The sequence below is a fragment of the Antechinus flavipes genome, chromosome 2, assembly GCF_016432865.1.
Source record: "Antechinus flavipes isolate AdamAnt ecotype Samford, QLD, Australia chromosome 2, AdamAnt_v2, whole genome shotgun sequence".
NCBI classification, from domain to species: Eukaryota; Metazoa; Chordata; class Mammalia; order Dasyuromorphia; family Dasyuridae; genus Antechinus; species Antechinus flavipes.
In genome coordinates, this window is record NC_067399.1 from 518,784,918 (window position 1) to 518,929,096 (window position 144,179).

Below are 144,179 nucleotides of genomic sequence, written 5' to 3' on the forward strand. Positions count from 1 at the left end.
GCTCACTGTGAGAGTAAATTTGGAACATGAGAGGAAGGGTGTATTAGGGGAAACAGAGAGGGGAGAGTGGTGAAGGGTGGAAGAGGAGGAGGGGAAATGGTTTATCACTGAAAGGTGAGAATCCTTACTTTATTTGTGTAGCTTGTCTGTCTTCATCTTTATTACCATAATAACTTTTAGAAAAATTTTCATTTTAAAACCAAACCCTTAGATCTGGTTTTCACAGTTTTAGTTTAAAAGAAGAAATATGGCTAATCCAGTGATCCTACTTCCAAACACTGAGCTCTTTATCTGTATGACTGGTCTTATCTAGCTTCAGCCTCAACATGCTCAAACCTTCTGGCTTTTGGTTCAATGGCTTTTTCTGAGCTTCCTGCCCACTTTCACACTCTTACCCTCTTGCCTGTGCTTCTCTTTCCTTCCTCCTCTTGGTCTCTTTTGCTTTAGTTTTCTCAATGGGCAACAGACCTGAAGGGCAAAAAGGTGTTTAAACTGGACTAGGGCATTTTTGCTCTGACTCACTTGCAAGAACATTAATAGATAATGCTAATATGTTATCAGAACATATTATTCTTGTTTTAAATATTATAGTATCTATTAAACTTCTTTACTTTAAAAAAGGCTAACAGTTTCTTCTTGAGTAGTATAATTTCCTTAGAAATTTTCCCTGATGCAGGTAATACCTTGTTCTCAAAGTACTATCAGACACTTATTTCTATGTGCCAGTAGAGGGCTCATAGTATCAGTATTTTCCAACTCTTCTCTTTTTCCTGTATATTCTATATAAAGAAAATGTCTGCCTTTCTAATAATTGTATGGTGGATCAAATGGACACAGAACTAAGCCAAGATTTACAAGTTCCTTATTTTGCCATGAAACACTTGCCTTTCAATTTTCTGTATCGTTCTCCATATCACTCTTTCCCCCTCTTGCCCACCCTTTTTACAATATAGGTCTCAATATAGTCATACAAAATCTGAGTCAGAGACAGAAAACTGCTTTCTCCTCCTTGAGTTCAAAAATCTATGATTCCGGACAGGAAGATGGAGAAAGACTGGGCTCTCAAAACAGCACAGCTTTCTCCTATAGTCTGCCTTCCTCTCTGAGCCTTAAAGTTTTTGGGAAAAGGTATCTGAAGAGCTGCAAAGGGGGGTAGGGAGAAAGATCATTGAATTTGCTTTGGTTTTCAGGGACTAAGGAGACTCCACAGCAACCCAGGCCACCAGCACCCAGATCTCCGGAAGTGTCCTTATCCTTAGCCTATTCCCATATGAGGCAGGTTTGAGAGGGATGCTGGCTTCTGTAGGAACTCCTCCTATGGGTCTCCTCTAATCAAAAAGTCAATTCATGAAGGACACACGAGTCATATATGAAAACTACACCAATATCAGGTTACTAATTGCTCAGCTGTGAAGTAGGAGACAATCTGGATACAGATCCATTTGGAAGAAGACAATGATCCATGAGGATCATAGAACTGTTAAGGAAGAGTAGCATGGAGTCTTTCATAAGGAATTTACATAAAGGAAAAATAAACATAGAAATGGGCACCCTTCCAGCTGATGGAAATCCATGTGAGGATCCCTATAAGAGAATTTTCTTTGCTTCCCCCAAACTCCAGGCCACCCTAGAAGGTGGAGGAGAAGCCCCAAATTAGGATTCTCCTAAGTCAGAACCATAAAAAGACAAAGCATGGCCAACATTGAAGACAATGAACACACTAGTTGATTTCTCTGTGTTTCTTTCTTTGGAGGTGCTTTTCAAGCATCCCTTTCCAGTGAAGCAAGGCTTTATCTGCTACATGGGTTTCAGACTAAAGATCACAAGTGACCAAGAGAAAATTACCAGAAGACAGGATCAGCGGCAGGCCCAGGTGTCAAGCTTTATGCCTTCCACATAAAAGCAGATAAGCCCCATATTTATAACAGATGAATTTCTAAAGGGGAGCTCCTTATCAAATTTATTTGCATAGACCCTCAGTGCGGCACTGCTTAAAGGTGCATTGGACTGAGTGCCGTAGTGATAAATAGGAGAGGGCTGGTACTTCTTAGGACAGCACCCACCTCCATTCACTGCCACCAAGGAATAGAGACTGAACAAAGGTCATGTGATCTAGCAACTGCTTCAATTGTGAGAGAGTCTGGAGTCAAATACAGTCTCAGAATCCACGGGCGAGGAGGTCCTGAGCAACATCAGCTCCCAGGAAAGAAGGAGCAAAGACACAAAGACTCTTGCCCCAGCATGGTTGAGAAAAAGAAATACAAATTACAAGGGAGGTGTGTTCATGTCTTTTGGCTACTAGATAGCTGCATGATCAGAGATAAATTCATTTAGCAATCTGAATTTCAGTATTTTTTATCTGTAAAATGATAAATTTAGGACAGATAAAAATATTCCATCTCTCAGAGCCTACACTTTCAGTAATTTGGAAACTATGTCCAAACAGAAGCAATGGCAAGAGTTCCCATCCCATGAAAAGGGGAGGGAGAGACCCAGGGAGCATCTTAATCAGTTTCTTTCTATATTTACACTCCCAACATTAAAGATTGATTCTCAAAATATGGCAACAGACAAGCAAGGTATCATTTTAGTTAGTTTTGGGAAGTATGTGTTTAAAACTCCACTCCCCACATGCCTCATTTGTTTCTAATATATCCCTCCTAATGCTTGATTAATTTTTTCTCTCTTGATATCTCCTTCCTTTTCCATTTTTTTCTATGCCTTTGCCTTAATTTGACCAGTGACATCTACAGTCATTCCACTTAGACCTAAAGAAATGTCAGGCTTCTTATCTAAGGAATGTTTAGGAACATAAAATCAGTCAACAAGCATCTATTGCATTCCTACCTTGGATTAGGTAAGAATGATAAAAAGACAAAAATGAGAATTCCCTGCTTTCAAAGTAGTTTACAAAGAGAAGACTACACAAGCATAAAAGGAATAAATACAAATTAAAAACACAAAGTAGCGAAAGGAAGAAAAACACTAGTCTGTTGAGAAAAGCAATAAAGGGTCCATTTAGGACAATGATTGTTGTGAATAGAAGTGAATGAGTTGAAGAGACTCAAGATGAAGAACATGAGTAGCATCCAATAAAGTCAGGAACTGTGCTGAATCTATGGGAAAAGTGATATTTCTCTGGTTTTATTCAGTAATAGTTTTCAGAGTCCACTGACTAACTTATTTTGCATATGAATGTTACTTATTCTGAAGTTCTGTCAGAGAGATCACCTGAGAGAGCACAGGACTATGGAGGTGAAGGGAGTGATGTTTTCATTAGCATCGTTTATGATTTTCATAGGGGTAGCAATGGAGGCAATGGTGCCAGTTACAAGGAAAAAACAAATCTAAGAAGAGAAAGCAAGTCTTTGTTAAAAGATGTGCTCTTCAAAGCCCTTAGAAGTATAGAAAAAAGTTGGACTTTTCTGGGAATAAGATGGATTCAGCGAACTACATAACTCAAAATGGCAATACCTCTTGGCAATACTCTTTTAAAAATAGAAGAGGGGAATTGAAAATCAATGTTATGAACAAAAACAGATTGAGGAAAGGGTAATTTTTCATTTTTTTAAGCTAAAAGGATGCCCAGAAAGCAAAAGGCAGATTTTCAAAGTGGCAACTTCGGATGGAGAGAAGTGTTTGTCGTAAAATTGCCTATAGCTTATAGTTTCCCCCATAGGGGCATATATTATACCAAGGAAAATTATATAGAGAGGCTTCCTACCATATATGGGGCACTAAATAAACAGATACTGAGTGAATGAATAGTCACAGATAGTGAATAATAGGATGGATGGTGATTAGCAAAGCTATAGACAAAGAAGTCAGCTCAGCACAAACGACTGCAACGTTCAATTGGTAACTAAAGCAAATGAACTCATGAGGTGGGAATGGGTCACTGAGAGCATAGGTACTGTACTGTTAAACTTCAGTGGGTTATTTTCTTGGTTCTTTCAAAAATATTCCTAACCATGAAAAAAATCATAACCATGATATCCTTTATGAAGTAGAATGGAAAGAGCTCTGGCCTTTTCAAACAGAAAGTTTCTAATTCCACCTCCACTATTTATCATCACTAAGACCTTATTCAAGTCCCTTACTCTCTATAAGCCTAGATTTCATTTTCTGTAAAATGTAGGCAATAATACCAATTTCCTCTACTTCTGGGAATTATGGGATTTAAATGAGAAATGAATGAATGGAAAATCGCTTTGAAAAGCACCAAGAACGCTACAAACTTAAGATGTGGAAGTAAAAGAGAGAGTCTAAAGATGGAAGTCAGCTAATTGTTCAGGCTGTGCATCTCATAATGACAAAATCCTAAGAGATCACTTTAGGTCGGAACCTCATTTTGAAAGATTCAGGACCACAAATATATCTGCCCATTTAGAGGTGATAGGTCTCTAGGAAAATTATTCATATTAAAATCATTTCACCAAAATACCATTTTATTAATGGACAGCTTGGCAAGAAAATTGAGATCATTCTTCTGAACAGGTCAACATGCTTCTAGTGGGTAAAAGCACTCAGGAGATTCCTTTACAAAGAGCCACAAGTTTGTTTGTTGAGCATAGAATTAGGGCAGAGGATATAGGCTTTTAACAATTGATTTTCATCAATCAACAATTAATCATTAAGCTTCTATAACCTTGCAGATGCCAGGCTCTATGTTAAGGACTGGGCTACAAAGAAAAATAAAAATGTGTACCTGCCTTTGAAAAGCTTATACTTTGATGGGGGAGATATCATATATAAATATGTATATTCAATATTAAGTAGAAAAAAACAGTAACAGGGATTTTAGTGTTACATATGCAAAACAGAAGGAAGACATTGTGGCTGCATAATTGTATACATAGAGTGCAGTAATGAATAATCAGTCTAGGGTCTTCTCTGGGCCCATCTAGAGAAGATGTAATTATAATATTAAGAATTGGAATTTGCTATCTGTGTAATATCAAAGCTGGTGAAACATGAAAAATTCTGACTCTACTACTTCTCTATCAAAATTCCATGCAAATTTTCACCTTCCTGAATGGACATCACCTTAAAAAAGGGGTAAGTAGATCATACTTAAAATAGTTGTGTCCTGGGAAAATTTCAGAAGTCACCCTAATCTTCCCAATAGTTAACACAGACATTTCACTTAATGATAACAAGCATTGATATGGTTTATAAGGTTTATAAAGAGCTGTGCAAATATGTCATTTTTATTGTTACAATCACCCTGGGAAGTTGGTAATATTTTAACTATCCCACTTTTACAGAGAAGAATGAAGTTGAAAGGTTAAGTGATTTGCCTAGAGTTACGCATCAAGGTAGTTTCTGAGGCTGGATATTAATTCAAGTTTCCTTGATTTCAGACCCAGCACTTTATACATTAACTACCTAGCTGTCTCTAAGGTGCCCAGAAAGCAAAGAGCAAATTTTCAAAGTAACTTTGGGCTGAGAAAAGAGAAACTATCCTAAAACTGCCCAAAGCATATAGTTCCTCCCATAGGTGCGCATAGTCTACTGTGCACAGTCTGGATTCTATGTTGGATTTCCTTCATATTATTGGTAATCATAAATATCTATTTAATGCTTTTCTTAATGTTCTTTTACTTGATGTTTAACATCAGAGGGTCAATGAACAGCATTATTTCTGATGCATCTTTTAAGGAATCTTGGTTGATACTAATATTTGAATGGAAGACATCTTATTATAAAAAGAGCCTTTTGTCAGCATTTTGTTTTGAGTCAAATCAGTAAACAACATGCACAATAGGATCTTACACAATTTAGTCAGATGTAAGAAGATAAAGATATTTGATCCATTATTGATTACAGTTTGTAAAAATCTACTTGTTCCCTAATAACACCTTCAACAAGGACTTTTCCAAAGATTTTGTGTAGATGGCAAAGTAAGCATACAGTAGGTATTGATGTTTTCTCTGATACCCTTTTTTTGGAATCAACAAGGTCTAAGATATTTTTCTAAACCGTTGGCATCATCTTCTCCTTTGGATGCCTTGCAAATCACTCCTTCAATGCCTTCGCAAATGTATTGGATTCAGAACAAATGTCCTCTGTATATACTTAATGAGATCCTTCTGCTTTCCCCATCTTTGTTCTCTTTGGTGGAATTTCTGCAATCATGTAAGGAACTATTATGTTAGGGTCTAACTATGTTGGTTTCATTATTATTATTATTATTATTATTATTATTATTATTATTATTATTATTATTGCTGAAGCAATTGGGGTTAAGTGACTTGCCCAAAGGTTACACAGCTAGGAAATGTTAAGTGTCTGAGACCAGATTTGAACTCAGATCCTCCTGACTTCAGGACAGGTGCCACCTAGCTGCTCCTCACTATTTTCAGTAGAGAAAGAACTTTAATTGTAATCATTTTTACAAATCTTTTGTTTTCTATGTGATATTTTTGCTGTTTTCCTTTTTGAATGTTCTTAGACTGATTTTGCTTAACTAAATATCTTCCCAAACTTTCTTTTTAGATTGGTTTATGCACTGATACCGCTCATAGTTGTCCATCCTTATTCTTTGTAAGATTTTATATAAACATATATGGTCTAAATTCATTCTTGTCTTTGACTCCCATCTCTATTTAGTTCTATGCATAGCAAACACATAGATTCTGCTGAATGCATGTTTGTTAACTGACTGGCAGTAAGCCAGAATGTTTGCTGATCAAGGAACCTTATGGATTCTTTTAGTCTTTTCCCAGCAATTAAATTGCACTGATTTATCCCCTGGATGAAACTATCATAGTTAGTATTGATAGAATGTTGATTTTTAAAATTTTCAAGAACTTATTTAATTAATTTGTGTTTAAATCTTCCTAATTATACATCATACTTTTTCCCATTATCATTCTAATACCTTATTTAGTATACCTATGTGATTTTAGCACTGAAAAGTCAATGGTTTGATTGTGCTCAGAAAGCTGATTTGTGGTAACTGCCACAACCATAAGAAGTATTTTCCTATCTGTTACAACATCAGTTTTACTCTTTGCGCTATTGTTTGAAAGTGTTCATGATATTGAGATATAAGATTTCTGAATAATCTATAAGTCTTGGGCCTCTTACATTTATTTTTCCTGACCTACAATTCCCTATATTTTTCTCCCTATCATCTTTTCCCACTTTTACTCTGAATTTATCTAAGGATCAGCATGTATGTCAATTTGATTTGGTAAATCTTATCAAGTTCTTCATAGAATTTCTCTTACCATTTCATCCTCAGGTACAGTTAGGTGACACAGTGGATAGAGTACTAGATTTAGCATCAGGGAGGCCTGAGTTTAAATCTACCCCCAGGCATTTACTAGTTGGATAACCCTGTGCAAATAACTTATTTGCCTAAGTTTCTTCATCTGTAAAATAAAGATAATAGCATCAGTCTCCCAGGGTTGTTGTGAGGATCAAATTAAAGAATTGCAAAAAGTGCTTAGCATAGTGCCTAGCACATGGTTAGATAAAATATATAAATGTTAGTTATAACTGCTATTACAAATTGTTTTTTGCTAACAGATATCACCAACACTTCAATATATGATGATCAAATGTTCCATGAATAATCTTTCCTAAACAAGAACACAGCCTCCCAACAATTTCTTCTTTGGCCCTTTACCAAGAGTACTGTGACCTGTCCTTCTATCAGCTCTAGTTCTTTTGGATTTGCCTACAGCAAGAATGTCAGGATCAATGTGATTTAGCTCTTCCACAAATATGTCCACTCTTGGCCCTGGAAAAGAATTTTACATTTACAGTATCAAGTGTCAAAGCTTAATGATGGTCTAAAAATTGTGTGATTGTTACAACCCTCTGGTCTCTTTCTTACTACTCTGCCCCTTGACTGAAAAGCAGAAAAGAGTTACTCAGGAGTGGGGGCCTTCTAAGAGAATAACTCATTTCATGTGTTGTCAAGAACAAAAGTTTTCATTATCAGGTAGGTAACCTTCCCATGATGTATTTCTCCATGATTAACTAGAGTAGCAGACAGAATTATGTCTTCCTGGGGTCACCCTTAAGGCCTTTCCATCATGGCACAGGTTGCTATGTCAGTGCCTTGAAGAACCCAGGATCACTTTCACGCTTACCTTGAGGCAATGGAGTAAGTAAGCTTTGTGTGGAGGTTCCCTGTACTAATGAGCTCACAGGTAGAACTATTACTAACATTTCTCAGTGTTCCTCAAGGATAGTGGTTGTCTTTTAATGTTGACTGCTTTATGGCCACTCTAGTTTACTTTTTTAGTTTATATTTAAGTATAGATTTGAATCAGTTTCTGAGATTTGTCATTAGTGTGAGTCTATCCTAAAGCCTAGACATCTCTTCTTACAGCTGATAGAGTAACTGGATTCACAGACTACTTATGATTATGAATGTGGATGGTATGAGAAAGAGAACAGGCCAAAATATAAATTAATTAAAAATCCACGTAGAATCTGTGGAGATGAAGATCTATGGTGCTCCAAGACATCTCCATTAGTATTTAAAGTATTTAAAGAACAAGGCAGAAGGTATTTCAATCAACCAACCATTAAGCATTTATTGAGCACTGACAATGTGTGTTATACACAATGCTAAGTGCTGAGGGTACCAGTTCCTTCTCTCAAAGAGCATATATTTTGATCGAGGTTATAAATACATGTATGAATATGTGTATATATATTTAATACATGTATAAATATATGTGAATAAACAAATACTGAATAGCTACAAGGTAATATTATATTCAGATAATCATGTATTTCCATGTGGGAACATTCTAGAAGATGAGAGGACCAGGAAAGGTATCCTAAAAAGGAAAGGTAATATCTGAGATGAATCTTGAAATAAATTAGGGACATTCCTGATCTCTGTATTTTCTTATCTATTTATCCCTGAAAAGTGTTACTTGGAAAGAATTTGAAGTAATCCTATAAGAAGAGTGAAAGATAAGATGGACATCTTGAGTATTAATTGATAACCATAAAATGGCAAACATTTCCTATGGAAAATCTGCAGTACAATTCAATTCTCATTGGAGGAGTTATGAGAAGGCTAAAACAAATAGGATAAATTGGGATAGAGTGAAAGTTGTACTTTTGGGAGGATCCATATCAGTGAAGTCCCACAACTCTTCAATGCACAAAGAAACTCAAGGTTGATATTTATGTGATACAGCCCAACTACCACAACAGAAGGTATTCATATGACTCATTAAGACAATATCTTATGAGCTGAATAACCATAAAAGGAAGAATCTGTCCCTGTACCAAATTTCTATTGACTTAAACTTTTTTTTTTAGAACCAAGAGAGATTTTGACCACACCATGGTCAATGACAGTTAATTTTTCTTATTAGTGAATCTTTCAAGTCCATGGTTGCCACTGACCATAGCATTTTCCCCAATATTTTGTAAAGGATAAAATAACAAATACTCTCTAGGGAAGTAATGTTAAGTAGGTAAATTGAGGGAATATGAGGGAATAGGAAATGAACCTTCCAGGTAATTTCAAACAATGCACCAACTCCCTCAATCCCCCTCTTCCACTCTGCAAAACTTTTAAAGAACTTCCATTCATTTCATCCTGCTATTGTAATAAGGTTCTATGTCATCACTGATGAATTGATGCACCCAGGTATGATCTTGTCCTGCCTTCTCTGCTGCAATACACAGGGCTCATTACCTGCCATCTGCTATGGTTGTATCTTACCTCACATATGGTAGTTGTCCTGCTGATCTTCAGGGACTCTCTCTGGCTTTTTTAAACAATGAGAATACTTAAGCTCCTTGGGCTAGCTTATACATCTTCAGCTCCGTGGTTAGGGATGTCAACATCATCCTATACTGAACTGATTCACAAAACAAAAATGCTCAGGTCTTTAGCATTTTAACGGGAAGAATTCCAGTCTTTATTTCAAATAATCAAACATTAAGTGCCTTTTCTGTCAAGTACTAGGCTAAGTGACAGGACCCAAGAATTTAAAAATGGAACAATTCTGATCTTGAGGAACATTTGTATCAGAAGTGACAAGTCTATATATAAATATAAGAATAAATGCAAAATACGTATTGAGGTAGTTGACTACAAAATAGGGAAGATAGTAGCAGTTGGAAGGATCCAAAAAGCCCTCAGGAAAAAGGTGGTACTTGAGCGGGAAAGATTCTATGAGATCGAGGTGATTCCAATATTTTTGCCAAATCATAATTCTGGTAGGGATGTGTTATAAAAAGCTGATTGTCCTCAGAGTCAGGATTGGGAAGGGATTTGGGGAATGCTTTGAATCGGAAGAATGACAACACAAAAGTAAATCTATTGTTGGAATCTCTGTGCTGATGGTTGCTCCAGACAGGCTGAGTGTGGTAAAATCCCATAGATTCTTTATCCAGGAACTCCTGGAAAACCAGTGAAAATTGGATCAATGGCAGATGCTTATCTTCTTTTACCTAGAACTGTTAGATGCATTATTGGGGAGAGGGAGGAGGATGACAAGAGGGGAGGAATACTATTCCTAGTCTAAAACTGACAGAACCTTTCCCCTACATCCTGTGGAATCAGCGAGAAACAAGAAATGCTTTCTCCAAATGGGAAAGGGAGGTGTTAACTTGTTTTCTAATTATTTTAGGCTGCATTTGTCACATCTAGGTTCTCGATGAAAAACTGAGATGGCAAATATGTAGGCATGTATGCAGAAAAGTCACTGTTACTTAATTGCAGAATAAAAATCCCTTTCCCTTTCCTGGGAGAGAAAGTGGAAATTTAAAAAAATTAGCTACTTTATATAGAAGATACATTATATATTTTATACAAGAATGAGTATATACTTTAAATAAATGTTTATATATAAAATTAGTTTTATGTAAACTATAAATGATAACCATTTCCTACAATCAAATTAATTGTAGTTGTTAGTCATTTTCTCAAACACAGTAAATATATTTTTATACAAAGTTTTCAAACTGAGATTTTTTTCTATTTTTCTGAAAATAGATTTGATTTTCTAAGAAAATTCTTAGTATAAATGAAGGGAACTATTAGATTATCAAAATGTAAAGGCTTAAAATAGTTGTATTTGCTTTCAAATGAAAATCATAAAAAATATAATTGTTCATTAATTCAAACAGATGTTCCTTCCCTGCTAAGTATGAATTAATGAAATGTAAGTCTAATTGAAATTTTTTAAGATAGACAGCTATGATGATGGCATGATGACTGTAAAAGATAGCTCCTCGATATTCCCAACATGAGCAGAGCAGAAGGCCTCTAAAATAAAAATAAAAACAGGGAGATGTGAAGAAACTCAGTTTTTCTAAACTGAGCATGATCTCTCTGATAAGAAAATCTAAAGGAAAAGTATGTGGAAAACAAAAAACAAAAATCCAGTGAAAATATTATAGACAAAACATTCTGAAGAAAATTCACCAAAAGGAAAAAAAAAGTTGGCATTAATAATGACCAGAACAACAAAGCTAAATTTTTTTTTGCTGAGGCAGTTGGAGGTAAGTGACTTATCCAAGATCACCCAGGTAGGAGATTTGAACTCAGGTGGTCCTGTCTTAAGGGCTGGTGCTCTATCCACTGTGCCATCTAAATGCCCCAACAAAGCTAAATTTAGCATAATATCAACTCTTTAAGGAAAATAAAATAGAACTTTATCATTAGATCTGACATACAATGGAAGAATGAAAATAGAACAGAGGACAGATTAATATGTGGGAAAATTAATATGGAATCAATAAGAAAATTCTTATCCTAAAGACAAATACATAGCTGAACATATAACAAAGATGAAAGAATAATTCATCTTGGGAAGAAATCTGAGAAAGTTTGTAAGCAAAAACTGATGGGACTAAAAAAAATAAGATAATTTAAGAATTATTGAAATGTCAAACAAAGCAAAACTACATTTAAAAAAATATAAAATGTCTTAGAAATAATGAAATCAAGGGACAAACTATAGGTCAGCTTTGACTCCTCCAGATACATTGTTGTCAAAATCCAGAGTTTCATTGATTTTTAAAAAAGATATTTTGGAAAGTAGATAAATGCATTACTTTTCATTGGTTTCTGATTCAAAATACTTAGGAATATGTATCCAATATGTTTTTAAAAATGACTTAGCAGAAGTCAAGGGCAAATCAGCTTTGAGTCTAGAATCTTCTATCCAGGCCTAGTTGAAATAATGTTTGAAGATAGAAGAAAATCTGTATGTACCATCTATAACATTCCCAGTCGGGTTTCTATATGAGTAGAACTGCTCTGATTTTTTTATATTAATATTTTTGATCAGCTCAGGAAACAAGTTGCAAAAAATTTGAGAAGCCAGGCTATGGAAAGACCTTTAGTAGTTAGCATTGATATGGTGCTCTTAAGTTTGCAAAGCATTTCACATTTTGTTAGTCCATTTGATCCTCACACTAACCTTGCAAAGCAGGTGCTACTGTTATTCCCATTTTACAGATGAGGAAAATGAGACTGAGAAGTGACTTACTTATGGTCACATAGAGTCTGTAGCAGGATTTGTACTCCATTTTATCTAATTTCTGGTCAAATATACTATCTCCCAGTATTATTAAACTAATAGAAAAATGTTACAGGCTTGAAGATGTTAGAGTGATTTGTTAAAGTTTTTCCAGTTCATTTTACACTTGAGGAAAGTGAGGCAAATAGGGTTAAGTGACTTGCTCAGAATCACACAGCTAATAAATGTCCAAGGCCAGAATTGAAGTCAGAAGATGTGTTTTCTGACTCTAGGCCCAGTTTACTGTTCAATGCACCAATGGCTGATTAATAGATATATAGACATGTGTATACCTGTGTGTATGTATACACATGAACACATAAGTTTATGAATTACATATGAATTCCAATAACACTGAACATTTAAGAAATTAATGATTAAGCACAAGAAAAAAAATGTAAATATCCAAATGACAAAAAATAGAAAATCCTCGTCTCACAAGGAAGAATTAAACAAGCTAGTAATGAGCTGTTATGTAATAAGGCATTAGGAATCAAATGGAATCACAAGTTAATTTTTTATCAATTTTTAAAAAAATAATTTAACAAGTGAAAACAAGGACAGCATGTGAAATTCTGAATATTATCTACAATTTTTTTTGTAAACTAGATATTAAGTTTAATAAGATAGTATTAATATTCTGCTTCCTTGTTTCTCCTTTTGAATTTCCACCTTGTAGTTTCTAAATTTCATTAACACCCATTTTTTTTCTTTTTTGGGGTAGTGGGTAGGAGGGGGGTTTTCAATTTGCTATATTTTTTTTCCCTCCACCTGTATCTTCCCAGTATGGATCTCTACGCACTACTGTTATTGGCCAGATTTCATACGAGCATAAGATATCACTGGATCAACCCCCTCATTTTATATGAGAAAACTAATGTTCAACAATATTAAGTAATTTTCAATCTTATAAACTAATATAAAATTTCTATATTATATAATATGTATATGAATCGTATTGTTAAGTGATAGAATCAGTAATGTCAGGTTTTGAATTTCAAGTCCTGTAACTGTGAATCCAACCTGGTCCTCTTAAAAAATAGAGGAAATAATTTAGTAGGATTTACTAGAGGCCATATTACATGACTTCTGAAGTCCTAATACTGAGATTTGTGATTATAAGATACAAAATATAAATTTTCACCAATCCTATATCACATGCTTTTCCAGCTTAGATAAATATGCTTAGGGTGGCCTTTTCCACTGATAAATTCTTCAAGAACTCAAGTTTCTTTCCAGGTCTGGATAAGAACAATAGAGTAGAATTTTAGTGGAGGCAACACACACATAAGCAATGAATTGAATTAAGGGATGAATGAAACAGTCGATTGTTTTTTATTATTTTCAGGTCTGGAGACAAGGAGATCATCTGCAAAGACAATAAAGTATCCATTTGTCCAGTAGCTTTAGTGGATTTAAAGCAAATAAAAGATATTAAACATTTTTTACCTTTTTAATTCTGCAGACTTGCAAAAGAAAACAGGATCAATGATGAAAAGTGTGGCCATCAAAAAGAGATACTAACCTTATCTCTATCATTGTTCCCCTAGTCCAGGATTTAAACTTTTTCCACTTGCGACCTCTTTTGCCTAAGAAATGTTTACATGATCCTAGGTATATTGGTATATAAAATAGACATACAAATCAAACATTTACTGATAATAAATCATAATTTTGTGACTGCCACATTCAATTATGCAATCCCATATGGAATTGTAAAACATAGTTTAAGAAGCCAGGCAGATTCTTGTAGTGGCTAGAAACTGGAAATTGAATGGGTGCCCATCAATTGGAGAATGGTTGGGTAAATTGTGGTATATGAATGTTATGGAATATTATTGTTCTGTAAGAAATGATCAGCAGGATGAATACAGAAAGGCTTGGAGAGACTTACATGAACTAATGCTGAGTGAAATAAGCAGAACAAGGAGATCATTATATACTTCAACAACAATATTGTGTGAGGATGTATTCTGATGGAAGTGGATATCTTCGACAAAGAGAAGATCAAATTCAGTTCCAATTGATCAATGATGGGCAGAATTAGCTACATCCAGAAAAGGAACACTGAGAAATGAATGTGGATTACTTGCATTTTTGTTTTTCTTCCCAGGTTATTTTTACCTTCTGAATCCAATTTTTCTTGTGCAACAAGAGAACTGTACGGATCTGCACACATATATAATATCTAAGATATACATAAACATGTTTAACATGTATGGGACTGCCTGCCATCTAGGGGAGGGAGTGGAGGGATGGAAGGGAAAAATTGGAACACAAGTGAGTGCAAGGGACAATGTTGCAAAAATTACCCATGCAGATGTTCTGTCAATAAAAAGCTATAATAATAATAATAATAATAAAAGCTCGGCAGAGAACTTTAAGCAAGTCACGTAAACTTTCTGAGGTTCAGATTCCTAGTTTATACAACAAAGATAATATTTCAAAGGGGAAGGGAGTAAAGAAGTACAATATGTGTATGAAAGTGTTTTGAAAATTACCAAGTTTGTACAGAATAGAATACATAGAATAGAGAGATGGTTTGGAATGAGAAATTTCTTGGGGAAGGTATACCTTGCACGTGGATCAGAACCTGAGCTATTCCTAGACAGACATACAGCAGGTATTCAATTTTATTTGAACTCCCCCAAGTTGTCAGGCTTGGGGTAGCAGATTTTTTAAATCTCACAAGACACTGATAAAACTAAATGCCAATATAATTCCATTAAAACACAGTTCCACAAATATTTATTTAGTACTTCTGGAAATAGGCTCCAGATATTAGCTGTTTAATGAAGTTTTCCTGGAGGAATGGGATGAGAAGGAAGAAGGTTGATGACAAGGGAAACATGGAAAACAGAGTAGGGAAACACTGACAAAAAATAAACTTTGCTTCCAATAGTTTTCTGTCAGAGACCAGGTCTATTCTCCACAAACTAGAAAAGCATTTAATTTTAGGCATTTTATCTTGGTTACTTAAGCTTAAAATTCTTTGCAGATTATAGGGATCTGCTCCATGGTCCCCTTTTTCCCACACCTAACCATCCAGTTCTTCAAATCTTTTTTAAAATTCTCTAATTTTAATTCTGCTAACAACTTTCTTACATGTTTATCTCTTGCAGGATCCTTAGGAATAATAAATCCCAAAGATGACAATGGCTGACATTTCTAATCCTCTACCACATCCACTGATTCAATATTCTTCCCTATATATTTGTATACAGCTTTTGTTTTGATTTTTGAGATGCCTTTTTTCTGTGCCTCAAAGTGACTGTGAATCTTTGAGGGTCGATTTTCCTTCTAAATATTTGGAGATCCTCAGTATGCATCACTTAGAAAGATTCATTTTCAAGTCCCCTTTTCTAGTACATTCCTGATTCCAATTTCTTTCCCACTTCCTTAATTATTAGGCCTTGCATCGGAGAAAAAACCTGGGATAGCTCCAGTATGTTACTGGTAATTAAACTTTGCCTCCCAACAACTTGGTGTTTGCAGTGGATAAGAGTTCTAGACTTGGAGGTAGCAGATGTCTGTTCAAATCCAGCCTCTGACACTAGCCAGATAACCTTCCTTTAGTGACTTTAATCTTTGCTTGCCTTTGTTTCCTAAGCGATAAAATGGGGATAATGATAACACCCACTTCAGGGTTGTTGTGAGGATAAAAAAGCTAATGTTTGTCAGATGTTTGGCACAATGTCAGGTACATAGTGGGTACTTAATAAATCCCTATTCTTTTCCTCCCTCCTTTCCACCTTCTTTTCCTTCCCCCTTTCCCTCCCTCTTTCCATCTCTTCCTTCCTCCTTCTTACTCTCCCTTCCCTTTTTCTTTCCCTCCCTCCTTCCCTTTCTTCCTGCCTCCTTCCCTCCCTCCCTCTCTCCTTCCTTCCTTCCTTCCTTCCTTCCTTCCTTCCTTCCTTCCTTCCTTCCTTCCTTCCTTCCTTCCTTCCATTCCTATTGTTCCCATTCCAGCTACTTGGGACAAAAGATCTAAGAGAAGACAGGGGCCTTAGAACTATTCAAAGCTTCTCTCCTCACAGTTCCCTGGTTCTTTCTTGGCCTCCAGATCTTCTCTGGTCAAACAAGTCGGATTATTTGCCAAGAACAGATATAAAACACACCTTTGGAGCTATGGAACATTTAATGTGAGCACTGGTGTTTAACAGAACATTTTAAGAATGTTATTCAGGAATTATATAAAGAGCTACAATACTTAGAGAATTTATGCTTTAAAGCCAAGCTCTATGTGAGTGTGTATGTGTATGTATGTAGTGGTATAAGCAATGGAATTGGTATCAGAAGACTTAGACTTGGGTTTTTGTCCCTGGCTCAGACCCCTTGTGTGACTGTGCATAAATTAACGAAATTTATATGTCTCTTGATAATTAATATTTATGTGCTTATTGACATTAAACTGAGAGGACTGAAAAAAAAATACTCAAAGTCCTATGTCTATAATTTGTCTTTATTTTTAATCATGGAGGAACAGAAAAAGAAGGGATATGGAACAGATGTGGGGGGGAGCAGATGTAGTGAGGAGGGAATATTTGTGAATAAAAGTCTGAGGTATTTGATATCTGAATGCCATGAAAGATTTGGATTAAGAAAATGCAACTCTGAAAGATGAGGAAAGATAGTCATGATTTGAAGAACTGGGGACAAAGGGAGAGGGGGAATGAGAAGAAACAATTTTAGGCTTTCCCAGGCCCTTTTTTGTCTCTATCTCCAGCAGCCACCATTGGAAAACCAGGTCTGATCTGGGGTCACAGAACCAGGGAATTTCCAACTACGTATGAAATCTGGGGACTTGGCCTGAAGGCCTGAGGAAGACCAAACCTAGAATGTGCCGGGAAACCGTTGGAAAGCAACGTTTAAAGCAGTTAGAATTCTGAGTTTTGCATCAACTGTCACCCAGCAGGGAGATTGTATCCCAGATTGATGGAACTTTTTAAGGCACCTGATGGGGGATCCCAGAGGAGAAGCTTTGAGCACAAAGGAAGAGATGATCAGAGACTCGGTGGGTCTATATGGAGTGTGAGGGGGTGGGGAGGTGGGTTTTTGGTTTGTGATCTTTAGAACTCACTGGACTAAAGCATTTTAGCGATCAGCACTAAGTAGAAGAGAGACTGAGGCTGACAGTCAACAAAAAGCTTCTGAAAGTTTGCAGGGAGGAAGGTGATAATCTTATCTTTGGGAAGTCATTCTTTCCCCTATTTCTGTGGCCCATCTGTCCTTGATCTTTTTCCTTCTACACTAACAGATTAAGGAAAATTTCATTTAAAATCTCACAGGTTTTTCTCCCCATAATTTCACCTTTAACCAAGTTATTATTGATTTAGTAATACTTTCCTTTCCCTTTTATCTTCTTCAAATTCTTGTCCTTTGCTTCTGGACCTCCAACCGCTCAGCTGGTTTTGCACATTTTTCTTATTCTCACCTTCCTTCTTTACCCTTTGCTTTCTTTCCTGCCTTTAATTTCTCTTCTATTTTTTGCTGTTGAGCAAAGGTTCAGAGAAGTGAGGGGACAGCCAAAAGATATCTTTTAAAAGAGGAAGATAAATCTCAATGTCTTAATGTCCCTTCCAGTTCTCAATCTCAATATATTTTATAATTTGGAATTAAGAAGAAGTCTTTTGATGCCAAAGTTATAGTTGTAAGGATTTTAATAATTAGATCACACCAATATGAATAGAAATTCAGTTCTGAATGGTTTCTCTCAACAAACAGGCGCATTTTGGGGAATTGTTGAATGAATTCAGAAATCCCAAGGTGCCTTGGGAGCTGTCAGTAGTCTAATTTCCCCCAACCTCTCATTATCCATGATCTGCCTGCCTTAAAAAGATCAGGTACAAGTAGGGTGCCATACATATTTCTATTTCTTTATTACTGGAGTCATCTGCTGAGTTTCTTCTAACAGAGCTGGCTTGGCCTAGCTTTTACGGGGAAGAAAAGAATGACTGGTTCACAAAGACTACCACTCCCTCCTTTTCTCCCCCTTCCTCATCTCCCTCCCTCCCCTTTCCCCCCTCATTGTCTCTCTCTCTCTATCACTCCCTCTCTCTCCCTTTTTTATTTCCTCCCTCTCTCCTTTCCTTTCTCTCTTCCTTGTCTCCCTCCTTCCTTTCTTTCTCCCCCTCCTTTTCTCCCTTCTCTCCCCTTCTTTTCTCCCTCCCTCCCTCTCTCCCCACTTATTGTTTCCCTCCTTCCCTCCCCCCTTATTGTTTCCCTCCTTCCCTTTTCCTCTCCTTTTCTCCCTTCCTCCTCCCTCTCTCCCTACCTCTCTCCCTTTTCCTTGGTTCCCTTCCTCTCTTCTCCTCCCTTCCCTCTCTTCCATCCTTGTCTCTTTCCCTCCCTCCCTCTCCCTTTCTCTTCTCTTCTTGTTTCCCTCTTTGACTCCTTTCCTCCCTTTTCCCCTTCCTTTTCTCTTTTCCCTCCCTCTCTCCCCCTTTCTTGTCTCCCTCTCTCCCTTTCTCCCCCTCCTTGTTTTCTTCCCTCCCTCTCTTCTTTCCTTTCTTCCCTTTGTCTCCTTCCCTCCCTCTCTCCCTCTTTCCTCCTTCTTTGTCTCCTTCCCTCTCTCCCTCCTTCCCTCCCTTTCTCACTCCTCCTTTTCTCCCTCCTTCCTTCCTTCTCTCCCCTTTCCTTATGTCCTTCTTTCTCTTATCCACATTAGTCCTTTCCTTCTGATTCTCACACCCTACAATCCTAAGACTCCTTGCTTCTGGGCATGTCACCAATAGGCTGTGCGGGGTCATCCCCTTACCCAGGCAAAATGAAATTATCTCTCTGTGCCAATAAAGTTATTGTGCTTTCCCATTAACTGTTCTCTTTGTCCTGTCCATTATACAGAAAGAAAAGACTTAATTTTGTAGTATTTGCATGGACTCTTGAAAGGACAGAAGAAAACTGAACCGAGATTTATAGATTCCTTATTCTGCCATTAAGTGGTAATTACCAGTCAACCTACCTTATCTTCCCAAATCAAGCATACTTAATACCTTAATACAAATCCCAACATGACCCCAAAATGAATGAACTAAGGATGATACAAGTGAAATGCAAGAGAACTAAAGCATGTCTTCCTCTCACCTTCCTCTCCAATGCTGCAGAGCGATTTGTAGGGCATTGGTCTTACAGAGTCCACGACTTAGAGAATGGCAACTTGGGTTTTGGCCACCTTGCCAGGGACCCCCATTGTAATATGGCTGTCACCTCTTCATTTACCTAGCCCTAACACTTGTAGGCAGAAGAGGGTTTGTCATCTAAAGAAAAACAACACAAACTTATTTGAATTTTCTTTTTTTTTTTTCTTTTTCTTTTTAGTGGCCTTTGCCTAGAGAAGAGCGCAGACTGTCTGGATGGATTGTCAGCACCTTGAGCCTTTAATACAAATCTGATCCTTTATGTATAAGGCAGAGCAGAGAAAGATGTAAGCTTTCTTTCTCAGTCTGTTTTAGGTACAGGAGGTTCTGGGCCTTCTGTCAGAAAGGTGACTCAGCAGAGAACAAATGCATCTGGGTCCCATATTATACCTGTGTCAGGACAGCAAAAGGCACAGCTGCAAAGTGGAAGGCGAAGTTTGGATTCAGAAGCACCGAGAAGACTGGGATCTATGAGGCAAAGCTGTTAGAGTTAGAGCAGTGCCGAGTTTCATTCCAGAAAGGAATTTTCACAGTCCTAGGCCATGGTTAATCCCGGTGACTAAGAAGGATGCTAAGGGAGAAGAGAAAAGACCCTTGGGCCTTTCACAGAGGTGGCACCTGGTGAGGAGCTCAGGGTAGGGAATATGAGGGCCCTCTGGGAAGGAGGGGGAGAGAAGGGCAGAGGCCAAAGCTACAAGTCCCAGAGGAAAGAATGAGCCTCCCGTGTCAGTCTCCTTACTGGGAATGCTTGGTGCAGCATGAAGCTGAAGTCAGTGTGGGGTGTTCTGTGGGTGCTTTAGCGTCTTGGAACCAAGGCCTGGTAGCGTTAGGCGTGGGGACCTCCAGCTGAGACTCATTTTTAACAGCTACTCTCCTGACTGTAGGGACAGGAATCCAACAGAACAGGCAGAGTGGTGCCGAGCCCCATCCCATGGCCCCATGGAGATCCCCTTCTAAAGAGCCCCAAGCTGTGGAAGCCACAGCTCCTGGGTTTGGCCCTCCCATAACAAGACCCCCTCAATCCACCACCATCAGCTGCCCAGCCCAGAAATTGCTGTGACAGGAAGAGGATGAGAAGAGGGACACAATCTCAGAGGTGTGGGGTGCCTTCAGCACCACAATCTGCCCACAGGGAATGAAGAGACATGGGCACCAGGAGACCCAGACATTTTTATAAGAAGGGAGGTAAGTTTGGACCCCCTGGACAATAGTGTATGATGTTCTTTAAGCCAATTCATCTCTATTTCCTCATCTTTAATTTCTACAATTCTCTCCAGCATTAAAATTTTATTGTTATATAGAACTTAAGAAATAGTCACAAAGAAACTACAGATTCCCTACCTCCCATAGAGGAAGGAGGAGCGCTGATAGGCTTCATTTCAGGTTCAGCTAACCCTTCTCTCAGCAAGGCTTCTATGTAACCTGTGGCACTAGACTGGCAAGGGGCACCTTGGGGAATCTGTTGCCATCTCTCTAACACTCGATGCCATCTGTGCCTCATGCTCATTCATGCCATTTTCCAGATTTTCTTTCCATGTGTTCTTTATCTTTGCAGCTGGACCTAATGTCCTCAGAAAGAACACCTTTGAAGAATCACTTGTTTCCAAAGGGAAGGTAGTGATTTTAGCACTTTTTAAGGAGATAGAATAGTTAGAATGTACAAATGTAAGAGTTGTGCTTAGTTATACTTTATTCCTTATGAATTTCAAAGCTAAAATGGTAGCCTGAGAGAGAAGACAAGGTTTAGAGAGGAGTCTATTTAGACTCTCAGGAGAATAGAAACTGTTAATATTAGAAATGGGACTTGTAGAGGAACCACACTGGAATGTCTAGGCACACAAGTGAGTGGAGGAAGGTCAGGTCTTGCCTTGACAAGAGAAAAGATTATGCTGGTTCCAATTACCTCCTTCTAGTTGAACTGATCCTGATTTTCTGCCTGGAAGACCACTCAAGATAAAAAGACTGTTGGGGCAAGGGGAGGAGTGAAGCTTTCAATCAACCTCAGCAATATTTATAATTTTCACAGGAATAGCAATGGAATCAGTGTTGGTGGCTACAGGGAAGAAGCAGATCCAAGAAAAGAAGGCAAGTGTCTTATCTGATAGAAGACATGTTCTTCAAAACCCTGAGAGGTAGAGAAAGCAGATGGACTTTTCCCTTCTGAGAATAAGATGGAAAGAGCTATACAAATCAGGAAAGTAGTTGTTTTTTTAAAGATTAGTGAGGAATTGAAAGTGAATGTTCTGGAGAAAAGTGGGATGAAGAACTGGTAGACTGTCATCTTTGTGTCTTAAAAGGTTGCCAAGGAAGTGGAAGGAAGGGTGTAGATTTTTGAACTAGAAGCCATTTGAGGTTGAGAAAAGAGATGCCTTAAGGTAAGGCTACCATAGAGCACATTGCTCTTTCCACAGGGACACATACTGAACCAAGGTAAAATTTATAAAGGGCCTGCCACACAATAGACACACAGGAAATCTATGTTGACTGCATGATCATGGGATTACTTAATGGTTACTAGCAGGTCTAAAGAATAAAAAAAGATCGATGTAAAGAAACCTGTAGTGACCACACTATCTCTCTAGCTATGGTAACAAACAAGAGTTCACAAGTTTGAACCTATTATTGCAGTGTTTTTAAATTTCAATAGTTATCTGCTTCTTTAAAAATTCTCTTCTGTAGAGAGAGATTGCACCCCCTTTAGCCACTAACTTTTTAGAGTAGAAGGAACACTGGGCTAGAAGTCAGAAGATTAGTCATTGTTCCCATTCTACTACATACCAATAGTGGAATCTTGATCATGTCCCTAGATCTCAAGTTTCCTTATCTGTAAAATGAGGTTGATTCTACCTCCTCTTCCTATTTCTGGGAGCTGGGGTGAGGTTCAAATGAGAATAATAAATGAGAATGTGCTTTAAATAGTATTGTAAATGTAATGTCAGATGTTAAGGAAAAATAGTCTGGAATGGGAAGTTGACTGACTTTTTTTTTAGGCAGTATGCCTCTCATAGTAGCTGAATACTTTTGGTATTCACGTCTAGTTCTCAGCTTCAAAGATCCTACTGTGAATATATCAGAGGAGATAAGGTTCTGGGAAATTTATGCAAACCAAATAAACTCCAAAGAAACCAACTGTTTCACCAATATGCACCTGTATTAACTGATAAAAAGACTTGCTTGGCAAAATAATTGATACCAGTCATTCAAACAGGGCCTTCTCTCCAGATGGGAAAATCCACCTAGTTTTGAAGTATAGGATTAGAACAAAGAGAATAGGATGTTTTGAAGAGGTGTTTGTAGGCTAGCAATATATCTTGGCACATTTCTCTCCAAACAGAATTAATTTTCTAGTACCAGTGCTGACTAAATACTGATAAATCCCTACTCTAGGGCTTTCCTATATCAAGATTCCATGTAGACAAATAGCTTTTGACAAGACTACCTTAAAATAATGTTTAGCAAATAACCTTCTTATATCTTAGAAAGGTTTCCCTGAAGAGATTTCAGAAGTCATCCTAATCTTAACAATTAATATAACCCAGGTAAATAGAATCTCTTAGGGGTGGGTTAGTCCTTCAAATGGCTAACCTCAAACATTTGATAATGGTTCTTAATTGCTACCATTTCCCAGTAGTAACATTTCTTATCATATTTGTAAATTTAAGGCATAGTTCTAGCTTGGGGCTTGTGGCCCCATAGACATTGACTATATAAATTATTAATATAAATATAAAAGCAATTACTATTACTATCACTGTCTCTCAGCACGCCTCCTACTGGATAGGATTTGCTTTTATGAATGATGATTTTGTGTCCACAGTCTACTTTGGTCTTTCAATCCTTAAAAATATGAATTTGAGTTAGAAAAGCATGAGATGGGTACAGGAGAAAAAGGCAGGGATAGTCTGTGACCTCTACTGTTGGAGGAAGTACCTGTATTGATGAGATCATGAGTTCATTGAAGCCACACACAGAGAAAGAAAAATTTTGATAAATTCATGGTCATCTACTCTTAATTTTATAATTGGTTGATTTTCCGCTTCTTCAGGGACATTTACTAGTCAGTATCTGCTCCTGTATTTTATAAATGATTGCAGCTAAAGAGTCTTGTCTAGTGTTGTAAAGTCTGGTAGGAAACGTGAGTCCTTTTAGATAGCTTGGAGTCTTTGGGATGGGGTGGACTGATTCAGAGTATTTCAAATGAAAGATCATCCCTCAATTTTACTCTCCATTTTTTAAAGCTTCAAAATGGTGCTGCCTTTTCTCTGCCATTCTGCTGTTCCTCAGGCTTCTCAGCGACCATCCGCTGAGGCTAGATGCTGCCCTAGAACCTGCCCAGCCGTGCTGCCTCAGGGAAGTGTTACTGCTCTTTTTAGAGCAAGACATCTGAACCCACATGCCTCAGGCCAGTCAACACATGCTCAGCTCTGAATATAAACAGCTCAAAATCCCGCTTCACATTGGTTCACAAAAGGGGCACTCAGACAACAGAGGAGCCTCCCGGTGCAGAGGCTGCAGCTCCAAGTTCTATTTCTGGCACATGGTTGCCTTCCTCTCTTCCCTACCTTCTCCCCACCCAAGGAACAACTCCCGCTGAATCTTTCTGAGGTTGTGGATACCTATTCAATCAATCCTTTTCTTCTTTCTCCCAAACCCCACCTATCCTGCCATTCTGAATATTCATTCAGCCCTGCAAACCACCCAGTGGGTTTAATAAATATTCCAAAAATACTAAAGCATGGGAAAGGAAAGGGAGAGTTGGTGTCTTTTGTCAGTGTTCCTAAATTCTCATTAACAAAGGTCTATGTTGTCTTTAAATAACATCTGTGTGGAATTTGGGTAGCATTTTTTAGGGAGGATTTTGATAAGCTAGAGCACATCCAGAGAAGGATGAACATAAGATGATGTAGGGACTGGAGACCATGTCATACGAGAATCAATTGAAGGAACTGGCAATATATTTAGCCTGAAATAAAGAGAATTAGGAGGTACATGATAGCTGTAGTTAAATATTTTTGAGAGCTGTCATGCAGAAGTTGGATTGAATTTGTCTGTTTGTCCCTAGAAGACAAAACAAAGAATAATAGTTGGAAGTGACAGAGAGGTCAATTTGGATTTGATGTAAGAAAATTCTTCCTAACAATTAGAGTAATCTCAAAATGGAATGGTCTGTGGCACAGGGTTTCCCCTTATCAGAGAATTTCACTTACTGGTGACGTAACCACTTAGGGATAGTAAAGTAGCAATTTTTATAAAAGTTTCCATGTGGCTATGAACCCAAAATTCTAAAAGTTTTGTTCTAAGTTTTTTTCCTAATTTCACTGAATAGCATGGCATTTAGTCTTATCATTGCTGAAAAATCCAATAATTATTTTTATACTCAGAGGCAATTTTCCCATGTCTAGATCATGTTTAAATAAGCCTCCAAGAGTCACTTGGAAATTTCAGTTAACATCACTATATTGACTTTCAAACTTTATATTGTACTTCATCTTGCTCTTATTCGTTTATGATGTATCTAGTACACTTATCATGCATCTAGTGCATTTATCATGTATCTAGTAGATATTATACATATACACACAATATGCATATATTACATTCATATACCTTTATATGCACATATACTCATATAGTATATACTCACAGAATCAGAATTGTAAGGTATTTTAGAGGCCACTGAATCCAAATTGTATCATATTCCTAAAAGGAATGTAAACAAAGGCTACATTTCATGTAAATGTTTTATATGTATTTTGTTAGCTTGGGGATTTATGTACCTCAACTGCTTCATCAACATTTTAAAAATTATTAAACATATTTTGTTTTTAACTCTTTGTTTCCATGTACATCCACTCTCTTCCCCCCAGAAAGCTATCCATCATAACAAAGAATTTTTTAAAAAGGGAAAAATGTAGTTCAGCAAAATTAAACAATATATCAACAGAATTTGGCAATATGTGCAATTTTACACATCCCTAGTCTCCTTCCTCTGCGAAGGAGAGAAAAAAGAGCATTTGTACCCAACTTAATATCATTAAAGTAGTCAGTGGAGTTTTAAACAATTGTTAGTTTCCCATTTACATTGTTGTCATTGTGCATTGCTTTCCTCATTCTATTTACTTCTCTTTGTATTAGCTGATATATCTTTCTATGCTTTTCTGTAGATTTCATATTGTTTCTTGCAACATAGTAATATTCCATTATCTCCAAGCACCACAGTTTGTGGAATTCCTCATTTGACATATATATCTACTTTGGGTCTGGAACTCTGTGACTCCAAAAAGTGCTATCAACATTTTGATTTATGAGACTTTCTTTTTCTCTTTTTGTCCACTTTGCAAGTATATATTTCACAATAAGATCTCTGGGTAAAAAGAGGTTAACTTTCAATTGACTTATCAACAAACATGTACTAAGCATGAATCAGTTCACTCCAACATGATGAATGAATTTTTCTCTTGTTTTAAATGGAATTTTTTTTATCCATTTTCTTTCTGATCTTCACTTATAATATATGGAAAAGCTCATTATTTTTCACAGCCTACTTTGCATCTTAACTCATTTCTTAAGCTATTATCTTAACTTTTTGTCAATGATCTAATGCACAAAGATTCACAATTTGGCCTTTTCTTTGTCGTTACTTATTTGTCCCCCCCCCCCTTTTTTTTTCTCATTTCTAGCTCTATGTCAAATAACAGTGGACATGACTAGCATCCTTGCTTCAGGCATAATTTTATTGGAAAAATGTAACTTACATATAGCACTCACTCTTGGTTATTAGGTAAATAAATTTTATCATAACAAAGTAAGTTCCTTTCATAGTGATGGTTTTTTTAAAAAAAACTTTAACTCACCATGAATATCACATTTAGTCAATGATGCTATATTAATTAAAATGCTTGGAGATTATTTCTAAAATTATAATGACAGTAATTTAAAATTTCATATGGATAAAATAAAAAGTGAAGAATCTTAATGGTAATACTACAGAGAAAAAGGCAGAAAGGAGGGAAACTTGATATTATCAGACTTCCAAATGATGTTTCTACAAAACAGCAATTATTAAATATGATACTGGACAAAAAATGTTTTTTAATCAATAGAACAGATTTCATAGGTTCAAAGAATTAGACACAAATATAGTGATCTAGAGTTTGATAAACCCAAGAACCAAAAATATAAGGTAAGGGATTTGATTCATTAAAGACTATGGGGGAAATTGGAAAGAAGTAGGGGAAAAAACGAAAGGAAAAAGACTAGTTTAGATCAATGTCTTACACCATGTCTCACAAAAAATTTCTTCTTGGAGAAGTGATATAAAAATCAAATCCTAAAAAAATAGAAATGATTTATCTTTCACAACTTTAAACAGAGGAAATATTCACAAGCTTCAAGAGAAAGAGAAAAAAATAGTCCTCTTTATTATTTCCAAATAAAGTGGTTCTGTAAATTCATTGTAAGAAGCAGAAAAGATGCAAACTGAAAAAGACAATTTGCATTCAGTTCCTCTGAAAGTATCTGTTGGTAATTAGTTGGGATATGTTTTACAGTTTCTCATCTGTCTACAAGTTGCTTCTCCTGATAGAATGTAAGTTTCTTGATAGCAGAGACTGTTTTGTTTTTGTCTTTGTAGCTCCAGTGCCAAGCATAGTGCCTAATTCATATAGTAAGAACATGACAACTGGCTGTTGATTAATTCTAAGCTATTCCTCAGTGTTCAAGTGCTCAAAGGCTATGTACAAATAGATTTTAAGAGAAACAAAATATAAAACTACCTGAAAACTGTTAGCAAAATTATTAATAATTAGAAAAATAAGAATTGAAATAAGCCTTAGGTTTCAAGTAACATTCATAAAGTTAGGAAAGATTGAAAAAGAAAAAGTAAAATTAAATGTTAAAAGGATTCAAGATAAAAAGCAAAATTCACCATTAAATATTTTTCGGGGGGAAACATGAGAAAAGAGACTAAAATTTGATTATATAATTTAAACAATAGATTATATAGGATTATGACCTAAACTAGTTCATCAGTAGTCACAATGGATTTTTTGTACAATATTTGTAGCAGCATTCTTAGTGATAATAAAAAGTTAAATCTTCACATAGTTTCTGTTTGAAATGCCTATCTTTTGGATGCAAGTTTTTTCTTGCATTGAAGACCCTTTCTTGTCCTTAGTTCTTCTACTTCTCTTTGTCCTAGAGGCCTCTTGCCATGAACTAGAGTAAACTAGGATGAAAATTTTTTTTAAAAGGAAGGCAACTGTGCTTAATGATGCATTGCCTTTTCCTCTTTTTCCTAGTAGTGTCTCATGTTCACTATATTCTCATAAAGGACTCAGGTATTGAAAGTTTCTTTCACCTCATACTTGCAAGGACTCAATGAGAACTTTTGAGCAGGGAGGGGTCTCATGCACATAAATTCCCTTTTCTTTGAATTCACAAAGCTGGTTTGTCATGGGCAGGCTCTTTGTCAATGTCTTGACACAGTGGTAACAGTGCTGTTGGGGGTGATCCAAGAGTATATTTTTCCTCACAGTTTTTCCTAAAGGATCCCAGATTATTTCCAAATATACCAGAATCCAGGATGAGACTCCAAAGGAATTTTTCTAAATTCATGGGCCCGACATGGGTGGTATGCACAGCTAACTTATTTGTCTACTTGCTCAAACTTGGGCCTGAAGGAGGCAAAAGAGCTTCTTTGCCTTGTAGTTTTGGTAGGGCAGAAGTAAATCTGTTATTGGGGTCTCTGTGCATTGGTGGTTCCTCTGCTCAGGCCGGGGTGAAGTCTTCTCTTTAACCACCAGCTTCTGCCAAACCAATGAAAATCCCATAACCTTATTTTTTCCTTGCTATCTGCTCGCTTTCCTTCCTTCTAAAATGTTAGGTCCCAAGCAGAGAAAGCAGCATAGTTATGTTGCTGTAGATACCCACTGAGGAGAGGGAGAGAAGTATATTCCCTATCTCTAGGACTGAACCCATGTTCACTGCATTGAAATACTGAGACACAAAAAAAGGTTTTTCATCTAAGATTGGGGAGGAAAAAGACGATGGTATTTACCCTTCCTCACCTTCTTCCTGGTTCATTTCTGCTTTGCTATAGTAAGTAGTTTGTAGTAGTGAGATGGTTGATGTGGAAACATGTAAACAGAAATGAAAGGTAACTGCTACTTAATGGCAGAATAAAAATACTGAAATCTTTGCTCAGTTTCCTTCTCTCCTTTTCCTCTCTTTTGTGCTCTTTCCCTCCTTTTCCTATGACGCAAAAAAAATCACAATGTCAGTCATTCTCTTTAATGTATAATGTAATGGGACAAAAGAAACCAATAGCTGTTTGTTGTTTGTTGTAATATCAATAAAGCATTGTTATGGAGCCATTCACTGAGATGTGTTTTGCTATATACAAAAGTCTTAAAATTGGATTTTTCCCCCTGTATTTGTGAAAATGAGATAATTTAAGAAAAATATTAGTGAGAAAGCGTAGACTGTTGAAATGAGGTCATTAACACCTACATTTGTAATATAATAATTATAATTTTCATTAATACAGATCTCTCTGACTGCAATAAATTTGAATAGGGAAGTTGATTCATCTGAAAACTTTGATAGATTCCAGCAAGATGTTGAAAATAAGAGGTGGTGAAAGAGTCTTATCTCCTCCAAAAACCCCTATAAGTGCAGAGAAAGGAACACCCTAAATGAAAAATAAAAAGATGGGGAGAAATGAAAGTAAACAACCAAATGGGCTCAAAAAAGAATAGACTCAAAGCCAAAATGGGAGAGTTTAAAAAAAGAGAGAGAGAGAGAGAGAGAAAGAGACTTGCTGGAGTTCCAAATAACTATAAATGACTCAAACAAATTCCAGAGTGGCAGAACTCACACATAACAAAAGAGTGAAACAGCTTTCCAGCCCAAGAAAACTTAGAAGGCTGGCAGAAAAGTTGTACTGCACCAGGGTAATAGAGGAACATGGTCCAGTGCAGGCCATTTCAGGCTCAACTGGGCTCCAGCAAACAAGAAGTTAAGTCCCACTGAATCACTGGGTAAAATAGCAATTTCAACACCTCTCAGTCCATAGATGGTAAGGGGATCGGGCAATGATCAGGAGATTTACAAGGGTTCATTTACTGGTACTAGGGGCAGGACTCTTACACTGCCTACACTTGGATATGGATCACAGTCTCAGTGTAAGAGGAGGAGCACTAGCATAGCAGAGGTTGTGGCCCTAGGGGAACAGGGACCCTGGTCACAGTTTCAAGGTTGAAAAGACCTTAAAGTCATTAACAGACCAGGGCCCAGTGCAGGAGAGTGGTAAACACATTTCTCCTTAGATCATACCATCTTGGAAGAGGTAAAAAAAATTTAAGTTCCAATAATTAGCTTAAACATCAAATGCACAAGAAAGCTGAAGCTTGTGACAGTGCCCACACTTAGAAAGCAGAGCCCCACTCATAAAAATTAAAATCAAGGAATAAACTGAAAAATAGCAAACAGGAAAAAAATTGACCATAGAAAGTTACTATGATGACATCAAAGCACATATGCATCAAACATGATTTTAAAAATCAAGAGAGAAAAAATTGATGATAAAATCATGAAAAAAAAAAAGTTTGGTAAAGGAGATATAACTACTGAAGGAAATAATTTAAAAAACAGAATAGGCCAAATAGAGGCACAAAAATCCAATTAAGAGAATGCCTTGAAAAGCAGAATTGACCAAATGAAAAAAGATACATAAAAATTCACTGAAATGAACTGTTTAAAAAATACAATTGGCCAAATGGCAAAGGAGATAAAAGCTCATTGAAGAAAAAAAAATCTCTTAAAAGGTAGAGTTGGGGAAATGGAAGCTAATGACTTTATGAGAAATCAAGAAACAAAATTTAAAAAAAAAAAAGAAAAAATGTGAAATATGTCACTGGGAACAACTGACCAGGAAAATAAATCCAGGAAAGATCATTTAAGAATTACTGGGCTACTGAAAGTCCTGAACAACAACAACAAAAAAAGATTAGACATTGTCTTTCAAGGAATTATCACAAAAACTGCCCTAATATCCTAGAATCATAGAGTAAAATAGGAATGGAAAGAATCCACCGATCACCATCTGAAAGAGACCTTAAAATGAAAACTACTAGGAATATCATAGCCAAATTCCAGACCTCTAAGAACAAGGAGAAAATACTGCAACAAGTCAAACAATTCAAGTATCATGGAGCCATAGTCAGGATAACACAAGATGTAGCAGCTTTTACAATTAAAGAATGGAGGGATTGGAATATGATATCCCAGACAGCAAAGGATCTAAGATTACACCCAAGAATTGCCTACCCAGAAAAACATATTCTTCAGGGGGGAAATATTCAGTGAAATAGAGGACCTTAAAACATCCCTGATGAAAAGATCAGAGCTGAGTAGAAAAATTGACTTTCAAATACAAAATGCAAAAGAAGCACACAAAGGCAAATAAAGAAAATAGGGAAATTGATAAGGTTAAACTGTTTATACATGGAAAAATGACATAACTCCTAAAATTTTTCCATTAGGAGCAGTTAGAGTATACATAGAGCAAAGATATGAGTTGAATGTGAAGGTATGATCATCTTTAAAAAAATATGAGAAGTGGGAACATATGTATCAAACTCTCATCAGAATTGGCTTAAAGAGGAAATGATATACATACTTGCTGTGGTACAAAAGTCTATCACCCTACAAGAAAGTCCAGGAAAGGAGGGGAGCTGATAGAAGAAACAGCAATTTGGGGAGGAATGTAAAAGTCAGAAGCAAACTCTTGAGAATCAACACGGTAAAAGGAGAGAGTAAGATAAATGGGAAAAATAGGATGAAGAGAAACACATAATTTGTAAAAACTATGAAAAAAATTTTAGTGTGTTTCTCTGAAAAAGATTTCATTTCTCAAAGACAGAAAATGAGTCAAATTTGTAAAAATAAGAGCTATTCCTCAACTGATAAATGATCAATGAATATGAACAGGCAGCTTTCAGATAAAGTAATCAAGGTACTCAATAAAAAGCTTCTTAAACTGTGGGTCATGACCGCATATGAGGTCATATAACTGAATGTGGGAGTCATAAAAATAAGATTTATTGTTAGAAAATGTTTGGTTTGTATTTTATATATGCAGGATTATGTAAAAAAAATTTAGATTAAAAAAAAAACACCAAATCAAGAAACAAAATTAAAAAAAAAAGGTCATCAGAAAAGGTCTGTGGAACTATAATGGGAGCCTAGCACACAATCCCAGCACAGGTGGGAGTTGAATATGAAGGGATAATATCTATAAAATGATGAAATTAAGGGGTAAGAGAGGAATGTTGTAGTGGCTGTACTTGACTCTAGACAGTGGGGTGCTTGTAGTTAAGTATCTCCTGGGTGGGAGATGGCAGTTCTCTAAGCATATACTTGATGTAATGTAATGATGTGGTCAGTCTAGTTGGTATAGGGTAATGTGGTGATGTGATGTTCTACAGCTGCACATGCCCAGCGTGCTGTGGTGATGTAGTTGTGCTGGGGTATTTAAAGGGAGTCCCAGAGACAGAGGCCTCTCTCGGCGGGGTGCTCTTGGCTATAGAGAAGACTTCAGGCTCCAGACTCCATCTTTAACCAACGACATCATGTGCTGCTCTCCTGCTTCCTTCACTTCATTCCCCCACTAAGCCCAAGGCCTCAGGCTGATCCCGAGGCCCACCAGAGAGCTAGTCCAGACATTACAGAATATACTGGGAGAAATGGAAAGGGAGAAGTGGAATGGTGCAAATTATCTGTCATTTAAAAAAAGAGATAAGAAAAAGGTGAGTGAGTGAAAGGAAATAACATAAACACTCAATATTGATATAGAAATCTATCTTACGTTGCAGGAAAACAGGAGAGGAGTAAAATATGGAAAGGGGAGAGGGTTACAAAAGAAAGGGCATATTGGAGGAGGGAGTTTTCAGTAGCAAAATACTTTTGAGGATGAATAGGGGGAAATAGAATAGATTAAATGGGGGGGGGGGAAATGCAGTTAGCAATAACTGTAAAATTCTGAAGCAAATTCCTCTGATAAAGTGTTATCTCTCAAACATTGAACTGAGTCAAACTTATTTAAAAAAAAATAAGAGCCATGTCCCAGTTGATAAATGATCAAAAGATATGATCTACAGGAGCAGCTAGGTGGCACAGTGGATAGAGCATCAGCCCTGAAGTCAAGAGGACCTCTGTTCAAATCTGGTCTTAGACACTTAACACTTCCTAGCTTTGGGACTCTGGGCAAGTCACTTAATCCCAATTGCCTCAGAAGAAAAAAATTCTTTTACAGATATTTTGAGGAAAATAAGTTCTGAACCATTAACAGGTAACAAAAGATTATTTGAAAAGATTTTTCAACCCATCAATTGGGGAATGGCTGAATAATTGGTGGTAGATAATTATCATGGAATTTTATTGTTCTGTGAGAAATGATGAGCAGGATGCTCTCAGAAAAAAAAAGTTGGAAAGTCCTCTGTGAAATCAATCAAAGTGAAATGTTCTGAACCATTAGAAGCAACAAAAGATTATTTGAAGAGGTTTTTAACTAGTAAAAGTAAAGATAAAAATGATGAATAAGATGGATATTGATAATATCCAATAAGATATTGAATAATTGTAACCTTGAATGTAGTTTTCCCCTATACAAATACATAAACTATTAAATATATATGTGTGTGTGTGTGTGTGTGTGTGTATGCATGTATGTTTAAACATGAACCAAATAATAAAATGCCAGGAAACATTTGGAGTCAAAAATATACATAATATACTTAAAATCTGGCTTAAATGTGATGATATAACTCAATTTAAATGAGAAAGTACCAAGAGATAAGTACTCTGTTTAAAAGGTAATATTAATAATATGAATATCAAACATCAAAATATGTAATGGCATTGAAACATTAGAAATTTTGGCAATAGAGAATGACACATCAATAAATCAAACAATGTAGACTTTAATAATATGCTAAATGAAATGAATTGGATAGCTAAATGAAGAAGGATGAAGAAATTCGAACTGTGCATTTAAAAAAATTCTAGGAAATGTATAAATTAATTCAGAAGCAAATTTTGAAGCATATATGAACAATGTATAAATATATCTGGATACTGAATTATTTCAATGAAAAGAATATAGGATAAGTGATGATAGTGGGAAATATTTAAAAAAATAAGAGTAAAAAAAGAGGCTAAAAGACTTGTACTTGTCAGCATTTGCTAAACAAAGATTATATGCCAGGTATTGTGCTAATATGGGAATACAAAGAAAGGCAAAAAAAAAAAAAAACAGTTCCTGCTCTTAAGGACCTCAAAGCATAAAGAGAAACCTAGAAAAGGCCTCTTGCAAAAGGTAAGACTTTAGCAGAAACTTGGAAGGAGACCAGGGAAGCCTGTCCATGGAAAAAAGATGGGAAAGAAATCCAGACATGGGGGTCAGAACATTGGATCTGGGAAATGGAATATTGTGTAAAAGGAATAGCAAGGAGGCTGCTACGTGATAACAGGATCACAGAGTACATACTTCATGTCTACTCATACTCAGGTCTATATGCAAGAGCCAAGCGACATCACAGAAAATGAGATATTCGAACAAAAAACTATTATAGAATGTAAAAGTTCTTCCTGAATCAGTTATCTCTGATAACTGATAATATAAAGCTAGAATAAAAATGAGAAGATATAGTATGCTCTTAAAACAACTCCTCACATTTAAACAAGTTATTATGTAAATGAGATATAAAAGGCAAAAGGACATAAAGAATATGAACATTTCATACAGTGCCTAAAAAGTGCCTTAGCTAGCACACACTTTGTTGCTAAATGGCAAGATAAGCTAATGATAACACTAGTTTAGAATATAAAAGTGTTTGTAAAATCTTACAGAAAAAGATGATGGAAGATTATAAGAAGTATTATCTCATAAAATAGAAGTAGTTAAGGAAAGTTTGGCAAGAGTGTTTTTAAAAAGTCATCCTGATAGCATTTATGTATGAAAATGGGAGATCAATACACAAAATGAAAATGGAAAAGCTACAGAAAGATTTTTTTATAATTTTTTCAAAGAAAGTACAGCCATCACACACAGATTCTAACATCAGTCTTAGACAAACTCAGAGAGGTAGAAATGGAACTTAAAGAGAACAAAGAAAGGATAACTAATTGAGTTAGATGAAGTACATGCAAAAGAAATCCATGGTAGAGGTAATTCAATTGCAAAACAGTTAAAAGAATCAATTCACAGGTATTTGAAGAAAAGGAAGGTATATGAAGGCATGGAAAAAATGTTAGATTTAACTCAAAAAGACTAATAAAGAAAATACCAACAATTATCAGTCTAATATATACATACTGATGTACAAAATATTTTCTTGAGTATTTACTATGTATATATCAAAAATGCCCTCTATGAAAGAAGTAATATAAAGAATAAGTAGGCTTTTGCAAGCAACGTATAACACAGCAAACCGTATCTCTTTCATTAAATAATAAAATTGACAAAATAGTCAATAACTATAGCAATCTAGTGTTTGATAAATCCAAAGATCCCAACTTTTGGGATAGATAAGAATTCATTATTTGACAAAAACTACTGGGAAAACTGGAAATTAGTATGGCAGAAATTAGGTATGGACCCACACTTAACACCATACACCAAGATAAGATCAAAATGGGTCCATGATTTAGGCATAATGAATGAAATTATAAATAAATTAGAGGAACATAGGATAGTTTACCTCTCAAACTTGTAGAGGAGGAAGGAATTTTTGATCAAAGAAGAACTAGAGATCATTATTGATCACAAAATAGAAAATTTTGATTATATCAAATTAAAAGGCTTTTGTACAAACAAAACTAATGCAAACAAGATTAGAAGGGAAGCAATAAACTGGGAAAACATTTTTACAGTCAAAGGTTCTGATAAAGGCCTCATTTCCAAAATATATAGAGAACTGACTCTAATTTATAAGAAATTAAGCCATATAAATACACACTTGTCAGATTGGTTAAGATGACAGGAAAAGATAGTGATGAATGTTGGAGAGTTTGCAGGAAAACTGGGACACTAATGCATTGTTGGTAGAGTTGTGAATGGATCCAGCCATTCTGGAGAGCAGTTTGGAACTATGCTCAAAAAGTTATCAAACTGTGCATACCCTTTGATCCAGCAGTGTTACTACTGGGCTTATATCCCAAAGAGATACTAAAGAAGGGAAAGGGAACTGTTTGTGCCAAAATGTTTATGGCAGCCCTGTTTGTAGTGGCTAGAAGCTGGAAAAGGAAAAGATGCCCATCAATTAAAGAATGGTTGGGTAAATTGTGGTATATGAATGTTATGGAATATTATTGTTCTGTAAGAAATGACCAGCAGGATGAATACAGAGAGGCTTGGAGAGACTTACAAGAACTGATGCTGAGTGAAATAAGCATAACTAGATCATTATACACTTCAACAACAATACTATATGAGGATGTATTCTGATGGAAGTGGATATCTTCGACAAAGAGAAGATCTAATTTAGTTCCAATTGATCAATGATGGACAGAATCAGCTATACTCAGAAAAGGAACACTGGGAAATGAATATGGACTACTTGCACTTTGTTTTTCTTCCCAGGTTATTTTTACCTTCTGAATCTGATTTTTCTTGTGCAACAAGAGAACTATAATATGCTCTTGGCTAATCAACACATTTTTTATTCTTTCAATAAAAATAAGCTCCAATGTATCTTAACCATATTAATTAAAAAATAACTGCTCAGGCAGCTATCTTAACCCTTTTAAGAGTTGATTCCCAGTCCATAGTTGCATGTGAGTTAGGCTGAGTATTTAACTTCCCTTCACTTCTGTATCTCTGAGTCTCTTTAATACTGGGGAGAAACACCCACCAAGTCTTCCATTTTATCTTCTATTTCCATAATGTCCCACTATGACTGCACACAGCTATACAAAGCTCGTCCATCTCCTGAGAAGCACTAGAGATGCTGGAAGTTAGGTAAGCTGGCTCCAGCACTGATATTTGTGGGCCTCCTTAAGAATCCCTGCCTCCTATATATGAAAAAGGGCATTTAGTTCAGGTGCGTTAGTTTAAAAAGGATTTAAATATGAGCTTGAACACATCCAGATCAAGATAAATTGTGCGGCATATGTACTGGAGGTGATGTCATGTAAGAACCAATGAAAGCCACTAAAGATATTTAGTTTTGAAGATACATAACTGCTATATTTGAATATCTAATATCTAAAGATAGAAGTTCTTATTATAATTGGCCTTATAAGGAAGAAAAAAAGGATTAAACATCACTGAATAAAAAACTGTAATCCAAAAACTATAGGAAATTGATAGAAATAAATGCAAGTAAAATCTAATAGACATTTTTTCAAAGGATATAACAGCTTTTAAATAAAAAAGGATCATAAATCACAATGATAACTGAAAATTGTCAGCCTTTGAAGGGCAGGGCTGATAAAGAGATGCAATCTTGGGCAAACAAAACTCTCTGGGAAAATTATTTATCTGTTCAAAAGGTAAAGAAATTTTAGTTTAGATGAACTGATAGATTCCAGCCCACTGTGTTTTAGTCATACAAGTATTGAGTAACAGTGGATTCCCCTTTTGTCTATATTACCCTAGACAGAGTGATATGAATATAATTACTTAAAAGACTCACATCTGAGTGATCAGTCATGTCCTCTAGCTTCTCATTAGAAGAAGCCCATGTCTCATTATAATATTCATTGTCTCAGTGTCAACTAATAAGTTGATTTCCACTCTTAGGAACATTATTCCAAGGATATATACATTCAGAGGTTGTTGGTCTTTGGCATTCAGGAGTGACACTGACCTTTTTTTATTAATCATCATTAGTATGATTTAATAAAATGGTTAATTACCCAGAAACTATGTCTCTTGAACTTTTTATATGTCAAAACTGAAAACACTGAGTCAAAAAATTGAGTTATTATTCATACCTATCAAATTAATGAAAAAAATATTTTTAAAGGGGATAAAATTAATTGTTCAAAAAAGAGTTTGTAAAGATGCACAAGCAAATTTGCTTCAAAGAGAATTGCTTTTATTTAGAAAAATTCTTTACTGGTCATGAATATCTAAGCCAGAGCAAGCTTCCACTTACTTCATCTTTGGCATAGACTATGAATTCAAAAGATTATGAAAAGTCTTCTATCTCATTCTGGCACCAAATGTAGAGGAAAAATAAAATCTTTTCACATCCATGTACCCAAAGACTGATATAATATTATTTTGTTTGAACTCTGATATCAAGAGCCCCATGTACTATATGTCTTTAAAATGGACAAAAGTGTAAACATCATAGCTTATATGAGAAAGCAAGGCTATTTTTCCAAAATCTCACTTTGAGGTGTTGTGGGTTTAAGAGCACACACAAAATGAATACCCTTCAGGAAGAAGACATTATTAGTGTAACCTTATCAAACATTTCTTCTTCATAAGCATGAGATGTCTTCTGGATTGACTCCAATTTGGCCTCAGACTGCTTCTTCTCTCTTCTGTTCTCTGTTGGTACTGTCCTGGGCCCACTGTGCTTGGTTTTCTGGTCTATTGTGAGAAATCCAGATGCTATGAATGGAGGATTGGGGGTCCTATTAGTGTTAGTCCAGCACTGAGTTCTTGGTTTGTAAGTGTAAGAAGTGACTGAAAGAGAGAGACTTTGATGAGTGAATTTGCAAGGCATTCCCAGCCCACTTTTTAATCTTGAGACTTTGAAGAACTAAGATAGGATTTCCTGTATAACAGCAGGATGTTTCTTCATCTTGGACTTGTCCTTATTAATGCTCAGCTTCCTATCCTTGACCTCATACACAGGATGATATTTTTGATGTCTGCTTTTACTTCATTTGACCCCCAATTTCATTAGTTATTCTAAAAAATACAGCCAAAGCCCTCTCAATTATTGAGCATATTGTCAGAGGGGACATGAACAGGTCAAAGCAATGACAGTCACTACTGTGATCATCCTATAGGGGAGTTTTAGGTTTATTTTTTTTTTGTCTCCTTTGGGAATCTCAATTTCTTTTTTCCATTTCTTTTTCCATTTTCCATTTTCCATTTTCTAAGCATGTTCAGTGTTGTCTTAATAAGCAGACCAATGGTAGATACACTTTGGGAAAGAGAATCTACTGTATATATATATAGTGTTATCCACCTCTGACACAAATTATCTATCAGAAATGATTTCTCTTCTGGACTGGCTCTATTCAGGCTTCAATAGTCCATGGAATCACCACTACTCTTAAGAGTTTTCACTTAAGTATGAGGGATGCTTCTGACTGGATAGTTTTCTATGTTGGATAATAAGGAGCATAAGAATAGTAAGAAAAGGAGATTGAAGAGAAGTAGCTCCATTTTCTTACTGGCTCTCATTAATGGTCTCCCAACTGGATTCAGGCTGGACTGGATGGTTCCTGGGAAAGAGAATGAATAACATCTCAGCTTTGTTTTTCACAATAGATATGTATATAGATGTATGTTTACCTTGCATACCTTAAAAAGTTATCAAGTTCAAACCAAATTTGCAGAAGGGGAAAATCAAACACAGAGAGGCCATATTCTTTGCCTAGAATTATATTGCTGGTAAGAATCTGAGGCAGGACTTTAATGTGAACGCCAACAAATCTAGTGCCTTGTTCTTTCTGTAATCCTTCCTGAATGTAGGAATTGCTGGGAAGAAAGGACAGCTTTGATTTTACCTTCTATTTTTTCCTCAGCTTCCTATTCTGAGAGCTTATTCTCACAGAGACTAGAAAGCAGCCCTGTTTCAAACTCTTCACCCTCTGTCTCATCCCCAAGAAAGCATTTACACAAATTAATGGGGTTTTTTGTTTTTGTTTTGGGAACAAGAGATTTCATCTGGTTTTCTAGGTTTCTTTCAGTTTCCAACTACCTTATTATCTCATCTCAAAAAATTCTCACCCATTCCCTTTGAATCGCCCTTACAATATAAAATTTCCTCCAACTTTACGCCAGGTATTCATTTAAACTCTCACATTTATCTGAATTAAAACTACCTTCTTAAAGAAGTGCAAAAACTCATAATACAATGTATCTAGAATCCTTTATAGATTATTAATCAGTACCATGTTTCTTCTAGTTTTATTTTTCAGGAAATATTTTTTGTTGTCATATCATTTGTAATAATAGTAAAAGTAGATTCACTCACTAGCACTAAAAAAGGAAATCCTACCAACATATACACAGACAAGCAAATATGAGTTAATTTAAGAAGAAAGAACTACAAACAGAAGATTCTCAGCATTCAACATTTTGTGGGATGAGAGAAGCATCTTATTGCCAATCTCCCTTTAATGTTTCCTTCTCCAGACATAGTGGGAATAGGATAGGAAGGGAGATGAGACAACTAAGAAGAGCATTTACTCTGGATCCCATGGTCATATAATCTTCTCCTCAATGACTTCTTTTTCTGGCAGAGGGTGTCAGTCCTTTGCCACTCTCCACCTTGGTCATAACTTCACTCAACCTCAGGAGGAAGAGTTAAGTGTGGATGCCTGAATTATACCTTAAAAAGACAGGTTGGTGGGGTAAAAGAGAAGTGTTATGAAGAATGGAGAAGTTATTGAACTATACCAAAATTGTAAATTATGACAACTTTTTTTCAGTGGTTATTCTTGATCTCTCTTGCATCCTTTAACTGTAAACCATGCCCTCCTTAAAAATAATCTTTCCTTACTCAACTTTCTTACCACTGTTATCTTTTGGATCTTCTCTTATCTGTTTGAGCAATATTATTTGGTCTTTGAGGTTGGATCAGTATCTAAATTTTTTTCAATTCCATCCTAAATCTTGACCCTCTGCCTTGTTCATTTTTTTTCAGTTGCCATGTTATTAATTATCTCTTTGAAAATGATAATTAGAGAGACAGCTAGATGGCATAGCAGACAAAGTAACAGCCCTGAAGTCAGGAGGACTTGAGTTAAAATCCAGCCTCAGACACTTAATACTTCCTAGCTGTGTGACTCTGGGCAAGTTACTTAACCCTAATTGCCTCAGAAAAAAAAAAAAAGAAAGAAAGAAAAGAAAGAAAGGGAAAAAAAAGAAAATGATAATTAGAACTTTAGTCTTAATCCCTCTTCTAAGTCTCAGTCCCACATAACCAAAAACCAAAGACCTCTGACTCTAAACACAAGTAAAATGGAACTCCTCTGTTCTCTTGTGTTCATTCATTGCTTTACCATATTTTCATTTTTTTGAATAAACTACTTATCTTTGCAGACACTCAAGTTCATGACCTTAGTTTCTATCTCCCTCTGACTAGATGAGTAAAGAGTAAACATCAGAGAGTTCCTACCAGATCATTTACCATTTAAGCAAAGAGCTCAGGGTATTCACTTCATAATTTTCCACCCAACTGCTTTATTGGACTTCTCATCTCCAAAAACTCATCATTTTATGAGAGGAAGTCAACTAAAAAATTTACACCTTCTCAGGACTCTCTACCCTTGGGGCTCCTTCTTCTCTTTTACTGGAGAGAATCTGGGTAGACAAATGGGAATGCTAGAAGGGAACCCATGATATCTATCTCATCATTTGCTACCTACCTGCACTCCTAGACTTCACAATCTTCAGAAATTCATCTTCTTGTAAGATGAAATCAACTCTTTTAACTCAGACCTCATTAGATCATTCTTCACATAGCTACAGGACTTCTTTATGTTTTCTTCCTCTCCATGAAAGCAAAACAAGATGCTGACTCCTGACTTTTCAATCTCTTTTTATATATTATTTTCCCAGACAAAATTATGGGTTCCTTAAGGGCAAGCACTATCATATGCCTTCCTAGCCCCAATGCTTAATAGAATCTGGCATATAGTAAATGTTTATTAAATGCTTATTGACTAAGTCTTGACTATTGTCTTTCACCTGTCATATATAACCAGCTTTTAAATCCTGTAGAAGACATATCTACAATACCTTTCCCTTTTCTCCACTGTGCTCTATCCATACTGAGCTACCATTGTAGTTCAAGAACTTATCACCTGTTGCTCACATTATTTCTAGTGTCCTAATTAGAGTCCTAGCTTCCAGTTTTTTTTCAATTAATCCTCCAAAGTTATGGCACAATAAGCTTCCCAAAACACAAGTTTGATTATGTAAACGAGAACCAGTCTTAAATCTCTATTACCATTAAGATTTTCAAAAAAGTAAATGAAATCTCATTCTAGCATTTAAAGTCCTTTAAAACTCAAGCCCAGTTTAATTTTTAAAAATTATTTCACATTATTCCCCTTCATGAACAAATGTTCCACCCAAACTGTCCTATTTGTTAATCCAGGAATTGGTCATTCTACCTCACTTCTACTGAACTCCTACCTCTCCTTACAATTGCTGTTCTATATCATGCCTCATTTCAGTTGCCATCTTCTGTAAAAAGCCTTTCCTGATTGCCCTACTGCCTTACTCTTATCCTTAAATAATGTGATACATCTGTTCCTATGCTGTACCCTGACAATAGGATACAAATTCCTTGAGAATAGAAATGAAATTTGTGTTGTATATCCCTGCATCCTAGCTCAACTGGATCATGTCAGGCACTTAAATAGCTCCCAGATTAACTGCTCTCCATTTCCAGGTCAATTTCTGGGCTCTAGATTGTAGGGCTATTCCCCCAGGAACTCTCAGGGACCTTCTATCTTTCTAGCATGAGAAGAAGCCAGAGGAAAGGAGCCTCAAAGACCTCTGGAACTTCCCATCCCATCCTCTACTCCAGAGGCTAAAGTCAGCTTCCCCTTAGCTCCTCTAGAAATTTCTCCATCAATGAGATCTCATAGAAATTACCAAGAGCCCTTAGATCAAAAGGATTCATAGAAATCACTGGGAAGTACCAGTTAAGGAGATTCCATAGAAATCGTATGTAGTTTCATTGATTTTTATCTTAAATGCATTGCATAGGGCTTTGAACATGGTATATACTATTAGACAGGCTATTGATTGAAATTCTGGAAGACTGGTGGGGTGAGAATTCAGAGAAAGAGAGAGAGAGAGAGAGAGAGAGAGAGAGAGAGAGCAAATAACAGCAAAAAAGGTGAAAATGCTGTGTTGTGATCCCCATTCAGTCCCAATAGTCCTCTCTCTGGATGCAGATGGCTCTCTCCCTCACCAATCCATTGGAACTTGTTTGAATCATTTATTGTTGAAGAGAGCCAGATCCATCAGAATTGATAATCATATAGTCTTGTTGCCATGTACAATGATCTCCTGGTTCTGTTCATTTCATTTAGCATCAGTTCATGTAAGTCTCTCCAGGGCTCTCTGAAATCATTCTGCTGGTCATCTCTTACAGAAAAATAATATTTCATTACATTCATATACCATAATTTATTCAAGCCATTCTCCAACTGATGGACATCCATTAGGCTATCTTTTGTTCTTCTAATTTGTTTATATTATCGCTCTTTATATCTAAATCATGAACCCATTTCAACCTTATCTTGCTATAGGGTGTTAGGTGTTGTTCAATGCCTAGTTTCTGACACACTATTTTCCAATTTTCCCAGCAATTTTTGTCAAATAGTTTATTCTTATACTAGAATCTGGGATCTTTGGGTTTATCAAACACTAGATTGTTATCATTATTGACTATTGTGTCTTGTGAACCTAACCTCATCCACTGACCAACTACTCTGTTTCTTAGCCAGTAACAAATGGTTTTGATGACCACTGCTTTATAATATAGTTTTAGGTCTGATACAGTTAGATCAACTTCATTTGAATTTTTTTTCATTAATTTCTCTGAAATTCCTGACCTTTTGTTCTTGCAGTTTAGTAAAATAATTTCTTGGCAGTTTGATTGGTGTGACACTGAATAAGTACATTAATTTAGGTAGAATTGTCATTTTTATTATTTTTAACTCTGCCTACCCATAAACACTTGCTATTCTTCCAATTGATTAGATCTAACTTTATTTATGTGGAAAAAGTTTTGTAATTGTGATCATATAATTCCCTGACTTAGTGTTGGCAAGCAGACTCCCAAATATTTTATATCATCTACAATTATTTTAAATGGAATTTCTTTTTGTATCTCTTGCTGCTGAACTTTGTTGGTAATATATAAAAATGTTGATGATTTCTGTGGATTTATTTTGTATCCTGCAACTCTGCTAACACTGTGAATTGTTTTAAGTATGTCATCATATCATCTACAAAGAGTGATAACCTGGTTTCCTCATTACCTACTTCTTCCAATTGATTAGATTTAACTTTATTTATGTAGAAAATGTTTTGTAATTGTGATCATATAATTCCTGACTTAGTGTTGGCAAGTAGACTCCCAAATATTTTATATTATCTACAATCATTTTAAATGAAATTTCTTTTGAAAAGAAATTTCCATTTCTTTAAATGGAATTCCTCTTGCTGCTGGACTTTATTGGTAATATATAAAAATGCTGGTGATTTCCGTGGTTTTATTTTGTATCCTTCAACTATGCTAACACTATGAATTGTTTCTAGTAGTTTTTTCATTGATTCTCTAGAATTTTCTAAGTAAGTCATCATATCATCTACAAAGAGTAATAATCTTATTTCCTCATTACCTACTATGAAAATTTATTTTCTTTTTCTTATTGCTAAAGCTAACATTTCTAATACAATATCGAATAATAGTGGTGATAGTGGGCAACCCCTGATAGTGTTTCACCCCTTATCATATTGGGAATGGTTCTAGTTTATCCCCATTATATATGATGCTTGCTGATGGTTTTAAATAGATGTTACTGATCATTTTAAGGAACACTCCATTTACTCCAATGGTTTCTAGTGTTTTAATAGGAATGGGTATTGGATTTTGTCAAATAATTTTTCTGCATCTATTGAGAAGTGATTTCTGTTAGTTTGGTTATTGACATAATCAATTATGCTAATAGTTTTTCTAATATTGAACCAGCCCTGCATTCTTGGTATAACTCCTTCTTGGTCATAGTGTATTATCTTGGTGATAACTTGCTGTAATTTCTTTGCTAATATTTTTCTTGCATCAATATTTATTAGGGAAATTGATCGATAATTTTCTTTTTCTGTTTCAACTCTGCCTTATCATTACTTCTTTCAGATGTTCCCTCCATCATCATTGCTCTCTTCCCTTTGCAATTCACTGAATCCATATCGGCCCTTTAATCAATATACATTTTTTAAATAACCAAAAAAAAAAAAAAACTCCAACTGTCAACATAATTGACCATATCCATAAGAAAATCAACAAAAATCAATTTAAAAACCATCAATAGATCCTAAAAACACATTTGACAAAATATAGCTCTAGAGAGAAGGATAAAAGGAGTGTTCCTTAAAATGATAAACAATATCAAAAGACCACCAGCAAGCATTATCTGTAATGAGAATAAACTAGAAGCCTTCTTAATTGGATAAGAAGTGAGTCAAGGATGCCCATTAACAACTCTATTATTTAATATTGTACTATAGATGGCAGAGAGTGGGCAAGACATTGCCTGAGCTCTCCCCAGATTTCCTCAGAATCAATGCTAGATCAAGCCTCTAAATGGATTTTGGAGTGACAGAAACCAGAAACATTCTGAGTATAATAATTTTCCAGCTGGAAGGACTTCAGAAAATTTCTGTCTTAATTGGGAAGAGAAGAACAAGGCCTGGCAGAGGCATGGCACCAGAGGCCCTGTGCAGTGGGAAACTGCTAGACAAAATCCAACAGCACTGGCTGGCCTATTCTGGCTCAGAAGAAGAGAAGACAAGCAGACCATTTGTGAGATCTCCAACGCAACTACAGAAAGCATACTGAACAGAACAAAAATAACTTGGCCAGGCTCACCCAGTGCAGGGAAAGCCTGCAGCATAACCAACCCCAGGACAGGCAGTGAGAAGCCCCTATTATTCTGCAGCAGGAGCTGGGATCAATTTCCCCTGTGCCCTAGGAGCAGACCTCAATCTTTAAAAAGGAAAAAAGCAAAAAGAGCTCTGACTATAGAGAGCCGCTATGGAGACAGGGAAGATCAGAGCACAAACCCACAAGAAGACTGCAAAGGCAAAATGCCTTTAGGTGATCCTCAAAAGGACATATAAACTGTTCTCCAGTTCAAAAGACTATCTTGAAAGAGTTCAAAAAGGATATAAAACAAAGAGACAAAAGAAAAATGGGGAAAAGAAATGAGAATTATGCAGGAGAGTTATGAAAGTTTTTGGGAGAAAGTCAACATCTTGGAAAACAGAAATTGACTGAAGAAAACAATTCCTTAAAAAATAAAACTGGCAAAATGAAAAAAGAAAACAATGCCTTAAAAAATAAATTTGGAAAAATAGAAAAAAATTTCAACTAGACAAAACAACTCCTTTAAAAGTACATTTGATCAAATGCAAAATGAGGTAAAACTAACCAAATAATTCATTAAAAACTGGAATCTGTAATCTACTTATTCAGTGCCAATCAAACTGACTAGAAATTATTTTACAGAGCTAGGAAAAAATAATAACAAAGTTCATCTGGAAGAATAAAAAGTCAAGAATTTCAAGGGAATTAATAAAAAATGCAAATGAAATTGATCTAGCTATATCAGATCTAAAACTATGTTATAAAGCAGTGTCATCAAAACCATTTGTTACTGGCTAAGAAATAAAGTAGCTGATTAGTGGAATAGGTTAGGTTCACAAGATACAATAGTAAATAATGATAACAATCTAGTGTTTGATAAACTCAAACATCCCAGATTCTGGGATAAGAATTCACTATTTGACAAAAATTGCTGGGAAAATTGGAAAGTAGTGTGGCATAAACTAGGCATTGACCAACACCTAACATCCTATACAAAGAAAGGTTAATGATTTATATATAAAGAGTGATGCTATAAGTAAATTAGAAAAACAAAGGATAGTCTACCTTTCAGATCTATAGAGAAAGAAGGAATTTGTTACCAAAGAAGAACTAGAGTCCATTATGAAATAGATATTTTTAGATAATTTTAATTAAAATTACTATATTAAGTTTAAAAATTAAAAATTTAAATTTAAATTATTATATTAAGCTTTAAAAGTTTTTATATAAGCAAAACCAATGCAGATAAGATTAGAAGGGAAGTAGAAAACTGGGTAAAATAATTTAGATCCAAGGGTTCTGATAAAGGCCTCATTTCTAAGATATATAGAGATAAATTTATAATTTATAAAATTCATAAAAATACAAGCTGTTCTCCAACTGATAAATGATTGAAGGATATGAACAGACAATTTTCGGATGAAAAAATTAAAACTATTTATTGTCATATGAAAAAATGCTTTAAATCACAATTGCTCAGAGAAATGCAAATTAAGACATCTCTGAGGTACCACTACACACCTCTCAGATTATGTAAGATGACAGGAAAAAAAAATGATGAATACTGGAGATGATGTGGGAAAGCTGGGACACTGATACATTGTTGGTGGAATTGTGAACCAATTCAACCATTTTGGAGAGCAATTTAGAACTATACACAAAGGGCTATCAAACTGAGCATACTCTTTGATCCAGCAGTGTTTGTCCTGGGCTTGTATCCTAGAAATCATAAAAGAGGGAAAAGGACCCCCTTGTTTCGGCAGCCCTTTTTGTAGTGACAAGAAACTGGAAACTGAGTATATGCCCACCAATTGGAGAATGGCTGAATAAGTTATAGTATATGAATGTTATAGAATATTATTGTTCTGTAAGAAATGATCAGCAGTATGATTTCAGAGAGACTTATATGAACTGTTGCTAAGTGAAATGAGCAGAAGCAAGAGATCACTGTACACAGCAACAAGATTTATGTTATGATCAACAGTGATGGACATGGCTCTTTTAAACAATGAGATGATTCCAGGTAATTCCAATAGATCTGTGATGTAGCAAGCCATTTTCATACAGAAAGAGAATTTTCAGGACTGAATGTGGATCACCATATGGTATTTTCACTTTTTTGTTGTTGTTTTCTTGCTTTTTTTTTTTTTCTCATTTTTCCCCTTTTTTTAAAATCTGATTTTTCTTGTACAGAATGATAAATGTGGAAAAACATATGGAAGAATTGTACATATTTAACATATATTGGATTGCTTGCTGTCTCGGAGGGAATAAGAGGAAAAGAGGGAGAAAAATATGGAACATAAGGTTTTGCAAGGATGAATGTTGAAAACTATCTGCATATATGTTGAAAACAAAAATCTATGATCAAAAATATTATTTGTAATACTCAATGATGTTTCTGAGGAAGGAGAATAAAGCTAGAGGACTATATGGTAATTTTTTAAAAAGCATCAATAAAAACTTATTTTTAAAATTACAATTGGACAAATGGAAGTGAATAATTTAATGAGACATCAAGAATCAGTCAAACAAAATTTTAAAAAATGAAAAAAATAGAAGAAAATATAAAACACCTCATTGGAAAAAAACAATTGATCTGGAAAATAGATCCCAGAAAGATAATCTAAAAACGACTAGACTACCTGAAAATCAAATCAAAAAAAGCCTGGGCAACAAATTTCAAGAAATCATTAAAAAGCAGGGGGTAAAATCATCACTGAAAGAATCCAATCACCTCCTAAAAGGACCCCAAAATGAAAACTCCAAAAAAAAAAAAAAAAATTATAGCTGAATTATCATTTCAAAGAGAAAATACTTCATGCAGTCAGAAAAACAATTCAAATATTGAGGAGTCACAATCAGGATTACCTAAGACTTTAAATGATTGTAGGGCCTGACAAAGAAGCATGAACTACAAACAAAAATCATCTAGCCAGCTTTTAACTTTCAGAGGAAAAGGTGAATATTTAATGAAAATGGGGACTTTCAATCATTTCTGATGAAAAAGACCAGAGCTGAACAGAAAATCTGATATCAAAATACAAGGCTCAAGAGAAGCATAAATAAATGACAGAAAAAAAAAGAACTATATTTTTAATGGTTAAAATGTTCATATCCCTACATAGGAAGATGATATGTGTAACCCTTGAAAACCATATTTTTGTCAGAGCAGTTAAAAGGGGTATATTTAGAGAATATAGACAAAAGTTGACTTTAATGTGATGATATAAAAAAGAAATTAAGAGTGGAAAGGAGATTGTACTGGGAGAAGAAGAAGGGGGAGGTAAAATGGTTTTAAAAAATCACAAGAGGCATAAATAGGTCTTTTATTGTTGAGGGAAAGGGGAGACAGATGAGCATTGTTTGAAGCTCAATCTCATTGGTTTAAAGAGGGAATAATATACATACTAAGTTTGGAATAGAAATTTGTCTCTTCCTATAGGCTACTAGGAGGTGAGAGGGGAAAGGAAAGAGGGAAGCTAATAGATGGGAAGGCAGAAGTAGAAGAGGAAATAAAAAAAGGGGGCCTGAAAAAAGGGAGGAAAGATTGAAGGATGTGGTAATCAGAAACAAAATACTGGTGAAGAGGGTAAAGGTTAAAGATGAGAGAAAAATATAATTTGGAAAAAAATGGGATGGTAGGAAATACAGAGTTAGTAATCTTAACTGTGAATGTGAATGGGATGAATTTTCCCATAAAATAGAAGTGGATAGTACATGGATTATAAGTCAGAATCCTACAATATGTTGTTTAGAAGCATGTGAAGCAGTGAGATACATAGAATAAAAGTAAAAGGGTGGAGTAGAATCCATTATGTTTCAGCTAAAGTTAAAAATAAAAAGGCAGGAGAAACAATCCTGAGTTCAGTTAAAAAAAAAAAAAAAGCAAAAATAGATCTAACTAAAAGAGATAAGGAAGGAAACTACATCTTGCTAAAACATATCACAAAAATAAAATAATATTAATAATAAACATATATGCACTAAGTGGTATAGCATCCAAATTCCTAGAGAAGTCAAATGAGTACTAGTGGAGGATCTCAATTGTTCTCTATCAGAACTAGATAAATCTAACCACAAAAATAAGCAAGAAGTTAAGGCAGTGTATAAAATTTTAGAAAAGTTAGATAGCATAGACTTCTAGAGTAATCTGAATAGGGAAAGAAAGAAATATACCTTTTTCTCAGCAGTATATGGTACCTACACAAAAACTGACCATATATGAGGGCATAGAAATCTCACAATCAAATGTTTAAAAGGCAGAAATAGTAAATGCATACTTTTCTGATCCTAATGCAATAACTGCCAAGAAATTACATTATAGAGTTAGAAAAATAGTAACAATTCATCTGGAAGAACAAATGGTTAAGAATCTCAAGGCAGTTAATGAAAAAGTGCATAGGAAGGTAGCCTAGTCATACCAAATTGCCATTATAAAGTGGCAGTCATCAAAACTATTTAGTACTAGCTAAGAAATAGAGTAATGGATCAGTGGAATAGATTGGGTTCACAAGACACAATAATTATTGACTACTGCAATTTAGTGTTTGATAAATCCAAAGACACCAACTTCTGGAATAAGAACTCACTATTTGGGGGAAGATTCTGGGAAAATGGGAGAGGAGGCTGGTAAATTTCAAGCTCTCCTGATTTTCCCCAAAAATAGAACAAATTTGTGCCTCAGGGTGAACATAACCTGATGAAAAATCAAGAAGACTTGGGACAGAACAGAGGTCCTTTAGATACAACCTGAGAAGATCTGAAGAAAGACTCCAGGCTGGAGATTAACCAGCCTGAAGTGCAAATTCCTCCTAGCTAGCTCCTTTGAAACACGCAGTAGGGACTCTCAGGCTAGCTGTGTGTGGCTGGAGCCTCAGAAGAAACTACTGAGACTTTCACCTGCCAAACTGTTGGTTAGTCTGGGTTTGAGTGGGGAAAGATTAAAGGAACTTCGGCTAATGGGAACACTAGGCCCAGCTGTGCTGCTGAGAGATGGTCCTTGGTGAACCAGCACTGGATAAGTACAGGGGCATCCAGGCAGGGTCACTGCTGACTGTGGGCACTTGCAGGAGGCTGAAGCTCTTGATTTGGGGTTCCTGCTCAGAGGAGAGAGCTGAAGCACCATCCCACACCCAATTAGAGGTGCTTACATGAATACTGCTTATAAAAAAAAAATGAACCAGCAAAGCAGAAAGAACTCCACTATTGAAATATATTATGGGAATAGGGAAAACTGGGGCTTATTTTCAGAGGACATTTAGTTAAAAAAATAAAATAAAATAACACTTTTACTCCAAAGAGTAACATAAAATGGCTTCCTGCTCAGAGGGAATTTATAGAACTCAAAAAAATATATTTAAAAATCAAATGAGGGGCAGTTAGGTGGAACAGTGGATAGAGCACCAGCCTTGAAGTCAGGAGGATCTAAGTTCAAATCTGACCTCATATACTTAACACTTCCTAGCTATATGACCCTGGGTAAGTCCCTTAACTCCAATTGCCTCAGGGGAAAAAAATCAAATGAGACATTGAAGAAAAACTAAAAACAAACAAACAAACAAAAACCTACCACCCAAGAAAAAGAAGATAATGAAAAAAAAGTTAGCCAACTAGAAAAGGAGTCTAAAGATGAGAATAATTCTTTGAAAATTAGAATTGGGCAAGGGGAAACCAGTGAAGTTCTGAGAGATCAAGAAATAACAAAACAGTTTATAAAAAATGAGAAAATAGAACAGAATGTGAAACATCTTAAAAGAAAAACAACAGATCTGGAGAACAGATGAAGAAGAGAAAATATGAGAATAATTGGACAGCTAAAAAGCTATGACCAAAAAGAGAACCTTGACATGATAATGCAGGAAATAATCCAAGAAGTTGTCCTGGAGTAATAGAACATAGTGGGAAAGTAGAAGTAGAAAAAAAAAAAAAATCACAAGATCCTTTATAGAAAACACATGGGAATATCATTGCCAAATTTCAAAACTCCCAATCAAAGAGAAAATTTTGCCACAAATAAGAAAAAAATATTTCAAATATGATGGAGTTACAGTTAGAGTTGTACAAGACTTATCAGCACCTATAATAAAAGACTGCAGGTCCTAGAATCATATATACTGGCGATCAAAAAAACTAGACCTGCAGTCAAAAATAACATATCCAGGAAAATTATCTATTATATTGAATGAGAAAAAATGGACCTTCAATGAACTTGCAGATTTTCAGACCATTCTATCAACCAAACCCAAACTTAACAGAAAATTTAATATATAACTGTGATATCCAGGTTAGTACCTTGGATGCTTTAGAATCACCCAGAGTCAGGATAAGCAAAAGTTCTTGGTCTTTAGGGGGAGAAGTAAAGGAGATGGACGAAAACTCCACAAGCTCTCCACAACCTCCTCTCTCCTCTTTGTCCACAGCCAAAATGACCCTGGTTTTTCTTACTCCACCTTCTAATCACTCCTACAATTATCTGTATACATGAAAAGATCGAGCCAGCACAGAATAGTGAGAAGGGCCTTTTTCCAAGCATATGCTAATAGAGTATTGTCCAATCAGTAATTAGCCTTAAGTGCTCGGTTGTCTGATTCCAGTGCACCCATTTGGAGTTTCAGCCCTTTACATATAACAATCAATATCAAAGATCAGTTTCAAGGAACCCAACATGGACAAATTGTTTAAATATGGATAAAGTATTTTGTTTTTGTTTTTTTTTTACATGGGAAATGTATACTATATGTTTAAGATTTACATCAACAATAGGATAGCTCAAAAGAAACATTGGCAAAGTTAAAGTAAAAATAGTAATTATGTTATACAAATGAGATGTAGAGGAAGAATAAACACAGAGACATCAGAGGAGGAGTAATGAGTTAAATAGGTAATACTAAATATATAGCATGGAAGGTATAACACCCTCCCAAATCTATATAGAAATTAGGGGGGAGGTATAAGTGGGTGGAGAAGCAAAGGGTGAGGGAAGAACATAAAGGAGAGATCCTTGGATGAGAGGAGGTTAAATAACAGCAAGACAAGATAAGGAGTAGAATTAAAGCAGAATCGCAGGAATAGAAAAAATGTGTGTGTGTGTGTGTGTGTGTGTGTGTGTGTGTGTGTATGTATCTATAATTCTGAATGAGAAAAATGGACCTTCAACAAAATGTTTAAACATGGACAAATAATATGTTTAAGATTCACATCAATAATAGGGTGGTTCAAAAGAAGAACTAGTAGAGTTAAGGTAAAAATATTAATCAAGTTATACAAATGAGGTACAGAGGAAGAATAGACACAGAGGCATGAGAGGGCAGAGGAGGGCTCATGATTCTGAAAAACAATCACATCAGGAAAAGGTTCAATGGGTAACTGTTGGAATCTTTACAAATGTTTTGGGCCAGAACCTTAAACAAGGTACTAAGTAGAACTAATAATACAATGCTTGTGTTTACACCTTTACTCATTGGAATTCACAAGTCTGGGAGATTCACAAAGTAAACTTTGTAACTGTGAATTCACACCTCCCTTGAAGCTCTTAGGGCCAGAGAACACTATGGGAGAAAACCCATAATCCCACTCTCTGGTATATAAGAAGAAAGCAGAGGCCCAGTGGGAGAATTCAGCCAAATTACATGGAGAGGGGAGTGACAAATCAGAAGAAGCCACAAGTCGGAGTTGAGCTAGAGCTAGGAGAGAATTACTTTGGAAGGCAAGAGAGACAGATTCAACTTGGTGTTGGCTCTGGAGGCTGAAGGGAGCAGAGGCAAAGGACAAAGCTGCAGGAGCTCTCAGAACTGAGCAGAAAGATAGGCCTCTAAGAATCTAGCTATCCAGGCCCAAGGAAAGAGACAAGACTGGGAAGGAAAAATAAACTTTGTATTTTTATCAACTGGCTGGATTTGGGGTAATTATTGATCTGAACTGATACTAAGGCTGCCTCCAGAAAACTCCCCCGAGAAACCTGCATTCTCACCCAGAGATAACCATCTTATATTATTATATATTAAAGAAGAAAACACCACAGGTAACATTACATATATACTGTGAAAGGTATAGCACCTTCCAAAATCTATAAAGAAGCAAGGGGAGAGGCATGGGCAGATGCGGAAGCAAAGGTTAAGGAAAGAAGACAAGGGAGGGATCCATGGGTGAAGGAGGTTAAGTAAGGCAAATTATGGAGCAGAATTTAATTAAAAAGGCAGCAGGGGGAGGAATGTCACATGTGTATGTGGGATGTGTGGGTATGAATGTGTCAGTGTATGTATGTATCTACATATATCTACATATGTATACATATTATATATTTTCTTATTTCTTAGCTGACTTGCATGGTGGGGATAAAAAGGGGAAAACAGAAAAAAAAGTAAATAAGGTACACAGCAGAGAACAAAAGAATAATTAAAAAGAAAATAAAGAAAATATGGACACTTATGAATATAATTTCATAGATATATATATACATATATATACACATACATATATATGTATGTGTGTGTGTGTGTGTGTGTGTGTGTGTGTGTGTGTGTATACTCTTGATCTAGCAATTTGTTATATATTTTGAATTCTCCCTGATGTTCTACTGGGGACATGACAATGTTCTCTTTTGCTTGGCTTTATTTTGTTTTATATTCCTTTTCTGTTTTTCTTTTTTTTCTTACTGTTTTTTTTTTCAAATAAAATAAAAAAAAAAAAAAAAAAAAGAACTCACTATTTGACAAAAACTGGGAAAACAGTATTGCAGAAACTAAGCACTGAACCAGCATCTAACATCCTATAACAAGACAAGGTCGAAATTGATTCATAATTTAGATATAAAAGGTGATACCATAAGCAAATTGGGGGAACAAGGAAGAGTCTGCCCTTCAGATCTGTATAGAAAGGAGTTATTTATGGCCAAAGAAGAACTAGAAAATATTATGATATGCAAAATGGATAATTTTGATTACAATAAATTAAAAAGGGTTTGCACAAACAAAACCAATGCAGCCAAGGTTAGAAGGGAAGCAGAAAGGTTGGTGAACTTTTCATAGCCAGTATATCTGAAAAAAGGCCTCATTTCTAGAATATTGAGAGAACTGACTTAAATTTATAAGAATACAAGCCATTGCCCAATTGATAAATAGCCAAAAGGTATGAAGAGACAATTTTCAGACAATGAAATTAAAGCCATTTCTAGTTACATGAAAAAATGCTCTAAATCACTGTTTATTAGAGAAATGAAAATCAAGACAACTGATCCTCAGCTACCACTTCACACCTCTTAGAAAACGATGGACTTTACAGATTGAAACATGTTGTTTTCAGCGTAAAACATTAATTTTTTTCTTTTTTGTTCATTCTTTCATAATTGACAAATATGCAAATATGTGTTACCTAATTGCACATATATAAGCCATATCCACCTGCTTACCATATTAGGAAGAGGGAAGGCTAGGGAGAGGAAAATAATTTGAAACTAAAACTTTTTAAAAAATGAATGGTAAAAATTTTCTTTACATACAACTGGAAAAATAATGCTATTTAAGAATGGTAAATAAAAATTTTTAATGAAAACAAGAAAATATTGTTACTTCATATGAAAATATTAGATATTCCTTAATGAACAAATCATTGCAAAAATAGAACAGGGCAAAATACAAAAATCAATACATTAAGAAAAAAAAAGAAATATTTGAACAAAAAAACAGCCCCAATGAAAAAACTCAAATTGACTAAATAAGATTGACTTAGTCCTACTGCATTTCAGAACTCAAAAGCTCATGAAATCCATCAGCCTTAGTCTCAGGATTACAGGTATGTACATGTACCATCAATCCTGACTGAGAAATGCCTGTCTCAACTCACTTACATGCAATGTTATTTGATAGTACATCATCTTCTATCCAGTGATGTACCCCAAACACTTTTCTTGGCCACAACCATACAAATGTTGCCTCTCTTTCTCTAAAGATATCAATTCTGTGAAGGTGAGGCCTTTCATTTTTGTTTTTGTATCTCTAGCTCCTGGCATATTTGGTGGTAGTGTTCAGTAATTTTTCAGTTGTGTCTTACTTTTTGTGACCCTTTTTGGAGTTTCCTTGGCAAAGATATTGGAATGGTATCTCATTTCCTTTTCCAGCTCATTTTACAGATAAGAAAACTGAGGCAAACAGAATTAAGTGATTTTCCCACAGTCATAAATCTATTAAGTGTTGGGGCCAGATTTGAACTCAGGAAGATAAGTCTCCCTGACTTTGCCTAGTATTCTATCTACCATGCCACCTAGTTGTCCCCAACATATAGGAAGTGCTTAAAATTTCTATTTTAATCATTCATTTTCAAACACCAGAACATTACTGATGAAGACAAGATTTTGCAAGTACCTAAGAAAGATGCATCATTGATCAAAAAATTCTGATTCAAATAACATAGAACTTATTGTTCAACTAGCATGAGAAAAAAATGCATATATATACACAAAATAAATATATAACAAGTAATAAATTACATGGAAAGAAATGCCATAGAATAATTATTTCATGGCATTTCTTTCCATGTAATTTATTACTATGCTGTAGTGTTCTGAATTAAAATTCATGCACTGAATTACACTGCCAAAGAGGAATGGTGAAAATATACTGTATCATCTTGTTACTAAAACTATTGAAAGAAAACAAACAAAAAACAAAAAATTAAAGCACTAGGAGGGAAGGATTGTTTTGGAGGAATAAATGGGGAGTATTTCCTGAAGAAAAAAAAAAGTGTAATTGTACTATTTCAAGTGGATACTTTAGTATTTTAGTATTACTAACAGTATTTTAAATTATTGTAGCGTTAAGACCTATATACCATGAATTAAAAAAAAAAAAAAGAATAATAAGAAATTCTAATGAGTTTTTCCCAGTGAGAGATGCCACAGTGGAATAAAATTTAAAGGACACCACGCTGGTCAGGCATAGAATTATAGATTTCAATGAAGGATCATGATCCGGATGAAGTAAGGCAGACAATATTCTGGGGTTCTCTGTAAATGCTGTTTATTCACCATCACCTCCCAATTTAATTTCAGTCATAAATTTCCTTTGGCAGCAAGGTTACACAGTAGGTGGAGTGTGGGGTATTGGAGTTATGGAAACTTGAGGTTAAGAAGTTATTAGATTGGCTCTGAAATTTCCTAATTCATATGGAGAAATAAATTACTACTAATAACTAACATTTATCCATGACTTAAAAATTTGAAAGTTCTTTACAACTCAGTTTATTTTAACATTGAAAGTGGGTGCTCTTATTACTTATACAGATCAGGAAACTGAGACACAAAAAATTAAATAATTTGCTCAGGATCACAAAGCTAGTAAGAGCCTGAGGACACATTCAAACTCAAGAAATGTTAACTTCAAGGCCAATGCTCTACTGATTATGAAACCTAACTTCCTAATTTAATTAGCTTTAAAACTCTTATCCTACCATGTCTTCTCCATTTCACAAATTCAGAAAAGACAATCTAACTTCCTTTCTCTCATTTATTTGCTACAAATCTGGCACCATCTCAGGAATATAGTTATTCTTCAACATTCCCAGATTTCATATTCATTGTTTTGGTTACTGAAAGGTTGTCCATTGATAATTAAATGGAAATTTTGATAGATTTGCAGTACAATGCAGAAAATAGCAGACAACATACATATGTGAAGAAAACAAAAAAACAATTAAGTCACAAACACATACACTATTTTATTAATCTATTTTATAATTTAATCTTATAAACATAAATACTGCTATTATAAAGAATTAAATTTTATTAAAAGAACTATGGGTTACAAACTATCTTTAAGAATGCTTCCTCTATCTACCATTCAGAATCTGTTACTTTTCATACAAGAAGGATATCCTAAAGCTGTTGCTGCAGCTACACTGGCAATTGCAAAGACTATACTTTCTCTTGTATAGAAACTGCAGCTTTTTATAAATGCACTCTTTTGCCTTACTTGTTTGAATAAATATGATCAGGATGTCTGGGACAATAGTGACTACAAAAACAATCTGATTCTTGAGGTCAGAAAAAACAAAAACAGATTTATTACAGTCTCTGGAGAAAGGGCAACTCTTAACAGACAAGATACTGTCAGTAAATGAGTGCAAAGCACAAACTGAAAAATACATGATTTATAGACCAGAAATCCCCACCCCAACCTGGTCTTTCTTCCCATTGTCTCAGCATACTCCAGAAACAAAAGAATATTAGTAAATAACAAACTCTTTAATTTAAATTTTCCTTGTAAACTACTATACAATCAGATGAGAGAACTCTGTTACCTGAATTCCCAAAGCCCTTTAAAAGTAGTACTTAAATGTTAATTAAGAATTGGTAGAAAGGGGGAGGGGGAGAAATGTTTATCCAAGACAATCAAATACCTGCAGCTTTTTAGCTACACCCCCCAAAAAACTTGTTATTGTAAAGTCACAAGTCACAGGGAATAGGTAGAGAGTTCTTCACTCCATTTATCTCATAAAAGAATTGTTAAAAATGAAGGTTTGGGGTTGGGACCTTGAGTTATTTGCAGTTTTTCACATTTGTAGAGGTGCCGGAAAGCCTTACAAGTGTCAAGGAATGATGATTTCACATTTCTAGTCTTCATGAATTCCCATTTCAAACAAACTGGCATACTGGTTACTGCCTGAACTGGGCAATACCATTTCCTATCCTCCTCCACTTCCAGTTCTTTATACTTTATACTTGTGGGCATCTATCCAAGGCCCTCATTATATGCCCTCTACAGTGGGTTGTCTTTCCATATACTAGTCATTAACTAGGAGCCAAAGGAAATGCCTTCCATAGGTGGGCCTGGGGGTACCACCTGTTATTGTGGCTGTCCCTTGAAAGTACACACATGTATTTGAACACATGTATGCATGCACATACACATGTGTTGACATATTATACCAGACATAATTGACACTTTACATCATATCTTATCAGGACAATGTGTATTTCTTAAGAACATGGAACTCTGTTTTGGATTTGGGGTCATTTTAACCTTAGCATCTATCAGGCTGATATGAATTACAGTGGGTTAGTGTCTGTGATAAATGCACTGAACTTCACTCCCTCTCCCATCTGGCGGCCTCTAACCCCCTCCTCAGTGCCCAGGTCAGGCTGGCTCTCCCCCATTCTGTCTTTTACCCCCAGTTTCAGGTGCTGGCACTGATACCAAAGAAGCCTCAGTTTCTGGGCAAGTGCCTAGAGTAGGTCCTGCAGGAAGCTCCCAAGGCACACTCCTGATGTGGCGCCCTCTAGGAGTCCCCTAGGAAACTGCAACTGCAGGGGGTCCGACTCACAGCGGGTCTTACATAAGTGTATATGCATTTCCTTGAACATCCCAATTTTGGGGGGGAAGAATGGGAATGGCTATGTATATGGTTCACTGAATATACTCTCAAATTAATTGATGTTAGTTATTTTCCTATATTTTCTCTTTTTATTCTTTGTTAGAAAAGATGACTGCAGAGAGGAAGATTGAAAGATTAGAAATTGAAGATAATGAGAGGCAGAATAAGCAGCAGAGTGAACAGACCTAGTCTCAAAGATGGGGAGATGGGTTAAAATTGTTCCTCTAGCATGCATTACTAGTAAGGCTCTAACTAGGTTGCAAAGAAAGTGCTGACCTGTACTAACAAATAAGAATTTTTTTCAAGGAGAGTTTCCTTTTTGGAATCAAAGGTTAGTTCCCAGAGCTTATCTATGTCTCAAAAACTAGTTTTATAGAAAAGGAAAGTGAGGTCTTAAAAGAGATTAAGTGACTTGATCATGGATCAACAGAAGTTCAAGTCATCTGACTCAAGAAGATGTCCACATATATTCATATTAAATATACATATATGTATACAGATAGATACAACCAGAGACACATATATATGCATATTAACATTCATGTTTATTTATATACAATATCTGTGTATGCATATGTATGTATATATACTATATATTCACACATTTATGAAAGTTAAAGTTAAAATATACACTCATGTGCCTCCTATATGTTGAGATATAGGCAAATGCATTTTAAACTTTCTAGTTCTTTCTCTGTTTCTATGCAATCTCCCTCATTGTATGCATTTTTTCTTTTGAATTTTTACCCACCTTTTCCTTAGGCAGTGTGCCACTGATGAGGATCATAAGTATTCTGGATATTTAACCAGCTGCAAAAGCAGAACACCTGTTTTAATCTACCTCACAGAAATGAAAACCCTGCTTAAAATAAGGTCCACAAGTTTGAGTCCTTTCTATACCACTTACTGGCTATGTGACTTGGCCATAATTTCATTCTTATGGTGTCATTTTCCCTATGTATTCAATATGATACTAGTACTACTTATCTTATAAGGGTTTTGTGAGGAACAAATGAGATGATAAATATACTGGCAATTGTTGGCAAGGTAGAAATTCACTATAGAAATGTAGGCTGGATTCAGGTCATGTGATCAACAGAAATAAGACTAGACATTTTCAATTCTCACAGTCTGTCAAATTTCTCTAAAATTGGAATTACACACAAAATATAAAATAATATTAGTGGTCTCCACCTTTTAGGACACTAAGAATAATTCAATGAACCAATAACACAGATGGCTCATCCCAAAACCTTAACTTGCTAACTCAGCAAGCAGCCCTTCCCAAATTGCCTACCCTGTACATCTGCTTGGTCCAGTAGAACCAGCAGCTTAGCTTAGACTTTGTACTGCTCACTTCTCCAAATGAACAGAAAAAACAATGTTTGGACTGACACAACAGCGTGACAGCATCCTGTGCAGCAATTAAGTACTCTCAGAAAACTGAAAAAGAAAGAAAATTGAAGTGTACTAGTGCAAGCATGCACACACACTTGTGTGTGACTGAGCAGTACTCCACTCAGCCTGAGAAAAAGAACCCAAAATCTTATTTTGAAGCAGTTCTGTTCACCCACAGGTCATTCAGGGGCAGAGACTTAGCTTGATGAAACCTAGGGAAGTCAGAAAGTAAAGAATAGTTGAGGGAAAGACTAAAATTAAGATCTCAACTGAATTAAAAACTTTTATCACAAACTGAAATTTAAAAAGGAAAGCTATTAATAACAGAAGGGCATATGGTCTCCAAATCATCTGAAAGAGTTTAAGCATCTAGAATAAATTTTGCAAAACAAAAGAAATAACTGATAAAGAAAAGAAATCAGTAGACTTCCAAGAAGCATGGAACCACAGCAGGATATTCTCAAATGATTTAAAAGAAAAAAAAAGAAATTGCAAAAGCAAAATAAATAAAAATTAAAAAAAAAAAAAAAACCTTGAACCTATGGTGTCAAGGCTCATTAACAGAACAAAAGAGAAGATAACTGGGAATGCAAATATTCAGAACTAAAGGCCATTATAAAAGACAAACAAAAACAAATAACATTAAAATAAAACAAGATATCCATATAAGTAAGACATATTGATCTCTAAGATGGGATATACAGAGACAATTTAAGAGCAAGGTCTCCTAGAAGAATACAAATCAAAAAACTTGTATACTATAGCTCACTAAATAATATAATGAAAACTGTCCAGAATCTATGAGCCCAGAAAACTCAATGCCAAACAAAAGAATCCACAGATCACTTCCAGAGAAAATAAAACAAAACCCTTAGATTGCAAACTCTAAGACACCCAAAGGTTAAATTTAATCATTCTAATGACAAACAAAAAAATTCTGCAATTCAGAAGAGCTTCAAATATAACAGAAAGAAAATTAAAATAACATAAAACTATTCTATGTACACTAGAAATGTAGGAAGGAATACAATAATGTGTTCCAAAGGAACAAAGAAGTTTTAAGATACAACCTAAGATGGCATACTTTCCAAATCTGAGCCTAATAAATGAAAATAGATGGATATTCAATTAAAAGTGAGCATCAAAATTAAATGTAGTTCATTTCTGGATGGTAAGATCGCAGAATAAGCATTGAATGACTATAACTCTCCCATGTTAAGCTCCAAGCAAATATAAAATAGCACTTCAAGGAAGGTCCTGGAGCAGCGGACCCAGCAAGAAGACGGGATGAAATAATTTTTTAGCCCAGAAAATATCAAAGATTAGCAGAAGGGATCCCTCTCATTCAGGTAAAGATGGGGGGAAGCAGGAGGCACAGGAATATAGACTCCCCAGTGAGTCCCCAGAAAACCCCACTTCAGGAAATTTGCAGGAGATCCTAAGCTGAAGAGGGGTGGAGCAAGAGAACACCAACACCACGTCCTCCCCTACCTCCCTCATCCCCCACTCCCACCAGGAGAGCCTGGGCTCCAACTCCAGGGTCACCAAGTGTTCCAGTGTAACCCCACAAACAGGTATTCTCCAATGGCCAGACCTTCATGTGGCTGAGCACTGCTTAGGGCATGGGCATTCTCCAGAGCCCAGCTGCTTCTGTATAGTCCTGGGGAAACAAGTACCCCAGCTAGCCTCAAGCACACACCAGACAACACAACTATAACTCCAGCTCAATAGCAGGAAAATCACCAGACTTCTTCAATCATCCCTCCCCGCAGCTTTCAGCCAGCTCCATTATGAGAATCCTGTCTATAGCCCTCAGGGCAACTTCAGTGCAGTCCCAGATAAATAGCCACTGGCACAAGAAGGCTGGGACAGTACTCCCACTCTGAGAGTAGAACCCAAATTTAAAAGAAAGAGAAAAGGCAGAGAGAGAAGTGAGGAAGGGAGAGAGACACAGAGAGAGAGAGAGACAGAGGCAGACAGAGATAGAGAGACAGAAACGAAGAGAGAGAGACAGAGACAGAAAGACAGAGAGACAGGGACACAGAAAGACAGAGACAGACACAGCCAAACACACAGAGACAGAGACAGAGACACAGAAAGACAAAGAGACACAGAGAGACAGAAACAGAGACACAGAAAGACAGAGAGAAAGACAGAAAAACAGAGAACAGAAAACAGAGACAGAAAGACAAAGAAAGAGAAAAATAGAGACAGAGACAGAGAGAAACACAAAAAGAAAAAATCCCCAACAACAACAAAAGAGTCTGATTATAGAAAGTTATTTTGGTGATAGGGAAGACAAAGACATTGACTAAGAATGTCAAAACAACAACAGGCTAAACCTCAAAGATAAAAAGGAAGTGATCTGAAACCCAGAAAGAACTCCTAGAATAGTTCAAAAAGGAGCTTAAAAATCATATAAAAGAAATAGAAGAAAGATTATAAAACGAAATGAGAGGGATGCAAGAGAATTATATAAAAAGAATCAACAACTTAGAAAATTGCTTAGAAAGTACAATTGGCCAAATGGAAAAGGAGATACAAAAACCCATTAAACAATTCCTTAAATAGTACATTTGACCAATGGAAAAATAAAGTATAAAAGTTAATTGAGGAAAAAAGCACCTTAAAAGTTAGAATTGAGCAAGTGGAAACTAATTTAATATGGGGGGAAAAAGTACAGCTAGTAATCATTGATCTTAGACAGAATGAAATTTAAAGATTCAATTAAGAGCGAAATCTACATTACATGAATCATACTGTTTTAGATGCATGTTTACATATGGGTAAATGCATGTATGTAGTGAGCATATGTAGATATGCATGCATGTTCTTCTATGTATTGTGCATACAGATATATATATATGTGTGGGGGTTTGTGGATGTGAATGTATGTGTATATGAATATGTAAATATGGGAGGGAGTGGGGGAGTGTTTATGTATACAGGTGTGTGTGTATGTATATAGATATTAAATATATCTGGGGCTTAACTATAGTCTGCTTGGGAGAAGTGGGAGAGATGAAAGGGGGGAAAATAAAGTTTAAAAAAAAAGGACACAACAGAGAACAAAGGAAGCAAAGACAAGACAGACACTCATGAATATAATTTCTTTTACTATTATATATCCTTTCTTGAAATAGAAATTTATTGTATATTTTTGACTCTTCCCTGATGTTCTGCTGGATACATGACAATGTTCTATTTTGTTTTGTTTTCCTTTTCTGTTTTTCTTTTTTCTATTATGATTTCTTAAATAAACAGAAAATTAAAAACAAAAACATTTCCATATATGACCAACAAAGCCCAGCAGCAAGAAACAGAAAACAAAATAATTGTAAACAATAGAAAATATATAGGAGTCTACCTACCAAGACAAATCCAAGAACTATATAAACAAAATTACAAAACACTTCCCACACATAAAGTCAGATCTAAACAACTTGTAAAAATGTCAACTGCTCATGGGTAGGCTGAGCCAATATAACAAAACAGACAGTTGTACCTAAATTAATTTACTTATTTGGTGTCATACCAATCAAACTATCAAAAAGCTTTCTGATATGGCTAGAAAAAGTAAGAACAAAATTAATCTGGAAGAACAAATGATCAAGAATATCAAGGGAATTAATGGGAAAAAATACAAAGAAAGGTGGTCTTGTAATACCAAATCTCAAACCATTGCTGTAATTATTAAAACTATCTGGTACTGGCTAAGAAATAGTGTGGTGGATCAATGCAATAGACTTGCTGTACAAGACAAAAACAACTGTTTGATAAACCCAAAGACCCCAATTTTGAGGATAAGAGCTCACTATACAGTAAAAACTGATGGAAAAACTAGAAAACAAGAGGCCAACAAACCACAGAAACACACAGATCTTACATTGTATACCAAAATAAATTCAAAATGGCTACATGATTCCAACAAATAGAGTTAACAAATCATAAGCAAATTAGAGGAGCAAGGGATAATCTACCTGTCAGACTTATGGAAGGGGAAAAATTCATGAATATACAAGACAGAAAATGCATTATGAATTGCAAAATAGATCATTCTGATTAAATTAAATTAAAAAGTTTTTATACATATAAAACCAACCCAACCAGTATGAGAACAAAAGCAGAAAGCTGAGAAACAACCTTTACAGCGAGTGTCTCTGATAAGGGCCTTGTTTCTCAAATATATAGAAAACGAAGTAAAATTTGTAAAAATACAAGCCATTTCCCAATTAATAAATAGTCAAAGAGTATGAACAGACAATTTTTAGATGAAGAAATCAAAGCTATCTATAAGAATATAAAGAAGTGCTCTAAATCACTTTTAGAGGCCTGCAGATTAAAACGATTCTGATACCACCTCACACTCATCAGATTGGCTAACATGACAAAAAAAAAAAAAAAGTGATAAATGTTGTAGAGGATGTGGGAAAATTGGGGCATTGATGCATGGCTGCTGGTAGTGTGAATTGATCCAACTTCTAAAGAGGGATTTGAAATGATACTCCAAAAGCTATTAAATTGTGCACTCTTTGATCCAACAATATCACTACTAAGTCTGTATCCCAAAGAAATCATTTAAAAAAAAGGAAAAGGACCTACATATGCAAAAAACATTGATTGTAGCTCTTTTCATAGTGGCAAAATATTGGAAAGTAAAGTGATGTCCATTAATGAGGAAATAGCTAAACTTAGCTGTGTTATATGAATTTAGTGAAATGCCATTGTACAGTAAGAAATGATGAACAGGCAGATTTCAGAAAACCTGAAAAATTTGCATGAGATGATACAAAGTGAAAGGAAAAAAAATAACAGGTCACAGAATCAATGTGTGATGATAAACCATGACTCAGCTCTTCTCTGCAACACAATAATGCAAGGCAACCACAAAGAACTCAAAAAGGAAAAAAACTATCCATAATAACATTAAAAAAAAAAAACTAAAGGAGTCAGAATGCATATAGAAGCATATTTTTTCATTTATTGTCATTTTTTTCTTTTGTTTTTTCTTTTAAACATAACTAATATGGGAATGTTTTACATGATAGCACATATGTAAACTATATCAAACTGGCTACACTCTTCAGAAGAGGAGGAAGGGAGAAAAATTTGGAACCTAAAATCTTGTAAAAATGAATACTAAAAATCTTCATGAAATGTATCTGGGGGAAAAATTAAAATACTACGAGGAAAGAAAGAAATAGTTTAATCAATGGTTTTGTAAGACTAAATTATAGAAGAGAAAGGCACATGAAAAAACAGAGGGAAGGAAGAAGTCATATGACTGTGAAACACCCCAATTGAACCAAGGCTTGACAATGGGAGAGAAATGTAAAAAGGGGTAAAAGGAACTGTCAACTTTCAGAAAGAAGAAAGCCTTCAGGATAATGAATAAAGAGGCAAAAGAAGAGACTAAAATAAGAGCAATTTTATTTCAGTGGTGGGAGGGGCTAAAAGATATTCTATAAAGGAAAATGGGTACCTCACAAGGGATATAATCTGCAAGATTTAGTACTTAGAGACCACTCATTTTATGCCTCAGGAATAGAGAAAATTAGACCTGCTGGAGACAAATGCCATCCAGAAGAATTAAGAGGTCATGAGCAGACAGAACAGGAACCACAGAGAACAAACAAAAGAGCAAATAATTAATATCCATGGAAAGGGTAAAGATTAATAATGCTCTTTACAATTAGGGCCATAAAAAAATTCCTGCAAGAGGGAAATATCCTTCCTTTCACATGTAGGAACTAGCGTTTCTAAGTGAGGGATGGAAGAAAAAAGGAGCTAGATTTATAAGACAGTAACAGAGAAACTACAACCAAATGCTCAACATTTGAAAATTTAACTTTCCTGACTTTCAAGCATTCAGCAAATTTTATTAGTAACCTCATTTTCACTTTATTATTGGCACCCACACACATTTGAGGCTATGTGCAATAGAGAAAAAAAAAATGAGAGGTAAGATATGCTCAAGTTTGTGTGGAGTGGCTGGTATCCTGCTAGGTGCTTCACTAGTCTTGCTCACCTTACTACTACAAAGAACATCCAATGTATTCATTACATATTTTCATCATTTGCTTTTAAAATTCAAGTTTTGTGTTGCAGTTATTCCCCTAAAGCATAATGCAAGACTGCTTCACACTCTTATCTAAAGTGTGTAAAATCAGTGATGCACCTTACTGAGAAAATAAAGGTGCTGGGTAAACTTCATGCCAGAATGTTTGTAACTGCTATTATCCTCCAGTTTGTATTAACAAATCAACTATTCTTTATATCCACAAAGAGGAGAAAAATATTCATAGAAGTATTTTTGAATCTGTTCTAGGAAGTGTTTAATCTCTTAAGAGCTTGATGAGGAAACTGAAAAAATAGAAAAGTGTCAAGTTTGCCCTCTCATCTGTATGGATGGCTGAGTGACCATCCATCCTCCTCTACTATCTGTAGCCTCCTAGTTGGTACCCAGCAGCACACCCATTCTCCTCCAGCCCACCACAGGCCAGGGCAAGCCACCAAAGGAGGGAGTTCAGAACTTAGATAATCCATAGAATCAAAAGAGAAGTTATAGATGAAAGACTGTCCCTTTCCCTTCACTATCTTGTGGTTCTGACATCCCTACCCTTGATCTATCTGTCTCATCCCCTATATTTTATAGATTAATTATAGTTACTGTTTTAGGAAAAGTCATAGTATCAGAATTAATGTTTCATTATAAAGATATGTTTGCAGAAAATTGTATTTTCAGCAGTCTCTAGCAAAAGATTGTAATTTTTGGTGGACAGGGGAACCTAATGTATTATTTCCCAAGGTTCAGTCGATCAAAAATTGTTCTTTATTTTCATGCCATTTTCAGAAACATTAACCTTACAAAAGTTGAAAATTGACTATATTTAGAATGAAGAATCTAAAATAAGTTCAGACAGATATAGAGACCAAAGGTGGAAAGAATCTGTAAGGAATATCAAACAAAGAATAAAAGCCTAGAATAAAGGGAAGATAACTAATGGAAAAAATAAAAGAAGTCATTTTTTTAAGGAAAAAATGTGCAGAAAAGAAATTTAAAAAAAAAATTAAAAATATGTAGTTGAGGAAGAAAGGGAAATTTTACTTTACTACTTAACTGAGAGGCAAAAAAAATTGAAAAATTATAGGACTATATAAAAAGAGAAAAGAAAAAAGAACTAAAAAGTTAAGCATTATTCCAAAATTAAGGAAAGACAACAAATTGAAAGAAAGGAGGGTTTAAGGGTGAGGGGAAAACAGCTGGTGGGAATAAGATGGTTGTGTGTGTGTGTGTGTGTGTGTGTGTGTGTGTGTGTGTGTGTATGTGTGTGTTTTTAATTAAAGCTTTTTATTTTCAAAACATATGCATGAATAATTTTTCAACATTGACCTTTGCAAAACCTTGTGTCCCAAATTCCTCCCTTATTTCCCCATCTCTTCCCCTATATGGCTAGGAATCCAATATATGTCAGACATGTTAAAATATATGTTAAATCCAATATATGTATACATATCTATACAATTATCTTGCTGCACAAGAAAAATTAGATCAGAAAGGAAACAAAAATGACAAAACAAAATGCAAGCAAATAACAACAGAAAGAGTGAAAATGCTAGATTATGATCATCACTCAGTCCCCACAGTCCTCTCTCTGGGAGGAGATGGCTCTATTCATCACAAGATCACTGGAACTGGCATCAGTCATTTCATTGTTGGAAAGAGTCATATCCATTAGAATTAATCATCACATAATCTTGTTGTTGCCTGGTTCTACTCATCTCAATTAGTATCAGTTCATGTAATTCTCTCCAGGCCTCTTTGAAATCATCCCGCAGATTGTTTCTTACGGAACAATAATATTCCATAACATTCATATACCATAACTTATTCAGCCATTCTCCAACTGATGAGCATATACTCAAGTTTCCAGTTTCTTGCTACTATAAAAAGGGCTGCCACAAACATTTTTGCATATGTGGGTTCCTTTCCCTTCTTTAAGATCTGTTTGGGATACAGGCCCAGTAGAAACCTGCTGGATCAAAGGGTATGCATAGTTTGATAACTTTTTGAGCATAATTCCAAATTGTTCTCCAGAATGGTTGGATCTGATCACAGTTCCACCAACAATGTATCAGTGTCCCAGTTTTCCCACATCCCCTCCAACAGGAAATAAGATGTTCTTAAAATCAATATCAAATAAATCAACAAGCATTATGTATCAGGCACTGTTAAATTCTGTGAATACAAATATAAGCAGAAAGATAGTCCCTGTCCTGGAGGAGCATATATGCTAACGAAGGAAAACAATGCACAAAAGGAAACTAAATTGTGTCTGGGAGGCATCAGAAAGTCCAGTGAAATTAAAAGTCTAGATAGTCAAGAGTTTAGATTACAGAGGACAGAGGGCAAGGAATTAAAAATATTTTCAATGTGAAAAATCCAAGGCTGGAGGGATTCTAATCACATGAGCAATAAAATGAAGGACTAGATATTTTCTTTTGTCACCATGCCCTCGCCAGCCTTTCCAAAATAGAAATTATGTATCAAAGATAAAGCAATTCCAGCTGTCTTTATGGTCTAAGACATTCAAAATCCAAAGGAAGACTTTAAAAAAGTGAATTGATGCTCATTCGCCTGGAGCTTACTCAGCACATCTCCCTTATTTCCCACATTACCTGTAGCCCCAACAGCTTTAGTCTACAGTTTCCTCTCCCTCTTTCCAGGGCCAAGGAGACCATGGCTCCAAGTTGTAGAATACTGCAGTCATCTCCACAGTCACTGCAACTGTAGCCCTTCAAAAATAAAAGCTTGTTCATAGCTTCAGTGGTTAAAATTCTAAAATGAAGCAGAGAGGGAGAACACATGGTCAGGAAACCTTGTGTGGAGGAGTTGGGGGGAGGGAAGGGAGTAGGTATGAGTGGAGGAGGCCTGTGCAGCAACCACCAAGTCTGAAGAGGACCAAATTCTGACTACTCAGAGTCATGTGAAGCAGAATCACAGACTGGGGAACAGTATTGCCCAGAATGAAATGAGGATGAATTGACCAACAAAAGAAAATCAGCAAGGGGGGAAGGAGAGACTGAAATTATCAAAGATCTCAGATAGAAAAAACTCAAAAACTTTGAACACAAACAAATCAAAAGAAAAAAAAATCTGTAAGAACTCACTATCTGACAAAAACTACTGGGAAAACTGGAAAGTAAACAACCCTGAGATACCACCTCACATCCATCACATTGGCTAATATGATCATGAAAAAGAAAAATATTGAATGTTGGAGGGGATGGAGGAAAACTGGGACATTAATGTACTTTGGTGGAATTGAGAATATATTCAACCATTTTGGAGACCTATTTGGAATTATGCCCAAAAAGCAATAAAACTGTGCATACCCTTTGATCCAGTAATACCACTGTGAGGTTTATATCTCAGACATACCAAAAAAAGGGAAAAGGACCTACATGTAGAAAAAAATATTTATAGAAACTCTTTTTGTTGTGGATAAAAACTACAAATCAAAGGATGTCCATTAATTGGGGAATGGCTAAACAAACTGCAACATATGATTGTAATGAAATATTATTGTGTTGTAAAGTAATGACAAGCAAGATAATTTCAGAAAAATCTGGAAAGATTTGTGTAAACTGATGAAGTGAACAAAACCAGGAAAATGTTGCACACTATAATAATATTGTTAGAACACTGCAGTAGTTTACCATTTCCTTTTCCAGCACATTTTACTGTTGAAGAACTGAGACAAACCTGGTTAAGTGACTTACCAGGTCACAAAACCAGTTAAGTGTCTGAGGCCACTTAAGAAGATGATTCTTCCTGACCCCAGGCCCAGCACTCCATCCACTGCACCACCCAGCTGCCCCCATTAAATGGTTAAGAAATATATAAATACCACAATACTAATAGCATTCTATCTTGACAAGGTCTTGAATAAGTTAGATAGGCCAAAACTCTGAGGCTTGGGGCCAGAGGCTATGATGGAGTGGGAAATGAAGGATATAGATAGACAGGCCAACAGCTCCTATATCACAAGATGGCATATGATTAATAAGTCACTTGACTTTGACAACGACCTGGAATTTCTTTGTGGAAATGAGTAAGGGAAGAGTTGTATCTTGAGTTAGTAGGAAGTGGTACTGTTTTCCACAGAAGAAATTGTGCAGGAGCAAAAACAAAGTTTGCATCATGCTCAAAATATCAATCCCACTGGAACAAATTTGTATCTTTCTGATCTATTTACCTAGCCATCTAGCAATGATGAACTTTTGCTTTAAGGATATTTCTACCCAACCACTGAGAATTTGTCATCCATTTTGATTCTAACTAAATAATTTTTTAAAAAAATTCTTGTTCTCTGTCTCTTCCTTATTAAATCTTATATAGGCAAAAAACCTTCTGTTTTATCAACATTAACTTACAACTGATTAGTGTGAATTACACTTTTGGCTTTTTTTACATTTAATGTTTTTATATTTGATGTTTCTCCTTAGTGAATATCAGAAGTCACCCTAAAGTTTACAGTAACATGTATTCAAAATAACATATCTCTTAGAGGCCATTCATTATTTACATGTCAACATTTTATTGCAGTTTTATGGGCTTATTGACTGCAAATTACTAAAACTCAGATGTGTTTCTGTTCTTTCCCTGCAGGTGGTGCCTTAAGGAAAGTTTATTGCCAATTTAAGAGTGAGACCTCTAAGGCTACATGCTGTTAGTCAATGCATCTTCAGCTCTTTCATCAAAAAATCACATATCAACTACAATGATGCACAAAACAGCTGCTCAGTCAGCTGACTTGACCTTTGTAATAGATGTTCTTCTATCCTTATTTCTACTTCAGTTAGAGTGCTTGAATGACTTTAATCTCTTTTCCAAGTTAGGGTGAAGGCAGGCTGTGTTACCTCCTTATGACAATTAGCACATGACTGGTACACAATAGGTCCTTAATAAATGTTGGTTGACTTGATTTCCTCAACAGCATCAATCCCGCCTGTTAAGTCTCTTTGAAGTTGGAGAGAAACACTGACAAAGCTCTTTTGATATTCCAAGCTCCTGACATAACCTTTATAACCAAGACTCAGTCATGCAAATGTTGTCCAGTAGCTAAGAAGCCTTCAGAAAGCACTAGAAACACAGACAAAGGAGCAAGATGGCTCCAGGTATCAATATTCTTGTGGCCTTCACAAGCATATCCACCCTTATATCCATCTGTGAGCAGTTTAGGTGCCATTGTTTAAAAAGTATTTATAAACTAGATGGAGCACATCCAGAAGAAGAATAAAACGCTGGAAAGACTGGAGACATCACAAAATGAGTATCAACTGAAGACGCTAGTGAAACTTTGCCTGAAAAAGAAAAGACTTATAAAGAACGTAACAACTGTATTTGAATGTACAAAGAATTACTAGGTTGATGAGTGATTAGTTATGCTATGCTTAATTTTACAGAATAGAAAAGATTAAAGTGATGAAATACTAATTATCAAAATCTATAGAAACTTGACAAATCAGATGGATTAAAAGCTAATACACAAATTTTTAAAACATGTGAACAATTTTCAAAAGATATACAACCACATGAAAATTTGTTCATAATTACTATGCAAAATGAAAATGAAAATAACTTCGAACTACTACAACACCCAGAAAATTCACAAAAAAAATTCTTCTTTGTTTTTAAATATAAGCAGAAACATGAAGTAGGCTCAGCACTAAAAGACGGGTTCAAGTCCTGACTTTGATAGTTTTTGGTTGTTTAACTCTGGCCAATCATTTCACTTCTCCATTTTCAAGGTTATTCTTTAAGAATAGAAGCTGAAGAAAAGATAAATTAATACATGTAGGGAGGATTTTCTCAACTAGGAATTCCTCATACTAGAAATCATATGATACCTAAAAATTGGTTCTATCCCTTATTTTTAGAAAATTAGAAAATTCTCTATTAAATAGGCTATGGATAGACAAACCACTATCATACCTATGAAGTGGCCTGATTCCTCATCAGTATCTTGACACAGTCATGACAGTGAAGCTGGAGCTAGAATCAAAATCTTGCTGCAGTGATGGATCAATCTATATCACGTGACAGAAATTAGTATCAAACATAATCTTTACAGATGAAAGACTTCCTCTAGACAGTGCCTTTTCAAAGCTCTGCCTCAGGGATCCAAGATTATTTTCAAATACTTGCAAGTATCAGAATCTTAATGGAGATTCCAAATAACCTTTATAACTTTGCAGTTCTGGTATGCGTATAGTATGTACACTTGACCCATTTGTTCTTTAGTCAGTTCTGAAATTGGCAGAGACTCAGGGATATTTTTGTAGTTTTATAGTTTCAAGAAGTTGAGAAGATTGAAAAGTAGGGCAAGAACAAATATGTTATTGGCATCTCTGGGTCCTGATGGCTCCTCTGGGCAAATTGGGATGAAGTCTCCACTTTATATGATGGTTTCTACAAAATCAATAAAAATATCATTAGCTATTTTCCTTAATCCTACTGTCTAATAATATCAAGGTCAAAGCTGGATAAGTATAATTCCTATACTGCTGCAGAAGTGAAACACTGTGAGCTAATATCTATTTTTCCTTACCTGAACAGGAGCAAGAAGTCTTTCAAGAGGGAAGGGAAAAAGGAAGGTGCTAATAACTATCCCCTATGCCTTCTTATTTCACGTTTTGCCACATTTCTTATAGAAGGAGTATTTACAAAATAATTTATTGCTTCCATATTGAAATGATAGTTAATTTTGAAACAAAAGAAGAAAATGATATAAAACAGAAATGACCTGAAAAACAGAACAAACAATAGATAATTTAAGAGTTACTGGGCCACCTGAAAATCATGACCCAAAAAAAGAAACCAAATAGTACATTTCAAGAAATCAGGAAAGAAAACTGCCTAGATATGTTAGAACAAGAGGACAAATTAATATAGAAAGAATTCAATGGTCAAGTTTAAAACTCAAAATTAAAACCTCCAGGACCAGCAAAAATCTAATGTTTCTGAATTAAAGAAAAACTACTGCAAGCAGCTGGAAATGAAGGATTCAAATACTGAGAAACCTCATTCAAGATTACACAAAATTTTGTTGCTTCTAATGTAAAGGAAAATATTAAGATAAAGTGTTGGTGATATAAAGAAAGGCAAAGGACAGGCCCCCGTTTGGGGAAGTTTACAATACAGTAGAAGAAACATCATGCAAAAAAAAAAAAAAAAAAAGTACTAACAAGGTAAATACACCAAGTGAGGCAGTCTTTTTATATCTTCCCAATATCAATTAACCTCGAATCAGCTTTTCCAAACTTTTCCATTCCTCCTGAAACTTCTCATGACTCTCCTACCTCCCATCCTCTCAGTTGAGAGCTTTGACTTAAATTTTATTGGGGGGAAAAAAAAAGTTTCTTCTCTTCTTTTGTCTTCCTCATATCACGACATTCAGGTACATCCTGCTCCTATTTCTTACTCCACCTTTGTTTCACATGAAGAAGTGGCCCTTCTTACCAAGGTAAACCCTCTACGTGCAACAATTGACCTCGATCAAAACTGTCTTCAACTCTACCATCCCTACTCTCTCACTTATCTTCAATCCCTCCCTACCTATTGGCTGTTTCTCTACTGCCTACAAATATGCTCTCTCTAACATTTTATATCTCTTCTGCCTTTTGTGGTTAAACTCTACAAGAAGGCCATTCATAATGGCTATGTCCACTTCTCTTTCTTAATTCTCTACAATCATATTCCCAATCTCATCATTCAACCAAAATAGTTTTCTCCAAAGTTATTAATGATCTCTTAATTACCAATTTTGGTAATGGCTTTTTCTCAGTACGCCTTATTCTTCAACTCCACAGCATCTGACACTGTTAATCATTCTCTTTATGACTCTGTCATCTCTCTAAATTTTCAAACACAACTCTCTCCTACTTATAAGACCACTCCTCAGTCTCTTTCATTGAATCTTTATCCAGATAATACCCAATAATCACGGTTGTCCCAGGGGATTTTATCAAATAGTTTAAAGTTATCTTCTATCTTTATCCCGGGCCCTCTTCTTTTTTTCCTTCACGTTATTTCAATTGTGATCTCATCATCTATGTTAGATTCAAGTATTATCTTTATGTTGCTGATTCTCAAGTAGCAATCCAGCTCCAACTTCTGCTGACCTCCAGTCTTCAAAACCTGATTGCCAATTAGACATCTGGAATTAGATATCTTACAGAAGTGTTGAAATAATATATAAAATGAAACACACTTTTCTGGAAATGGTCAACACCAGAATTTATTTTTTTTGACTATGCTTAACCATTATAAGAATTTGTTTTATGATGAGAGGGAGAAAAAAAAATAAATTTTTAAAATTTTAAAGGAAAAAAAGTGTGATGAATGAGAGGTTCTATCTTGAGTCATTGTGAATTGAGGGGAGAAAGGCCAAAATAGGTAAAATTTAGAAAACACCAATTTAGTGTCTGAGACACCTGATGTGGACAGGCTAAAGAATGTAATCTTCTGGGCCCCTCCATAAATGTCACCTTCCTCTCAACCAGCTTCTGAGGAATTACAAATTATGAATCATACATTTCCTCTTTCACTAAATCACTGTAACTCAAAGATAAACTGATTAATATAACAAAAGAAATAACACAAGAAAATCACCCAAATTTCTGAATGCAGAAAATTAATAGCAATTGAAATAATCCAGAGATCATCTCCAGAAAACAAATAACAAATCAAGACTTTAAACTTCAAAACACAAGTAGTTAAAATTAAGAATTCTATTCAGAAACAAATTGTGTAGTGATCAAGAGGAAAATTCTGGGCATTTTTGTTACCAGAAGAGATCTTTAAACTGGTATCGTTTTTTATTGTTTACACATTATTCCAGCCCTCACTTTAGGATTTTGGACTATATATTAGGATAAAAGTAGGGATTAGAGTCACACAGAATAAAAAAGAGAGTTTTATTCTCTATTCAGTCTCCCTCAGTACATAGACCCTGCTTTCCCTAGACTACAATCCCTAAATACAAGTCCCATACCTCTTGCATCTATAATCCAGCACTGGAGAGTAAGCAACTAAGTTGCCAGATGACACTTGTTCCTGTTACTTGTCCCTCTATGCCAGATGTGTAAGGGACCTCCTCTTAACTCTGGTACACAGCTCTGGGCAGACCATCATTTAGCCTCTGCTTATTTAGTCTCTCTCATATGGTGTTTCCAAACTAGAACTCCTTTCCCCAATCTATTTTTTTTCTTTGATTTCACAATCAGAACTGAGTCTGAAATGTTTTCTAAATCTGCATACAAGAGTGATAAGGAAAATTCTGCTGTATTTTTACCTATTAATCTTCCATGAGCTAAGAGCTCATATCCCTAAAAATTATTTTCTGAAAATAAAAGAGAGTATGTAGTTAGAAAATTGGCTTCCACAATAAGAAGATAGTATGTTTCAAGTTCTAATGTATACTAATTGATCATTTAACCCTAAGCAAGTCATTTCATTTCTTAGTTCTCTAGGCAGCTCTTTAAGAAAGTTGGAAAGAAGATGGATATCTGCATTGCTAGAGGGAATTTCTTTACCTGGAAATTCCCATACCAATAAAATGATAGGCTTAATTACTATTCCAATGCTCTATCTTTAAAAGATTGGAAAATTCTGTTAAATGAGCTATGGGCAGGGAAGCTACAATCTTACCTGTGATTCAGCCTGACTCCTTGTCAGTATCTTGACACAGTCATGACAGTGATGATAGAGCTAGATTCAACATCTTGCTGCAGCAATGGACCAGTCTTGATCACATAACAGAAATCTGCACCAAACATAGTCTTTACAGTCATGTGATTTCCTTTAGCTAGTCAGTGCCTTCTCCTCAAAAAACTGTCTGAAGGTTCCAAGATTACTTTCAAATACTTGCAAGTATCAAGAATCTAGGGTGAGACTCCAAATTAACCTTTATAAATTCACAGTTCTGGCATGGGTGTAGTATGCATACCTGACCCATTTGTTCTCTGTGGTCAGTTCTGGAATTGGCAGTTGCAGGGATTTTTTTCTCAAGTTCAAAAGATAAGAAGACCAAAAAGAAGGGCAAGGACAAATCTGTTATTGGCATCTCTGAGTGCTGAGAATTTCCCTGAGCCAGATGGGATGAAGTTTCCTTTTTAAGTTATGACTTCTGCAAAATGAATTTAAAATGTTATTAGCTTATTAGTTTTTTCTTCTTCCTAAAGTCTACTAACATCAAAGGGTCAAAGCTTGGTAGGCAGACACCTACATTGCTGTGGAAAGCCTCCCATGTGATTCTGAAACCCTGATAGTGATCATAAATAAAAGTACCATTTCCATCTCCCTCCGCCCAACCTTGATTCCCATTCTCCTCCACTCCCATCCACCACCTTCTACCACAATGTGCCACTTTAAAGCCACTCCCTCCTTCCATTGTGCTCTGTGAAATAGCCTTTCCATAATCAAAAAAGATTATTTCATTTTAAATCTTATCCTTTCCCATTCTTTCCTTTTCCCACTTCCTATTTCCAGCCTGAAAGACCTAAGAAAACTCATCTCATCGCACCCTTCTCAAATTAAACAGAAAGCATCCCAAAACTGATGGGAAAGAAATGTATTTATCATCTCTCAATCTTTTCTTAGTACATGTTCTGCTACATTTCTTTTTGGGGACCTATTTATTAATGCAATTGAAGTGATTGATGATACTTATAAATAAAAATTAAAGGTAACTAATATGAAAAAAACATGGGTGAAGTGAAGCATGGCTGAGGTCCCTCCAGAAATAGTTATTCTAGTTCATCTCTCAAGAAAAGAGAACCTCAAGGGCCAGGTTCCAAAAGGGTTGAAAGGTACTTACTGAGCAGGAGGCAGGAAAAGTAGCGAGAACACAGCCTGACCAATTAGCCTCTAATATAGAATGCAGAAGAAAAACAATTAGAAGTTTCCAGAAGAACATGAAAAATTTTAAAATATGGATACTATTTTACATTATTACATTATTATTATATTTTAAAACTTCTGTAATTATCATCATAGTATAAAAAATCCACCAAAAAATTGCCCAGAATTTCTAAATACAGAAAACCAAATCAAAGAATCCACTGATCACATCTAGCAAAAATAAACAAAATTAAACTTCATATATTTCAAATTCCATAAAGATTAAAATGAGCAATTTTAGTAGCAAACAACAAATTCTGTAACTGGAAAATATAAAGGTATGCTCATGTGATTATCTGCAACCACTAGAAACCACAGAATGCTTTGAAAAAATGAAATATGAAAAAGAAAGAAGTTCAAAAATGAATATCTTTTTTAAAATACAGTCCTAAAGGATGCTATAAAGTTAAATTTTAGTTTTAATCCTTTGACTCATGAGCTCTATATAATAAATGACTTGGAAGGAAAAGCTAACAAGAACTTTAGCTAGATGACTACAATGAATAAAGTGCCAGATGGAGAGTCCAGAAAACTCAGGTTCAAATCTTGTCTTGGACACTGATTAGCTGTGTGACCTTGAACAAGTCATTTAATCTCTTTTTGTCTCAATTTCCTCATGTATAAAATGGAAATAACAAAACTTTACCACAAAGGGGAAGAAAAATGCATAACCAATAAAAAACAAATTCCAATACTATTTCTGAAAAATGTTTCTTATTCTATACCTTTAGTTTATCTTTTTTTATTGCTGTTGTTCCTCTTGACTCCTGATCAGAGTGCTGACGTCTTTAAAAGCTGTTTTCTTTTAAAATGTTATTCTTTTATAAATTGTTTTCCTTGTTGAAATAGGTAGTACTCCACTATCAGCTGTTAGTACAGGTTTTTACTTCATTCTGACCACATTATTAACATGTTCAATGAGAGCAATTATAGCAAAGAATACCCTAAAGCAGGCTACATTATAAGGGAGTTTTATATGTTTATGAGGCGCTGGTTTTTACTGAGTTTTCTTTGAAAGTCTCAGTGATAGTACTTCTTCCATTTTCTCAGTATTTTTTCATAGTGGTCTCAGCATACCAATGAGTTGCTTCATGGAAGAGAATTTATTTTAAGAAGAAAATCTATGGTATCCTCGTTAGTCATGAACTTTATATTATAAACATTAGTCTTCTGTCTCCACTTTGCTTCTAATTTCCCATACAGAGATCACTGTTTTAGTTTTCATTTGCATGTCATAGATTTCTCTGACTAGTAGTTTGTTCAGTGTTAGTGAGGAGATTTGAAAATAAAAGAGAAGAATCTAGAATAGTAAACTGAATTTAACAGTCTCACTTTTTATTGGCTCTCAACAATGGTCTCTTAATTGGGGCCAAAATGGACTGGACAAACTCAGATAATGACCAAGACTATTTTTAGCCTGATCCAATACGGTTAGAACTTCAACTTTCAAGAATTTCTGTGTTTCTTTCTTCTTCCCCATAATTCCACTTCCTCTGGGAGGATTTGAGGTAAGTCCAGCCACACTCGTCAGAAGAAAAGAAAGTCTTAGAATCCAGTTCTGCTACCACTCTCCACCCTCTCCAATTACCCTAAAACCCCCAAAAAAATAGTTAACCAGAATCAATCCTGATCAGTCTGGGGAAAAATTATAGTGACTCATTTTCTAGACTCTAATCAGCATAGGAGACAAAGTTGTTAGGACACAAAGCACAGGTTCTTTTAAGAACACAGGGATTTAGATCCTGCCAGTGTGGAGAGACTAAAATGAGGCCTGTTGTTAATTAGTGAATAAGAGGATCTCAGGATACAGAATGTCAGTATACAGGGATCAAGAACAGGTAGCTCTCTCACTTGTATAGCTGCATCATAGATCCAGTGTAGAATGAGGAAGGGATCTGCACTTATGAATGGGAGTCCAGGAGAGAGACAGAGTGATAAATAGGAGCTGAGGTTGTTTTCTGGGCAAAGAACAGGAAGAGAAGTAGGCAGAACAATGTAGCTCTATAGTTATTTCTAGATTGATCAATAGGCTAGAATCAGGTGCAATACAGGAGTTTCAAACTAGGGGAACAACCCACAGTGGTGTAGAGACCCCAAATCAGATATGGGGCTTATAAAGCTCAGACCAGGAAGGCAGATAATATATTTTGACCTAGATAAAAGAAATATTAGATCCCTAAACTGAACTGTCCCTGAATTCATTGAAGCCCGCATCATTCAATACTCGAAGTAATAAAAAGACACAAGAGAAAAAAAGAACAAGACCAAGAAAAGCCTGAATCTTCCCCAAAGTCTGATCCTATTACCACAATCCAATTTAGAAAGGCTAAATTTATATGTAAACAAAACAAAAAAGAACAATAAGGTTATCAATGAGCCAAAGACACAAAGAAGAAGAAAAATATTTCATAACATCTCTGAATTACAAGAAGAAATAGATAGTAATACAATAATGGTAAGAGAGTTCAACGTAACTAATTATCTTACAATATTGCTGTTACTTTATACATAATTCATTTTACTCTGCGTGAGCTCATGAAAATCTTTAAGGTTTAAGGTTTTTTCTGAGAGCATGCTAATTATCATTTCTTATAGCACAATAGTATTCCATCATAACGACATACCACGATTTATTCAGCCATTTTCCAATTGATAGTCTTCTCCTTGTTTGGGACAAAAAGACCTACCCAAATTGACTACTACAGAGATCACTCATAAAAAGCAGAATTATTAAAATCTTGAGAAGCGGACCCCATTCTGGTATGTGAGCCAAATTCACAGCAAGAGAGGGCCAGAGCCTTGAAAATGCTTACAGCTTTTATACATTTCAGACAAAGAACCTCCAAAATTCCACCCTCTATATGTTGTGATTGGTCACATAAGTCTGTGTTGTCCTATTTGGTCAGTGGAATGTAGTAGATAAGGTGATGTACAGCTTCTTCAGCCACGTATATATTTTTAATCCCTTCTTTGGACAATGGAATGTAGTCCAGGCCTTATCTAAAATCACATGACTCCGGAGAAGCCCAAACTGAGGTCTATGAGCTTGATCCATTTTAGCTAACAGTCTCTGATCATTATGTGCTTAATCTGTAAGTTCTTCACCTTTCCATACATCATCAATTTCCAATTATTTATCCTGAGAAAAGAGCTGCTATAAATATTTTTGTAATATAGGTCCTTTTCCTTTAAAAAAAAAATATCTTTTGAAATATATGCCTAGGTTAAAAGGTACACGTGATTTTTTTTAGCCCTCGGGTATGGTTCCAAATTGCTCTATAGAATGTTTGAATCTATTCAAAATTCTACCAACAATGCATGAATGTCTCATTTTTCTCACATTCCCTCCAACATTTGTCATTTCTTTTTCTGGCCTATTAGCCAATATTATAGTTATGAGATAGTACCTCAGATTTGTTTTAATTTGCATTTCTCCAATCAATAGTGAGATATATCTTTTTCATGTGGCTATAAAAGCTTACTTCCTCTGAAAACTTCTTATTTTTTGATCATTTATCAATTGGGAAATGGCTCTTTTTTTTTTTATAAATTTAACTCCATTTTTATATGTTTGAAAAATGAGTACTTTATCAGAGAAACTTGCTTCAAAATTCTTTTCACAATTACTATTGCTAACTGCATTTCCTTCCATTTATTTGATTCTCTCTCTCCTTATACCCTGTCCCTCTTCAAAGTGTTTTTCTTGTACTATCCCATCCCCCACTATGCCCTTTGATCTATCACCCTCCTTTCTTCTTGTATCACTATCCCTCCTACTTTTCTGCAGGGTAAGATAAGATTTCTCACCTAATTGATTGTATATATTATTCACTCTGAGCCAATTCTGAGGACAGTTAAGGTTCTCTCATTCTCTCTACCTTCCCCTCATGCCATCCACTTCAAAAGCTTTTTCTTTTATGGCAGATAATTTACATCATTCCACCACTCTCTTTCCCTTTCTCCCAGTATATTTATCTCTTACTCATTAATTTTACTTTTTTAGATATTAGTCCTTTATATTCAATATCCACATATGCCCATTGTCTACATATACTACTCCTAACTACCCTAATAATGAGAAAGTTCTCATGAGTTACAAATATCATCCTCCCAAGTAAGAATGTAAACAGATTTACATTATAAGTCCCTTATGATTTCCCTTTCCTGTTTACCTTTTTATACTTCTCTTGAGTCTTGTATTTGAAAGCCAAATATTCTTTTCAGCCCGGGTTTTTTCATTATGAATGCTTTAAATCAATTTCTTCCCCTGAAGTTTTATATTCAGTTTGCTGAGTATGTGATTAAGAGAGCTCCTTTGCTCTCTGAAATTATATTCCAAGCCCTTCAACCTTTCAGAACAGAAATTGCCAAATCTTTTGTTATACTGACTGTGGCCCCACTATACTCGATTTTTTTTTTCTTTCTGGATGTATGCAATATTTTCTCCTTGATCTGAGAGTTCCAGAATTCAACTATAATATTATTTTCCAATCAGGAAGTGATTGGTGAATTCTTTCAATTTCTATATTATCCTCTAATTCTAGAATATCAAAATAGTTTTCCTAAATAACTTTTTGAAAGATGATGTCTAGGATCTTTTTTGTTAGTTTGTTTATGGCTTTTAGGTAGATCAATCTTTTAAAATTTTCTCTCCTGGATCTAGTATTAAGGTCAATTGTTTTTCCAATAAAATATTTCATATTGTTTATATTTTTTCATTCTTTTAGTTTTATTTTATTGTTTCTTGATTTCTCATAAAGTCATTACCTTCCATTTGCTCAATTCTAGTTTTTAAGGAATCACTTTTCTCAGTGATCTTTTGTACCTCCTTTTCTATTTTTTTTTTTTTTTTTTTGCTTTTTTAAGGAATTCTTCTCCTCATTAGCTTTCTGTACCTCCTTTTATATCACTGTCATTTCTCTTTCCATTTTTCCCTCCGTTTCTCTTTCGTGATTTTCAAAATCCAGTTTGAGGTTTTCCATGGCCTGAGACAAATTCTCATTTTTCTTGGAGGCTTTGCATGTGGGAGCTTTGTATCTGCTTCTGTATATATTTTTATCTTCCTTGTCGGAATCTTTTTCTGTTGTTTGTTCATTTTCCCGGCCTATTACTTGATTTTAACTCTATTAAAATAGGGTTCTATTTCCAGGATGAAGAGTAAACTGTCTCAAGCTTTAGGGATTTCATGCAGCTATTTTCAGAGATTCCTCTAGGGACCTGTAAATTTTCAGTTCTTCCAAGATGGTAATCCTCCATTTTGAGATTAAGCTCTGAGTTAAAGCTACCTATGCTACTATCCTTTTTCCTGTTCTCTCTCTCACTCCTGTATCCCTTGCAATCTGGCACTAGGCCAAACAACTATAATATAAATGATTTCTCCATGATGAAGAATACCTTAATTGCAAAGTCTGAAGGACTTTTTTTTTCCCAATACTAATACTTCTTTACTTCTTTGAATCTTTTAATTATCTACTACATTCTCCTCAAAAATTCTCACTCCTTCCTCACCTTTTTCATCACTGCATTCTTTCTTGTTTCCTTGCCTGGATCAACTTCTAAGTGTTGACCATTAACCACAGATTTTACCAAAGATTTAAAATCCTCTTCATCCTCTCTCTTATTCATCTCTTCAGCTCCCATGAGATTAGTTATCTCTTTGAAGATTACTCTGAGATCTATAAATCCAGCCCTAATCCTTTTCCTGAATTTTAGTCTCAAATCACCTATAAGACTTTTCTAAATGGATAGCCTGAAGGCATCAGAAACAGTGCAAAATGGAACTTCTTATTCCCTTTAAGTCCATTCATTCTTCCACCAAATTGTCAATTCTGGAACTGTTGTCCAGTAGTTTTAGTTGTATCCAACTCTTTGTTACCCCGTACCACCTAGATACCCCATTCTGGAGTGCTTTCTGATAAATAACAGTGTTAACATTTGCAGTGATAATGCAAAAATAATGCTGGAGCCTTATCTCAAATCAAGAGAATGTCACTAAACTGTAATAATTATCCTTGTATTCTTCAATGCCGTGCACAGTTTTTTTTTTTTTAAATGCTATTTTGCAATAGAAACATCTTTAATGAAGAAAAAATGACTAACCTCATTAAATTTCAATTCTTTATTTCTTATCTTTTTAATATTCTATAGTGTGAAATGGGAAGTTGCATGAAGCACTTGCACTACATAATGAAATATAATGATCATTATTGATTACAAGACTGATTGTATTGTGAGTAAATTTGGGTTTTTTCCATAAAATATCATTTTTACTTGAAAGAACAAGTATTTTTATTTGGACTTGGATATTTGGCAGATTTTTTTTTTTTCTGAAAATGAAGTAAGCCTGTCATTTCAAGGGAAACAATTAGTTAGCAATGATAAAATTCAAACTTTCAAACAAAAATTAGAATTCCAAAAAAATCTGCATCCCTTACCATGAGCTTAAAAGCTTCTGAATACCTAAAACCCTTTTTGGTGACATTAATAAATGTGATTTTTTTTTATATTGTATAATGAAATGTGTCAATATCTGGAAAATTGTCTTAATTCTGTGAATCCTTATTTCTACATGACCAATGGGTAAAGTTACAAAATCACTCAAGTATAAAAGACCCATTTACAGACAAGATAAAACCTGCCAAGACACATGAACCACATGAACACAATTACAAACCACTCTTCATACAAATAAAGACAGATCTAAATAATTAAATAAATATTAATTCCTTAAAGTTAAGCTAAATCAATATATTAAAAATGATACTACCTACTTATTCAGTCCTATACTAATCAAACTAACAGAATAATTTTTATAAAATTGGATAAAATTGTAACAAAATTCATCTGGAGGAACACAAGGTCAAGCATATTAAGGGAATCAATGAAAAAAAAATACAAAGGGGGCCTAACAGTACCAGAACTCAAACTAAACTGCAAAGAGATAATTATTACAACAACTGGTACTGGATAACAGAGTGGGTAATGGATGGAAGGGTTGAAGTCAAATGGGTATGTATGTGAGTTGTAAACTGGTTCAATCACTCTCAGCTATAAATTTGAGCTATAAAACTTTGATTCAGCAATTTGACTAATAGGTAGGTCTATACCCTAAAGAGAAGAAAGAAAAAGCCAAAGAACCCATATGTACAAAAATATTTATAGCAGCTTTTTATGGTTACAAAAAGAATTAGAAATTGAGACGATACTTCTCAACAGGAAGATGGCTGAACAAGTCAAGGCATATCAATTTTAAAGTATATAGAATATTTTTGTGCTATAAAATATAATGAAGGGGATAGTATCAGAAAACCTAGGAATTCCTATATCTGCTGCAAAATTAAATGAACAGAATCTGGAGAACAATGTACAAAGTAACAGCACTACTGTCAAAGACTTAGCAACTCCAAACAATTAAATGATCCATGACAATTTCAAAGGACTCATGAAAAAGCCGAAAAGAGAACTGAAGGACTAAATACAGATTTAAGCATATTTTTTCTGTTTATTTTTTTTGCTCCCCTCTCTACACACATGATTAATGTGGAAATGTTTTACATGACTTCATCTTTACAATAATGGGTATCATATTACTTGCCTTTTCAATAAGTGAGGGAAGGATGATGGGAGAGAATTTAGAACTGAAAATAAAAGTATTATTTTTTAAAAATGCAAGATAAACCAATGGATTTTAGAGTTCTTTGATATGGTTCCAGATTCTTTAGACCCTGGGCAAGTCACTTAAGCCCAATTGCCTCAGGAAAATAAAAGAAACTAACTTTTATGAAACTATGACTTGTCAAGTTTCAAATAGTATCAAAGAATATCCACAATCATATGAAAATGCTATTCAAATATATGTCTCTTGCATATATTATATAAGGTAGGGTTTCCTTCAGATACTTTAAACAAAACAACATGTAACAAAAAACTGAATGCAAAATAGAATATGACAATCCAGTTGTCTTCAATTACAATAAAACAGATGCAAAAATGTAAAAAATAAATGCCACTTTTTTCATCAATTCTTTTTCTTTGGAAAATAACTTCTATAAAAATGTTACTTGTTAACATGTAATAGATTATCATTGTTTTGAGTAACATTTTTAAAATTTATCAGTTTTCATTTATAATAAATACATATGAATATAAAGTCTTTTGAGATTCTTGATAGTTATTATTTTGAGGAGACTAAAAGGACCCTGAGTGTCTGTTCCAGCCCTTTGCAACAGTTTTCTGATTAGACTCTTGACTTTCAATCTGTTACCTCTAACTAATCTTTCAAAAAGCTGGAAAAACTAAGCTTTCAAAAACAAATTATGACCCCATCATTTTTCTGTCCAAGATCCATGAGGACTTCCTTATTGTCCCCAAGATAAAATACTAACTCCTTGCCCTGGTATCGAAATTGCTAGTCTACATCTTCCAGAATTATTTCATGCATTCTATATTCCAGCCAAACTGGAATCCTATTTGCTTTCCCCTAACTGGATATTTCATCTCCAACCTCTGCATGCATAGACTATACCTATACTTCCTCTCCTCATATTTTCTAGTTTCTTTCCAAATTGCTCAGTTGTCTTCTACAGAAAGCCTTTTCCTGATGACCCTATTATTTAGTTCTTAGGACTTTCTCTCCTTTCTCAATCAGGTACCCTTTGATTGGTCTTATGTGGTATCCAGCTAGAGATGGGTCTGGCTTTAGCTTTTAATCTTGAGCCCTACACAGCCCAGAAAACTGACCCAGCAACAAGGGAAACTGCACAGTATCAGAGGCTGTTTTTTAGGACATATGTGATTAACTTCGTTTATAAACCTAGTTCTTTGAAACATATACTATAACTCAAGCCCTCTGCACCTGGCTGAGTGGTCCACTATATCTTGTTTTTCTGTTTCTTGCTGTTAACTGCCTACATAAGAACTAACTCGGCCCATGACACCAGAAATTTGTATAAATGAGCCCCTTTGTTTAACTTGCTGCTGGTCCCTTAAGAACTAAACCTGCCTTGCTGTTGGCCATAAAATCTGCCTTGACTGAAAAATGATGAAAAACGTGACTGATCCTGACCATCCTCATCACTAGGAGAATGCAAATTTCTTAAGCATAAGAACCTTTTACAAAACTTCACATTTGTGAATCTACAGGCCTGGCACAAGAGACACAGAAATACTAATGAGACTGGAATGAATACTATTAAATGTTATACAGAGAGAAGGTCCCTCCCTTTTCCTCAAAAACTGTTCCCAGATTTCTTATTACACCTAATAATCACCCCACCTACCCACCCTTCCCCAATTCGGACTAGTTTTGGATTAGCCTGGTCTGGCATTCAACGTTTCCCCCGCTCCCTTGCCCCACCCTCACTAGCCAGGTCAGCCTGACTCTCCCCTCCCTTCCCCCATCCCCCACTGCCCAGATCAGCCTGTCTCTCCTGCCCCACCTCCGGCTTCTCACCTGCAGCTTTGGTCCACTGCTTCACTGGATCTTCCGTCCTATTGACCCGAGGACGAGCCCAGGAAAAGGGACTTAAAGGCCCGGGGGCTAACATCAGCTCCCCCAAATCCATCTGTTGGGCCGAGGAGCCCCAGCTCAAGAGAGTGCTTCCCTCAGAAGAGGACAAAAGACATAGAATCCTGAGGAAGTCCAGGCAAGGAGTGGCCAGAGAGGCCCAGAAAGAAGCTCCCGGGGCGGCGCCCCCTAGGGCTCCCAGGAAGAGCTGCAGCCGTGACAGTGCCTGCATGAGAGGAAGTGGGTGTGTGGCTTTGCAAATGCTCATATTCATCCACTATGGGTGCTGGGAGGTGTGAATTTCCAGCACTGCCCCCTTTTAGCTCTCATCTTCCTTTCACCTGGTCATTGTAGAAAGGACTGGGCCGATGCATGTGTCTTCTACTTTCTAAAGGGAGTTAGCAGGAGCCTAGGGCTCTGGTAGTGGGTCAGTGGGCGGGAGATGGCAGGGCAGGAAGCTTCCAGGGCGCCATGATGCGTTTCCCTTTTGATTTTTGTGCCCTTCTCTCCTCCCCATCACACACTTATCCCTTATCCCTTGGGACAACTTAACTGAAGTCTCTGAGAAGCACCCCCTCTGGGGGGACAGGGTTCCAGGCAATCTCCACCCCATTACATAATTACCTTTGGGAAATAGACCGGATGCTTCTCTTCAACAGTCATTTTAATAAAGTGTGGATTCAGGTTAGGGAGCAGAGACCATTATTTAACATCATGGTGGTTCTCTGTGCTCTGCTGACCACCACAATCCTGGATAAAGAAAAGAGCCCCAAAAACGTAGGTATCTGAAAGCTGTGGAGCAGAAGGAAGGAAAATATGAAGAAAGATGTCAGGATCCTGGTGCCGTACAAACCAACTATGTATTATGTATTAAATAAAATAAATGCCCTCAAAAAGACAGAACTTAATGAAAGTTAAAAGAATCATCTTGTAGTTTCTGCTTTGTACCAAGCAAAACTTAATTTACCTGCTCATAGTTCCAGTTTGGGGATAGCCAGGTGACAGGGTCAGCCCTAAAGTGAGCAATATTCATCTTCCTGAGTTCAAATGCAGTCTCAGACAATAAGCTGTGTGACCCTGAGCAAATCATTGTTTGCCTCAGTTTTCTCATCTGTCAAATAAGCTGGAGAAAGAAGTGGCAATTTTCTGCACAAGATAACATTTATTAATGTAGCCGTGCTCCTATGTTAATCTTTAAAGTGGACAGTATCTTGCCTCCATTTATCCAAAGGCTCAGATAGGTTTTGGAGATTGCAGAACAAGGTAAAGTTCCAGAGGGATGAAGCCCTAAAAAAGGAAGAGATGACTGGGCCCTCTCCTTACAAGGACATTCTGTAAAGAGCTCTCCAGCTTTTAGTCAGTGGGAGATACCCAAGGAGGAGAAGGTACTGTGAGGTGTGAATTCTGGGATTGAAAGGATTTTGCAGGGCATATCTGAAAGGACAAGTAACATTTGATACATGAGAGAATGAAAAATCCAAGAGACAGAGTTTCTGGGTAATTAATTATCAATTTATTAATTAAGCTAGCAAATAATTGAGGGTAACGATTCTTTGGAAACCAAAGACCTGTCATGGATGTAGAGGAATGTTTAAATACCTTTGGAAAAGGGGGTGTTTTTGAAGGTGGAAATAAAGTCTGATTAACAATTATAATGATAATGAGAGATAAGCTTTTTTTAATGAGGAGGTATGGGATGTGACTTTGATCATGCAAGCACTCTCCCTGATTCCTTTAACACATAGGAAATGCACCTATTTGAAACTTATCTTTGTCTAAGTTATTAAGTGTTCAACTAAATCTAATGTTTCCTACATTAATATAAAAATTATCTTTATGGTTTTTGTCAATTAGTGAGTCTTTATCCCAAAAGTTTTGTTTATCAAGTACTAGGATATAGGATATATTTTTATGTTGTATATTAATACTATTCCATTATTTGATCTCCACTTTTAAACCAGTACTAAATTGTTTTAGTTATTTCTACTTTGTAGTTTAGTCTAAGATCTGACACACCTTTATTCATTTCTTTTCATTATTTCCTTTTTAAGAGTCTTCTTTTTTATTTTTAAAAATCTTCATAATTTATTTAAATTCCAAATTCTCTTTCTCTAGTCTTTTCCCCACCCATTAGGAAGGCAAGTATTATATTATGAATTATAAATGTGAAGCTATGAGAAACATATTTAATATTAGCCATGTCCCCTCCCCTGCCCTCAAAAAAAGGCAAGAAAATTAAAGAAAGCAAAAAAAAATATATATATATATATACTTAATCTTGCAATTAGAGTTCTTTAGTTTTCTCTCTGGAAGTAGACAGCTTTTTTCATCATGAGTTCTTAGGAATTGTCTTGTATCAGAGTAAGTAAATCTTTCACAATCTGATCATCATGATGTTGCTATTACTTTGAACAGTGATTTTCAGGTTCAGCTCACTTCACTCTGAATCAATTCATATAGGTTGTCCAAGTGTTTCTGAAACCATCCCTCTTCATTATTACTTACCACACAATAATTCCCATCACAATCATATACTACAATTCTCCTTGACATATGAGCTCTAGAATTTGGTTGTAACATTTCTGGGACTTTTTATTTGGGGATCATTTTCAAGAGGTGATGGGTAGATTTTTTTTTTTTTAATTTTTTTCTCAACAGTACTTTATTTTCCCAATTACATATAAAAATAGTTTACAACATTTATTTTTATAAGATTTTGAGTTTCAATCCCTTTCTTCCTTTCTTCCTTACCCCCTCTCCAACATAGGAAGCAATTTGATATAGGTTACAACTGTATGATTTATTGTTGTGAAAGAAAAACTGGAACAAAAGGGGGAAAAAACAAAAGAAAGAAATAGCAAACAACAAAAAAGTGAAAATAATATGCTTCAATCCACATTCAGTCTCCACAATTTTTCTTCTGAATGGGAATGACATTTTCCATGGGAGAATTCTTTCAATCTCTATTTTACTTTTTGGATCTAAGATGTCAGAGCAGATTTCTTTTATAATTTCTTAAAATATGATGTCTAGAAAATATGTCTAGAAAAAAATGATGTCTAGAAATTTTTTTGGTGTAATCCAATAATTCTTAAATTATCTCTCCTCAATCTGTTTTCCAGGTCAGCTATTTTTCTAGTGAGATATTTCATATTTTTTTCTATTTTTTTTTTTTTTATTTTTTTAAATTTTGTTTCTTGTCTCATGGAACCTTTAAATTCATTTTTCAATTCCAATTTTTAAGAAATTATTTTCTTCAATGACTTTTTGTACCTCTTTTTTTCTATTTGATCAATTCTATTTTTTTAAGATCTTTTCTTTGGTGAATTTTTGTACCTCTTTTACCATTTGACCAATTCTATTTTTAATATGTTTTCTTCAATACTTTTTATACGTCTTTTATCAAGCTGTTAATTCTTTTTTTCATAATTCTTTTACATTCTCTTTTTTTCCAGTTTTTTTTCCTCCATCATTTTTATCTGTTTCTTAAGCTTTTCTACTAATTCTTGTTGAATTTGTGTATAATTTGCATTTTTTTTGAGGCATTATAAGATAAACTTATCTTGCCAATCTCCTAAATTGTCTTAGGTTTGAAATAGATTTAACTCTGATTCTTTGTTGGCATGTTGTTTCAGAATTTGATTTAATTATTTTAAAATTAAAGAGGAATGATGGGTAAGTTTAACTGGGTTGCTTCTTCTGCCAGTGTATCTTCATGTCCTTCTTTTTAGATTCTTAATCTATTTTAACTTTATATAATTTTCTTATTATTTTTGCTTAGTTCTATGAAGTAATCTTTTGGTACTTTGATTGATATAGTATTGAATAAGTAAATTAATGTATGTGATATTGTCATTTTTATTGCATAGCCTCTTCTAACTCATGATAACTAATTTTTTTATTATTTAAATTTATCTTCATTTCTATAAATAATTGCTCATGTGTATTATATGTATATGTAAATATTTATTATTTATACATATATACATGCATACATGTTATGGTTATCTTACTATCATTAAGTTAAACTTACCCATCATTCCTCTTTAATTTTAAAATAATTAAATCAAATTCTGAAACAACATGCCAACAAAGAATCAGAGTTAAATCTATTTCAAACCTAAGACAATTTAGGAGATTGGCAAGATAAGTTTATCTTATAATGCCTCAAAAAAAAAAAATGCAAATTATACACAAATTCAACAAGAATTAGTAGAAAAGCATAACATGTTATGGTTATCCCCTCAATTTCTCTTTTTTCTCTTATTGCTATAGCTAGAATTGCTAGTACTATACCAGATAGAAGTGGTGACAATGAACATTCTTACAGCACCATTGAATTTATTGGAAAAGATTCTACTTTAGATCCATTATAAATAATGGTAGCCCTTGGTTTTATCTTTTTAAGGAAACAGCTACTTATTCCTATGTTTCCTAACATTTTAAACCAAAATGGGTATTGTATTTTGTCAAAAGCTTCTTCTGCACCTTTTGGCCTAATTACATGTTTTTTGTTGATTTTTATTAAAATGCTGACTTATAGTTTTGTAATATTAAAATTTCTCTCTTATTTCTTCTTGCTGGGTATTGTTAGTAATATGTAGGAATATTTATAACATATATGAATTTATTTTATATTCTCCAACTAGGCCAAATTTATTGTTTCAATTAATTTTTTGATTGACCTTATATATTTCAAAGAAAATCACATCTTCACAAAGCATTTTTTCCTTTATGCTTAGTCTCTCCATTTCTCCTCCTTATTTTATTGGTATAGATAGCATTTCTTGGACTTAAATAACATTTATTGTTTACATATCTTGGATACCAAATCCTTACCTGAAAAATTTGATGCAGATTTTTCCCCCATTCAACTATTTCTTTTCTTAACCTAGGTGCCTTAATTTTGTCTTTGAATAAGCTTTTCTGTTTCATGCAATCAAAGTTATCTATATTATCTTTTGTAATTACCTCTCTTATTTGGGTGAGAATACATCTTCTACTCAGAGGTGTGAGTAAACAAATGATCTGCTTCTTTTTAAATTTTTTAATGGTATGATCTTTAATGGTAAGATCATGTATCTATTTAGGACATATTGGGAATATGATATAAAGATAATGATTTAAGCCTAATCTGTGCACACTGATTTCTAGTTTTCCTAGCATTTTTTATCAAATGAGGAATTTTTTCATTGGTAACTTTTCTATTTTGTCAAATACGGAATTATTTAGTGCTATTATTTCTGATTTCCCCTTTGATTAGTCTATTCCATTGATCTATCTCTATATTTTTAAACTAATATTAAATGATTTTGATGACTACTGCTTTATAATACAGTTTCAAGTCTGGAGTAAGTACTATTTTCCCTTTGTTCTTACCTATTTTCATCATTTCCTTTGATATTCTAGATCTTTCATTTTCTCATTTAGTTCTATAAAGCATCATCTTGGCAATTTTATTTATATAACTTTGAAAATATAAATTAACTAATAGTGTTGTCATTTTTATTATATTGATGTGGCTTGGCCATGATCCCTGAATATTACTCTAGCTATTTAAATTGTTTTGGTTTTGTTTTTGTTTTTCTTTTAAGGAATTCTTTATATTTGAGTCTCAATCAACTATGATAAGAATTAGTTCTTCTCCCCGCTAGTAATAATCTAAGACAATCCAAGAGACTCATAATGGAAAATGCCAACCACATCCAGAGAAAGAACAAAGATGTTTGAATGCAGGTCGAAGCATACTATTTTCATTTTTTTGTTTGTTATTTTTCTTTCTCATAGTTTTCCCCTTTTGTTCTGATTCTTCTTTTACAACATGACTAATGTAAAAATATGTTTAACATGATTATATATGCTTGCTGAATTGGGGCTTCTAGAATGAAAGGAAGGTAGGAGAAAAATTTGGAATTCAAAATCTTACAAAAATGATTATTGAAAACTATATTTACATGTAATTGGGGCAGGAATAAAATAGTGTTAAGTATAATTGGATTCTATATATGTCGTTATTATGCTTTGAACTACAGTTCCTTGAGATAGAATTTCCCTTCCTATTATTGCTTCTTGAATTTTGTTATTATTACATAGAAATACTGTTGATTTCTGAGAGCATTTTTTAATAGATGAAAAATTTGCTAAAACTATTCATTGTCTCAATTATCTTTATTAATTCCCTAGGATTTTTCACTTATATCATCATACCATCAACAAATAAACATGGTTTTATCTCCTTTTTGCCTATTTTTACATCTATAATTTCTTTCTCTTATTTTATTGCTATTTCTAGCAATTCCAGAATTATATTGAATAGTAATGAGGATTGTGGGCATTTTTGCTTTGCTCCTGTATATATTGGAAAATAGGATAAAATGCTTGCTTTTAGTTTTGGATAAATAGCTTTTATAATAAAGATCCCTGTAGGCCTATACTTTGTAGAGGCTTTAGTATAAATGTGTTTTATTTTGTCAAAGTTTTTTCTACATCTATTGGTATAATTATGTGGTTTTAGATATTTTGGTTTTTAAAATGATCAATTATGTTGACATTTCTTTTTTTAATTAAAGTTTCTTATTTTCAAAATATACACGTCGATAATTTTTCTATATTTAACCTTGCAAAACCTTGTGTTCCAAATTTTTCTTCCCATTCCTCCCACCCCTTTCCCTAGATGGCAAGTAATGTGATATTGTGTTAAACATATTTTTTTAATGTTAAGTCCAATATACGTATACATATTTCCACAATTATCATGCTGCACAAGAAAAATCAGATCAAAAAGGAAAAAAAATGAGAAAGAAAACAAAATGCAAACAACTAAAAGATGAAAATGCTATGTTGTGATCCACATTCAGTCCCCAGAGTGCTCTCTCTGTGTATAGATGGCTCTCTAGCCTGAATCATCTCAATGTTGAAAAGAGTCATTTGACTGATTTCTTAATGTTGAATGGTTTTCACATGAATGATATGAAGGCAAATTGCTAAAGTCTAAAGAATTTTGTTTTAAAATTTTGAGTCATTCATTAGTGATATTGGCCTATTGATCATTTTCTATCTTTTATCCTTCCTCATCTTAGATATTAGGACAATATTTGTCTCATAAAAAAAGATTCTGATAGGATGCTTATCTTTTTGATTTTTGAAAAAAAATTCTGAAATACGCTTACTAATTGTTTAAAAGTATGGTAGGAAAAAAATAACCCCCAAAAAAGTACAGTAGAATTTTCTAATTAATCCATCAGGACTAGGATTTTTTTCCCCCATTGGTCTTCTTTTAAGCTAATTCAATCTCCTTTTCTGAGGTGAAATTATTAAAGATCTCTACTGATCTTTGTTCTTCTCTATAGTCTAAGTATTATTTATTTTTAAAGATTTTCTTCTATTTCTTTTGTGTTCATAGCTTGTTAGCAAATAATGCTTTTTAATATGTTTACTATGTTCTGATTAATTCTTTTTATTTATTTTGGGTCACCAGTGAGCAGCTGCTTGGGGGCCCCAAAGTGGCTGGGGGAAAGTATTTGTGAAGTTGAAACCAAGTTGAGCAGCTGACAGAAAATTCTGAGTCCTTTATTGGGAGGAGTTTATTGCTCCACTCTCTTGCTCTCTGGTCCTAAGAGAGAGGCAACTCATAATGCTTAAGGTTTGAGTATCAAAACTGAATCTGCATGATGAGATTTCCGGTGATGAGTTTATCCTAGGGAAAGCATGATGTTCCTGTCATTGTTAATTTGTTTCAGTCCTTTCTGATTCTGTGACCCCATTTTAAGTTTTACTTGGCAAAGATATTGAAGTGGTTTTTCCACTTCCTTCTCCAGATCATTTTACAGATGAGGAAACTGAAGCAGATAAAATTAAGTGACTTGCTCAGGGTCATACAATTGGTGCCTGCAGCCAAATTTGAATTCAGGTCTTCCAGACTCCAAGCTTGTAATAAGTAGTTGCCCAAGCTGCTCATTTTAGGTTTATTTGTTGTCTTTCTGATTTTTAAATTGTTGTAATCAGTTCATTAATCTTCTCTCTTTTATTTAATAGATGTATTTCTGCAAGATGGGGATTTTCTTCCCAGCACTAATCAGCTGCATCCTAAAAATTTCGGTATGTTATTTTGTCATTGTTATTTTTCCACATAATTGTTTCTATGATTTGTCTTTTGACCCATTTAGTAGGTAGAATTTCATTTTTAAACTTTATTTGTGTCTATCTTTTTTGGTGATTCCAACCAATACTTTTTTTTTCATTATGTCCTTTAAAGAATGTATTTAGTATTTTTATATTTTTTACATTTGTTTGCTATATCCCCATGCCCACACAGTCAGATTTTGTGATAAGAAATATATGTATTATTTCTCATTAAAAGATGCCAAAGAATATGTAATTTAAAAGATGTCATAATTTTTTTTATTTGTTGGTTTAGTTTCTTTAGCAATTTAATCAATTACATATTTCCCTTTTTCTTTCTTTCTGTTAAGACTCTTCCAAAACTGAGAAAGATATTGAGATTTCTTGACACTATTGGGTTACTCTCTTTGTTTTTTTAATAGTTCATTAAATATTTCCTTTGTGAATTTGGATGTTAAGGACTTAGAATGTAATCATATATTATTGACATATTTGTTGTCTATAATTTCTTTAAGCATAATATATTATCTTTGTTTATTCCTGTTTAATTTTTATGTTTTCCCTTTGCCAGATTGCATAATTACAACTATTACTTTTTCTTATCTTCTTGATACATAGTCATTTTTTTCATTCTTTTAGTTTTATTTTGTGTATGTCTTTTAAATATGTTTCTTATAAGCAACATATTGTAGAATTCTATTTTCTTAGCAAATCAATTACTCACTTTTTTTCATTTTTATTGAATGGTTTAATCTATTCACATTTAAAGTTAGGAGTTAGGTTTATCTTTTCCTCCATTTCCTCTAATATTTTTTAAGTTATGATTTTTCCCTTTTTCTGCTGTCTCTCAAATTGTTTTAGCTTAATTTTTTATGATCTTCCACCAAAACAAGAAGTTTATTGCTCTACCCTCTAACCCTTCAATCATAAGGGAGAGGCAACTCATGATGTTGAAGGTTTAAGTATCAAAATTGAATTAATCTGCATGATGAGATTTCAGGTGATGAACTTATCCTAGGGAAGGCATGATGTTCCTGGAAATAAAATAAAACATAGTAGTTGTTGTGCTTGTTTTTTGTTGTCATTGTTAATTTGTATCAATTCTTTCTGATTCTGTGACCCTGTTTTAGGCTTTATTTGACAAAGATATTGTGTAATACCAGAGAAACTGAGCAAGGTAAAAATTAGAGAACAATTTAATAATTTATTAAATGGAGAGATTCCTGGGACCAAATGGATCCATGTTTGGTCCAAGGACTGAATGAGACTATCCTCTCAAAGAACCCATACCTGAATATAAGATACAAGACTCTTTTATAGGATAACAAGAACAATGACATAATGGAGGAGGCACTGGTGAGGCTCCTGATATTCTGATGATATCTAAAATGGATAAAGATCTTTACCCATTAAACATTAAGAAGGAATAAGTATAGCCTAAGGTCTAAGATATAAGACCTTTATCCTATCAAACATTAAGAAGGAATGGTTATATCCTGAGGCAGAGTAACTAAATAGGACAATTAGGGAAACTAGGTCAGGACATTAAAAGAGAACTGTGGCACAACATTCCACATTCTCTCTCTTCTAACTATTCAAATCTTTGAATTACCTTCTTCTAGAAGGTCTTAGCACCATAATTTTGAACAACCCTATGTGAAGTAAATAGATCAAATAAAAATCAAAATAAAGTTAGAACAATGCAAGGACTGATGGCAAGGGCAAGTCTCTCCCTGATAATCCCAGAGTTAATCAGCAATACACAAAGTTCCTTATTACAATCATGTTAGGTCCTCTGCAGTTGGGGAGTATATGGACAATTCACTGTGAGTTAGGTCTGTGACTCGGCCTCTGCTTACAGAGCAACAGGGCTAAAGACAGTCGTGCTGCCCATTCAGAGGGGCAACCCGCTCCAGGGGAGAAGGGTGAGGCTTGGAGTAACTCCACCTGTCCCTGCCCAGAGGAACAGACAGAGCTGCAGAAAGGATCAGATTTCTGAGCAGATTATGCACAGTTAGACCAAGGCAGGCAAACCCCAAACTTTTAGAGCCTGATATCAACTACAAGGTCCTTTTAAGTACGCTGAAATACTAATTAAGGACCTGGGGTAACAGGAGTGGAGAAACAGATCAGAGAGACTGCCAGGTCCCAAGACAGGTGTCTGATTTCTGGTTATTTCAAAAAATAATCCCCAAAACTGAGTCTGCCAGGGCAATTCCAACAGAAGAAGGGGTTCCAAGTGTTAAAACATAACCAACAAATCATAGTCCAATAAATTTAAGCAAGGAGTAAAAAAATGCTTAAAGGACCTCCAATTAAATCTGAACTAGTAAGATAGGGGGTAGGGCAGAAGTACCTAAGAAAATACACCAATTTCCCCATTTTCCTATTTCTTCCTCCCTTTTTTTTTCCTCGCGGAAAGGAATTATGAAATAACCATCCCACATATAAATCATATACGTATACATATACATAACAGACTAAAAATCCCTCAAATATAACAGCAATAGTTACACAAGTTTAACAATTTCCATCCCAAGCCTCAAACACAGTAACACAGTTAAAATCCTAACAATTCAGCCACATTCTCACTCCCCTCATCAGTCCAAATTACATCAGGAGCAGGGCCAATGGTTTTCTCAAAAACTGCTTCCTGCTAAAGATGGGCAGAAACGCTCAGTCAGAGAGGGAGATGGGTGGGGTGTGGTATGCTGATCATCATAGCTTGATCTAAGTCCCTGAAGCCAAGTCAATATATATGTAATTTGACTAAATCTAGAAACAAAAACAAATCTAATAAAGAAAAGTTAGAACAGTTTGAGATAGAAAGACTGGTCCACAAGGAGTGCTACAAGATGTGGTCTCTCATTCGTTATAAACCTTAAAAATACTTGAATATCCAGACACAATATCTAGTAACCGATAGATGATCAGACTAAATACTTATTTGCTCAAGTATTTAGGGTATAATGATTACAGATAATCAGGTATAACATATAACCAGATTGGAAATAGAAAGGTATGACATAATTGAATTGCATTAACAGTTTCTTATTGACCATTGCTCTCATTATAGAAATCAGTTACAGGAGGGAAAAAATGCAGTGACATATTAACTACAAACCCAAGAAATTTTACCTCCAATAACAAATCCCAGTAACCAAAGTTTCAGACAAATCCTAAACAGATATTTTACCATAACCTTGTATTTATACAAATCAGTTTGCTCTTTTTTGCCAAAAGCAAGGGCTACAACTTGATTTAAAAAAAACCAAAACCTTCTGGAACAGTTTACAGGGAGGGGGAGGAAGGAAAGAATTCCACATGGCCGCCCTTCCCCCCCCACTCCACTTCCAAAGAGGCGGAGGGGAGGAGAAGTGAACTAACCTGACTCCAGACTAACTAGATGCTCCATAGAAGTAGCAGTGGGGGATGAATTTGATCTTCACCTTTGAAGACAAAAGATCTCTACCCCATCCAACATTTAAAGTAGCAGAAATCAATGGTGGGGTGGAGGGAGGGAAGATTCCATAAAACCCACATGTCCAGCAGAGCTGGATTTAAAGCAAACTTACAATGTTATAATATAGGTAACAAACTCTGAATCAAAATACAGCTTTAAATTCCCAATAATATAAAACTGCTTTTCCTCCCATATTTCAAATAATGAAACAGCATTGTTTTTCTCTCCCTCTGGCCCCATGTGGCCATTATTCCCAGTGGACTTCTCCTAAGCTCCAACTTGGCCAGAGTTGAAGCCTTCAGAAAAGTTAGATCCTTTTTGCTACATAATTTACCTAATTAGAGACACATGACCCCTTTCAGGCAAGTTAACAGAACTTCTTTAACAAGTTATTGTTCTTTTAAGATCTTATACTTAAAGATAACTAATTCTAGCCTGCATAGGCAACAGTAAAATTTATTTCCCAAATTAAGAATCATCTTAAAATTCCTAATCAAATGTTTTCTCCAGCTGGAGTTCATTGAAATAACCAATTCCCAAACTTGATCATTGTTCTTAAATTTAACAGAGCTCTTAAAAGTAACAAAATAGACAAACAAATCACACAGAACACACATAGACTTCACAGTCAAAACATTTAATACAGACCAGGGTCTAGCTGGAAAGCATAGTTCTGAGGGAAGTTGTTGGCTCCAATTTTTCCTACTATAATCCAAACGGAGCCTTTTTTTTTTTTTTTTTTTTTTTTAGCCAGATGGTGTCTCGTAGATTTATACTCTGGAATGCCCACAGTTGTGCTAACTGGCACACAGATGTGTCTTAGACACCCAGATAGGAAGCCCTGCATCTAGAAGACTCTACTCCCAGAATTTATGCCTGTATTTCATAATTCTGGGAATACAGATGCTAGCATAGATACAGAACAGAACAGGTTTTATATAGACAGACCAGAACAGGTCTTAAGACATAACCAGATGGTACCCCAAAAGGTCCTCAGACAAACTTACTCTCTTGTGGCCAAAATGGGGGTGTCTACCATGAGGCTATTGTGGCTGGAAATTGCTCTCTTTCCCAGACACTCTGGAAAAAAAATCCAGTGGGGCCCAGCCTCTCCAGGCAAGAATTCAGATCCGCAGCCACCCTGAGGCCCAAGGCAGAGACCAGAAAGTCTCTTATCTCTAATCCTGCTCATTTTCTAACATCTTGCTGGGGAGCTTCAAAATGTAATGCCAGAGAAACTGAGCAAGATAGAGATTAGAGAACAATTTAATAATGTATTAAATGGGGAGATTTACTGGTACCAAATGGATCCATGTTTGGTCCTAGGGCTGAATGAGATTATCATTCTTTTATAGGGTACAAGACTGATGACATAATGGGTGAGGTACCTGGATAGGGATGACCTAATGGGGGGAGAAACCTAGGATGACATTATGGAGGGAGATACTGGAGAGGCTTCTTATATGCGAATAATGTCTAAAATGGATAAAGAACTTTATCCCATCAAACATTAAGAGGGAATAAGTATAGCCTAAAGTTTAAAATATAAGACCTTTATCCAATCAAACATTAAGAGGGAATGGTTATAACCTGAGGCAACGTAACTAAATAGGATAATTAGGGAAACTGGGTCAGGACATTAAAAGAGAACTGTGGCACAACAACTGAAGTGCTTTGCCACTAACTTCTCCAGCTCATTTTACAGAAGAGGAAACTAAGGCAAATAGAATTAAGTGAATTGTCCAAAATCATACAGTTCGTGTCTGAGGCCAAATTTGAAAGAAACAATCAAGGATTCCTCCACTAAAACAAGGCCTCTCTCTTTCTCAATCACCTTTAAAATCCTTCCTTCTTCCTTCTTACCTATTCTCTTGCAGGCTCTTAGGGATCACTTTACCATCATTACCAACTTTTGCTTTGACCTGAGTACAACATATATTCTCTTCTGTTCTCTTCCTCCTATCCTCTCTTCCATAAAATCTCCCATGTTGTAGTGTAATTCTTCAAAATAAACATTGATTTACCTGTAGGCTGCATGCTTTGAAATTCAGTCCATAATGTCCCCAGCTGAGTTCTCCATTATTACATCTCCTGACTTCTGTCTTCATACCTGTTTCCTTGTACATATTTTTTGGTCTCTCTAATCACTGTTACTATTGCAATCCTCAACTGTTTCTTTTATTCACCTCTATTGCATCTCTATCTTCTGGGCCATTTAAAAATCAAAAGGTCTTTTGATTTCTAATTTCCTTCCTAAAAATGTTTCAAATACCTCTTTATTATTGAACATCTATTTTTTTCCATTTATGGTTAACCTCAGATTTACATAGTAGGTCACCTTGAGCTTTTGGAACATATTCTATTCCCTCTTCTGTTTTCTATAGGGGGCAGAATAATATCATGCCATTTAAATTTCCTTTCCTCTACATTTTTGAAGGTCTTTCTCCTGGTCAGTTACAGAATTTCTCACTTCTAGATGGAATTGCTAAATTTAATCACTGTGTCTTGGAGTTTACAAGATTTTCTTTTTTTCTTTTTCTTTTTCTTTCTTTCTTTTTTTAATCATCTAGAGATGATCAATATACACTTTCAATTGCTATTTCTTTTACTGTATTTTGAAGTTCTGTACAGTTTTCTTTTGTTGCTTGGATAAGGTTTCTTTTTTTATATTATATATTTTATTTTATTTAATAATAACTTTATATTGACAGAATCCATGCCAGGGTAATTTTTTTTACAACATTATCCCTTGCACTCATTTCTGTTCCGATTTTTCCCCTCCCTCCCTCCACCTCCTCCCCTAGATGGCAAGCAGTCCTATATATGTTAGATATGTTGCAGTATATCCTAGATACAATATATGTTTGGAGAACTGAACAGTTCTCTTGTTGCATAGGGAGAATTGGATTCAGAAGGTAAAACTAACCCGGGAAAAAAAAACAAAAATGCAAATAGTTCACATTCGTTTCCCAGTGTTCTTTCTTTGGGTGTAGCTGCTTCTGTCCATCATTTATCAATTGAAACTCAGTTAGGTCTCTTTGTCAAAGAAATCCACTTCCATCAGAATACATCCTCATACAATATCATTGTCGAAGTGTATAATGATCTCCTGGTTCTGCTCATTTCACTTAGCATCAGTTCATGTAAGTCTCACCAAGCCTCTCTGTATTCATCCTGCTGGTCATTTCTTACAGAACAATAATATTCCATAACATTCATATACCACAATTTACCCAGCCATTCTCCAATTGATGGGCATCCATTCGTTTTCCAGTTTCTAGCCACTACAAACAGGGTTGCCATAAACATTTTGGCACATACAGGTCCCTTTCCCTTCTTTAGTATCTCTTTAGGATATAAGCCCAATAGAAACACTGCTAGATCAAAGAGTATGCACAATTTGATAACTTTTGGGGCATAATTCCAAATTGCTCTCCAGAATGGTTGGATTCGTTCACAACTCCACCAACAATGCATCAGTGTCCCAGTTTTCCCGCATCCCCTCCAACATTCATCATTATTTTTTCCTGTCATCTTAGCCAGTCTAACAGGTGTGTAGTGGTATCTCAGAGTTGTCTTAATTTGCATTTCTCTGATCAATAATGATTTGGAACACTCTTTCATATGAGTGGTAATAGTTTCAATTTCATCATCTGAAAATTGTCTGTTCATATCCTTTGACCATTTATCAATTGGAGAATGGCTTGATTTCTTATAAATTTGAGTCAGTTCTCTATATATTTGGGAAATGAGGCCTTTATCAGAACCTTTAACTGTGAAGATGTTTTCCCAGTTTGTTGCTTCCCTTCTAATTTTGTTTGCATTAGTTTTGTTTGTACAAAGGCTTTTTAATTTGATGTAATCAAAATTTTCTATTTTGTGATCAGTAATGGTCTCTAGTTCATCTTTGGTCACAAATTTCTTTCTCCTCCATAAGTCTGAGAGATAAACTATCCTATGTTCCTCTAATTTATTTATAATCTTGTTCTTTATGCCTAGGTCATGGACCCATTTTGATCTTATCTTGGTATATGGTGTTAAGTGTGGGTCCATGCCTAATTTCTGCCATACTAATTTCCAGTTATCCCAGCAATTTTTTGGATAAGGTTTCTTAACTTGGGTGCCAAATTGTTAATTTTTTTTCCCAATTCTAGCTTTCATTGCACTCATTTCTTTTCCATTTTTAAACACTAGACCTGTCATTTCTTTTTTTTTTTTCCAATTCCCCCCCCAGTTCTGTTGTTTTATTTATAATATTATTTTAAAACTCTTGCTTCTTCTTCTCCAGTAATTTTAGATGAACTTTATGCCCAAAATTTTTTGTGTATATTTTCCTTTGAGGCTTGACTTGTAAAAATGTTGGAATCATTCTCTTCTTTGGGGTTTGTGTTTTGAACATCCCCGACATCACAATAAGCTCTTTATTGTTCTTTTTTGTTTGCTCATTCTTCTAACCTTACTTCCTGATATTGGACTACGTGTTAGGACCAATATCAAGGTCAGAGCAATTCAATGTTTCTGTACTTGCTTCTCCTTCAGATGCAGGGTCGACTCACTGGCTTGATTCCCACATTAGTGGACTGCAACTCCCTACCTAAAGTAACACTGGATTGGGGAGGAAGCAAAAGAGCTAGTAGTTCCTATCTCTTGTTGCTCCCTATATAAGGCCTCTTCTCTGAGGATCTGACACCTCTCAGGGGAGCACACTCTTGTTCAGTTTCTGCTCAGCCATTCCTGGATAGATGCAATTCCCAGTAATGATAAACATTTTAGTCTGTTTTCCTATGTCGGCCTGGACTGAGAAAATTACTCCGAGTGATTTTTTTTTCCTTGAGTTTCATAATCAGAACTCAATGTGATGTGAGCAGTTGTAAAAGAAAGTTAGCCTGTACTTCTCCCTGCTAGTCTGTCTTCTGTTTGTTCTCCACCTGTTGTCTTTCAAACTTTTTCTATTAAAAGTTCATATGGTAAGCAGAAAGTCAGATGACAGAAACATTATATACATACATGCACACACATGCACACATGCATGAACAACAGTTTCTTTGCTTCCTATTTTTCACTAGATTTGTGTAGGCAGGCATCCATGTTGCTTTAGGGATCTTACCATGAAGAACAAACATTCTAATCTATAGGTTCTGACAAAGCTAAGTCGACTTTTCACTTATTCTATTAGATTATCAAGGGATGTGAATTGTTTTGTAATCAAGAGGGAAAGAGAAAAGTGTTCACCATTCCTCCCTCTATTTCGCTTCATGTACTACTCTATTTTCTACTTTAGACTAGTCACTTTGGAAACTGAAGTGACTGAATGGGAAACATAAATAGAACTGAAAGGTAATTGCTACTTAATAGCAGAATAAGAATCTTGAAAAGCTTGACTTAGCTCTTTTCTTCCTATCTAGGACTACAAAGTAAACATTACAGAATCGATTATTTTTTTTAAAACATATCATACTGAAGGATTTAAAACTAAGTGTTGGTCATTGTTGAAATCAGCTCCATAAATCATTGTTTCTTTGAGACATCCCATTGAGACTTGGAAATAGCTTCATTAGGCAAAACCTTCAAAATGAAATTTCTTTTTGGATATGTGAAGAATTTCTGAGGAAATTGTATAAACAAAGGAAATAGTAGGGTATTGAGACAAAGAAACATGGTTTCTTGAAGGAGCAATGTGTCATAACAAAAATTGAAAATATAAATGGAAACAAATAATAGAGAGTAATTGATGGCGTAGTTGAAGAATATAGAATCAATATTTGTATAAGGCAAATTTGCAAAAATCATGGGATGATGGGCAAAATAAGATAAAAAGAATAAATCTGGAATCTGGAAGAAAGTTTGAAAATATTACCAACAAAAATTTTGGCGCTTTACACAAGGCTCCGAGAGAGAAATATCAGTTTCAACTCACTCAGACATGAGTCTATCAGCATATTAGGCTTTATATTCTATTTAGTCATTTTATTATCCATTATTCCTACTGCTGCTCATCTTTTTATTACCTAGACTGTTGTGCCATATTTCCCTTTTATTGTCCTGACTCAGTTTCCCTAAATTGTTCTGCTTCAGTTCCTAATTGTTCTGTTCAATCCTCAGGCTATATAACATTACCCTTCCCTCTTAATCATCAGAATGTTTTGATAGGATAAAGCTCTTATATCTTGAATATCAAGTGTCTCTCCCCATCCCAATTAATTAGAATATCAGATGCCTCTCCCCATTCTGTTATCCCAATTTATCACAATGTCTAGTGCCTCCCCCCACCCTATCAGAATCTGATTGACCACAGTAGCAAGATCAGCCTTTTAAACAACTTTTAATCTTCCTTTCAGCCACCAACCCAGCTATCTTTTCATGTGAGGTAAACACATGAAATTTTTTCATGTGTTTACCTCACTTCTTTCACCTTTTGCTCTAGGTATAGTAATCAAATTCATACTACATTTTTTCCTTGAAAAGAACAAGTTAACTGGCACCGCTATGGACTGAATTGACATTCTTGTAACTCATCACACTCCCTTTCCTGGGCACAACCATAATTGTGTTATTTCTCTCTATTTGACTGAAAAATTCTTGAGAGCAGGAACACTCTCACTTTGTGCCTGACACATATTAGGTACTTGGTTGCCTCTTTTTCATTTATTCTTTGTCAAACTCCAGAACTCTATTAATGAAGTGAGAAATTTATAAGCTGTAATGGCCAGAATTCTGGACAAATGTACTTTATTTATTTTTTTGTTTGTTTGTTTTTTGTTTCATTTATTTATTTTTTTTAAAATAACTTTTTATTGATATAACTCATGCCAGGGTAATTTTTTACAGCATTATCCCTTGCATTCACTTCTGTTCCGATTTTTCCCCTCCCTCCCTCCACCCCTCCCCCAGATGGCAAGCAGTCCTTTACAAGTTGAATAGGTTACAGTATATCCTAGATACAATATATGTGTGCAGAACCAAACAGTTTTCTTGTTGCACAGGGAAAATTGAATTCAGAAGTTATAAATAATCCGGGAAGAAAAACAAAAATGCAAGCAGTTTAAATTCATTTCCCAGTATTCTTTCTTTGGGTGTAGCTGCTTCTGCCCATCTTTGATCAATTGAAACTGAATTAGCTCTCTTTATTGAAGAGATCCACTTCCATCAGAATACATCCTCAAACAGTATCATTGTTGAGGTATATAATGATCTCCTGGTTCTGCTCATTTCACTTAGCATCAGTTCATGTAAGTCTCACCAGTCCTCTCTGTATTCATCCTGCTGGTCATTCCTTACAGAACAATAATATTCCATAACATTCATATACCACAATTTACTCAATCATTCTCCAATTGATGGGCATCCATTCATTTTCCAGCTTCTAGCCACTACAAACAGGGCTGCCACAAACATTTTGGCACATACAGGTCCCTTTCCCTTCTTTAATATCTCTTTGGGGTATAAGCCCAGTAGAGACACTGCTGGATCAAAGGGTATGCACAGTTTGATAACTTTTTGAGCATAGTTCCAAATTGCTCTCCAGAATGGCTAAATGTATTCACAATTCCACCAACAATGTATCAGTGTCCCTGTTTTCCCACATCCCCTCCACATTCATCATTATCTTTCCCTGTCACTCTAGCCAATCTGACAGGTGTGTAGTGGTATCTCAGAGTTGTTTTAATTTGCATTTCTCTGATTAATAATGATTTGGAGCATATTTTCATATGTCTATAAATAGTTTCAATTTCTTCATCTGATAATTGTCTGTTCATATCCTTTGACCAGACAAATGTACTTTAAACAAAGATTCTTATAACAAGGTATTAACTCCGTGGAACTGATAAAACGATGGTATCTAGTTTAGCTCTCTAGTTCAGTATGACTGAATTAATCTTACAACAAATAATTGTTCTCTAGTAATATAATAATTGGCTTATACTCAGTATGATGAATGGATTTAATTGTAATAGAGTATTTAAGAGATCAGAGTCAGACCTAGAGACAGACTCCGAGACAGACTCAGAGAAGACAGAGGACTGGAGGCTGGAGCTCAAGCTCTGGGACTCAAAGAGACATTCCATCTTCATCAGCCTCCTGAGGGCTGGCCTGTCCTCTAGCTTCCCCCACTAAAACCAAGGGTTTGAAGGGCCTCCAGAAAGTTAGACAAGCCCCGGGCAAGGAGACAGATTGTGAAAGAGACAATAAAGACTTTTGGACTTTACTCAGTTGAAACAAAGGCTGTCCCAAGACCTCCAGAAAGCTAACCAGAACATTACAATAAGCAGCTAAAAAGAAATAACTTTTTTTTTTAAATAAAGGAATTCTGATTCAACTCACATAGTATTATTCATCTGACATAAAAAAAATTTAAAGGAAAAAACTTGACATAATTTGCAATAAATCAATGAGAATTGTTTCATCTGAGAACCTTCTATCAGGCAAACCAAAAATATCAGAAGATATAGATATATATTTGGTTCTATAATATTTTCAAAAATTTCTACAGGAAAAAGGAGAATAATTTTGAGGCTTTTTATATACAAGTCATTTCAAGAACAAAACTCTAATCTCATTCTTAGAACATGCCAGATTGAAACAAACAAAAATTTCTGTCCCCAAGCCTCACTTTGTTCCTGCTCAAGCTCCCTTTATTCAATAATGATCATGTCATCTTCTTCAACAACACCGTCATAACATCTTTGTTTATATTTTTACTTTGAATGAAAATTTTGATCCATAACTCTGGCTGATAATGTAAAGCCAAACAGAACAAATTTGACAAAATTTATTTTAATGCCGCATATTTGGGGTTTTCTTTCATGTGTGGGATTAATCAGCAGACAAATATAGAAACTAGAAAAAGTTTATCCAGCACAATAGTACATGTATTATTATTCATTTTATAAAGCAAATTTGAGTAAATAAAGGGTGAAATGATAGTTAAAAAATCACAGTTTATACGTAGCAGAACCAGGTTTCACAATCATGCCTTCTTTTTCCAAATATACTTATTTGAAAGAACCCAAGGTACAAGAAATCTTTTGCCACTTACTGAGTGACTAGACATGACTTCTCATGATTCTCAGAGCTAATAGAATGAAAAGGGGAAGGAAGGTTAAGAAACTTTTTTTTTGAGAACCACTTTTTTTTTTCAATAAACCTCCTCTACTTACAGGTTATTACAAATAACTCCACACCCACCTTAGTTGTTATAGTTATTCTTTCTCTTTTTTCTTTCTTTCCTTTTTTTTTTTTTGCTGAGGCAATTGGGTTAAGCAACTTGCCCAGGGTCACACAGGTAAGAAGTGTCTGAGGTCAGATTTGAACTCAGGTGTTCCTGAATTCAAGGCTGGTGCTATATCCACTGCGCCACATAGCTGCCCTAGTTATTCTTTTTCTTAACAGAGGCAAGGACATAGGAAAAAGTGAAGCAATGACCTCGCACAGCCCTCCCTCACTTAAATCTAATTCACTTGCATGTTGTGGCATCATCTCCCTGATGTCAGGGTCCTCTTCTGAGAACAAAGGACAAACAACTTTTGTGGGCAGGAATAAGAGCTCCCTGACTGAGAATCCAAATGGAATTGGCCAGCTATTCTTTTCCATTTCTCTTCTTCTTTTTTTTTTTTTTCCTTCTGTTTCTTCCCTTTCTTCTTTCTGCCTACATAAGGTATCACAATCTTGGGTGCTCAGTCCAAAGGAATGAAAATTTCCATCTCTGGAAACTCTCAGGATATCTTAGCGTTTACTGGCTGGAATCATGCCCTAAAAACAAATCATTCTGGATCTCCTTGATTGGGACTATAGATTCTAGGCCAAGCCTCACTTGGACTTTGTTTTGCTTGATTGGCTCAGAGTGAATGTAAATGACAATTGTTTCTGTTTTAGCCTGAAACCTGAGAGTCTTCCCCATCCAGATTCGTGTTTTTTTGTGTATTTGTTTATTTTTGACTAGGTAAAAGAGGCCATTCTTTGCATCAGTTCTTACATAATCTTAATCATGGGTTGGGCAGTCTAACTGAGACCTATTAAAGACCTTAGCTTAAAAAGGCCCAGGTTTCCCATTGCATCCAGGGCCATCTCTAGGCATCCTCATGAATATCTTGCCCAGATGGCTGCAGAGGAGAAAGTAAGACTTTGTACAAACCATCCTCTCACTTAAATCCAATTCACTTGTATGTCATAATAAAATGACTCCCTGATGTCATGGGTTGTCTTTGAGAAACAAGGACAAACAACATTAAATGTCCCTTTCTTTTGCATTCTAGTCCTATCTTAGTTATTATAGTTATTCTTTTTTCTTAATAGAGGAGTAAGAAGTACTTTTCCTCCCTTGCTTCCTCAGATTTGAAGAACAGGAAGATTATTGTCAACCACTAGTTTAGACAAGTTCCTCAAGCAAATGAAAATATATTTTTTAATTAAAACTTTTATTTTCAAAACATATATATGGATATTTTTTCAATTAACCCTTGCAAAATTCTGCAATCCAATTATACCTTTCCCCCAATCCCTCCCCTAGATGGCAGGTAATCCAATATATGTTAAACATGTATATATATATATATATATATATATATATATATACACACACACACACACATATATATGTATTTAAAACATATACATATATATATATATATATATATGTACACCGTGTTTCCCCGATAATAAGACACTGTCTTATTATTTTTTTGGACAGAAAAACACCAGAGGGCTTATTTTCAGGGAAGGGCTTATTTTAATGAACATTGACAGCAATTTTAATAAACAGGTAAATGTGAACCAAAAAAAGTACCTTTATTCAATAATGATCATGTCATCTTCTTCAACAACACCGTCATAAGTGTCCATACCCTGAATTCCGTCCTGGATGTCTTGCGCCTCTATTGCCTTCAGAAGAAGTGGACCCAATCTGTCATGTCCAGCAATATAGCTCTCTTTAAATGAACATGTCTTGTCCAGGTAACCTGCTTGTAGTGCCTTGGCGACACAGCTGTCAGTAATTTTATCCCATGACTTCTTCACCCAAGTCACAACTTCTTGCAGACAGGGCTTCACAAAGTTTCCATGCTGATTTCTTTCCATTCTATTTTCAATGTAGTCATTGACTTCCATGCGCAAATGGTCCTTGAATGGCTTATTTATTGCAATATCAAGGGTCTGGAGATAGGCAGTCATTCCTTCCGGAATCATTACTTGATCTATTCTTCTCTCTGCAAGGAAGTTCTTCATTTCTTTAGCATGGTGAGTGCTGGCTGAGTTCTTCTTTTATCCTCCATCATGCCCCCTGAGTTCTTCTTTTATCTTCCATCATGGCCCTCACTCCCACTTACATACCGGGTTTTTATGTTGTCCTGCCTCAGCTCTCCTCCACGGCACTGCTCTCAATGGCGCCAGCAAGCAAATCACTGGGGAAGAACAGGATGCTTTGATCCAGCAGTGTTTCTACTGGGCTTATACCCCAAAGAGATACTAAAAAAGGGAAAGGGACCTGTATGTGCCAAAATGTTTGTGGCAGCCCTGTTTGTAGTGGCTAGAAGCTGGAAAATGAATGGATGCCCATCAATTGGAGATGGTTGAGAAAATTGTGGTATATGAACGTTATGGAATATTATTGTTCTGTAAGGAATAACCAGCAGGATGAATACAGAGAGGACTGGCGAGACTTACATGAACTGATGCTAAGTGAAATGAGCAGAACCAGGAGATCATTATATACCTCAACAATGATACTGTTTGAAGATGTATTCTGATGGAAGTGGATCTCTTCGATAAAGAGAGCTAATTCAGTTTCAATAGATCAAAGATGGACAGAAGCAGCTACACCCAAAGAAAGAACACTGGGAAATGAATATAAACTGCTTGCATTTTGTTTTTCTTCTCAGGTTATTTATACCTTCTGAATTCAATTCTCCCTGTGCAACAAGAAAACTGTTCGGTTCTGCACACATATATTGTATCTAGAATATACTGTAACCTATTCAACATGTAAAGGACTGCTTGCCATCTGGGGGAGAGGATGGAGGGAGGGAGGGGAAAAATCGGAACAGAAGTGAATGCAAGGGATAATGCTGTAAAAAAATTACCCTGGTCTGGGTTCTATCAATAAAAAGTTATTAAAAAAAAAAAAAAAAAAAAAAGGAAGAACAGGATGACACGCTCACTGCTGCAACTCTGATTGGATGCAACTCGGAGCACGGCATGCAGTTCACCGGGGCAGGGAGGGAGGGGACGGTGCATACAGAGGGTACCGTAATGTAGCGTGTAACGCAGGGGATCACCTTCACTACAGTAGCAATCTCAATAGGGCTTATTTTTGGGAAAGGGCTTATTTTTGGGAGAGGGCTTATTTTAGAAGAATCTTACACAGTAAGGGGAGGGCTTATTTTCGGGATAGGTCTTATTATCGGGAAAACACGGTATGTAAATTCAATATAGACATACATATTTATACAATCATCTTGCTGCACAAGAAAAATCAAATCAAAAAGAAAAAAATGACAAAGAAAATAAAATGCAAGCAAACAACAAAAAGAGTGAAAATTCTATGTTGTGAGCCACACTCAGTTCCCATAGTCCTCTCTCTCTGGATGCAGATGGCTCTCTTCATCACCAGATAATTGGAACTGGCCTCAATCATCTCGTTGAAAAGAGACCATGCCCATCAGAATTGATCATCGTAAAATATTGCTGTTGACATGTACAATGATCTCCTGGCTCTGCTCATTTCATTCACCATCAGTTCCTGTAAGTCTCTCCAGACCTCTCTGAAATCATTCTGAAATCAATATATATATATATATATATATATATATATATATATATATATATATATATACATACATGTATAGATATAAGCACACATATATGTATATAGAATATATAGAAATGTCATTTCCATAATGAAAGTTCCTTGATGGCAGGCACTGCATTCTTTTTTTTTTTTTTTTTTTTGTCTTGTATCCCCAGTAGCCACTGGATCTATCACATTTTGCTTAAGAAGGGTTTGTGGACTGATCCATTAGGAATCAAAAGACACAGATTTGTGTTTCTTTATGTCAATTATTTACTAGTTATATCCTTGTGCCATATCTACCAATAACTTGTCCTCTCTGAATCTCAATTTCCTTTTGGATAAAAAAGAAGATACTGGACTTAATGATCTCTGAAATTCCTTTAGCTCTGAAATCAGAACTAAGAGGATGGCTGCATCTCTCCCTATGAAGACCCTCATTGAAATAGCTATTGTGGAATGAAGCGAGATCTTAGGTGCTGAGTATTTTAGTACTAGTGCAGAGGATGAGGCACATTTAGGCTCAGTATCATTATGCAGGTCCAGTTTCTTCAGACTAAGGCCTAGTGTTGCTACCTTGAGTCTTGGTCTCCCTGACAGTTTACGTGGGGTTGGTGGAGATGGTTATATGGAGAGTCTGACCTGTAAGGCGCCAAATGTATCTGTCACCATTCACAGCCTATTGTTTCAAAGATAAATTCCAAAGGGAGTGATTTTTTGTGTAGGCATGCTTGAGGTTCAGTGGGACCATATAGCTCCCAGCTGACCCAAAGGACTGCCTGTTTTCTTCACTGATGTTGCTGTCTCAGAGGCCAAGATTCACCACAGAACATGGCAACTGTTGGGACAGGAAGAGAGAACATTGACTTAATATCTGAGACCAGACGGAGGAAGGTCATGAACAGCATCATCTACTTAAAAGGAAATAAGAGAAACATGAGCATCAGAAGACCACTTGTAGTGGACCAGAATATCGGTGGGACTGGGGAGGCTCCCACATTCCCACAGCATTAGCTAGGACTGTTATGAGCAAGGAAGCTATGGTACAGACCTAAGACAGTTGAAATTAACTTTGCCCCTTAGTGGAGAGATCTGGCATATGGCTATGGACCTTTCTGGGTGAGAAGCATATAAAATTAGCTATAGCACTCTGGCAGGGAGTTTCTGAGCCTCCAGGCTCTTCACCTTTTTGCTGCTGGTTTTTATTTTCCTGAACTTTTTTAACTTTTTGAGAATTGACTATATTAGGATTTAGGGGAACATATTCTTAAAGAAAGGACTGTTTAATAACTCTTTGGTGGAGAAGGGTCTATTACACAGAACAGACACCAAGATTATTAGTGTTCAGGAAAAAGGAAAATTACAATTATAACAAGAGGTTTGTTGAAGCTACTTTATCACTAAAAGATTCCTTAACTTCAGGTAAATCAATTCATTTCTCAGATCTTCAGTTATCCCTTCTGTAAATTTGCAGATTTAGACTGTATATGATCATCTAAGATGACTTGTGGATATAAATATCTATCATTCTTATAATCTATACACATGGACAAACAGAAGCAACAGCATATTTCTTTAAAGAGGCAAGGACACATAGAATTGCAAATTCTGGCAAAATCCATCATTCCATGATGATTTTATAGGATGATAGAGCTAGAAGGAACAGTGCAAATGGTAAAGGCAATCTAATGACTAATGAGGAAATTAGGAACCAGATTGGTTAAATGACCTAGTCAGGATTATACAAGTAATATAATGCTATAAAGAAGGATTTGAACACAGATCTTCCCTCCTCATTTTTTTAAAATGTGTATTTTCCCCTATACTTTCATCAGTACTCAATTTCTTTTTCCTCTTTAAGTCTTCTTCCCCTTCATTTTTTTTTTTTTTCTATTCTGTTATTGCCTTAATCTGGACAGAGTTAAAGAAACTGTAACCTCCTGATAAAAGAAAAGGCAACTGAATGAGGTAGTGCATACCTCCACTTCCTGCAGTCTGGGACCTCTGAGCTGCAATGGCCCAAGCTAAACAGCTAAGGCTAGAGTCAACATGCTGAGAGACTCAGGAGCAGGGTGAAAGATGAAATGACTGAGGAAACAAAGGTTTGATTGTCTGAGCATATATATCAAGCAACTAAAAGCAGTTCCCTACAAACCAGAACCAGAGCTCCTCAGCTTAAGCCTGGACTCTGAATACACAGTCAGATAAACTTTTATGCTTTAAAAACAATCAAATAAGGCCAATTAATTAAAAGGAAACAATACATTAGCTAATCTGATTTCTAATTAGACAAAAAGATTAAGGACTTTGCAAGATGGGAGGGAGAGAGCAAATAGGTGAAAAAGAAATGTTCCATTGTCCTCAGGTGTTTGTGAACCCAAAGGACCATAAAAAAAATAACTGATTGATTTGAATGGGACCAGTTTTTAGATAAAAAATATGGGTTGTTTGAGATATACAATTGTGAGAAAACTTTCTGCATCAATCTTTGGATTTGAGTTTCTGATCAGCATAACCGAGATCCTCAGTTAAGGGTCTCTAAACTTCCTAGCCACACAGGACTATGTTCAAACAATACAATAAGGTTTTCTCCAAAATCCCTCAACTGAATGAAGTTTTCTCACAAGATAAAAGTTAACCTAGACCCATTATTGATTAGAAAGGGAACTGAGCTAGTTCCAGAAGTTCATCACAATATGGAAGTCATTGTAGTTCACGCATTTCCCACAATTAATAATTTGCTGTCCTAATCCCCTCAATATCTTCAATTGTGGTATAGGATTAGACTGTTTTCTCTAAGAAGTATATATGCATGTTTATGATTGACTTCCAAAAGTATTGTCAAAATTCAGACTTTGAGTATGTTTTAATACTAAGTTCTCAAAAATTAGATTGAGGATTTTACAGATAAAATTATATTGATAATTGTAATGAAAGTGATATTTTCCCATTTTAAAGTATCTATTTTGAAAAGCAAAAGAGTTCATTTTACAGTTGGACCCTCAGTTTTTTTTTTTTGTTTTTTTTTTAATCTTCTATCAGAAAGTGTTTAGGTAGAAATGGAAACTGTGAATGGCAGATAAAAATTTGAAATGATCTGAAATATCAGGTTTGGAGAACAAAATTTAAGAGACTGTATTAAATTGTATTGTCTTTTTACTGGAAGAATTATCTAGGAACCTCTACAAGTGATTTGAAACCAGAGAAGTAGAACCCTCTTCGGTTCTGAGAACCGAATAGTTGAGCTATTCTGAGAAGAAAGTCTGTTGTCCAGTAGATGCTATATAGAGACCAGAGGATTACATGAGATATCTGGGACTCAAAATGTGCTGGTTAAATGGTCTTTGGGAACAGGTTATGGGATGCTTGATGATCGTACTGATTATTTTGGCCTCGTGTTTCATGGTGCTCATGTTAAATTTTCTTGATTACTTTAGTGGCATGTAAATCTCAAAATTAGAGAGCCCTCTAGGGAGTTTTATCTGTACCCTGACCATATAATTCTGATTATGGATATATGAAAAAAAAACCCTCAAGATCTGGCTTCTAGAAAAATGATCTGTGGAAAAAGTTGGCTGTCATAATTACCTGTCTCAAGCAGCCCATATGTCTTATCTGAAAAGTGGCTCCTTGTGGATAATCAACTATTTCTATGTTCCATTGATTGTTCATTGACACTGGAGAGGAGTGGGATACTTCTTTTTCTGAATTCAGGGAATTGCACATATTTGCTTTCCCTCTCACACCCTGGAAAATCCCTGATCTTTTATCCAACTAGAAATTAAATTACCCTATGTTGTATTGTTTCCTTTTAATTTATTGGCCTTATTTGTTTTTACTGTATAAAAGTCTGTTTTTCTCTATTCAGAGTCTAGGTCTAAACTGAGGAGGTCTGGTCTTGGCTTGTTGGACAACTGGAATGAATTGCTTAATAAGTTGATATACTCAATTGAATCTTGTTTTTTCAGTCATTTCATCTTTTGGCCATCACAAGGCACAGAACTGGACCAGGGAGGAAATGGAGGACCTGTGTCCATTAGTACTAAAATCTGGCTTATGAGTAGTCAGTGATTGTCCCTTTTGTCTACATAAAGGAAGAAAACCCAATCTAGAATTAAGTATATTAAAATTAATTTTTAAAAAAGAACTAAGAAATGAATTGACCAAAGAAAAATTCATTTCAATTCATATACTGCAAACTTTTATTAAAGCCTATTAATAAGACAAAGAGATGTATAGGGTAATCATTTCTACTCTTTATTATTTTTGTGTCACTAGAGCATGGATCTATACAGATCATAGGATAATGGTTCATGATTTTTATAGTCGAAGAGGATCTCAAGAGTTCATCTAGGTTAGTCTCAGTTTGCAGATGGGAACAATTCAACATTGTAGGGAAGTACCCATACTACCCACCTGATCCTAATAGAAAACCCAGACAATCTTGAAATAAAGGAGGCAGGAGGCTACTTGTAGTCTATCATGAAATCTAAGGGCAAGAAACTTTTTTTCACTAGAAGTCTGATGTGTCCACCATGACACATGATAAACTCTGACTTGTATTTGGCAAGAGATACATATTGAATTAAGATAGAGAAGTTCTAGGATATAATAGGTATCTTCGTGGCCAAGTCAGAACTATGATTTTAGGGCTCTCTTTAGGGAATTCTGATGTTAGCTGCAACAATGTAATTGATATATGTTCAATGATCATAGATTCCTTGTGGATTTCTAAGATAAGATTCCTAGCCTTGGACAGAATAAAATAATTTTACTTTCAACTAGGTAGCTGGATAACACAGTGGACAGAGTATCAGGTCAGGCCTGGAGTTAGAAGTGTTGAGTTTAAATTCAGCCTCACACACTTACTGGGGTAAGTCACTTAATGTTGTTTGCTTCAGTTTCCTCATCCCTTTAAATAGGCTGACGGAAATGATAAACTATGTCAGTATCTTTACCAAGAAAATCCCAAATGGGTTCACAAATGGGTGAACAATAATAACAAGAAATAGGTGGATAGAACACCCAGAGTCAGAATGACCTGAGTTCAAATTTGACCTCAGACACTAGCTGTGTAATCCTGGGCACGATACTTAATCATGGCCCGCCTCAATTTCCTCAACTGAAAATAAAAATAATAGATCTTTAATGTAAGGATTAAATGAGGTTTTTGTAAGTGACTTATCACAGTACATCAGATAGATGCTTAATAAATGTCTTCCTTTCCCCTTCCAAAAGAGATTTGTGTGTCTAATTTGGCTCTATTGCTAGCTTGATATATGCTACATATAGCAATTATTGCTAGCTTCCTCTAGCAATACCAAAAGTGAGATTTGAACTTCATTATTTTGTGAATTATGCTCTTCATTCAAAACTGGTCTGCTTAGAGGTTCACTGAGTAAGATAAGGCCATCGTTTAAGTCAGAAGTATTAAGTCAAAAGATCCTTAAGAAGGACATCAGAAAATATTAGGTACCCACTTACCATTCTTGAATTGTTGCTAAAGAAACCATTTGAGAGAATGCAGGAATTTGAGGAAATTATAGAGTATACAGAACTGGTTCTTTGATGTATGTCATCTAGTGTGCATGTTTTTCTACATTGAAAATAATGCAAAATTTTCCCAGCTGGGGATGAGGGTGGGAAGCAGAATCAAAGAGAATAGGTAGCAGTCTGAAAGAAATTCTCTGTAAAATTCAGCATTATAGAAAAGGGTTAGTTGTTCCTTTAATGACAGAGTAGAAGCAGATAGTGAATGATACTAAAAAGCCAGTTAAAAAGATATTCTGTCATCTTTTAGCTACATTTAACCAGACTATTTCTGAAAAGAGAAGAATTAAGACTATGATGTTCTAAAAACAATAGAATATAAGATGATGATATCATCTCAAATTGTAAGGAACAAAGAAAGCACTTGGCTTTAATTGATAGGGAAAACTGCTTTCCAGCAGCTCTCTACAGTATGGCATCTCAAATTCAGACCTTATCTTTATCCTAAAAGAATCAGTAGGAAGAAGAGGTTTGATTCTCCAGGAAAGGATTTTTGGGGTTAGAAAATACAAAAGAGATTCCTGCTCTCAAGAAACTCATAATCTATTATGGGAATGATAACAGGCAAATTGGACAAACAAGCTATATATGTGATAAATAGGAAATATTTAAAAGATTATCTAAGATGTCAGAATTAAGAAGTATCAGGAAAGGCATCTTGTAAAAGATGGGATTTTAGCGGGAACTCAGAGGAAACTAGGGAAGTCAGTAGATGAAGAGGAAGGAGAATATTAGAGTTTCTTGCATATGTGACATTAAGTGTCACTGGAGTAAGGAGTATAGTTATGGATTTATATATAAGGTGTTAAGAAAACTGGAAATCTCGGAAAAAGAGGATATGTTATGATCAACTACTAAACAAAAGATTTGTATTTGATCCTGGAGGCAAAAGAGACACGTTAGAGTTTACTGAGCAGAATGATATGTCAGGCTTATGCTTTAGAAAAAAAATACTTTGGTGGCTCAACAGAGGATAGACAGGAGTGAGGAGAGACTTGAGGCAGAGATATGGTGGCAGGCCAAGCATGAGGTATGAGGCAGCCAGGTAATGCAGCTTCAGACCCTCACTGGCTATGTGATCCTTGGCACGTCACTTAAACATGTTTGCCTCAGCTTCCTCAAATAAAAAGGCAACCCTGGAGAAGGAAATGGCAAACTACTCCAGAATCTTTGCCAAGAAAATCCCACAGGGCTCACCAGGAGTTGGCTATGACTAAAAAAACCAAATAAACAATAAGCACAAGGTGAACAGGGTCTACAAAGTGTGATGGCAAAATCAGAGTAGAAGGGAGCACATTCAAAACAAAAAGGTGGAATGGGCAGGTCTTGACAACAGATGGGATATAGAGTCATCCAGTTAAGAGGTGATAGGGTTTAAGGGAAATTATATATACTAAACAAACTTACAAAAAAGACTAATTTTGTAACCAGAATGCCAATTTATTGACAAAAACAGACATGCCTGTTGAGTGTTGGCACCAATTGTTTTGATAGAATATAGCCTCAGAGTGAGTAAATTCACTCAGAAGACCAAGTTACAAAGAAACACAAGCTTGCTTATTGGGATTTTTCCATCCCGATGGGATATGTCTTGATCATATTTCTATAGTAAAGTTCAGCTGTATCCAAAGATATGGAACTATTTAATTAGCACCAATGCTGGTTAAACAATGATAAATCATGGCAAGTTGGTTCTCCTTTATTTATCAGAGAATTCCATGTAGATCACCACTTTTTGTTTTTACCTCATACAGCTGATATTGTGAATTAGAAGTATTGACATCTTTTTTTTTTCCCTTTCTGAGGAAATATCAGAAGTTACCTTAATCTTGATAGTAACTCACATAGAGAAAATTCTGAGGATATGCTATTTAAAAGGGCGACATTCTGCCACAGCTCTCTGAGCTTATAGTGGCCATTTCCTGAAGTTCTGGCTTGTTCTGACACTCTTCAACTGCTACCTTTGGGAAGTGTTATTGTTCTTTTCAGAGAGAGAAAGACCTCCCAGGCAACATGCTTTGGGCTAGTCAACACATTTTCAGCTCTCCATTGTATCTGCTTTGCTGATCCTCCTTTAGGTGCCAGCCTTTAGGTTTTACCTCAGTTAGGGAGGGCAAAAGTTAAGACTTCATCTCTTCTCTTCCTTAGAAAAGGCAGATTGTCTCCCTTCTCTCCTATGAATAGTAACAAATCTCTTGAAGGGTATGGAAAAATACTCAAAACTTATCCTTCTTTCCAATTCCTCGTTGTCCTCCTTTAACCCATATCCAAACATTCACATTTTCTCCCAACCTCTGAGCTTTTAGAAAGCATTAGAAACAATGGAAAAGAAGGGAAAAGTTAGTTATATCTCTTGATATTCCTGAGGCCTTAGGAAAAGTCCTCAAACACATGCATAAAATATTATTTTCAATTTAAGCATCACATTTGAGCAAAGAATTAGAGAAGTTGGACTATATCCAGTAAAAGAAGAACAGGAAGATGTTGGAACTATAGATGATGCTATATGAGTATCCACTGAAGGAGTTGGCAAAGTTTAGCCTGGAAAAAAAAAGACATATTTGAAAGATGTCAATCAGATTAGTTTGTTATACTTGACTTATAGGACAAAATTAACATCTATAAAATTAACAGTATAATATCCAAATATCCATAGCTAATTGAAAGAGATCAATTAGATTAAAAACCAATATATACATGTTCAGAGGATGAAAATAGCTTTCAAAAGAAGAAACACAGAATATCAATAACAATCTAATCTAAAGCGGTGTTCAAATCACTAAAAATACACAATGCAAATTAAAATAATACAGAATGCAAATTTATGTGGAATCATCAAATTAATTGTTTTGTTTTTTTTTTTCAAAGATGGGAAAATTCACTACTGAATAGCCAGGAAAAAACAGGTTAGTGGAGCTATAAATTAGTTCAATTAATTTGGAATTCTCTTAACAGATTCTGTTTATACCTTTTACCCCAAAGATTTCACTACACAGGTTCAAAAAATTTGTGCAATTATTGAAACCATGAACAAACATATTCAACATTATTTGTAATAATCCAAATCTTAACATACTTTTTGCAAAAATGAATTATTTACTCAGGTTCTTAAAAGAACTGATGTTCTTTATTTGTCTACTTCACCTTGTCAAAAAGGCTGTTCCATTCTTCTGAAGATAATGTAAATGGAAAAAAAAAAAGGCCTCTGCTTAATGATGCTTGTTCTTCTTCTCTTTTTCCTAGTAGTATCTCATCTCCACCATATCCTCATATAGTACTTGGATGTTGAAAATTTCCTTCACCTCAACAGCAAGTGATCAACAAGAGCTTCTAAGACAAAGAATATTGAGGCAACACTGTTCCAGGCAGGAGCAGTTATTGGCTGCTTTTAGTCTCCATTTAAGAAAGTTGCCCTAACTTCCCCTTATTACTCCTCCTAGCAAGGTCTAGTTGTTGAGTATACGTTAGCTACTCATAGGTCTAGATCCTCTTTAATGGCCTCTTTATCAGAATCTTGGCAAATAGTCATGACAGTGCTATTGGAGGAGAAAGCAGATATCTTCTTCACATTGCTATGCCTGACAGAGCCAACAATTCTTTCTAAACAGACCAGAATCTAGTCTGAGATGACAAATTAACCTTTATACATTCAGTTCTGACATGTGTGTAGTATGCACAATTAACCCATTTTTTTGGTCTGGATTTGGAAAAGCTTGGGATTTTTTGTTGCATTTTCAAGAAGGTAAGATATTAGGGAAAAGGTAAACCTGTTACTGAAGTCTTGCTGAGGTTCCTCTGAGAAGACTGAGGTGAATTTTTTTCTTTGAGAAGAGATTCTACAAAAAAAGAAATTAAAATCCAATTAGTTTATTTCTTCCTTTTATGTTTAGAAATATTATGGCCAAACCTGGGAAGATAGGACAACTGTATTGCTGTAGGGTTTCTATAATGGGATCAAACATACTAATTCAAGTCTTTAGCAACTGACAGAATCTGCATTATGTCCTCCCTTCATTGAACTGGGGACAATGAGATTCTTAAATTAGGAAGATATTAGCTGTGTCATATTCTTTTCCTGATTCATATATTTTCTGCTCTGGACTAGTCACTGTGTAAAATGAAATAGTTGAGGGGGATATTTCTAAGTAGAACCAAAAGGTACTTTCTACCTGTCTCTTCCAATAGGCTGCTCCTTCAAGTCTTTCACGGATTTTCAATTTCTCCCTCTCTACTGGCTCATTCCTTTCTGACCACAAATATGCCCACATCTCCCCATTCAGGGAAAAAAAATCCTCACATGAACCTTCCATCCCCATTAATTATGTTTCTGCCTTTTGTAACTAAATTCCTTGAAATAAGTTTGCAATAAATAACTCTTACCTTCTCACAATCCAACAAATATGCTTCCCAAGTATGAAGTCTTAAGAGACTTCAGTAGAAGATACATGATTTATAATAAGTACCTATGGGGATCGGGATTAAAGAATGGTATGGCTTTGAAAGCATTTAAGAATATTAAGTTGAAATGTGTCTTCAAGTTCCTATGTATTGTGCTACAGATAGTTTCACTTCCTATTTCTTGTTATGGCTTTTTTTTCCTCTCACCATATTCAGTCTCATAATACAAATAGGAGAAACCAAGAATTCTCCAGAATCATTTTTCTCTATTTATTTATTTAAATTTCCATTCACCCTTTTCCGTAAGAATTTACCAACTCCAGGAGTGAGATGTTTTACATATCTAGACAACTATATGTAAAAGGAATTGAGTCTTGAGGTATCTCAAAAACAAGATTAATCTATTTAACATCAGGAAATATTCATTTGAAAATGATTCTATCATTTACTATCTCTGTGATTTCTGGCAATCACATCACCACTATGGTCTGAATTTCCCCTGGGTAAAACAATTAATAATAAATATACCATTTTGTTGATTGGATTTTTCCTAGCATCAGCATTTGTCTACTAGTAGATCCCACAGACAGAATCACTTTCATGTAAAGTATTAAAACTTTTTTATAGTTTGTCCTATTTGGCTTTAAATGACCAACCACAGAGAAGGGTTGAGGTCTGCACAGGTCACAAACACAAACGTGAGATGAATAAGAAAAATCACTCCAGTTAATGTCTTTTAGCTTCAGATTATTTCATACTTTAAAATAACTTCCTCCCTCTGCTTGCCAGTCCTACCCTGTTCCTATTACAATCATCCTCTTGAGGAAATAGTGAAAAACAGTGTTGATTTTTCTTTTCTCTTTTAAATAATAGTTTCAGTTTCTTGAGGCAATCAACTAAGGGAGCAGATAACAGCAGTCTTCCTGATCTCTAAAATGATTGATCATCTTAGGAAGTAAGGTTATCAATGGTTCTTCCTCCCTCCAGGATAATCATCAATGAAAGTCTAATGACAATTTTCCTCCTTAAGGATTCATTAAGGGATACTTGTAAAAATATACCTGCATTATTCTAACTTTAAAATCACTATCGTTGATTCCTTTCCACACACACACACACACACACACACACACACACACACACACACACACACACATATACATAAAGTATTTCAGGCTAAAAAATGACTTTCTTTTCTTGATTTTATATTAATGCAAAAAAATTACACTTCTACCTCCTTTTAATACCAGTAAAATACTCTATGCTTCATGGTTTTTTAAAGAAAATTTTCCTTGTTACTCTAATGCAAAGCAAGATGAAAGAAATCTGATAACTCCTCTTACACAAAACCATGCTTCACTAAAAGTTACCCAGAGTAGATAACAAGATTCCCTTCTAAGGATACTATCACTCATTTCTTGTATACCCCTTGTATACATATTAGTTTTGTTATTCGTCTTGTATTTAGTCAGAATAAATTTGTATTGAAAAAGGGTAATATTTGTGTATGTGTCTTTATGCTCTAGTATTAGTTATTTCTGTTTAAAGATTTTCCAGTGATTACTTATTCATCATTTGTCTTGATTTTCTAAGGCTGATCAGTCTCTGGCTCATCTAAAAAATGCCTCCTTCAAATCTTGGACCTGAAAGTTGATTAAAAAAACTTTCCCTCCCAAAGTTCTGGGTCAAAAGATTGCTATAAAGTTAAATGTCAAGTTTATACTCTGACCCCATAAGTCTCAGGGACAGAGTTCTTTGAAGTGAGATAAGAATTAGAAACTCATAGGCTGCAAGTTATAATAAACTTACCTTGCATATTATTAGGAAGGACTAAAATCCAGCAACTTCACTATTGTGATCAGAAAAGGGCTGCATGGAGTAGACGCTATTATAGTCTTCTCTGGCATTACAGATAAATAAATATGAAGTTTCTTCCCCTCAATATAGCCTTAAATTTCCTATCCTGTTTCTGTGTTTTGATCCAATCAAATAAGAATAGCAGATGTTATGAAAAGAGGAACCCTCCAATTTGTATACCATTAGAATGCAAACTCCTTGTGAACAGGAACTATTTCACTTTTAGTATCCACTGAACTTATCAACACATTAATTTGCACATGATTAACAACTATTTTTCATTCATCTATACTATGAATCAGGATAGAGGATCCAAGCAGCCCTGGCCTGTAATGTAAGTTAAAATGTTGTCTGTATTGGTGATAGGTAAAGTATATTTTTCTTAACTGAGGTTCCCAACTGACATTTTTACTCTTTCCATCTTGAATTGTGGAGCAAAATTATTTCTAGCATGATACCTCTAGGATATTTCTTTACCTAGGCCTACTCCTTTTAATGCTTACTTTTTGCTCTTCCCCTGGTGATCCTAAATGCCATGATAAGCTTATCCTACTAGTTTAGACTCTCACTTTCTTCATTTTGTCCCAATTTTGCTGGGTATTATTTTTTTCATTTGTTGTATTTTTAAAACTCTCTTTATCCCATGCTGAACATGTTATCTGAGGATCCCTAAATGAAAAAACACTGTACAAGACCAATAATGGTAGTTATTATCTGTTGTGATCATCTTATAAGTGAATCATGGATCTAGTTGATTTTCCTTAAGAGAACTGAGTATCTGTATTCTTCTATTTATTCAAAAAATTCTTTCAGAATCAGTACTGATCAATGATGGATACACTTTGGTTAAGAGAATCCTTTCTTTTTTTTTTTTTTTTAAATTTTTTATTTAATAATTACTTTATATTGACACTCGTTTCTGTTCCGATTTTTTTTTCCCCTCCCTCCCTCCACCCCCTCCCCTAGATGGCAAGCAGTCCTTTATGTGTTGGATATGTTGCAGTATATCCTAGATACAATATATGTTTGCAGAACCGAACAGTTAAGAGAATCCTTTCCTATGGACCCCAATTCCACATCATAAATGTGAGTCCTCTTCTAGACTGCCTCTAATCTAGCATCAGTCCCACAAAGAATGATTATTACCTTCATAGTTTCCACTAACAGGTGTTTCTAATTAGTTGATTTTTAATCTTAGTGAAGAGACATGAGAACATTTAGAAGAGGAAGAAGCCTTAATTTTCCTGTTGTTTCTCAATAATAGTCTCCTAATTGAAGTCATGATAGCTTACACATTCTTCTCCTTTCGTGATCCCTGGGAAAGAGAATGAATATAGTAAGCCAGTTTTACTTACCAGATCTTACTATTTATGAACCTTCTGCCTTGAAATGTCAGGAATGGTAAGAAAAATTAGGCATTTTTTAGCCTTGCTCTAGTTTCCCATTTGGAGATTTTCCTCCCAGTGAGTCTAAAAATATTGTCCTGGTCAGAACATTCTCCTTTTTCTATTCCACATCCTCTATAACAAAGATACTCACACTTATTAAAAATGTTTTCTTTTGATGTTGAGATTAGAAAATTCTTTCAGTGCTCTAGAGCGTCTTTCATGCTAGCCCCTTCCAAATCTCCAACAATAGCTTCACTCTTTCAACTCAGAAGTTTTACTTTTCTTTCATTCTTTCTAGGAATTAATGATAGGCGGCCTCAGCCCTACACAATCAGTAATCACTATGACCAAGCCTCTTCAAGCCTTCCTTATTCCCAGAAAGTATTTCTGTCTAAGTGTTCTTTATTGCCTTTCCCCAGAGGGCTCTCAGCCTTTTTGTTAACCCTCCCCACTATTATTTTTCGACTATGCTTTTTCTAAGCCATAAATTCATCTGATATCCAAAGCTCTTTGGAAGTCCTTGTGGTATATTTCCTTAAAAATTTCCTTTAAAAAATCTTTCTAAGACAGTAACTATCATCATAGGGTCATTTTTGTCAAGAAATATTTAGTGCTGCTAGATCATTGCTGGTGACTGTAAAGCTGGTTTCATTCATTAGTTGCAGAAAAGAGGATTATGTTGACTCTGGGTTCTATAATGGACATTTATGTGACAATTTCAATTTAACACCATGCAACATATATTAAGTGCTTATTATATGTAAAACAATGTGCAAAGTCCAAGGAGATAAAAACAAAAATGAAATAGTCTGTATTATCAAGGATCTTATTTCTACTGGATACTCTTAGGTATTCTATACGCACTGCACATAAGTAAGCAAACAGAAGATAACTGGAGAATCAACAAGCATATATTAATTACCTTCTGGCATAATGCTAGATGTAGATATCCAAAGACAAAAATGAAATGGTACCTGTTTTCAAAGGGTTTATATCTTATTGCAATAGACAACATCTACACATATTCTATGCTTATGTATATATGCATATATACATATCTGCATGTATACATACATACATATATATGTAATACACACATATATCCCAAGTGTGCCATATACTGAGTATGTAATCTTGGGAAAGTTTTTAACCTTTTAATGCTTTAGGTACCTCTCTTAAGACTATAAAGAAAATATCAATGAAATAATTATTTGCTTTGGTGAGGGGGAGTAGTAGCTGGGGTAATCAGGAATGCATTTATGTAGAACATATGGTACTTGGGTAGAATTTTAAAGGAAATTAGGGATTTTCAGAAGTAGATGACATGAGTACATTCTAAGCATGAGAAAGACAATTGAAAGTTGTGGGTTTGGGAAATATTTATACTTATATGAGAAACAGCAAGAAGGCCAATTATGCCAGACTACAGATTGTTTTTATTTGTGTCTGACTCTTTTGTGACCCTATTTGGGACTTTCTTAGAAAAGATACTGGACAGGGTCACATAGGCTAATTAAGGATCTGAGGCTATATTTGAATTCAGGAAGATGAGTCTTCCTGACTTTGGGTCAATCATTCTATCCATTGTACCACCTAGGTAGGAAGGAGAGCAATGTATAAGGAAATTAGATTTGTGAAGGCCCTTGAAAACTAAACAGCAGATTCTCTGATCTTAAAGGAAAGAGATGAAAGGAATACGGGAACAACATGGTCATACTAGTATTTGTGCAAAATTACTTTGGCAGAAATGTGGAAAGTGGATTGGAAAGGGAAAAAGACTGAAAACCAATTAGGAGGATATTGTAATATAAGTAATGAATACCTGGACTAAGATGGTATCTATGTGAGTAAAGAGAATATAGATGAGTGATGTCATAAAAAATTAAGAGATAAGAAAACATATTTCCCTTCTTTTCAGATGAATGTTACATAAAATTAGGAAAAGCTGTGACTTTTCTTATCAGAGTTCAGCAAAAAAAAATTACTGTAAATGGGAATTTGGGGGGAGTTTTGCAAAAGTCACCAAAAAAATGCAAAGGCCAGCAGACTATACACAGCTTTGACCTATATATGTTGTTGCTGTTGTTTGTCCTTTGTACTAGAAGAGGACCATGACATCAAAGCAGTGATGTCATGACATCAAGTGAATTGGATTTAAGTGAAGGTGGGTTATGAAAGAGCCATCTAAGTCCAGTGGCCAGATAACGATCAGGACGTCTGGAAATGGCCCTGGATGTAGTGAGAGTCCTTGGCCTTTGACCTGTTAAAAGATCTACATACATCCTATGAGCAAATACTGAACTCAAAATTTCCAATAAGGTATTATAACTCCCCCCCCCAAAAAAAAATTCAAACTTCTGTTATGTATAAAGGGAAAGCCAAAAAAAATTTAACAGATTTTCCAGATCATGGGGCTACATACCTCTCACCTCTGTGATGTGGAAGGAATAACTGTATACTGCTAAACTAGATTGATGTGACTATTAGTTTTGTTTACCTATTTTTTGTCATTAAAAAATTATTTGTCATAAGAGACTTCTTGCTAGGGACAAATAATATATGGATAAAAATTAACTTTTAAAAAAATGGGGTCTGAGAATGGGATTCAGATTTCTACGCCACAGCTTTAATTATGATAATGTAAGACTTGGCTAGGAAGTGAACCTAATACAGGCTATTAAAAATGTTATTTGTCTGTTTTCTTTCAAATCTAATATAAGGCCTTTAACTCACAGCTTCTATTCTAGAAATCCACAGGTAGGTTTCACAGGATTTGTGAACTTTGGGTGGGAAAAAATTATTTTCACTAGCCTCTAATTTGGCATTTCTTTCAATTACTAATATATTAATAAAAACACACTAATCTGAAGTCTGTGGGTTTCTTCACCAGGCTGCCAAAGTTCCATAAAACAAAAAATGTTAAGAACTGCTTTCAAATTAAAAAGATACAGAAAGAAAATTGCCTGTGTGTATCTATTAAGGTAAAAGTTAATGAAGAGAAAAGAATAGTGGCTGAGATTCCCAGGAGTTCTTAGACCACAAAGTACACGAAAATCGGAATACACATCCTCAAATTTCGATACAAAATTTATGCAATAAGCTATTATAAATAAAATTCTAAAACCCCCAAACTGAGTAAATGAACAACCTCAGGATGAGTGAAGGAGTTTAAACTTTTAATATACTTCTGCAGAAGTGAGTGTAAAAACTCCATATGAGTTCACACACTGATACAGAAAGGACAAGCGTTTATACTTTAAGATTATAATAGACCTACTCCTCCCTTCAGAGTTCTGGTTGGCCAAAGCCCTTCTGATTTAGTCTTCCACATCATCCCTTGCATGTTCTTTCTAGACATGTTCCCCCTCCCTGTTATACATTTCATACTCAAAGAACTTATCCCACTCCTGGGGTATGTCTTGATAATATGCAATGAGCCTATTAAGCAAGCACAAAGCAGAAAAGACTATCTGGTCACTGACCCTGGCTGGTTTAAGCCAGTTTCTAACCTAGGCCCCTTTATCAGGACTTTGTGGTTAGGCTAGTTCCTTCTTCTGAAAGCCAAATGGTCAGTAATACGTGTTATCTTATATTACCTTGAAACTGTTAACATTTTGCGGAAGAAGGAATTTCTCATATGAGCAAATGGAACTATAATCCCTTACCTGAGCCACAGCCAGCATGGGTAAGGGTAATATTCTAGGCAAAGCAGATATAGAGAGCACCACTCTCTATATTTGTCAGTGTCAATAAGAAGGTTCTGCCTTTATATGCTGTTCATTTACCACAGTCTTTCCTCCAGGGTCTGGGGAAATCTGTGCCAAACATCTATCTCCTGTCACTGAAGCTCCAACACCTTAGATTATTCCCTGCTAGAGGTGAGACAGTAAAGGGTTCAGAAGATGTAAACTGGAAGTGGCCCAATCCTAAAACAGATGTTAAATCTTGAGTTAAGGCAGTCAAATGTGTTTTGCCGAGGCCTGTTGACAGGTTGACCACCTTTTCTGGGGTGGAGGAGTGCCCCCATAGCATAAATATGGAGAGATGAATTTGAGGGTCATGATTGTACTGGCTAGGATGTATGGAAGTAATAAAGATGGATGAATAGTACACAGAAGAGTCTCAGCTCTTTATCTGACAACCTGGATAAGTCAGTCAGTCACCTAGCATTTATTAAGCACAGTGCTACTGGGGTACATCAGTAAATGTTTAACAATTAGCTCTCTGAAAAAGCAGGACATACTTCAAAGTTTAACACTTTTCTCTATCACTTTCTCAAATCTGGACAATAAACCTAAAAATAAATCAGCTCCTGATTTGTAGCATTTGCTGATTTCTGAGATATAAATGCTCACACTGAAAATTTAACAATCTGTAAGAGAGACCTTAAGAACTGCAGTCAGCACATCCCTAATTACCTAGTTAACAAAAATAGTTGGTTTTTTTTAAGTGATGATGCAACAAATCTCCCTTTTATAAAAAGAATGGAAAAAACTTGTACACCCAGCCTTACTTAGCATCTGATCCCACCCTTCCACTGAAACTGCTCTTTTCCCAAAGTTATCAACAATGTTTTAACAAACCTTTTCTCAGTTCTCATTCTTCTTTAATGTCAGTGAAGCTTTTGTCTGTTGTCTCTTCTCCATGATTCTCCTTCCTCCTCTGGCTTTTGTGAAATTGTTCTCTTCCACATGCCTTCTACAAATCCTTCTTGTCTCCTTTACCACCTTAACTTTGGATTTTTCCAAAGGTTCCATTTGAGGCCATGTTGTCTTTTCCCTCTACACCCACTCTACAAATACTCATCAGCCATGAATTAAATCAAACCATGAACCAAATATCCTTTTAATGGTATCGAGATATTAGGAGACACCCTGTTTTCCTGAGCCAAGGCCCAGAAAGGAGGCTGTGCTTGACATAACAACAATCCTTTGCACTCACCTCCTGGGTGATCCCAGCCATTGCAAAGTTCTGGAATTGTTTCATATAATTACTGTATTGCTTTGACCAGCAGCAGGTGCTCTCTAAGCTAGGACAAGCCCTTGATGTATGCATGGTCCAGTCATGAAGCTTCACTATGAATCAAAAATGTCTCATTATTTACCTCTCACTTTCAGGGCTACAGCTCACTAAGAGAGACTATTAGTATAGGCCCTGAGATCTCCCCACATTGCCTCAGGTCCCCAACACTTACATTTAATTTTCCTCTTTGCTTGCAAGGCCATTTCTCTCATTTTAAAATTAAACTTTTTTGATTTCTGATTCTGTCTCCAGACTGTTTTTTTCAGGTCGGGTCACCCACAGGTTAAAGGCTGGTTTGGTGTGATTAACAAAGTTGACTCCACAATCAAAAAATTGTTTTGATTTTTGTTTTGTTCTCTCTCCTGCTATTTGTCATCAACTATCTGTGGGCTTCTCCAACTGGATATTCTATATGCATCTCAAACTAAAAATGTCCAAATGTAATTATCTTTTCAACTCAATCCTCTTCCAAACTTATTTCTGATGAATTGGTATTACCTGGGTTCTCAGCCTCACTGCCAATTTTGATTCTTGCTTCTCTCTCAAACATTTTGTTCACTAAAGCCTCGTAGGTTCTATTTCCCCAGTATCCCTAAGTCTAAGTTCTTGTGCCCATCTGCCAAGTCCAGACCTCACTGAATAATGACCTCCGTTGCAACAGCTTTCAAAATCGATTGTGGACAAGTCTTTCTTCTCTGTAGTCTACTTTCCATACAGATGACAAATAAGTTTCCTACTGCAAAATTCTGTTGCTCAAGGACCTTTTAAGGTAAAATGCAAAGGCCCATGCCAACATATGTTTGCAAGGTGATTTCATATGCCTCTCGCATTTTTGCAAACCTCTGAATCCTGCACTTCGGCACACTCTGTGTCTCCTCACCCCAACTTCTTAGGACCCTCACTTTGGGCCATCTTTTAGAGGACCTCTGTTCCCCTTCCCCGTCACTAACGTGAACTGACTTCGCTTTTCACACATTTTATGAGTTACATTTTTTTCTTTCTCCCCCCAACACTTAGCCTGCTGGACTGGACTATGCTGGAAATGAAAGGATGAAGTTTAAACGCTTCCCAAGGCTCTGATATCCACCGCACCCGATGCTTGCGCAGGTCAGCGCTGCTTTCTCCTCCCCTCCCCCTCTTCACTGCCCAGGTCAGCCTGCCTTTCCCGCTCTCTCCAGCCTTGGTCTTACCTGCAGCCTCGGTCCACCGCCTCTTAGACCTTCCATCCTTTTGACACGAGGATGAACCCAAGAAAGAGGCTTCGAAGGCCCCAGGCCCTGGGGCCTCGGCCCAGGAGCGTGTGTGCCTCAGGCGAGGGTGAAGGACAGTGAGCTCCTGAGGAAGCCCAGGCAATAAGTGCCTAGAGAGCCCAGAAAGAGGATCTCGGGGCAGCGCCCCCTGAAGCTCCCAGGAGGAGCTGCAGCCATGGCAGCGCCTGCGTGAGAGTTAGTGTGGCTTTGCAAATACTTTTATCATCCGCTTTGGAGCAGGGATGGCAAGGTGTGAATTTCTAGCACTGTCCTCTTTTAGCTCTCCTCTTCCTCTCGCCAGGCCATCGTAAGAAAAGATTTTGAAAGGGCTCTGGTGGAGGGTCAGTGCCGGAGGGAGGCCTCCAGGGGGCGCTGTGATGCGTTCTCCTTCCGTTTTCTTCTCTCTTCTCTCCTCATCCTTCCCTTGAAAAATACCCAGAAGCCTTCACGCAGGCCTGTTAGCGGGCGGTTTAGGAAAACATCTTCCTGTAGAAGTGATCCTACTTCAATTAAAGAGATCAGTGGGCTGAACATGGGAAGAGTCCTTTTGTTACTTCAGAAAAACGTGGGTTAACATTTTCCCTCTTTGTAAAATACAGTAATCTTGTCGGAAGTGGTTGATAGGGTTGGGTTTTTTTTTTTACTAAAATGAGCTTTTGCTTGCTCAAAAGAAAAAAATCTGTTTCATGGACAACTCTCTGGGGTAGCATAGATGGAGGAAAATATTCAGAAATGAAAGTGATATCAAAAGATATCAACGAGTTTTTAAAATATGAAAGTTAATGTTGGAATGCATTCTCTTCCTCATCCTCCTCTGTTGTGCCATGCAGCAGAGAGTGAGTTCTGGGTATGAATTCAGGAAGACCTGAGTTCAAATTTGCCCTCACACATTTATTGCTTGTGTGACCCTGGACAAATCATTTAACCTCTCAGTTTCCTCATGTGTAAAATAAGGAAAATAGCAGCCCCTACCTCCCAGGGTTGTGAATATCAAATGAATTTATTGTAATGTGATCAGCCTTATATATAATCAGTCTTATATGTGTTAATTATCCCATAGTCTTTGCTTACCACTCAGTCTTTTTCAATTTAAAACAGATTCCAAGATATCTCCAGGATAAATTTCCTTTATATGTATACATTTAGTCAAATGTCTAATTTTTCTTCCCATTACAGGGAAATACTTGAAATATAAAGATTAAAGTACTGAGTGAAATCTCATGAGTAAAAATGAAACAAGTCAAAATCATAACCAAAATTAACAGAGAAAAGGGAAAATTAAAAAATGAAATCAAAATTGGTGTCTTATAGGGGAAATTGATGGAAGTGACTAAACAGAATACAATGAACAAATCAATTGGAAGGAAACTTGAAAATCAAACATGAAAGAACAGCCCAAGGAGATAATTTGATTCTCAATTACCTTTACAATGCATATAATGTGTCTAACCAGCTTTTGACTGGGGCTAGTAAATTTTTTCCTAGAAATACTGAAATCCAAAAACATTGTAGGATTATTCACTGAACACAAGCACAGAAATAAGCCAGAATTTTTTTTTTTTAATAAAGGAAAATTAAGCTTGATAGTAGTTTATCTTATTGAACTAAAAACATTTAAAAGTTGACAATATATTTATAACTTTTAATTGACTTTATAGAAAATGTAAAACTTTAAATTAAAGTACAAGTGATTAACTTCTCTAAAATCTTTTCATTTCTTATAGTGCAATAGTTTTCATTAATTCATATACCAATTTTTAGTCATTCTTTAATTTAGTGGCATCTTAAGTTTTCACTTCTCTGCCATCCCAAAAAGAAATGCCAACATATTTTTCTACATATCAACATATACGTATGTGTCTATTATATTTTCTTCTTTCATTGATCTCCTTGAGGCATATGCAGAATTTTGTTGTGCCTCTTTATAGCCTATCCAACATTTGGATTTCTTCTCTTGAGAACCATCTCAACTATTGCTAACTTTTGACAATTTGACAATGACAGTTTTGTCAATTTGGAGAATCACATCTTTTCTCAGTAGAATAACATTAAAATGAGATCTTTATCAAAAAATAGTTTTCCTATCTTGCTGCATTGGATCTTTTTGTATAAAAACTTATTTTATGTAATTAAAAATTTTCCATTTTATCTTCTGGGATCTTGTCATTTGGTCATGAACTCTTTCCCTATCCATAGTTATACTTTCCCCCTCATTTCTCAAATTTGAAATACTTAGGACATATAGTGTGAGGTACTTGTGGGCCATGTGAAGAAGACAGACTGTGAAGACAAAACTTTTGGATTTAAAAAAAATTGAAAATACAGCAACAGGAATAAGAAAAGATCCAGAAAGTGGTGAATAGGAGGGACCAGATAGGTAGATAGGTTAACTGCCTAACACAACGTGTTAATCTAAGATTAAAACAATCACACAGAGTTCCTGCCCTTTATATAGTATTCCTTAAGTACCAAATTATCTTGATGACTGTAGAATATAGTTTAAAATCTACTGCTAAATTCTTTTTCCATTCCCACCTCAAATTTTTCTCTTGAGATCTTGATTTTTCCCTTCAGATAAATTTTTTTACAAGTTCATAAAAGCAATCATTTGGTACTGATTACATAAATTTGGATATCATTTTTCTTATATTGGATCCAACTTAAATTTTAATGCATTTCCCGCAAATTACAACTTTTAACATTTAAAAAAATTTCAGTTTCAAATTTTATCCTTTATCCTCTCCCCTTCCCTGAGATGGTAAACAATCAGATTTAGAAATCATGTAAATTTCTATATTAATCATTTTGTATGAGAAGATTCAGATAAGAATAAAAGTGAAAAATATATATTTTAATGTTTTCAAGCAATATTTTTTCCTCTGGAATCATCTATGCTACATCAAAATCCACTGAGTTGGACCATTTTTTTTGGTGATTATAGCTCAATCATAGATCATCTTACAACATTGCTTTTACTATGTACAAAGTTCCATGGTTCTGCTCACTTTGCTCATCAGTTCATGTCTTTCCAGGTTTCTTTGAAAACATTTTGCTTTTCAGGCCATGATTTTTATCAAATGTTTTGCAGTTATATTCATATAGTTCTTATGTAATCTTGAAAGGTATACTCAAGTTTATGCAATAATTTAAAAGATTTTCTGTCAAGGTTTGATTAGTATTTTCTGCATTTTTAAAAATAATTTCCCTCATTTTGTCTTCCTTTTCTATTTTAGACTTGCTTAATTCACACATTAAGAAATTATGGTAGTTTGCCTTTACCAAATAGTTCCTGTTGCTTTGTGAGAGCTCTGCAAACAGGAAAGTTGCCTCATCTCTCCTGCTAAGAATGGAGCAGCCTTCCATCAATGTACTAACCCATGAACAAGATTTCTCAACAGAACTTTACAAAGAATGTTTCAGCATTTTTATGTTCTGAACTTGCTAGGTGGTAAATTTCTACCTTCTCAGTCCAGACCGTACTGTTTGTGGATTACTAGTCTCGCTGTCATCAAAGACTCCAGAAGCACAAATCAAGGAGTAGGTATGGCTAGCATCAGTTAAAGGCAGGGGCATCATTCTGTAACAATTGTGTGTACAGACCAGAAAACTTACATGTTGACTCCATTGAGATTTTTGTTCCTGTATCCGTATCCGTATCCCTAACGTTTTTCAGTGTACAAATGATTTGTTGACAGTTGTGTAACATAAAAAGGAGCTGAAAAGTGAGGATGAGGGAATGGGTGCAGTGTCTGGCAGTGAAGTCAGGGAAATACAACCTTGAATAAAATGGAAGATTGGCCAGTGTAGGCCCTTCCTCAAAATGGAGACAAAAGGAAACCTGGATGGGGGAAGTGATGCTCCCAGGCATCACTTGCTGAGGGAACTTTGAGAGTGAGGCTGAAGCAGAGTTTTGAAGTCTAGAAAGTCAAACATGGCTAAAGGGAAAGGAAAGATGGCTAATTTGGGCCTTTCCTCAAAATGGAGGTGCTGGAAGCAACCTGTTAAGGGGCAGGTTAATTCTCCAAGAGCCTCCACAACTGTGGATCACAACATCTGAAGGGTTTGCAAAGCAGCCTTTGCTGACACAGATGTGGACTGGGAATGAGATAAATTGGAAGCAGAGGGAAAAGAGAGGTCAGACAATGCAACAACCTCTCAGTGAGAGAGGTCAGAGAACAACTGCCTCTTTCATCCTTTCACACGAGATTCATTCTGCAGGTCTGTGTTGGATCTCCAGCAGGCGCTGTCAAGTGGCTTCCGTATTACAATACTCACCAATGGTAGAAAGTTATTGTGGGGTGAAATGGAGAGTACAGATAGGGTATATCCAAAGGCACTTGTGTGGCCCATTGCACCTTTGCAGACTAGTGAAAAGTGACACACAATTTTTAGATCATGTAAAAACTTTTAAGTCATTAGCATTTCATATGTGAGATAAGGTATTGAAACTGGGACAACACTAGAGAATTGGAACTTGCTAATATTGTGTTTGCTAACAAATTAAAAGAATGAGATAAAGTTTAAAATGGCTCCCAGGTTCTTTTTGGAAGAGCAAACAAAACATTGAAAGAGACTTAAATTTTTCAATCATGCATCCAATGACAACTTTCACAGGGCTTTTTGTCATCTTGGGCATTATTTACTCTTTAGGACACAATATCTCATATCTTGTAGTATTCAAATTTCTTTTCCTTTGAAGTCATGTTACTTGCAGAATTTGTTTAATTTCCATTATGTGTGTTAAGAATTTGCAGCCTTGGGGCAGCTAAGTGGCACAGTGAATAGAGCACCCGACCTGAAATCAGGAGGACCAGAGTTCAAATCAAGCCTCAGACAAGAGTTACTAACTGTGGGACCCTGGGCAAGTCACTTAACCCCAATTGCTTCAGCAAAAAACGTGTGCAGCCTTGTGTCCTTTTTTTGAGGTGATGTGTGGATTCTTTCAAACTGCTCCTTTGTTTCAGGAGTTAGGGACTTTTCTTGAATTATGGGGATCAGATTTTTTTCTGTTCTTGGGAGACAAGATTCTCAAGTTTTGTCTATGTATTTTAGTTTGCTTGTATAGACGGCTTATTTTGTACTTCTATTGTCTTCATATATTTTGCATTCTCAATCATTTAGGTTTCTTTGGGAAAGCCAGCATTCTGCCAATTTATTTATGCTGAGCAGGTTATAAATTATCCTCTTCTCTTTTAAACCACTCAGGAACAGCACAACCCATGTGGTTTCCATGTTGTTTTCAAAATCAATTTTTTGATTTTGTAAGTATAAATTGAAGCTGTATTTCCTTCTGCTCTCTCTTCCCTATTGGTTCATCTATTTTGCTTAAGGTTTTTAACTTTCTCCTGAGATCTTTGGTAATTTCATTTTTTCTTATTTTCCCCTGTTGCTTATTTTATTTCATTCCCTTCAGATCTCAAAGCATTTCAGCCTCTTCCCATGCTGGCACTCAATTTCCTGACTTTTGGGGAGACAGAACTGGTCCAGCTCATGACACCTAGAGTGCTTAAACCTTCCTGCCCCCTTACAGTATCCTGGCACGTTCCCCTCTTATTCCTGAATTTTCTGTTGCAGATATAAAAAGTACTCCTATGCTTTTAATGTAACCTAGGCAAGTTTCTCCCATTTGAAATCTGGATAACAAAGAAAATGGGGGAAGGAAGGAGTCAAACTGAAGAATTGAGCTCAAGACTTTGATCCTGTTCCATTTCCTTTGTTCTTTTGCAGAACTCTGTTCAAGTACTGAAGAATGTTGTGGTACTATTGAGTTCTCTGCACATTTCTGTAGTTTGAAATTAGGCTCTCTAGGCATTGGAAAAGGGGATAAAGTGCCCAGGCATAGGGTTACATCATTATATTGCTTTATTGTGAGCCAGGTCTAGCTTCCATGAGTGTGGTAAGTATAGAGGAGAGAGAGTTGATGCATTGAGGCATTTTGATTTTAGTGCTCATGATAAATATTTAACCATATTCATGGGGGCCTTTTTTACAAATAAGATTGTACTTGTTAGGAGGTGGAGTAATTCTTGAATCAGAATACCCACAAAAAGTCAGGGACACCAGTCTCTTAATTATAAAGTTTAAAATTAGTACACATCTAGAAGAATGAAATTTTAAAAAAAGGGGATAGTCTAAACAAAGTATTCCAATCTGGTCTATTTGAGTATTTAAAATTCATTATGGATGGAAGAAAAAAATAGGCACTGATTTCATAATTTCATACAGAAGTTTGAGGTTAAAAATTGCCATAATGAAAAGATCAAAAAAAGTAAGCATCTTTACTAGCATACTTGATTTACTTGCCAAGACGACAGATTTTGGCAGTCACAGGCAACACCAGTTTAGAATATAAGCTTATTTGTAAAAGCTTATAGAGAAACATACTGGAAGATTACGAGCCTTATTTTCTTAAAACCAAGACAAGCAGTGAAGGGCAAAAACTAGTTTTAAAGCGCCTGGCAAAAGTCCCAACTAAAATTAAGTCATTCTGCTGGCATTTTAGGATAAATAGTAAAGTTCATAAAAATAAAAGATAGAAATTTTATCATCAAAGCACTTCCTTTTTTTAGTGCTTAATGTTGACTGCTTGACAGAAGACCTAGGTTTAATATTTTGATTTCCAATTTTTCTTTCCTCCCCCTTCCCTTTCCCAAGAAAGCAATCAAAATAATATATTGTACAAGAGAGAAGAACCCAAACAAAAGGGAAAAATTATCACAAAGAGGAAAAAGAAAAAAGTAGAAATAGTCTGCTTTGATCTGCATGGAGACTCCATAGCTCAAATCAATTCAAGTATGTTACATCTGATCATCTCTGTACAATGTTGCTGTTACTATATATGTTCTCCTGGTTCTACTCACTTCACTCAGCATTATTCATGCAATTCTTTACATTACTTTTCTGAAATCTACCTGCTCATCATTTCTGATATTAATCTATGTACCACAATTTGTTCAGCCATTCCCCAATTGTTGGGCATCCCATCGATTTCCCAATCCTTTTGTCACCACAAAGTATTTGGGATATAATGAGATGTCCAATGTTAAATATCCCAGACAATTAGAAGGGTAATAGGGTCAGGCATACATATGTGGTGACAGAATGTGGAAATGACCAAGGAAGTACCAGGAATCTGGAACAAATAAAAGCAAAAATTCTACCAAAGCCCAGCGTCCAAGTCCGAAAAGTTGCATGGTTCAAAAATGGCAAATGTGTGTGTGTGTGTGTGTATGTGTGTGTGTGTGTTTGTGTGTGTGTGTGTGTGTATGTGTTTATAATTATACATACCACACACACAGGACTTCTTCAAACATTTTCTATGTCATGGACATCCTTTGACAAGACAGATCTGTTCTCAGAATAATTTTTTAAAATTAAAACACTTATTTTCCTCTAAATTTTTAAAAGTTCACTTGTCCTGAGTGTAAGAATCCTTGATCTACTGACTTTTTTTTTTGTGGAGGACATTGTGTGGTGACTGCATTGATTACTCCTGGATGAAATCCAAAAACACTCCAAAAGTTTTGGCTTAATTATCCACAAAGGGCAAATACAAACAATTCTTAAGTGTCCACACATATGCAGTTAAGTGGAAAAACCTTTTTAAAATCCACCCATCTATAGACATTGCGAATGAATTAGTTGGGTACATAGTTATTTAAACTAAGAAGAGGGTAGCAAACTTGCTTGATAATCTCTAATATTAAACACATTAAACACTAAACATTTTTCATTTTCCATGAAAATACTCATTCACTAACACTGATGTTTTGTGGCTCTTGAGTCATGAAAATACTAGAATTCCTGAAAAAATTAAAATAAATGTTCAGAGGTCAATGGAAAGTTTGTGACTAGGCTAAAATACATAAAAGGGGAACTACAAAACAAAGCTGAGGTAAAGAACATCAAAGAAAGTCATATGCTGAGAAAAGAGGGACATATGCACAGAATAGTATCCTTGTAATCTGAAAAAATCAAATGCCTGCAGCATTTTGGATGGACTTTTGGTAATGAATTTGGAGGGAGATGTGGATAAGAATCTCATGGAATAACTACAACCAGGTTACAATCAAGTGGAAAACAAGCATTAGCACTAATCCATTTGAGTTGATACAAGAGTAGCAGATTAGAGAGTATATTTCTTAAGATGTACTTCTCTGGTTACCTGCAGATCCTGTATGAATCTTCCTCCTTCTTTCCAGATCTTTTTTGACGTTGTGGAGCTTGCTCCTAGGCTGTTTAATGCCTGAAATTATTTGTGGTCATACATTCTGATACTTTCCAAAAGCACAGATCTGATTGTATTATCCTGACAGTCCAAATAAGTTCTCAACTATCCCTTTTCTACTTTTCCTTTATATTTTTACAATATATTTTCACTTTGTATCCACAGTGCTTATTAGCTGTTACTGTGAGATACTTCACTGGTGATATTTTGCAGCTCAAAGTCCATCATGACCTTTAGGGTAACTAACCCTTAACATATATGTCTGTGGCCTCTATAGTTGATCTCATTGGTAGTATGATACTAGTTCTTAGTGGTAACACTTCGTCAGGAGAAGGAAGGATCGTCTCCTGAAACCATTTTGAGTCCATTGGCTGTTTCACTTGAAATAGGAGGTGTTCACATAGCCTGAACAGAGATTTCAGGTTTACTCTACCACCACTTGTAACAGGAATATTAGATTCATGGCTTTCCTACAAAATAGATAAAAGCACCATAAAGGTCTTTCACAGCATAGATAATGTCTGAAATTTGTCACTTATATGTTAACATATCCAAAATAATGAAAAAGATCATTGTATTGATTTTACAACTCAGCTTCAGTTTCTCAATTTTAAAATTGAAACTTTGCAGATATGATATCTGCAAGAAAGGTTTTAAAGATAAAAACCAGTTGAACTCAGAATTTTTTGATTTAACCCAGGACAAGAATTTTTCCTTTTACATTTGCTCATGATTCTCAAGGTTGGTGAAAAATTTTAAGAGGGTACAGGTAGAGGAAAATTCTGGAGATTCCTTTCTTATTTGGATTTTGAGGAGAAATGTGAGACAGTGCTAGCAGAAAGTAAAAAAAAAAATCATTGAGCTTTTCATTTAAATGCATTATATCTATTGAGCCTCTTGAAAGGCAACTCTCTTCCAAGGGTCCTGAGTCAGGTGACAATTGACTGGCCATTCTTTTTGTCAGCCTGATTTGACTATCTTTTTATATATGGCCCCACCCACGCATTCACACAGCCAATCATATCACATTGCAAGCAGTCATTGCAAGAGCTTATTACTTAGCAGCTAATCATTTTAGGAAAATCATGTTCAAAGGTTTCTAACCTCTTTCACATGGAAAGTTCTCCATAGCCTGTCTCTTTCTATTGTTCCAGTCTTACGCATTACTCCTCTTCCTATTTCTCATACATCATGCTCCACCTCTTTCTGGGTGTCTTTGCACTAAGTTGTCTTCCATGTCTACAATGTATTCTCTTCTCACCTTTTGCATGAAACCATTTCTTCCTTCCCCACAGTTTCCCTGTATATATTTGTATATGTATGTTTTTTGCCTCTTCTAGAATGCTAATTCCTTGTAAGGAGGAACTGTTTAACTTTTGTTTTTGTATTCCCAGTGCATAGCACAGTTCCTGATTGGTAGTAATGACTTATTAATAAGGACAAAGGATTTTTAAAAATCTATGATTTTGTTATTCATAGATACCTTTAAAAAGTTTTCCCATATGCAACCCCCCCCCAAAAAAAAACAGCAAAACTTCAAATATTTTGTCTACTTTCTCCATTTTAAAAAGTACATAACGCTGCCTCCACTTAAACCATTATACTCACCTCCTCCCTCACTGGAAATAGGATGGGAATACTAATACCCTGTTGGTGGAGCTGTGAGAAGCAAATTGGAAAAAACATGGAAAGGACATATGAAGGACTTTCATACATATCCCGTCTGGATCCAAGCCTTCAGAACTTCCCCAACCCTCTCCAGACTATGCTATAACCACTGACAACTCTGCTCTCCTCCATCCTTCTTCTAACTTTTTCCTAGACTGCAAGCTCCTTAAGGTCAGGGACTATGTCTTGTATGTAAAATATCTCTCAAAATTTCATTTCTCTTTTTAAAAATGCTTCAATAATATACAGACAGACATTTATATACATTTCATTCCCACTATTTCTCTGTTAGGAGATGGGTAGCAGTCTTCATCAATGATCCCATGGGATCCTGGGTTGAAGAGTTCTTGAGTCTTTTAAGTCATCAATAAAGTTGTTTTCTTTACAATGCTGTAGTTCTTCCAGTCCTTTTTTTGTATCACTGTTTTTCAATAAAAGTGCTATAAGTTGTTTTGTTTATATAGGTCCTTTTCCTTTGTTTTAGATCTCTTTTACTGGTATTTCTGATCAATATTCTTTGAACGGTATTTAAAAAAAAATAGGAGATAATAATATTTGCCAACCTGATGGGTGTGATGTGAAATCTAGTTACTAGTGATTTGGAGCATTTAAAAATATGATAATGCATTTATTTGTAGAGCCATAATTTATGCTCCCAAATGTGAGTCTCTCTTGGAGAAACAATTGTTGGATCTTTCCCTAGTCTTCAGGAAGCAGGGAATTCCTTCTAGGGACATCCCTAATCTTTATCCCTTTTCCTCCTTGTAAAACTCTTGGAATTCTCTTACCACCCTTGGGACCTAATTTACTGTACCTGGTCACTTGCTTGAAAGTGTTCCTGGGGAAATATTTAATAAGATATTCTTGGCAGAGCCATCAATAAATAAATCTCAGGTCAGGATACAGAAGTTGGGTAGAAAAGATAACCTGAGGGACTTTTGAAGTTCCTTTCTCCCTTCATATCAGAAACCGCGCGCGCGCGCACACACACACACACACACACACATACACACACAAGGAAATGTCCCTGAAAGCACAATTGGAGTGATCCTGAGACACACTAGAAGGTTTCAAGTGAAATTGGTGGGAACTGCTCTTTCTTTCAGCAATTTTGCTGAATTTAATTTTCCCCCTGTAACAGTTCCTGTCTCCCTTCCTTCAGCTCCAAAGTGCATATTGTAGATAATAAATGTGTGCAAGTAGAGATAAGGCTAAAGTATAAAAAACTCTAGAGCAACATCCTTATATAACATAGGAGAGTAGACATGACAATGAAATCTTTATATCTGCACTTTAGAAAAAAATGTATGTAATATAAATGTATCTGCTGAGTATAAGCATTTTTTGTCCTATGTTCTCTTGATCCTTGATAAATTTCGTGGTTTCTCTCCCATCACTTATGAAACAAAAACAATTTTATACTTTTCCCCCTGAGCTAGCTCAGAAGACCTTGGCAAACAACCACCATTATAACTTTTTAGAGGGCTGATATAAAAGCTCTCAATTTCTTATAAACTTTCTAATTGATTATATGGAATGAATGTAAGGACTATAATCAATTTACCCAATTTTAACTACATCTTCCATATGTTTTCCTTCTCCTCCACTCAAAACAGCTACTGTCCTTGCTTTGTTGTTCAATCATTTTTCAGTCATGTCCAACTATCTCTTCTTGACCCCTTTTGAGTGTTTTTGGCAAAGATACTGAAATGGCTTGTCATTTCTTTCTCCAACTTAAGAGGAAAGCATCCTTGTACTGAACCTTCATCTCCTCTGGGTTATATTGCAATAACTTTTTAATTAATCTCACAGTTCTGACATTGTCACAGCGGTTCCCTATTAACTTTTAAGATCAAATATAAAAACCCTGTTTGAATTTAAAAGCCTTTCACAACCTCTACTGACCCACAATTCTTCTCATGTCCCAGGCTCAGGGGATTGCCTGTGCCCCCATGATTGGAAAACATCATTGACCCAACTTCCCCAGATTCCCTGTTTTCCTTCAAGACTCAGCTCAAATCTCATCTTCATCAGGAGGCCTTATATATCTTGAAGACAGGTTTTTTTCTTTAAGTTGTCCCCTCTCCACAATAAATTGTGATCTCTTTGTAGTAATTTCCACCTTTATTTGCATCCCTTGCACCCAACACATAGGAAGCACTTAGTAAATTCTTGCTGAGTTACTGACCAAGAGCTTCCACTACATTCTGGAAAGCAATTCAATGGAGCCCTGAAAGAGAGATCTTGTTCTATTGTTTATCTGTATCTATATCTTCCTGGAGGCAGTTTCAATGTAAGCAACAATCTGGTTCCAGGTGTTTTCCAAACTATTTCAGGTTCTAGAGGAGTGTGTGTATGTGTTTTATTAGAAGTTCAAACTATGATTCCAATGCAAAATATTTTGAGCAAATCCTCAATCTTAATGAAATGATATTCTTGTCTATTAACTCATTTCCCCAATATAATTAATATGTATTTTAATTTTATAAGTTTAGCCAGTTCTTATTTTCAAGGAAGGCCAAGTAGATCATTAGAAGGCACTATGGAAAGTGAATCTGGAGCCAAAAGATCAGAGATCAAATCCTGGCTCTCCCCGCTTCCTACCTGGGTGGCCTGGGACCTAAGTCGCATATTGACTTAGAAAACCACATGTTATATGTTAGCATATGCTATTTTGTTAAATATTTTCCCAATTACATTTTAATCTGCTTTGGACTCAGCATGTTTAGCTTAACCTCTTTGGGACTATTTCCTCAACTGTAAAATAAAAATCAATGGCCAATCAAATGGCTGTTACATATTTGGTTCTATGCTAGCCACTGAATAATATTCAAAGCTACTACAAGATCCAAGGTCAGGTGATTCTTCTAGTATGTACAAAAAAAAGCATGGACCCAAGAAAAGTCTTCCTGATACTATGGACGAATCAAGAAAGTAAACTAACATGTACACTAACTCCTATGTATATCCAATATATAATTAAGGCAGATGGTGGTAATGATGCCCAGTGAAAATGTAGGAAAAAATTCATGCAACTGGAATCAGAAAATCAGGGAAATAAATTCAGTGAAGTGGTAACATTTAAAAGTTTTTCCTTTTTATTCCTGGCATTTTGGTATATAATTCTTTAATCCTCACTGCTGTTAAAACCTTTTCTTATACAGACAGAAAAGAAGCAGGTTGTGAAACATGGTAGAAAAAGAGCTCAATTTTGCTCACATGGCTTCATATCCCTCCTACGCAGTAGCTATGGTATGTAATCTACACTAGACATTATCCTCTTAGCTTTTTAATTACATACACTTTATCTTATCATTGTTTTACATTGCTTTATGTTCACTGTATAGTTTATTTTCCTGATCGACTCATTTCTGTTTGCCTTAGTGCATTTAGTTCTTGCATTTTCTTGAATTCCTCACATTTATAATTTCTTAGTGCATAATGATTAGTTTATGCTATGCCCCAATTGACAGGCAACCATTTTATTTTAAATTATCTTCATTTATATTGTAAGGGTCCTAGAGGAACCTCACATAGTATAAGAGGAAGTAAAGAGACTTTGATGCCTGAGGCACCCGGATGTGATCTCTGCAGCTAGTAGGGACCATCTCTTGAGCTCTGGCTGCATTGAGAACACATCAGCAGGAGACATCTCCTTCTCTAATTGGCTGTGCATATGACCTTCACAGACCCTATATAAGCAA